Source organism: Podarcis tiliguerta, assembly GCF_965153285.1.
Source record: "Podarcis tiliguerta genome assembly, chromosome: 5".
Classification (NCBI taxonomy): Eukaryota; Metazoa; Chordata; class Lepidosauria; order Squamata; family Lacertidae; genus Podarcis; species Podarcis tiliguerta.
The window spans coordinates 33,537,004-33,658,899 of record NC_139538.1 but is presented as its reverse complement, the minus strand read 5'-3'; the positions used below and the strand labels follow the sequence as shown (position 1 = coordinate 33,658,899).

General features: G+C 42.9%; 2 protein-coding genes across 3 annotated transcripts; one reads left to right on the top strand and one right to left on the bottom strand.

Moving 5' to 3' along the window:
- The first annotated feature begins 2,133 nt into the window (after positions 1-2,133).
- LOC310678680 (G-protein coupled receptor 35-like) lies at positions 2,134-23,964 on the top strand. 2 transcript variants are annotated; one of them, XM_083442994.1, is made up of 3 exons: positions 2,134-3,062; positions 21,535-21,691; positions 22,625-23,964. In XM_083442994.1, the coding sequence occupies exon 3, from the start codon at positions 22,637-22,639 to the stop codon at positions 23,588-23,590; it is 954 nt and encodes a 317-aa protein (XP_083299120.1). In that variant the 5' UTR covers positions 2,134-3,062; positions 21,535-21,691; positions 22,625-22,636; the 3' UTR covers positions 23,591-23,964. The 2 variants fall into 2 exon arrangements, with proteins under 2 accessions (XP_083299120.1, XP_083299121.1); XM_083442995.1 differs by lacking the exon at positions 2,134-3,062 and adding an exon at positions 19,538-19,616 and having other exon boundaries at positions 21,535-21,687.
- Positions 3,338-98,529, bottom strand: LOC310678650 (vertebrate ancient opsin-like). Its single transcript, XM_083442908.1, has 4 exons — positions 97,767-98,529; positions 85,313-85,641; positions 36,368-36,601; positions 3,338-5,181 (listed from the first exon to the last, which is right to left on the bottom strand). The coding sequence occupies exons 1-4, from the start codon at positions 98,143-98,145 to the stop codon at positions 4,921-4,923; spliced, it is 1,203 nt and encodes a 400-aa protein (XP_083299034.1). The 5' UTR covers positions 98,146-98,529; the 3' UTR covers positions 3,338-4,920.
- Between the last annotated feature and the right edge of the window lie 23,367 nt (positions 98,530-121,896).

Below are 121,896 nucleotides of genomic sequence, written 5' to 3'. Positions count from 1 at the left end.
GAAAATTCACCAGCATCTTAGTTTGCATTTCTCCTGACATACACAGTTTCGTGTATGATTTTTCTCTGATAGAATGCATTTTGCCATGTTATTTTTATTAATACATACATTTAAACACAAACTCTTTCCCCCTCATGTACATATTTTGTACACATTTTTAGGTTGGAAAACAGCATCAGAAACTTTGAAGAAGTATGATTTTCAAAGGAACACTGTGTTTCGGTTTATGTATTGTTTCAGGAAGTGTGAATTAGGTAGAATGAGATTCTCTTCCATCTAAGTTTTAGTTCTGTGCTTGCTCTTAGATGGTTTATTTCCCCAATTCCAGTATTAAAAATGATAAAAAGGTAATAAACAGTTTTTAAAGTTGATGGAACTAGCACACTACCTAAAGTATTTAAGGTAGCAAATGGCTATCCATGGCAGTAACCTGTGTCTTTCGCATTGATTTTAGTGTGGAAATCAACAAAACACTTGTAATATTGTTGGGGTTCTTTTTGTAAGAATTGAATGAAATTTGCCGGCACATTAACCCCTTCTTTGGCAATGAAACCTGTGAAATTTCAGACAAATTGGTGTAGGGACTTTCATGTTAGGCACCTTCAAAATATGAGGTGTTTTAGTTGTGTGTGAGGATTTTTTATCTCCTGAAAGGAATATCAACAAACACAACCCATTTTTTTGGGAGGGGGGCAATTGTTTTTTAAGGGGAACTTTCAAAACCATGTGATAATAGACCAAGGGGTTTTTTTTGTTCTGTTTTTAAAGAAAAACAAAATCCCACTCAGCACGTGCGAACCACCATGGATGCCTAAGTCTGGACTCATGTAATGTGTGCTAAATGTCAGTGGTGGTTGATGCGGTGTGGCAAATTGGCTCCATTGGGGCATCTGTGCAGCCCTGGTTTCCTGCCACTCTGCCTCAGCTCATCCAGGTAGGTTGTATCAATGCTGATAGGAGGGTGACTCCATGGCTCTGCCACGGTTCCTGCTGTTGCTGCTGAGGGTATATTTTGTTCAAGGCTCCTAAATCGCTTCAAGGCTTACACACTTATTTTCAAAAACTAGATTTCCCCCCACTCACTGGATGCATTTGAAAATGCATCCAATGCCTGGGTGAGTGGCCAATTTCTGAATTTTATACATGTTAACTCCAAAATAAATCCTGCCAAGTTCAGTGGAACTTACTCCCTAGTAAGTGTGTTTAGAACAGCAACCTCATTTCTGAAGGCAATTCTGCAGGTCTGATATGCCGTCATCCTCTGTGAAGTAAAAAAAAAATCTCAGCTGACAGGTTTTTTTAAAAAAAAACTTGAGGCTGTGAATATAATTTGAAACAATAGCTTCTTATCAAAAACAAGAAATACAATACCATTCTGTAACATCTTAAGCAGCCTAGAGAAATACACTTGAAGCTGAAATATATTCACATATGGGGTGGGGGGAATCACAGGAAATACAGAAATGTAAAATCATGAATGTTATCTTCAATGGTTATTTAGAAATCGATTTCCAACACTGATGAATCTAATTATTTAAAAAGTTCAGTCAAAAGAACACAAAGAGGAAAGGGAGAGGGAGTCCTTAAAAGGACAAAATAGCCTTTTGAAACACAAGCAGGACCAACCATATGATATCAGTAAGCGCAACGATGCATGGCTACCTCAAATAGCTCAGTCGGTAGAGCATGAGATGTTTTATTCCAGGGATATGAGCCCCACATTGGACAAAAGATTCCTGCACTGGAGGTGGTTGGACTGTTTTTCCGACTACAGTTCCCATCATCCCTGACCACTGGTCTTGCTAGCTAGGGATGATGGGAGTTGTAGTCCAAAAACAGCTGGAGACCCAAGGCTGGGAAACACTGGACTAGATGACCCTCGTTGTGTCTTCCATATGACATCTATATGACATTCCATGTGAGATTTTTAAACAGTGCCTTGGAAATTTGCAATCCTGATTTTCCAGAGTTCTATACCCGGGGAGGGGGGGGGACCAGAGCAGCACATGGAAACGCTGTTTACCTTCCTGATGGAGCAGTACCTATTTATCTACTTGCACTTTGACGTGCTTTTGAACTGCTAGGTTGGCAGGAGCAGGGACCAAGCAACGGGAGCTCACCCCATCGCAGGGATTCGAACCGCCAACCTTCTGATCGGCAAGTCCTAGACCCTGTGGTTTAACCCACAGCGCCACCCACGTCCCGAATAGGGCCATACAAGACCCATTATTAGTTTCAGACTACGGGAGGGATCCAAGGAACTTGTTCCCCTTAGTACAGAGATTTACGCTCGTGCAATGGAACCTTTCCCACTCTCCTTTCCCTACCCTCCCCAAATCTGTTTGGGGGGTTTGGGGAACCCAACACATATTTATGTGGCACATGGGGGCAGGAGGGGCAATTTGGTTGCACAAGAGTAAATATTTGCGCTAAGGGAACAAGAGACTCAGTGCTATTTTGGATACAAGCCTGTCCCATCATCCTTTGACAACGGACTCCACAGATTGTGAGCAACTGCATCTTTGTTCTCTGATAGCCTTTCTGTTTGGCTTTTATTATACCTAGACTCAATGTTATAAAGTTATGCTCCTCATAATCTAGTGCTTATGGGACTGAGGTTTGTCCCTTTCAACTCTAAAATTATTCATTCTGGGGGAGAAAGAATTGATGGACCTGAAACCCACAAGGCAGGTTTCATCCAGATGCATTCTATTGTTAAATAGACTAGGGCTTCTCCCACAGACTGTCATTGTTAGACTATTTTCCTTTAAATGAGGAGAAAATGTAAAGAGACTTCTGGAAGGGAACATCTTCCTTTCCCCTCATGGCTGAAAAGATGATGTCATCAAACTGTTGGTGAAGAAACAGCTGGTGTAGCAGGGGCAGATGAAGAAGCACTCTGCCTTAATCTCAGTGTTTTTGCTCTTGCCCTAGACTATCTAATGGGAGAATACTGGATCATGGACTAAGTGCTGGAATGGTTTAATCCTGTACCTTCACCTATAAGGTATAAAATCCCTATAAGACTCCAGTGACTTCCTTCAAAAGAAAACCAAACCTGAGTAAGCGCTGTATCCCAAAACCTTGAACCCTTGGATTTTTCAAGTACACATAACAATATAGTTATCGTATATACGAATCCATTGTGAGGAATAGGATGGTGACGTTGCCAATTCAATGCATGATTGTTTTCATGCGGGATTTTGAATTTTTTACAACAAATAAAATGTCTGCTATAAATAAATAAATGATAGCTTCTATGATTATTTAATTTCTTTAGCCTAAAGAGTGTTCGGGATACACTATCAATAAATAACTGATTCAGAGAACCAAATTATTCTTTCATTGTAAAGAACATTCTTCTTTTATTCTAATGTAACCATTAATTTGCCATTACCTTAAGAAACCAATTACAACCCTTACGTACATTACCTCACGATGGATCTTGAAAGAGATAGTGAAATCTATTTGTGTCTAATTCCACTTTCTGTCTTCTGGAGATATCCAATATTCCCCAGTCAAGCGATAGCCATGTGTTCTGCTTTTATTTCAGTTGAATTACAACCAATTATCCATTGCTGATTGAAGTCATTTGACATTCATAAACCCGAGAATGTAAATTGTTAGGAAAGTTTCTGTTGTTTGTAAGGACACATCAGTTTTGACCATTGCTGGTTATGCTTTCAAATGTGCAAACTGAACCATTTTAGTATAATTTTTAGTGTAAGGATTTTCATTTGGTACACATGAAGAATTTGATAGTTGTATCTACATATATACACTGAGGTCTGGGGAAATGTAAAAAATGAAAATGAAATGAAATGTACTGTCCTTTCCTAGGGAAAATAAACGTTTTTATGAAACCATTCTTGTTTAATGTTTCTTTAAGCTGACTCTGTAATTTTCCTTTCTTAATTGGAGTTGTTCAAATTTCCTAACCTACTTTCTTATCAGAATTATAGGGTTTCAGTTATTTTGCATTAGCCAGCTGAGAGAGAAAAAAGAAACTTTTAACCCAAACACTGTATGTTGAGCTTAGATATGAATTGGTCACAAAATATCCAGCACTGTGTGCAACACTTTCAAAATTCTATTGTAGTTTTGAGGTGAAATATAATTAAAAACTGTCTGGGGGAAAATGGGAAATTATTGCGTGCTCTGGCCAATGCTGATAGTTCATGCTAGGAGGGATGATTAGTAGTTGCAATATAGTAAGTAACAAAAAGAGAAATTAACTTCTCCCCATATCCAATATGAACCTTGATTGCACAATGTGAAATTGAAACTTCCACTTATGTGGTCACAGATGACACAAGACCGTCAGTCCCTCTGCTTTAACAGTGGCCAACCATTTTGGCAAGGCCGGCAGTGCCAAAAGTCCAGTTCAGAGTAAGACATAATGGCTCTCCATGCACAATGCCTATAGGTATCTCCATATGACTTAAGTTGGTTTTCCCTGTAACCTGCTTAGCTAGAAAGTGGGCAGCATTCTTGAGCAGAAAGTGGGACTGAACGATGCCAGAGGCCAGAAGGTCTCCTGTGCTGTGCGTACGTGCACATTATTATTATTTTTTATTAGATTTATATACCACCCTTCAACATAAGACCTTGGGGCAGTTCACATGCTTATGTTGTAGATTGGCCACCAATGCTGTGTTTTGAGCATGGTTAAAATCTAGAGCATTTTCTCCTCTAGAAGAAAGAGTTTGCCATACTATTTTCTGCATTCGGACTCTCCAAACACAGAATTAATACTTCAGTACCTCGAAGATCGAGAATTACCTTTCTGAGGGACACATAACATGCTGTCTGTGCCCCGGAGACAGACACCAATTTATGTTCATTAGGCACTCCCCAAGTCCTGCTCCTCTTCAGTTCTACCTGCTTCTCAGTCTGAAAGGGCAAAGAGTTTGATTCCTCTCAAGCACTGTAATGAGCTACAAGCAACACTGTTTGTTTTGCCTTGGGGCCATTGAGGGCTGTGGGTTCCGGATTCTGGAGGTTGACAGTTGCTTCTGGGTGTTCTGAGGACGGCTGTCCGGCTGAAGCAGCGACAAACGTGAAGTTATTGTCCTGTCTCGGGACAGTGCAGCACATTCGAGTAGACCTCAAGGAGCCTTTGTTGCTGGAAAGGCCTGATTTCCTGTCACATTTCAGGAGAGAGCAAAAGCACCTGTAAAACTGAAACACAAAGACAGGCGTTAAATAGAAATCTGCTGTGTGGTTGATTTGTTCTGCCATTGCACCGAGAGCGATGTGGTCCTCCTCTTCGATGTTCAATAGAGAAATGATATTCCGAGCTACTGTAATGGGCAGGAATTATAAAATGAAATAAATTAGCAGATGCATTTAGAGTTCAATTTAGCAGCCAAATATTATTTCAGTGAAATTTGACTGAATTTGTAGTAATGCAGAGTTACCGAGTTAAATATTGTCTCTAGTTATTAGGGGTTGGAGCTAAGACTCCATGCTTTAGCTTGTCCTTAATTGTAGTTACTTTCTTTTTCCTATGCAGTTGCGGGTTAGCCTGTTATTTAATAAACAGCCTCTTGTTATGAGCCCACAGAGTCCCTCCCCCCCCCCAAAAAAAATCTCTTCAAATTTCCATAAATAAAAAAATAAACAGGCAGCTTTCTTGATGTAAGCCTTTGAAGGTGGGCATTTCAAAACTGAACTTACAGTCAATACTGTGCATTCTTCCTTGGAATTAAGTCCCATGGAATTCAGTGGGATTTGCTCCCTAGTAAGTGTGTTTGGGATTATTGCTTTAGATTATGTGCTAACAAAAACCTATTGGCTGGGATCCAAAGAACTGCTCAGAGCAGGAGCAAAGCGTGAAGTGTTTGTTCGTTTTCTCTTTGTACAGTTCACCACAGCTCCGTATTTATTCAAATTTTGAATTTTACCCCACTTTTCTGTTTAAAATGTTCGAGGCATTTTAAAACAATTAAACTTGACAGCAAATAAAAGGGATAAAACAGCAAATAAACCTGCTCAGACTGAAAAGCCAGGGAAATGAACATTTTAACAGAGCAACAGGCACGTGCTGAAAAGGAGAAAGTGTGCTCACACAGTGATGGAAAGCCGAGAGAGAGAGAGAGAGAGAGAGAGAGAGAGAGAGAGAGAGACCTATGCTTTATAATGTGAATAGGGACCTCCAGGTGTTGCTTGATTACATTTTCCATCATGCTTGTCCTTTGCCTTATGCTGGCTGGGGCTAATGAGAGCTAGAGTCCCACAACCTCTGGAGGGTCCTAAAATTCCCAATCCCTACTTCATTTTCTTACATCTCTTTATTCCAGTTCGGCTTCTGAAAAATATTTCCATCTTATCGAACAACAGTCCTGCTTTGACTCCCTTCGCTGAGCCCTTAACATTAGTTACAATCATATGCTCTGTCTTATTTCCTAATTAGTATAAATGCATGTACTGCAAGGAGATGTAATCTCACGGGGCACATTGATGCATCTGAATTATTTGAAGGCATTAAAGAAGCCACTGGGTGACTTCCACATGGAGCTACTTCAAGGTCACCACCATATTTTAAAAGAAGTCCTACTGCTCATTTTACAAATTTGGGCTAAAAGAGGTCATGGCTCAATTTTTAGTCTTCAGGAAAGTGCGTTAAACTTGGAATTAGAGGACAAAACCAAGTGCACACTAATGATTTTAAGCTACATTGTCATCAGTTACATCTGGTCCTCCTAAATTACCACTACCAATGATTACAAGGTCAGGTAGAAGTCAGAGACTGTAGCAACAAACCAGAAAACCGATTGAGCAACTCAAAAAATAGAATACAGGAAAGTAAGTGCATACTTCTGTATGTATGATCAAACTCAGTCTTCAACACTGAAGGCTATGTTAGAGGAACCAGTTTCATTTTTCAACTGCATAATGGCATGTAGGAATGTTGAATTTGCCACTAAGTGCTACTATCTACATCGCTTGGAAGTAAGTGGCAAAGCTCTCATTGTTTGCAATGGTCTCTCATGTTATTTATCTGAAGCAGTTTTACCCTGCTGTTCAGTTGACAAGGTTCCCAGAGTGGCTTACATAAGATCAATAACAAAGAAGACAGTCCCTGCCCTCGAGTTGGCAATCTAAAAGGCATGACATAAAAGGAAAAAGGGAGGATGTGGGAAGATAACAACAAGCAAACTCTTATTCTTAAAGTTACAGAGTTCTTATAATGAGCCACTTCAATGGAAACAGTTGAGGGAGGGTGAGGAGGAGCCCATGAGAGTGGGCCCTGCTTTCAATCTTTCCTTCTGCTGTGGTCTGATGGAATGGTTGCACTTAGAAAACTTATTCTGTCTGTTTTTAAGTACATGCGGTTCAATAATCAAAGACCTTGAGATAGTGAAATTCAAAGATGGGACTGATGGGGACAGGAGGACTATTCCATCAAAAGCCTTAAAATCATTGGTATTTTGTAGATCTTAGGGAAAGCTACAACAACAACAACAACAACAATTTATTTGTACCCTGTCCATCTGGCTGGGTTTCCCCAGCCACTCTGGGCAGCTTCCACAAAGACCAAAAGTACACTAAGATGTCACACATTAAAAACTTCCCTGAATAGGGCTGCCTTAAAATGTCTTCTGAATGTCAGGTAGTTGTTTATCTCTTTGACATCTGATGGGAGGGCATTCCACAGGGCGGGCGCCACTACCGAGAAGGCCCTCTGCCTGGTTCCCTATAGCTTTGCTTCTCACAATGAGGGAACCGCCAGAAGGCCCTCGGCACTGGACCTCAGAGTCTGGGCAGAACGATGGGGTTGGAGATGCTCCTTCAGGTATACAACAAACTATGGCAAGGTGACAATGTGAAGGGTGGCATATACCAGGGGTGGCCAACTCCCAAGAAACTGCGATCTACTCAAAGAGTTAAAGCCCTGTTTTGGGGGGTTCAGGGCAAAAATATTGAGCTTTTCTAGGAGAGCCAAAGTTGTTGAACTTCTTTAGAGGGAGCCGGTGATCTACCGGTGATCTATCACAGACATCCAGTGATCTACCGGTAGATCACGATCTATGTGTTGGACGTGCCTAGCATATACTAACTGTGAGGGCCTTGGGTTGAGCCAGGATGCAGGTATCTGTAGGTTTAAGAAAGTGTGTGAATGGATATTTGTGAGTCTGTAAGGAAAGGGTAGCAACCCATTGGCTTCCTGTCACATATCATCTGTTTGCACAAGAAATACAATGCTGTATCTAATAGCAGTAAGCTTTCATAAACATCTAGGGTTGTGAATACCTAAGGCTGTGTGAACTTGTGATGTTACACTTGTATCACCAGAATATTCTTGCAAGAAATGAAACAAAAAACCCTCTGGCATTTCAGTCATGCTAAACTAATTTCTAGTCCTCTTAATTAGATACAAAAGATGAATCCAGACATCAGAAAACTAGTCCTACAGCCTTCTATTGACAGCAATCACAAGGTGCTGATACTGTATGGCCAAAACAATACATAATTTTAAATGCACCCTTCTTCCCCTTCTGCAATGAAAGTAGGAATTCCGAAACTTGTCATGGTCCTCCCTACTCAGCCAGTCACAGATTTGGAGTAAGGGAAGACACTATAGTAGTTGTTGATACAATTCTCCCAAAACAATCTGGATAAGCAGCCTTGGAAGACTTACAAAGTCTTGATAAACCAAAAGCCACAGAGGAGTGGAGAGAAATGACACTGCTAGATATCTGAGGCTATTCAAAGCTCTTTGAGCTGCTAGGAGGTTCACCTAAGGTGGCCACTTATGCACTGCCAAAAAGGAGAGAATGCACCCAAAAAGAGTACATAAGAGGCTACAGATTTGCAGAAAATATGCACTTGTTGATTTAGATGCACAGATGCAAATTTTAAAATAATTGCTAAAATTATTTAGAAATAAAATACATCATCTTACCACAGTGGGGGACTTTAGGATCAGGAGACCTGTGTGTGCCTGCTGTCCAGGTGACAGCTTCTAAGCCCCTGCTCTGTATTCTTAAGGTTCCTTACCTTTAAACTGACTTGAACTGGACTAGAACATATGAACTTCCTAGGTTCACTAAGAAAAATGTTGAGCACTGAATGAGATGGAGGCTCCAAGTAAGAGCACAGTTTAAGAGGCACTCCTCAACTAGGAAAAATAGAGCTGAGACTTAAGATTCAGAACCTCCACCAGAACATAATGCCTGAATTTAGGTTTAGCAACTGTTGGAGCAAGATGTAGTGCTGAGAGGATCGCAGACTGTGTCCAAACTGCTTCTCTGTATTGCTACCTACTTGGTTCTTCAATACGCCTCACCTACCCAGTACATCATCTGATTTGTTGCTTGCACTGACCTAATTCCTCAGTGATCAAGGTGGAGTACAAAGGACTCTAGTTCTGTCTGCCAAGCTTTTGGGTTTTGGCATACAGTGGGACCTCGGTTTTAGAACAGCCCTGTTTACGAATGATTCGGTATACAAACTCCGCAAAACCGGAAGTAGTGTTCCGGTTAGCGAATTTCACCTTAGTTTACGAACGGAAGCCAAACGCTGGAAGGGCACCGGCGGCGGGAGGCCTCAAAGTGTGCCTCAGTTTAAGAAAGGCTTTGGTTTAAGAACGCACTTCTGGAATGGATTAAGTTTGTAAACTGAGGTATCACTGTATATGTTCAACATAGCGTAGATGTTCAACATCTCACAGGCCCTCTGTGGCTGGGCAGGATAAACATCTGGCCATTGGATCAAATTGTTCTTAGTTTGCTATTTTCATTTGTTCACTGCAGAGCAGGCAGAGGAGCTAAGAAATTTAGATACAATGAAAAGTTGAATTGGATGTTACAGGATGACCACATCCCCCCAAATGTAAGCTGTATATCAAGTTTCAGTGCTCCAGACATAAAGCATATGACTTTGCCTGTGGTCTGTTTTTATTTTTTGCACAGTTAAGACATCCAGTGTTAGTATTTTTTTTAAAAAACTTACACAGACAGCTACATGCCTGCAGGATATTCCTTAGCTGCCCTGAAGCCTTTTGCTTCTTTCTCCATAGATGAATGAATGTTTACATCACATTTCCGGGAAATATGTCATACTAGAAGCTTTTCCACCCGGCAAGTAATTACTATAGAACAGAGCATTACCTGTAAGAGGAATGTAGGCTCCCTGGGAAACCATTGCAACATAATTTGGGTTTTCTTGCCAAATGAGCTTTTGCTCCACGGCTCAAGCAGAGGATTATGGATCCTTTATACTGCTGACTAGTGCCATGCTTGGCTAAATACGAGTATTGATTTTGGGTGCTTCAGTGAACTCCAAGCTGGAGAATGGGTGATTTATAGGAATTAGATCCTATAAGAAAGTGATGTCCACTCTGGATGTTTTGGAACATTGTTACTGTTATATATATATATATATATATATATATATATATATATATGCAGGTTTTGGTGTCCTCGGGTGTCTTCCCGTGTAAAAGTTGGGGTGTCTAGGCACTTTTACACGGGAAGACACCCGAGGACACCAAAACCTGCATTCCTGTACCCGTGAAAATCTACGAAAGCAAATATATATATATATATATATATTGTAGAATTTACGTTGCAACATGATGAAACTGTAAACTGTTTTTCCATGACTGCTTTTCACAGAGCAAAAGAGTGTGAAGAAAACAGGCAAGGTTGCCTGCACAGAGTTCCCTTTAGAAGGAAAAAGGAAACAGATATAAAATACTCCAGTTCATCTGTTTGGTGGAAAGGTAGCAATAGGGACGGGCTGAATCTGGTCCCTACTCTCCCATCTGAACAGTCTGAAATTCCCGAGATTGTTAGCTGCTGTATAAGAGAAAGGAACCTCTGTGCACACAGCTTCTAGCATAATAAAGACTAGAAAGCCAAGTGGAATTGTGCCTGCAGAAGTCTGCAACATACCAAAAGCAGTCAAAGCGCACTGGGAAAACTTTTTTCTTCTAATCAGATTTCACCATGACATAGGATATACCATAACAGTCCACTCAGAAGTAAATCCTATTGACTTCAAAGATATGTTCTCCAGTGTACGTGCATATAAGATGATTGCAGCCTAATAGGTATGTCTTGTTAAAAGGTGGTCCTATTTAGTTCAAAGACAGTATCCCCACAGGCTTATCTGCTCAGAAGTAAATCACATTTCGTTCAAAGACACTTCCTCCCAGGTAAGGTGTAGAACTGTAGACTGAATATAAATCTACTGTATATTTTGGAAAGTGGTCCACCTGTTTGTTCTCTATGCATTCAAATGTCTCTTGAGATAGTGGCTGGGGAAACCCAGCCGAATGGGTGGGGTATAAATAAAATATTACTCTTATTCTTCTTATTATTATTATTACTTGGCACAAGGGTTTCAGGGGCAGAGAAGCCAGTTTTTGTCTACATTTGGATACCGGATGCCATTTTGAATCAAGATAGTGGACCAACATTTTCCAAATTGCCTCTATTTGGATGCCTTTGAAGATCTTGTTGCCCAAGCTGGCATGATGGTACCTGAGATTTAGGAGCAGGGTTTGGTCTGTATTTGGATACTGATGGATGCCATTTTGAAGCAAAATGGTGTGGTGAAACATTCCAAACTGTGCCAATTTGGACACCTCTGGAAACACTACCATTCCAGTTTGGCGTGACAGTGCTTGGGCTCAAGGAGTGTTTTTTTTATCTATGTTTTGACACCATTGGACACCATTTTGAAGCAAGATGGTGGATGCAACCATTCCAAGCTGCTGATTTGGACACCTTTGAAGATAACAGTGCCCAATTCCCCACAATGGTTCCTGAGATGAGCTTTGGTCTATGTTTGGATTTCTTTACTACAAGTATGCAAGCTTTCACAATTTCCCATTTGAAATTAAGTGAAGCCCATAAAAAATAAAATTCAGCACCAAATTTCCCAACACCATTTTTGGTTTGGGTGCTGTAGTTTCATGACCTAGATAGCATTTTTTTGGAGGGTGGCAGAACTTATTCCATCACGCCTTTCAAAAGTGGAAATGACATTTTGCAACCTTCGCGGGTACTTTGGCAGTATCAAAAAATCATAAGCAGTTCTGATATAGAAAAGCAATTTTCTGCTTCCTCTCTATATAATAGGATGAACTGTAATAGTGAGGTTTTGTGAAACAATGACAGGGAACGTCAGTTCAGAAGTAGAAAATCAGGTATCTGGGGGAGATTTTACAACCCGTTTTTAGCTCGAAAAACCAGGCCCAACTCCTCCATTATTCGTGATTAGGTCAAACCTTGGTTTACACAAATAAACGTGCCCCTTCACATGTAGCTCAAGTATTGGAATTCAAACCCTGGGAATCATTGACGTAGATCAGCATAAAGATCCTGTTGGCTATGAGCCAATAGATATCTGGATAACCAAGGGGCACTTTCCCTTGTCACATGCTTTTTTATTTATTTCACTTCACACGAAACATCCCAAGGTTTTTTAACAATAAAACATCAGTGAGAAAATGTGTATAGATACAAGATAAAAAGCGGGATTTAAAAGAATTTCCCCTTTAAAGGCCTTTTGGAGGGGGAAGGCCTTCAATCAGTGCTCATCCTTGTCTGATAGATGAGAATACCAAATAGTAGATGTCACCACACTCTGGATTTTTATGTAAGGATGACTGGGCTAGTTAAGGTGGTGGGTCACTGGAGTCTTATACCCCCATCTGCCCACACAAATAAAATAAAAATAGAAATAAAGGTATGATATATGGGGGAAGTGCTCAAGTCAACCATCCCCCAGACCTTAAAATACCCCTTAAAATACCCCTTGCTCAAATCACTTGGACTAACATTCATTGAAAAATCCCCCTATTTCTCACCCACTTCCTTCAAGTAGATTCTGTGTTCTAGGTGTTGCTCTTAACTTGGGCGACTTGCTCATTGTTTGAAAGCTAAGCAGTACCACGAGGATAAAACAGTCAGATCCGCCCTGTGGATGTACTCCATTGTCTATAGACAATAGATCCCACAAGGCAATGCACAAAAATGAACAGCTTCTGCATTCTCTTTCAGAAGGCAATTGTTGGCTTTTGTAGCTACTCATTAATTCTCGCCTGTGCTGTCCTTTGGCAGCGTTCCTTACCGCTCTCATGAATGCACTCTGACATGCAAATCACGTATTCATTGTTGCTAATTGTGCCACTGATGTGACTCTAGCTTTTATTTCTTGGCTCTGGTGTGAAAGGGTTGTTTTAGATCATATCCTATCTGACGAGTCATCATAATGGGAGACCAGCTCTTCTGAAATGGTCTACATTTCAGTAGCAACCTGCCCTCACATGAAGAGTCAAAACTCTAATATGATTTGGTGTTGATCTCCAAACCCCCTTATTTCAAGAAATCCCCAACAGCTGTTTACAATGATATAGTCATTCCAGTGAAGCAAAATAAGAGATAGCATCACATGCAAAACCAAGCAATTGAAAACAGTTTAGAAATCAGAACTTTACAGAACTGGGAGAGCGGAAAACAGTTATTAATGCCTAGACAATTACAAAGTAGGTTCCAACTGAACCTCCCAAGATAGGAAGCTGCCTAACACCAAGTTGGACCATTGCTTCACCTATCTTAGTATTGTTTGCATAAACTGCCAGTAGGGCTACAGCAGGGATCAGCAACCTTTTTCAGCAGGGGGCCGGTCCACTGTCCCTCAGGCCTTGTGGGGAGCAGGACTATATTTTGGAGAGAGAAAAATGAATGAATTCCTATGCCCCACAAATAACCCAGAGATGCATTTTAAATAAAAGGACATATTCTACTCATGTAAAAACACACAGATTCCCGGACCATTCGCAGGCCAGATTTAGAAGGCGATTGGGCCGGATCCAGCCCCTGGGCCTTAGTTTGCATACCCATGGTCTACAGGATGTGGAGCTGTTAGGGTTAAACCTGGATCCTTCTATATTCAAAGATGTTCTCCCTTTGAACTATGGTTCTTCCCCACCCCTGGGAAGATGGTAGCTTTATAATTATATGGCTTAGGGGTCAATTTTGGTGACTGCTTACCTTCATGCCAGCCTTGATTCAGAACCACCAGCTATGTCTGTGCAGCCATAAAAAGGTAAGGTAAAGGGACCCTTGACCATTAGGTCCAGTCATGGCCGACTCTGGGGTTGCGGCACTTATCTTACTTTACTGGCTGAGGGAGCCAGCGTACAGCTTCCAGGTCATGTGGCACTTCTGGCGAACCAGAGCAGTGCACAGAAACACTGTTTACCTTCCCACCGGAGCAGTACCTATTTATCTACTTGCACTTTGAGGTGCTTTCGAACTGCTAGGTTAGCAAGAGCAGGGACCGAACAACGGGAGCTCACCCTGTTGTGGGGATTCGAACCGCCGACCTTCTGATCGGCAAGTCCTAGGCTCTGTGGTTTAACCCACAGCACCACCCGCGTCCCATATGACTACTAATAGCAGCCTTTCAGAATGGGGTTGCAACTCAGATTGCTAGCTACAGTTGCCACACAAGCTGTGGTAGAATCAGCAGGTAGAACTCTCTTCATTTAAGAGCAGAATATGTGGAAATAAAGCACACTTACAGTGTCCTTAGCTAAAGTAAGTTTATGGAAATGGCCAGTTCTTATGTGCGGATGTTTGTGAATTTAAGATTTTCAATTTTTTAAAAGGTGAGTTATCACTGTAAATCCTTTGAATTATGCATTGTATTGGGGATTTGCATGTTCAGTGAAGCATCTTCTCTGTGTGTCATGTACTTCATGCCTAAAGCATTCGCCCACCTTAATTTAAATATTGCCTCTAAAGACATCAACAAGCATTCCCCCCACCCCCACAAACCCTCAAAGCTAAATCATGCCCTCGATTCTTCATCAAGGACATCTTCAGAACAAAGGGCACTTGGTACCTTCCTTGTTCTCTAAATTTCTTTAGCAGAATTCCATGTCAAGGACACTAGTGGGCAGTATAAACTTTTGAAATAAAATAAAGATATTAAGTCTTTTTTTTATCCCGCCTTTCAGCAGAAAACTTCCAAGACAGCAAAAAACTGAAATTGAAATATAGTAAAACAATAAGGGATACCAATACAATAAGTACAGTGGTGCCCCGCAAGACGAATGCCTCGCAAGACGGAAAACCCGCTAGACGAAAGGGTTTTCCGTTTTGGAGGTGCTTCACAGGACGAATTTGCTATGGGCTTGCTTCGCAAGATGAAAATGTCTTGCGATTCCTGGGGGGTTTTTTTCGCTCCCCACCCTCTTTTTCTAAGGCACTAAGCTGCTAATAGCCTTTTAGCAGCTAATCCGCTAATCCCTTAAGCCTTTAATAGCCGCTAATAGCCGCAAAACCGCTAATGGCCTTGCTTCGCAAGACGAAAAAACCGCTAGAGACTCACGGAACAGATTCTTTTCATCTTGCGAGGCACCACTGTAAATAGTAATGGCAGAATTTTGAACTCCCCAGAAGCACCACACATAGAATTGTAATGTTTGAGGGCAACCTCCTGTAGTCCATCTCCCTGCAAAGCAGGAATCTCAGCTAGATCATACATGACAGATGGCCATCCAATCCCAGCTTAAAAACCTCCAAGGAAGGAGAGTCCACCACCTCTCATAGGAGTCTGTTACAAAAATTGAACCATGGACAGCACCTGCCTTTATGACAGGAATCGAGGAGCTTTTACAGCCCATTGATTACATTCCCTTCTGAGGAAGCTTTCGAGGGCCACATGCCAGAGGCAAAAGTGGGTGAAACAAACCATGTAAAATTTATCTTTGCGCACTAGGCTGGTTTCTACTCTCTGTCTCTCTCTCTTTCTCCTCTCCGTCCTCCTCCATCCAGAGAAGCAGGAGGCATTATCAGAGTTTGGGGACTCATCCTCACACTCAGGGTATGACCAGTGAATAGCAGCTGCCTGGAAACAGTGGGGTGAATGTGTGATCTCTCTCTCTCTCTTCCCATGTCTCCCTGCCACAGTCTGTTACACACACACATACAGAGAAAGAGGGAGAAGAGAGAGAGATTTTTTTTTTTTTTTGAGGAACAAGATCATGCAGATACTCCCAAACACCCTATAATTACAATGACATTCCCCCCCAAAAAATAAATAAATGAAGCTTTGTCTCATTTGAAATTTAAGCTTCCATCTCAAGACTCAAGCCAAAAACTACATCTTTTGCTGTGTTACCAAATAACATGTCTATTTGTTTTAATTCACCTCCCTCCCCAAGAATAACCTGTAGCTCAAAAGATATTTTCTAAAGGAAACTTGTCAAGTGAAACTTGTGAGACGTAACTTTAAAAAAAAAAAATTGAAAATGCCTTTGTGCAAAAGGAAGTTTATTTGGGGGGTTGGGGAGGGTGACTAAGCTGTCTTAGCAGGTATCAGCAAGATATTTCACAAGCAATTATCTGATTCATAGGCCTCTTATTCCAAGCTGTAAAATGAAAAGCACAGGCCTTTGAAGATAAAAGGCCTAAGAACTGGAGTGCCCACTCTCGCCTTGTTGCTTTGGCAGGCAAAGCTTACTGTTGTGGCATGTTGTCTTTCAATTACACTGAAAGTATTTCTGCTCCAAACAAATCAGTTGCTGAAATTGAAGCACATCTGTGCTCTGTTGGGAGACAATAGAGGAAAAATGTTGGTCGGTGGAGAAAACAACAACATTTGGGGTCTGATTTTATGTACTTGAAGATTGCCTCTGCCAGTTGCAGATGGTGCTCAAGCAGACTAGTGGCAAAGCTTTATGAGGATGCAGCAAGTCAGACAGCGGTTGCTTAGATGAATATGGTATTAACCAATCTGATACAGTTTGGTGATATAGCACTATATAATTTTTTTAATAAATAAATGAAAAGCCTAAAAATAAACTGGAGGAAGGAAGCTGAGTCATTTATTTCCTGTGAAGAAAACAACGCACCCAACTATTAAGAAAAACAGAACTTAATGAGAGAAAACTCAATGGAACTGGACAAAAGGTGTGTGGTTAGTTCACAGTGGCGACAAATATCCAAATACTTTGTAGCCAGTTAGCATTATTTTCAGTGCTCAGGCAAAGTTAGCTCAACACAACTACTGATGGCAAGCAGTAACTCTTTTGGGCTGTGTCTGACCCAAGTGGTTGAAAAAAAAATGAAGTAAACTGCATTGGACTTGTTTGAAAGCCTACAGCAGGCAGAGACCCAGGGGTAATCTGTTTTTGTTTGAGTCTTTGCATGTTTATATGGATGCTAAGTCCAGTGGCGTAGCGTGGGTTGTCAGCACCCGGGGCAAGGCAAGTAATTTGCGCCCCCCCCCGCTGCACTGTCCCTCCCCCAGATAGTCCCTCGCTCTCTCTCCGCACCGCACCGCACGCCTGGCACCCTCCCCTCCACAGTGGGCGGAGACCCGGCGGCTCGGATCGGATTCGCACAGCCAGCACTGCAGTGAGAGAGAGTGAGTGAGCCAGGTAGGGGCAGAGAGCTGCGAGTGCGAGCGCCCCCCCCCAGATGTTGCGCCCGGTGCGGCCGCCCCCCCCTGCACCCCCCACGCTACGCCACTGGCTAAGTCCCACTTATTTAACTGCTAGTGGGGCATCTGTGTTACTCTCCTGCCCTAAATACTGTAAATCAGTGGTTCCTAATTTGCTTATTACTGCAGACCCCACGTTTTTCAAAAGCCAAGCTATGGACTCCCTACTTTGGAAAATTTTGATGTTGGTAGTTTTTGTTACGTGAATGCTGCCACGGACCCCCTGGGTGGGTTATGTGGATCTGGGGCCCTCAAACCACTAATTGGGAACCACGGTTGTAAACAAACAAACAAGTCTATGTTTATCTTGGTGGGGGGACCCTGTAGGCACCAGAGAAGGCCTCTTCAGGCACATGTGCCCCCACAGCCATCATATTGGTGACTCCCTGTTTATACAATGAGAAATTTGTCATTTCAACAACACTCCCTGTGATTTTTCTAACAGTGCAACATTATCCATCTCACACATGATATAAAACAAAGCAAACGCTGAATTTCAGAAAATATTGGTGAAACCGGGATATTTTAAACACATTTTATTACTGAGGAGGCAGCTCAACATGTACATGTTTTCTGTATATGTTTGCAAATAGTTACAAATCACTTCTGAAGAAATTAATTGTTGTAACAGTCTCTTGCTTACCTTAGACCTCCCTCCTGGAGTTCTCTGTGGTGACGCTGGCTTCGTCTTTCAAGGCAGTCAGTCTTCTGTAGTGGGAATGTTACCTTGAATCTGCACAGCATTTTTAGTCTTCAACTCGCCTCAACTCACAATTTCCATATAACGGGCTGGGAGGAATTGAAGACTGAAAATGACATACAGGGCAATCAAACGCCACTTTTTCTGAGAGGCAAGAGTCCTGAGATTGATGTCTGCTGTGTATGATTACCTGAAATTTTCATGGGAAGAAACCATGATAAAGACCATAGGGGAGAGATTTGTTTGTGCAGAGAAAATATTTTAGAAAGCTCCTTCCGGGTTCTGTTGGAATTTGCAGTTTATTTTGATGGCTTTTACATATCCTTTCTTTTTGGTTAAGAAAGTAAATGCTTTCACACAGTGGCAAACCATCAACATTTCACCTAAAGAGAAACAGGAATTAATTATCATTCCCAAACATGCACATGGTGTCCACCACATGGTGCGTGGATTTGATTTGCATTGCACAAGGCAACCGTGTTGCTTGACTGTCCTGCTTGAAGATAATATATATATATATATTGCTTCTGATTTAATGGAGCAATACAGGTAACAAAGCTTAAACAACAAAAGTAAAAACTTTGACAGAAAAGAATGTCATGAGAGGGTCAAATAGAGGGTCAAATACACTACTAATTGACATAACTTTCCACCCTGAGTTCTGATTCATACTTTCAACCATTTAAATCCATAATGCCAATCCTTTGGATCCAGAAGGTTAATGAGTAGTTTGGTGATGTTGGTCCATTTCCGTCTGTTGCACCAAACATAAACCAAACTAACAGTTGTAAAGATGCAACTCAATGGCTTGAAATGAGAAACCTGGTTTTCTGCTACAAGAGCAAGACACAGACGTAATCCCCTTTCTGTTGCACTCAGAAGGAGCAGAAGTTTTCGGCTTTAAACAAATGATAGTTCTGCATGATGCCCAAACTCAGGGAGTGTGGTTTCTTTAAACCTATGGTTAGTGAAAACAAGCAAAGATCTGAAACCATGGTTTGAGCTTAACTTGCTCTCACCAATCATACAGCGGCATATCAAGACATTTTCCTGTTTGGGGCAGAGCAGCAAATAGTGCCCAGTTCCCACTGTTGAGGTCTATAGAACCTAAGGCTGGTCAAGTTATTTTGCCACTTGAGGCAGAAAATATGTATGCCTATTCCCCTCTCTGGTAGGAAGTAAATAAATAATAAATATTTGTTGCCTTTAATGATATGCAGAGTTAGCTGCATGACCAATGGTACAGCCAACAGAGAATTCTGACACATGCATAACAAAATATTAACTTGTATCACTTTTTATTCTGATTTAGTTTTCTTGTGTGTAGCTTCCTCACTAGGTGTATTTTAGAAAATTTTAAACGAGAAGTGAACATCTAATTGTGCAATCCTGCACATATCTACTACTCAGTATAAATCCCATCAATTTCAACAAGGCTTACTCTCAGGTAACAGGCAATAGGATTGCAGTGGAAAGCAAATGACTTGCAATACTAGGAATGAGAAATGTTTCCTCAGTGACACAAGAGTGAAATGAAACAGCAGTCTAGCATTTCCAACATCTCTTAGAGAAGAGAAACTCTGCATGTGTCTTCCTTTTGGTTTTTAAGAAAGCCACAGTACAGCCCTTTAGCATGCAAGTGTCTGAACTGTTTAATACCACACATCCCACAGATCAGGATGCAACAGTTCTACATCACAGAGATAAAGAGACAGTACAAATAAGGCAGATTTTTCTGGCTTATTTTTAGAAAGGCACTGGTGTTGGTATTTGCCCTTTCCTGAAATAAGCACCGCATACAACCTTCAAATGAGTTATATTCATACCTGTACACAAGGTTAGTAAATACAATAATTACCTGCATTCTATAAGACTATTCAAATGAGTAGAAGCAGAAGTAATTCAATTAGTCTGATCTTTCCATATTTCTGTAGAAATCATTCCTAGGTGGTAGCTTTCCAGTGTGGTAACCTACTTAATTCCATGTGTTTCATTATTGCGTTTCAAGTGTTTACAAAGGGCAAGGATATAACTCAGTAGACGAGCACAGGCTTTGAATGTAAATAGTTCTAGGGTCAATTAAAGCAGGAGATGATGAGGAAGACCTCTCGGTCTGACATGCTGAAGAGCTGCTGATGGTCAGAGTAGGTTTAAGGCTGTTTCCATTTGTAACTACATCTTGTCATTTACACACTAAAATTAAAACAAGGAGCCCTGGGGCACCTGAAGGACCAACACATTTATTATGGCACAAATTTTCATGGACTACAGACCACTTCATCAGAAACATTTAGTGCTATCCTGATATATAACTATCCCATCGGCTACATTCATTATTATTACAGGCTGGGGGCGCTCTATCCCAGAGATAGCTAATGTAACAATGGAATCCAGTGACCATCAGCATCAGCCAGCACGGCCAATGCTCAAGGATGATAGGATTTGTAGTCAAACAGCACCAAGAGAGCACCATGTTGGCTACCCCTGCCCTAACCCTTGACATTTCTATGTTGAAAAGCCTACAAACCTTCTGTTGAAAATGAAAGCAGGAAACCAGTTTAATTTTATACTAGACGTACCAATAAGGGCTGTGGTAGTTTGTGACCCTAATCTTTTTCTATGAAGTTATTGGAAGCTGCCTATATGAGATCAGGCTTTTCCCACCATACAGCCTAGACTGTGGTGCTCTAGAGTCTCAGACATTGGCCTTCTCCATTGCCTACTGCCAGATCAGAGACCCTGGTCTTTTGTATTTACTTGGTACTGAACATAAACCCCAAGGCTGATCCCTGACACAAATTAGGTCCTGGTCATCACAGCACTCATTATTCAAAATGGGGCACTAGTTGTAGTTCAGCAGTCAATTCAGCAACTTGGATGAAGAACATGGCTTTGAGACTTCCTCTTGTTGCTTATATGGCATGTCTGATTGCTGTAAGTGAGGGCAAGAAGGTAGAAGAGAGTGACAAAAGTCAGCATTTTGACCAACGTTGGGCTGTATTCACATCACAGTCTGGTTGAACTGATCCATTTTAACCTCCATGTGGGACAGTGGCTTTAGGCCAGAATGTTAGCACCCACAGAAACTGTTTGGATTCTTCTTTCTTTGGAAAAATACGACTTACGTTGATCAATGTGCTGATTAAATATAGATTAATTGCTGAGGGAGGGAAATGGGGGTAGATACAACAACAAAACTATCACAAGGGAATGAGAAGGGCACGAGGAACCAGAAGAGAATCTGGCAAGATATGTTCGAGTTTCTGAAGCTTATCACTTTGTGAGGAAGGGGTGAGTTTCCTCTTCCCACGGATGCTGCACAGTTATGCTTCAGATAGTACTAATGCTATAGCACTTGTTTGCAGAGCTCCTGTTGAACTAGCCTCCTGAAAAGGAGGCTGCATCCAATGGAACAAGTGCTACTCTCAGCTCTCAGATGAAAGGCTTCTTATGGCCTTCAGATGATCAAGGTGATGTTACACTGAACACTTCCTTGTGTGCACCTGGAGTCAGATAAGGCAGGTAATCATTTCTTTGTTTACATTTTGCATTATGCTGCTAGATTAAGATATTGGTACTATAGATATATAATACGACAGAGAAGTCAGTCATGATATATAGATCTGAAAATAGGCTCTAAAGAAGCACATTAGGAAACTAGACAGAATTGGCAAATCTGAAAGTTTCAAACCAATATGTACCCATGTTTTGAAAGATGGAACAGATACATTGGTTTGAAACTGATATATACACTTGCAACAGGAATGATTGTGCCCATGGACAAAGCCAGGATTTATTTTTTTTAGGGGGGCAGAACCTTAGCTTGCTATGTATTTTTATTGAATTTTATTGATTGGGGGCAGCTGCCCCTCCCTGCCCGCTCCCAGCTACACCCATGATTGTGCCCCATATGCTTTTCCGGGAAACAATAATTTTTTGGCATCTAGTATTGTCCTACTCTGAATCAGGGAGGTTAGGAAACAGTGAAGTTGAACCAGGTGCTCCTGTTAAAACAATCAATCAAGCTTTAATGATCTCTGTGTTCCATTTTTGCTACTTGTTATTTGAAATATACTCAGAGTCGAGAGTGGATTTCATGCTCTTTATTCAGCTCATAGTGGTGAGGAGGGAATGGAAGTCCCCTCAAAGTATCTGCTTTATATACATTATTTACACAATGGGCTGCATGTGATTGGCTAATTCCGGAATTCTCCTGTCGGCCAATCAGGTTGTGGATTCACTTCTGTCTGGATTGGGTGGCTCCTGCCGACCAATCATACTGCTGCATTGTTCTAGGACCAATCAGACTGCTGCATTCTGAATCCTGTTGTTCTAGGACCAATCAGACTGCTGCATTTTGGATCCTATTGTTCTAGGACCAATCAGACTGCTGCAGTTTGGATCCTATTCAACTCAGTACATAACATTATTTTATTTTTTAAAATCTCTTTACAGAAACTTGTCATAATGGCAAACTGCAGTGAAATCAAGATGGATAAGAACGTAGTCACTTTTGAATATGTTCTCTACAGCCCAGTCACTCTCTTCGGAGTCATATTTAATACAGTTGCCTTGTGGGTGTTCTGCTTGAAACTGGGCAAATGGACAGAGACCAGAGTTTACATGATCAGCTTAGTCCTGGCAGACTACACACTGCTCCTTACCTTACCATTCATAATGTACTTTCACTACCATGAATGGCCCATTGATACTTTTTGCTTTGTCGTATTCGGAATCAATTGCATGAACATGCCAATGAGCATGGGCGTCATCATGCTAATAGCGATAGACCGGTACATTGCAATCAAACATCCTCTGAAAGCCAAAGTAATCAGGTCTCCACGGAAGGCAGCTCTTTTCTGCTTATTTGTCGGGCTCTGCTGTTTAGTTTATACAATCACACGCATTCGGTCATTCAAAATTAAAGAAGGATATGTTTGTTTTTATTCACACTTTGGTGAAAATGTGCCTCATGCCCTGATCAAACCTATTGTTTTCTTTTTCATACCACTGGTTATATTGTTGTTTTGTTCCATACAAGTCATCCGATGCCTCAGGAAGAAACATAGTGCTGGTCCTCATGAAGAAAAGTTAACCCAGAAAGCCATCTGGGTGGTCTCAGTGAACTTGGCCACCTTCATTATATGCTTCCTGCCTTTCCACTTAAGCTTTCTGCTTAGTTATGTCCTGAAGGAGATCAGAGGATCGGACTGCGAGTTGCAGAATGTCATGCATATAACTTCATGCATAGCCAATCTGAATTGCTGCTTAGATGCCGTGTGCTATTATATGGTTACAAAGGAATTCCAGGAAGCTGCAGCTCTCTTGCCTCCCTTCAACGCAATGCAATCCAGGTCCAACTTAACTCAAGATTTACAGCTGCAAAGTAAAGCACCTGAAATGGCACCATTACAAAGTTAAACACCTGAAATTACAATGCCATTTTAAGAGGCATGTAGTTTCACATTTGGAGTACTATGTCCAGCCAATCAAAACCTCATATTTAGGACATTATGTCAAATAAAGCTCAGCAGACAATACAGAAACCCAGTATTGTGTTTATTTTAATTTATTTTTTCTGAACTTGGTGCCCTGAATTGTCACTGATCAGTGTCTTGGTTTAAGGTCTCCTGTTGAAACATCAGATTCTGCTCTTATTTACTGGTAATGCCTTTCATTCAAATATGTCCCTATATTCAAGATGGTACTTTGTGTATTGAAAACCTGCCTTTGTACTTTCCCAGTGATTTTAGTTTGCAGCTGACACAAGCTACAATGCTTTGTAAATTTGTTTTAATACAGAGGAGAGAGAGAGAGAAAGAGAGAGAGAGAGAGAGAGAGAGAGAGAGAGCGCACCACTGGAAACCCTGTGCGAGAGTGCTAGATATAATAAATAAGTATGATTTTTTAAAACACTGGCTTTCTTTCCAAACGCTTTTGACAAAACATGTTCTTAAGGTGATGGTATTTACTGCACTGTTTCATCCCTAATATAAATTAATTATGTCCTTAGTCTCTTACTTAAATGGTGGTGGTGTTAATTAGGATTTTTCCACTGTTTTGAGTTTTGTTTATGTGCTCGTCAGCAGATAATAGCATCAACTGCCGAGGAGATCTCCTGACAGCTTTGCTGATTGTGTCAGAATTTTGGCAGAGAGGTTGCCCAGAGCTACAGGGAGAACCTGCAAGCACCGAATATAGATACAGAATTTGATTCTAGTAAATTCGTAGCACATATATATGCTACTTATTTGCTAGAATCATTGTTAATATGAGTCACTCATATTTCTATGAGGCCTGTAACATTTTAATACACTAGACTTCACAGTTCTCCTTAGTGTGAAATGAAGGCACACAAGAGTCCACGGGGTGCACAGATGGAGCATGCCTCAGGTCTAGCTGCTATTGTGTTGCTATCCTTCTGGATCATGCTCCAGGTGGGCTATAAAATTCAAATTCCATAAGGAGATGTAGAGGACATCACACCATGGTATATATACAGCATGAGAAAGGAAGTTCATTCATACAAACAAACAAACAAACAAACAAACAAACAGGAAACCATAAGGGCTTCTATCATAGTTCCCAAACATTTCCCCAACGCATCTGCCTTAATTATTTATCTAATGATACTAACATCATCATTAAACCTGCTGATAAAGTAGGGGGAATTGCCATCATGAATAGAGAGGATTATGTGGATTAGGCTACTTGCTAACTTTCTGATTCTCAATTTTATATTAAAATTACTAAAGATCCTACCGACTCTACAACCACCCTTTTAAAATCTGTGTTGCAACATGCATACACCATGGGTTTCATTGATAAACACACATTTGAATTTCTTCTGCCACCTTATCCCCGCATACCTATTTTCTACTGTTTACCTAAGATTCATAAGAATTTAAGGTCTCCCCCAGGTAGACCGATAGTTTCGGGTTCTGGTTCCGTCCTGGAATCCATGGCCAAATTTCTAGATTCTTTCTTACAACCCTTCTTTGTTTCCAAACATTTTCCTTAAGTGATGTTGACTTCAAACAGGTCCCTCCACTCCTGCACTGGCACAACACAGATTTACAAAAAAAAAGAAGAAGCCGTTGTAATTGTGGCTCATGTAACCTTCTAGTGACATGAGAAGACCTTGGAAGTAGGCACCAGGGAGAAGCCATGGGCATTGGAGTACGTAAGGGCTGAATCCAGGACTAAGAGTAGGTGGCAAGGAATCATGCATTTTCTCTACTCCAATGATGGCTGAGATGTGGTCCTCAAAGTGTTGCTAAACTATCTTCCATCGTCCACGTACATTGCTGGCTCAAGTTAATGGGAGTTGTTGAACAGCAACATCTGGATGGCCAGAAATTTGCCACCCCAATCTATTCAAATTGCAACGATCCCAATTATCCTGTGCTTCATGCATGGCCATTTCTGCAGGTTGAATTGATAAGCCAGAGATGCATCTTTAAAACTGCACTGAAATGATTTTTAAAGGACATTGGTCCAACCACGATGCTGTCAGTGATGTGATGCTAAGGGGACTTTTTATCACTTACGGTGGGCATGCTCAGTAATGCAGGCATTTTGGGGACTGACATATTCAGAATGGTTTGTGAGCCCATGGATTTCTCATCCCAGTTGTTTTTCCTGCCCCCTTTTTGAAGGCTTGAATGCTGGTATAAAGAATAAGGATTTACTGGCAATTTTTTTTAGTGGCTGCTCAACGATCTGTAGCTTAAACCTCACAAGGATTATCCCTGGATTTATCGTATAAAAATGTCTGGCGATTGGCTGTCACTGAGAATATAACACATAATGTAGAAGTGATAAAAGGAAAGGAGAAAGAGGACATTTTTTCCTGCAATATGGTGGCCATTTATTCAATATACAAATGAAACTGGTCTTAAAGATATACTCTCTATAGCATCTTTGCATATAAAGCTATATTTGGCTTGAACTATAGTCTTTCCTGGGAATAATTTTTGGCGATTGAGATGGTGGAGCTTTTATGCTGCCCCCAGGACATTATATGCTGGACATTTGGAAGGATAATTTGGAATAATTAATGTTAATGTACAACATGATACCCATTATAGGGGTGAGAGTTGTTCTATTTATTATTATGTGTGTATATATTTGATAGAGATAGATGATAGATAGACAGATGATAGATCTTGCCCACAAAAGCTAGGAAAGTATCTAAAGCAATCTAAAAAGTGTTGATAAACTATCTGATGTGTATGCTTCCATGGCATCTGTCTAAATGTAAAGGGTTCACAATTAAATTGTACTTGTCAGTCACAAAATTCTTCTCTGTGACTTGGCGTCAGATAAAATGGAGGATGGAGTTCGCAACAGATGCCAGAGCAGATGCCTGTATTATAACAGTATATTTTAATCAGCTGGAAGTATGCATATTTTTCTACTTTGGAGGAGGATGGGGAGGTGAGGTAAGCCTACTGTTGCATACAGCAGACGTTTTTAAAACTGTTACAGTGAAATTCTTCTGTCAAGAGAAAGACACCTGTATATGCTTCTCTAGGGGACACTGAGCTAATACAAGGACAGAAAAGTCCTGCTGCTTGTAGGACAATGAAAACTAAAAAGTTATTTCCAACTAAACAATTGGCCTCTATCCAGAGATTGTGCTTAAATCCCATTTTAACCCCCCCCCCCCACACACAGATAATCCCTACATGAATAAAAAGTGAAACTATTATAAAACAGTGGTACCTCGGGTTACGAACTTAATTCGTTCCGGAAGTCGATTCTTAACCCAAAACCGTTCTTAACCTGAGGTGCGCTTTCACTAATGGGGACTCCTGCTGCCACTGTGCCACCTGTGTGCGATTTCTGTTCTCAACCTGAGGTACTACTTCCGGGTTAGCGGAGTTTGTAACCCGAGGGGTTTGTAACCCGAAGCGTTTGTAACCCGAGGTACCACTGTAAAGCAAAGGGATTACATGGCTATTGACTGGAATTTATGGGTGCTATTCATCTAAGTTTTATTCAGATAAGGTTCATTCAACTTAATGAACATGCCTGTTAGTCTAAGGTACTCGGGTGGTGCTGTGGGTTAAACCACAGAGCCTAGGACTTGCCGATCATAGGGTCAGCAGTTTGAATCCCCACGACAGGGTGAGCTCCCGTTGCTCGGTCCCTGCTCCTGCCAACTTAGCAGTTCGAAAGCACGTCAAAGTGCAAGTAGATAAATAGGTACCGCTCTGGCGGGAAGGTAAGCGGCGTTTCCATGCACTGCTCTGGTTCGCCAGAAGCGGCTTAGTCATGCTGGCCACATGAACACTATACGCCGGCTCCCTCGGCCAGTAAAGCGAGATGAGCGCCGCAACCCCAGAGTTGTCCACAACTGGACCTAATGGTCGGGGTCCCTTTACCTTTAAGTTAGACTACTACAGTGGTACCTCATGTTAAGAACTTAATTCGTTCTGGAGGTCTGTTCTTAACCTGAAATTGTTCTTAACCTGAAGCACCACTTTAGCTAATGGGGCCTCCTGCTGCTGCCAAGCTGCAATTAACCCGAGGTACTATTTCTGGGTTAGTGGAGTCTGTAACCTGAAGCATATGTAACCTGAAGCGTAGGTAACCCAAGGTACCACTGTATATATTTTGGGAAGTCTGCTATGCATTTGGATACATCTCAAGATTATCATAACCAAATTTTGCTCTTCTGTTGTATGATAGTTTAGTATGGTATCCCAGATTAAGTCCTGTTGAAATCAGCAGGACAAGTTCCTCACAACAAATAACTCCCATTGCATTTTAATGGTGCTTTCTCGAGATATAACGGGACTTTTCTCCAGAAGTGGTAATGGAGCTTTAGCAAGATGAGTTCCAGGGTTGTGATACAGCCATTGGGAACACCTTCCTCTGTGCTGTCATTGTGTTTAATTTGGTAGGCTATTGCTGTAGGCAAGCATCCCTGTTTGGTTGATCTGAAGAATGAACATGAAATGTAAGTGTGGATGAAGTCCCTAAAGTATATAGTCTCTAAATGGATATTTGGAATGTTATAGCTTGGGGCCATTTTTTTTGGAATTGCAGCTAAGACAAGAGAGAGCCAGTGCAAACATTTAATGAAGATGCAACAACAGGAACAGACTGTCACATTCTGCAAAAGCTGACCATAAGACACACCTAGGTTTTAGGGAGGAAAACAAGAAAGCAACGCAAAGCCTCTTGAGTGCAGCGGGAGCGCTCCTCCCGCTGCGCTCAGGAGGCTTTGTGTTGCTTTCGCTGAAGCCAGGAGAGCAAGAGGGATTGGTGCGCACTGATCCCTCTTGCTCTCCTGGCTTGAGCAATAGCTGCGCAGCCTGCATTCGCTCCATAAGACGCGCACACATTTCCCCTTACTTTTTAGGAGGGGGAAAGTGCGTCTTATAGAGCGAAAAAATATGGTACCTGCCGTTCATCCTCGGATCTTAAAAAAAGAGAAATGTTTCTTTTAAAAAGCCTTTGTATTGGCCTTCCACCTGAAGAGAAAATGGGGAGAGTGCTTCATGACAAAGCCTTCTCTTGTTGCCACCCCACTGATGGACCTCTTGCTAACAGCAGTAGTTAATGTGGTTCACCCCAGATGTTATTGGACTCCAACTCCCCTCAGCCCCAGCCAGCATGGCCCATAATCAGAAGTGCCCCGTGTTAACCGCCATATATATATATATATATATATATATATATATATATCGCACAAATGAGTCACTCTGTGCTTAAAAAAAACAAATTGCATGGCTTGGGACTAGTGGGAGTCTTTCTAGATTTTAAAGAAAAGGGCATGAAAGAATTTGACTGGCTTGCAGCCAGAGAGAGCAGCACATCAAAGGACTAAGTCTCCCTGTCCTTTATTCTATCAGCGGCCTTGATGCTTCTTCTCATATTTGATGAGTCAGGTCTTACGAACTGACCTCTTCCCAGGATGGGGGAGGAAAAGGCAAGGAACCATATGCGCAGGCAAAAGGAGCGAAAAATATAACTTGCGGTGTTGCTTTAATATGTTTGATGATTAAAAAATAGCGATCTTCAAGAGCTTTTGTATTCTTCCAGAAGAAAGCTCAAAATTTTCCATATGCAGTTGTACCTTGGTTTTCAAACAGCTTAGCTCTCGAACGTTTTGGCTCCCGAACGCCACAAGCCCGGAAGTGAGTGTTCCGGTTTGCAAACTATTTTTGGAAGCCGAACGTCCGACGGGGCTTCCATGGCTTCCAATTGGCTGCAGGAGCTTCCTGCAGCCAATCAGAAGCCACACTTTGGTTTCCAAACGTTTTGGAAGTCAAACGGACTTCCGGAAGGGAATCTGTTTGACTTCCATGGTACGACTGCACAGTTGTTAATGAATTTGCACAAATGAGTCCCCCTACTGCTTAGAAAGAAAAGCCAAAGAGACCCAGCTAGCCTGTTTCTTATAATATGCAGAGGGTGTCGTGTTTAAAAATACAATGCAATTAGCAGCACATCACAACGCATCCCGCATAGGTGAAACTGCCAGGCCTTGACTATGTAGAACCTTACAATGTATGGCTCCAACTACACAATTACCCTAGAGAGAAATCTAGCTCTAGGCATCCAGTGACACTTCACTATAGATTTTTAGAACAGAATCATAGGATTTTAGAGATGCAAGGTACTTTGGAGGTCATTGAGTTCAACCTCCTGCTCAGGCAGGAATTTTTAACTATAGCCAGTATGGGGAACCTTTAGCCCTCTAGATTCTGCTGAACTGCATTGGCTACACTTGCTGAGGCTGATGGGAGTTGTAGTCCAGCAACATCTGGAGGGCCAAAGCTCTCCCAGACCTGAACTACAGCATCACTAACAGATGCTGTCTATCTTCTGCTTAAAGGTAATGTAGTCAAGCATAAAGTGATGCATGGTTGGGGCAAAAAATAGATATATCTTTATTTCACATATATGCTCATGGAGCCTGAGCAGGCAGTGACTGAGACCTTCAGATTGTAGTAGATGGCTTGATGAAGACGCTGTCCCAGTGGGTGACAGCTGTGGAAAAGGCAAATCCCATGCCAGGGATCAGTAGGAAATGAACTGAAAACAAACCTGCCAACATGATCATGCAGTTATACAAATCTATTGTTCTTGGGACCTGCCTGTCTCGGAAGACAATCATGTGACTTCCAAGCCAAGGAGGTAAGTTACTATGCAGCCCTTAGAAGACATCTGAAAGGCATCCCATTAAAGTCTTTTAATGTTTAATATTTTTCTATGTTTTTATATATGTTGGAAGCCACCCAGAGTGGCTGGAGCAACTCCGTCAGATGGGTGGGGTATAACGAATTATTATTATTATTATTATTATTATTATTATTATTTCCCTGTTTTCATCAGAGAAATATTAGAGGGTGTGCAATTGCAACTTTATGCAGTTGGGGAATGAATAAATAAATAAATGGAAAGCGGAGGGAGTCTATCATTCCTCACTCTCAATTCATTTATTTATTTTCCCCACCTACTCACGCAGTAGGTTTTCCTTCCTTACTGGGCTGTGGGAAAGTCATGGGCCATCCCACAACCTTCCCAGAGCCCAGTAAGCAGCCCTCTGCCTTGCAGCCCTCTGTGGTTCTGGGGGTTCCCAGTGGCGTAGCATGGATTGTCAGCACCCGGGGCAAGGCAAGTAATTTGCGCCCCCTAACCCGTGGATTTTAGCACTCGGGCAGAGAGCTGCGAGTGTGAGCGCGCCCCCCCCCCAGATGTTGCGCCCGGTGCGGCCGGTCCCCCCTGCACCCCCCACGCTACGCCACTGGGGGTTCCTGACTTGGTGTGATTTTGCCTTTGTATGCAGACCCCAGAAACCAAACTCTATGTAGGTAGCATTTCAAGTGCTAAGCCTGCTTTAGGCTTGCACAAGGGCTTACACACATCCAGAGGAACAGGTCCAGATCAATCCCTGCTATTAAAATTTGGGAGTAAGATAAAATAAACAAGTCCCACTGGAATTAATTATTTTACATGCAGCTGAAGCAATATATATGTACGCACTGGCAAAAGGCAAAAAAAATTATGTATGTGTCCTAAGCATCTGATAGCAACATTTTGGTTTCAACAAATTATAATTCTGTTTCACAAAGTGATGTGGTTAGCTGAAATGGGCATTGTTCATAAGAGGCCCCTGGGCTTATCAATGAATTATATTGTTTAATTTATGTATTCACTGGATTGAATTGCCAGTTGCATAGAATATGGGGTGTTTGGAGTTTAATTGGATTATCTCCTAATATAATTACATTTGCTGATTATAAATGATGATTAAAAACACTCTTAGGAATACTATAAATACCATATTCAGGAAGAATTTAATGATCACAGGTAGCCCTTGTATATTTACAGTGTGTTGTTCGTGTAATGACTTTAGTTGTTGTTCATTTTCTTCTTTAACTGTGTTCTATTACTCTTTTTCATTTTTTTATTGTTTATCCTTATTTTAATAATAATAAAAGTTGCAAATGAAAGAACTGTTATGCGGAACTGTGGAACAGTGTATCAGAGTACATTTCGATTGCTTCTGAAATAAATTCCTGAATTCCCGAGTAAGAAATATAAAACAGTGACATTTCTTTCCTTTCTTTGGAAATAGTCTTGCCAGCCTGGGCTGCTGTATCTTTTTCCAAATGGGTATATGCATCTCTCAAGGTAACTTTGAAATAAGATTGAAGTAGTGCTAACCTTGAACAAAAACATTCCTTACTCTGTATGGCTCAGAGTTTTCACTTGGGGAGATAAATGGATATGGGTGATAATGGAAAGGCACCCACTGTTGAATATTATTGTTATTATTTTAAGAGCCCTCAGAGTGGATAAATGACACAATAAGCACTGACCAGTTACTTGTGTCACAGATAAATGGATTGAGAGTAACTATTTTCCTGCAAAATACCATTGATACTTCCCTTTTAAAAAAAGCTTCCTCATGAAGCGATCGGAACATCTATCTTCAATGACATTGCTCTGCCTTGTGGAATCCAAAAAAGGAGAGTCCACTTGCCTCCATTTTCTGTGACCCCTTCTCACCAAAAAGCTACATTTCTGACAGGTAATCTATTTCCCTGTTTTCCCTGTTCTGTCAATGGCTGTCATTCGTCGGAATTGCTATGAATCAAAATGTTTCTGTTTTCATAAGACCAATTCACACTGAATATTCATATGTTGATCAGATGTAAAGACCATGCAGCTGGAATTAAGTGACTTAAATTAAAGAACAAAAAAGAACCCTGCTGGACCAGACCAAAGGCCCATGTAGTCTATTAATTTGTTCCCACTGTGGTCACAATAAGCAGAACACGAACACAATAACACTCTCTCCATTTGTGATTCCCAACATCCAATATTCATCACTGCCCTAGAATATGCTGCACCCAAGTTGTTCAGGGTTTGTATATTAATGCAATACCCTTGACCAGGCTTCCTCAACCTTGGCCCTCCAGATGTTTTGAGACTACAATTCCCATCATCCCTGACCACTGGTCCTGCTAGCTAGGGATCATGGGAGTTGTAGGCCAAAAACATCTGGAGGGCTGAGGTTGAGGAAGCATGCCCTTGACCCTGGCTGGGCATCACATTGGCACCCAGTGCAGATCTTTCAGCAGAGGTGTCTCATGCTATCAGCCATCTCTACCCATCATCAGTCCAGATACTGCATTCTCCATTAACTGGAGCTTCTGGTCCAAGGGCAGCTCCAGTTCAATGTCACTAATGCATGGGCTACACTGACTATCATGATCCAAAGATGGCCTTAGCTGGCATACAAGACAAAGGTGATAAAAGACCTGGGTCTCTAATAACAAAGATGGATCACATGGATTTTCTTTGAAATTGAGGGACACAAGAGAGGGGAACAGTTGATGTTCCGTCTTTTATTGAGTTGTACAGCTTGTGGCATTATCCTGTAATAATATGATCCATCATCCTCATGCCTAGAAACTCTGTGGAAACAACCCTTCGCTTTCAATAGCTTTCTATTTCCTCACAATAATGTATGGCAAATATCAGATGTGGTGTTTACTTTGTATCTGCACTGTATTATTTGGACAGCGTCTTCTAAAACACAGAGAGGTTCAGGAATGCTGAAGACTAAACAGTATCTTTATCTCCAGTGTGCTTTAAGAAGAAGGCCACCTGTAGTCATTGTTCCAAGTTGCACGAGAAACAATAAAATAAAATAAAATAGCCACTGCAAGAAAGCAGTGTATACATGCACGTATTTGTACATGTTTAATGACCTCAGTGGATCAAGAATGTAATCATTAAATCTCTGCTATGTAAACCTCCTGAGTAACCAAGATTAGCCTGTACCCATAGCTCTCTGCCATTAACCCTTGCAACACCAGCAAATATTAGCAAATCAGCACCATTACTAGATATTAAAATATTCAGTGCCAACATAGATGTGGTGCATATTATGCATTTGTGGAGGAAGTGTTATACTGGAATATATTTGGAATACGTGTTTATTAAACAAAAAGTTCAGCAAAAAGCAACTCAGAATATTTCCATGTTCATGGATTAATTTGAAACTCTGGGAGGAAACAAACACAGTTTTACAACATTACCTGCAAGCATTGTTGTTAGACTGAAGAGCCTGCAATTGCTACAAAAGTATAACTGCTTCAACACTAGCTGTTGTTAATGCAACTGACAACCTAACCTGCTCATTATGTCTTTATGGAAGTTGGTATGATCAAAAGCACAACTTGCATATACAGAGGGTTTGTGCTTTATAGATCTTGACAGGAAGGCAAAAAGTCAGGGGACGTTTTCATATAACCCCCCCCCCCCCCCAATTATGTTATGTTCCTCAACAGGACATTTTGTGGAGATATGACAGCTGAGAAGCGATAATAGTGTTAATCCAAATAAACCAGTTCACAACTGAGTAATAAAAATGATAGTGAATATATATATTTTCTTCTATCTTTTGCTGTCAAAAATACTGTAAACAGCAAAATCTGTGAAGTATTTCAACCATGATTCTTTATCTGCTCCTGGTTCAACATGGAAATGCACCAACTGTGAGTGAACAAGGCTATGTTGTGTCCTTAGGCTTATACTATAGATCAGTTTGCACAGAACTGGTGCAGAATCTGGATGTTGAGTCAGATATATTTCACTCCAGAAGTCCACATTCTATTTATCAGCTAGAATTCAGGAGGCTGGATAAGAATGGAAAACAGAAAAAGTGCTCGTTGTTTTTATAAAAAAGAGGCTGAGGAGAATCTATAAACATACAAATTCTAGATGAATCTTGCAGATAAGTTGCTGAAAATTCATCTTTGTGTTTTGTGAGTAGAAGGCGAAGGTGAATACATCATATTAAACATAGATGTTCAGACTGGACATTGTTTCTAATATTCAAAGCAGTAACATTTATTTGCTTATTAAATGTATATCCTGTTCCTTCCTCCCAAAGGAGCCCAGAGTGGCAAAGAACATGAGATGAAAAATAAACACACATTTGAATCAACTTTAAAACATCTCAAAAGGAATTCCAACACAGATGCAGAATGGGAAAGTTCTCAGCCTAAAAGAGGAAGGTTTGCAGGGGCTACACTGTCCTGTTTTAATATATGCCACTTTGAGGTCCTTGGAGACAAAGAGGGCTATAAATTAATTAAATAAAGAAATGTTCATTTAGGGCCAATTCATACTGCTTTGGAGGCTGATTTTGCCTCCTTTCATCTGAAGTGATGAACTATTGATGTTGTGAAGTAGTTGTCATCAGAATAATCTGAATGCTCTGTAACATGAGCTCCTTTTGACAGTTTCATTGTTGGAATGGCTTCCTGCAAATTTACAGAAAGGTAAAGGACCCCTGGACTGTTAAGTCCAGTCGAATTTGACTGTGGGTTGCGGCTTTCATCTCTGCTTTCAGGCTGAGGGAGCCAGCATTTGTCTGCAGACAGCATTCCAGGTCATGTTGTCAGCATGACTAAACTGCTTCTGGCACAACGGGAAACTGTGATGGAAACCAGAGCGCATGGAAACACCGTTTACCTTCCTGCCACAGCAGTACCTATTTATCTACTTGCACTGTATGCTTTCAAACTTTTAGATTGGCAGGACCTGGGAGCTCACACCGTTGCCCGGAATCTTACAATCGGCAAGCCCAAGAGGCTCAGTGGTTTAGACCACAGTGCCACCCACGTCCCATGCAAATTTACAGAGTAACTTGTTGATCAACCAAACTATTCAGCCACTAGAGTGGCATGTGATGAAGCACGCCGTGTTCAAAACACCCAAATATCCACGTGGCATGAAAGCTGATGTTGCACTCATCGTGCTGCTTCTCATGAGATCAACTTACAAAAACACTGGATGCTCCGAGAGTGTCAGTGCCAAATATTATCTTCTTTTTTTATTAAATAATTTCTATTCATTTTCCAATAAAAATCTTCCAATTATTAACAAACCCAACCAAATTGTATCAAATCACATACAATATTACCAATTATATATTCCAAATTCAAATAATTTCAAAAGGGGGACTTGGACTCCTGGGTTTCGGAGATAATGTCTTTTATTTATTTTCTGCTTTCTTTAGTGCCAAATATTATCTTGACCAAATAAAATCATGGCAACTAGCAGACCAGGTGGTGGTTTTTGCTGTATGCAATCCAAGGAAAGTATACACTCAAGAAAGATGGAAGATTCCCAGAAACATCCCTCTCGCCATTTTACTTCAGTGCTGCATGAAAGTGTCTGAACTGTAACTCCCATGTTGTTGTTTTTTGCCCATTAAAACTTACTGGAAGGAAAAGAAGGTCTAACCAGCCAACTGAGTTGCTTTCTTTTTAGTACTCCAGAAGTGTCTGCTTCTTTAGTTAGAAAGTTACTGCTCATGTTTGTACAAAGCCTGTCATACATTTTAAAGCCAAATCCGTGGCATTTCCCTGGGGAGCTCCTTTACCTCCTTGACTACTCACTGTTCCATTTCCTTGTCATGGAGCCACAATATTCTCAGCCGACAAGATAAGTGGGTTGTCAAAGGAGCAGGACTTCATTATGTAATGTTGGATTTTCATAGTTTGAAATACAGGACTAAATTGTCAGACTGTGTCAGTGAGTGCTTCTCCTTCACAGCCACCATTTGTTATTTGGGAGCGGTTATTTAGAAAACAGTTCCCATTTTTGCCATCTATTGCTATCAACCCTTTCCCTATACCACAGCGAGTTTTTCTTTACCTGTTTGTTCAAAAATATGTAGATGACCGGATTGTAGACTGTGCTACTCTTTGCAAGGATGGAAGGAATGATGCTGGCAGAGGCGGTAACTAGGCCGGGCTTCCCAAATGTCGCTATCAGGGCCACAATGCCATAAGGTAGCCAGCAGAGAAGAAAGCAGATGACCATCACAACCACCATGATCAGCACCCGTTGCTCTCTGGTTTGTGCCATCCCTTTGGTGACTCCGCTCACCTGAAATAGAAGAAGCACATTGGATGATGTCCTGCTAGAGCAGAAAGAAAACAGTCATAGACTCATAGAACTGTAGAGTGGGAAGGGACTTCAGGGCTCAGTGGAAGTCCAAGTGAGCCACCTTCGCAAAGCCTTGTTGACACTCCTTCGGGTTGATGGGCACAGGTACAAACTGTCCTTACACATGTACAACTATTTGTTTGGAAGAATGTACCCTGTGCAGCTCAAGTACAGTGGTATCTTGGTTCTCAAACTCCTTGGTACTCAAACGCCTCAGTTCCCAAACGCCGAAAACCTGGAAGTGTTCCTGTTTTCAAACGTTTTTTGGAAGCAGAATGTCCAATGCAGCTGTCAGCTATTGTTTCCAGGGCACCTGCACCAATCAGAAGCTGTGCCTTGGTTTTCGAACATTTTGGAAGTCAAACGGACTTCTGAAATGGATAAAGTTTGGCGCTTTTGTTTTTGCTATATATTTTACATTTTTGTTTTTGAGGCATTTTTGGTTAATTTGTTTTTTTGGTTGTGTGGAACCCAGTTCAGCTGTTGATTGATTGATTGATCGTGTGACTGCGGAAATGGATAAAAAACCCCAACAATCCAAACAATAACTATCATCAGTGCAGGTAAGGGTTTGTTGTCTTTTTTATCATCTACAATACAGTGGTATCTCAGGTTACAGACGTCTCAGGTTACAGATTCCGCTAACCCAGAAATAGTACCTCGGGTTAAGAACTTTGCTTCAGGATGAGAACAGAAATTGTGTGGCGGTGGCACGGCGGCAGTGGGAGGCCCCATTAGCTAAAGTGGTACCTCTGGTTAAGAACAGTTTCAGGTTAAGAACGGACCTCCGGAACGAATTAAGTTCTTAACCCAAGGTACCACTGTACTGTCTTATTTATTTATTTATATTGCATTACATTTATTTATTTTATATTGCATTACATTGATTATTGCTTTCATTTTATGGATCAATGGTCTCGATAGATAGTAAAAATCATGTTAAATTGCTGTTTTAGAGGTTGTTTTTTAAAGTCTGGAACGAATTAAACCATTTTGCATTACTTCTATGGGAAAGTGTGCCTTGGTTTTGAACGCTTTGGTTTTGGAATGGACTTCCAGAACGGATTAAGTTTGAGAACCAAGGTGCCACTGTACTGCAGTGTACATGTGTGTTGTATATGAGATGGAGTGGGTGGGCTGACCTCACTAGCACTAGTCTGCAGCCCTCAGTAGGTTGGCCAAGAGTGAATGATGCCCTTGGTAGTGGATGCTGGTTTTTTTAGGGCAAATGGGGCACTGCCCCGCCAACCTCAGCCTGCCCTCAGCCTGCTCCACCTACCTGCCCACCTTGTTGCTTACAATCAGTCATTTGGGGGGGGGGTTATGGGCTCTGGCTCCACCTACTGTTGGTCTTCCTGCCTTCTGCCCTACCATTCTCAATCATCAGCAGCCACCACTGGCCTTTGGGCCAAAAGCAAGATTAGCCACCCCTGACGTGGAGGCAAATCTTGTATACCAAGATATAATAGTGAGACATAACAGTGAACAAAAGACTGTGATCTTGTACTATCTGCTATTCCCTGTCATGTCAATTTCCTGCCAACGGGGGGCGGGGACCAGACTTTGAGGAGCAAAGACCTTGCAAATACATTACAATTCATTATCACAGCTAAACAGCCCCTAGTAAATATTGGCCTGGATGTTTGAACTCCAGCTGCTCTAAAATGGTGTTTGTTATCTGATCATTAAAAAAAAAAAAATTCGACATGATCCCAGCATACTCTTTCCATCACAATTGGCCCAACAGTGCAAGAGACATTTGAACCGCAGATTAATTTAATAACTCTCATAACTTAAATAAAAGCTTCATTTTCGGTTTTTTTGTTTTTGGTTATAGAGCACAGAGGCCTTGCTGCAACAGTTTTAAAGCTGTGAGCAATTATTAACTCAATTAGGCTGGCTTTCTCTGTCTGGCAGGCCAGAGTATAGTTTGCAGCTGCCATTATTTGGAAGTGAGAGTAATTGGTGCCAAATTTTGTCTGAATGTATTTTTCAGCGCTTAGTCAAAGAGTCACAGAGAGCAATTATTGACTCTGCAGGACCAGAAGCACACTGGAGACTCCCCCACCCCACCCCCACCTAAATACTTTTTCTTAAAAATGCACCTCTGTTACAACACATAAATGCATACATCAGCATATATACTAATAGCAAACTCAGTCTCCAAAGGCATTTCCTCACATAGCCAAAGCAACACGATTCACAAACAAGTATTGGCATGCTTCAGGTTTGCTGAAGGACAACAAAATATTATGGGGGAAAAGATTTTAATGGATGGGGATGCCCCCCCCCCCCAAGCCCAACAAAGACAATGTGTTGTCAGTGGAGAAAAGCAGAAAACCACGGATTGGGGTGTTTGGGGAATGCTGGATGGCTGGATGGCTGGCTAGAACCCTGAACAGGAACACTTTGCACTGCAGCATTTCACACACAAAGTATACATATGATTGTTAGAATTCCTGCTCCGTGATTGCAGTCATGGGATTTTTGTTTTTCACATGATGGTATATGTTTTGACTCCAGAAAGTGGGAAGTGACGGAGACAGGATGTTTGTGTTACTGTGTTCCATGGAGTGGGACTATTGTCCTTTGTTTTTTCTCTTTGCTGTCTGATGCTAGAGAAAGAGGGAGCCATGTTGCAGTGCTCCGTGTGTGTTTATATGTAAATAAAGTAGATTAGCCAAAATGCTGAGTTGATGGGGTTATGTTACACAAACTGTGAACACTCTGCGGATCCACAAGTGTGCCGATGTCTGTTGGCATCGGTCACTGTGATGTTCGGGCAGAAGAAAGCTTTTGAAGCTCCCGAACAATCGACCAGGAGGGAGGGAACATGCCAGTCAGGCATGTATCTCTGCCAGGGTCCTACTCGAGTGTAGGACGAGCTCCTGACAATGTTACTGTACATCAGAGAAAACCAGAAGGAAGGAGAGGAAACTGGAGGCCATGAGAGAGAAGACAGCACGTGACTCTTTCATCTCATGCCATCTTATCTGGCCCTGAAGAGAAGGGGAAACCAAAACAGTTCCACAAATACCATACAAAACGTGTCAGTAATGCCTGAGTCAGTGTGGTGCAATGGGTTAGAGTGCTGGATTATGCCTTGGAAGACCAGAGTTCAAGTTCCCACTCAGCTAGGATGCTCACTGAGTAACCTTGGGCTCATCACTGTCTCTCAGCCTACCCCAACTCGCAGGGTTATTGTGAGGATAAAATGGGGAGGGGAGAACCATACCCGCCACCTTGAACTCCTTGGAGGAAAAGGTGGCATATACAGTGGTACCTCAGGTTACATATGCTTCAGGTTACATACACTTCAGGTTACAGACTCTGCTAACCCAGAAATAGTGCTTCAGGTTAAGAACTTTGCTTCAGGATGAGAACAGAAATCAGGCTCCAGCGGCGCGGCAGCAGCAGGAGGCCCCATTAGCTAAAGTGGTGCTTCAGGTTAAGAACAGTTTCAGATTAAGTACAGACCTCCGGAACGAATTAAGTACTTAACCTGAGGTACCATGTAAATGTAATAAATAAATATATGGACATGAACACAACTTTTTAATCTCACCCCGACCAAGTACATTTTTAAACAGCTGAAGGCAAGTGCTTTCAAAAATATTGTTGTGGTTTTGTTTTGTTGCTGAGTTCCCATGGAACAGCTTTGCCATCCACATTCCAGTCTAGTCTGACATGCCTACAAACCCCACAGGTGAAAAACAAGCCCCGCAGAATGTTCATATGACTCAGCCTTTACTCACGGTTACAATTTATTTATTTTTATTACATTCATATCCCACTTTTCTTCCAAAAGAACTGCAGTTGGCACACATGGTTCTTTCCGCACTTCTTCCCTATATCTTACCCTCACAACAATCCTGTGAGGCAGGCCCAAAGTCAACTAGTGACTGTGTGGGGACCTGAACCCGAGTCTATCAGGTCCTAATCTGACTCTCTTAACCACTACAACATATTGAAGCTAGTGGGGCAGCTGTCTTAATCTCATTTTTAACAGAGGTGTATGAAGTGGACGTTATACTGTCTACGTTGGAGACAGTAGAAAAACACTGTAGACCCACAGTCCTGCTTTTAATCTAAAGGTTGTTGCTAATCTGAAGGAGCAAATTCACTACTGAAACAAAAAAGCATTTTTACTTCACTTTTACCATTTTCGGAACCAAAATTAAGGGAACAGTAAAATGTGAAAATCACTTTCTTCCTGAAGAATCAGTTAAAACGTTGTTGCCTTCAGGAAGGAAGTTATGGGAACATTCAAGCAAGTTTATAGGGTTTATTTTATCTCACCCATGTTCCTTGCAGAAGATCACCTCAGAGCCCACTGCTGCTGAAATTCCCTGCTCCTCCCTCCTTCACGGGGCCATTTTGTGACCAGCTGCCATGTGGGAAGGATCCTGATGACATTTTAAATGTTGATATTGATATTGTTTGCTATGATGCTTTTCTTTAATGTAATTCTTTTTTACTTGTAAACAGCCTTGGAAGGATTTATATCTGGCTATAAATAATTGTAATGAATAATTACTCCAACTATGCTTCCAAAGTAGTAAAAAAGAACTGCTGTTTCCAGCTTTTTGAATAATTGAAGACTGCTAACGAATTCATTACATTTTCTAATGAAGCCATTACTTTCTAATGAAACTGGTTTGCTGCTGCAATGTCCCAAATGATTAGAGAAGTTTCTTGAAAAATTTGGCCCATTGGCCACAAATTTAGGCAATATAATCAGTTTTAACAATACTAAGAAGGTAGTGATTGTACTGCTTTCACATTACTGCCAGGCAAACCAAATTTTTCCTTGCTTTTCAGCAAAGGGTAATTTGCAACTTCTTGTCCACAAAAGTCAGAGCCCTTAATTTCCTCCATTAGGGTTGCTGTCCATATACTGCTTCTTTCAAGGTGGTAACATATGCAATGGGAAGATACTGGTCGTCATACTCAAAGCCCAAACACAGTTGTGTATGACATTTAGATGGGAGAAAGCCACTGCAAAGTGGTTGGAGGGAGAAAAGAAGGGAATGATCACGTAATACAACTGAAAGGAAATAAGGAATAAAAATAATATGGTGTTAATTATGTGATTCCTTCTGCTGAGGGGTGGAGTGGAGAATCTGTTTCATCACTTAAATATTGCAGATAGAGCCCAGAGGGAAGAGAAACCTGATAATATTTTACTAAATAAAATAAAATAAAATAAAATAAGCAGTGTGTAATTTGAGGAGAAAGGAATGAGAGACTTTGTCTTTCCTAATTCAGGACTTGTACATAGCATGGAGACATCCAGCCAACCATACAAAGGAAAATTTCCTCATAACTACACAACCAATCAGCGCAGGTGCTACCTCAGTAAAGATCATACCACTTTGCCTGGTTACTAAGCAACACCACCACCAAACACCCCTCCCCTTTGCTAGTTGACTTTAGCTGTAACAGAATGAACGCCTAAGGCTAAGTAAATAATCTCTGCTGTTGCACTTCCGACAACAGCTTAGTACCACAAGGAGGCAAACCACAGTTTATCAGAAGTAATGTAGAAACAGGGATCCCTCTCCACTTTCCTTCCTAAGCTGCTCACTGCTTTGTTTAATTTAAGTCAAGGTTATATATAAACTATAGTGCAGTACAGGTGATGATCAGTTTATAGCCTGCAGGTGGTACACTGCACACCTGAAGAATCCACACACTGGATGCTTGAACTGTTAAATGTGCTTCAAAGAAGGAATGCCTAAACCACACTAATAAGTATTAACTTGCCAGTGCACAAGACAGAGTATGTTATTTATTCTTCAGTTCAGTGCTATGTTCAGTACTGGGTGATAGTAAGCCACACAAACACTTCGGCCTTGATGACACATTAGTCAGATCTAATACAGCAAGCGGTCTTACTGCAGTAATAGCAGAGTAAATTACTATTGCCCATTGGGTCAGCTGTCTTGTTCTGGAGTTTTATCTGCTGTATGGTTAAAGGTCAGCCATACGCCCCAGGCAGCTTGACATTTAGGCAGACTTTATGTAGCTTTCCGATATGGGCTTCGGTAAAGCTTGTTTGTGACACGGAACTCTCAGTCACAACAGATTTCAAACCACTACCAACATGGTTAAAGGCAAAACCATTAATCCATAGCAGGTCCGCTGAGTGCATTTCTCCCTCCCTGCTGCTCAGGTCTTACGTAAGGTGCAACTTGTGAGAGAGGCAAAGAGAAAGAGATGATTCAGCCTTAGCATTTCGATGGTGCAGGTGTCAGTCAAAACCCCATATCCCTGCCTGCAGAAGGCAATTGGCATCAGTGGGAACAAGGACCAGAAATTGTATGAGGAATCAGCATTCCATGAAATTGCCATTTGCAAAGCATCACCAGTTTGATAGACCCCAACGTGCAATTCTTAAGTACAGCTGCTATGCCCACCTTTACCACTAGAGAGACGGCACCACAAAGTAGGTAGGAAAAACGATTCATGATGTGAAGTTCCTTCAAGCAGTGTTGGATCTTTTAGGGTTGCCATATGTCTTCTTTTTCCCGGACACGTCCTCTTTTTCATGGGTATGTAAAATGAGAGTCATCATAGTGATCCATAGTTAAAAGTAGAAGTTGGAAAATGTGTCCTCCTTTTTGCGCTTCAAAATATTGCAACCCTAGATATTTTTCTGAGTATTCCACCCCTACAAATTAGATTAGCTCCAAAGCTTTTACCTTTTTTACTTAATTTAGCCTGATTATTGTATGTTTTACTGATGCATACATCCAATTTGTGTCGAGTTGCACACAGAACTGGTTTCTAATAGGAGTTGCCTAAGACCTGCCTCTTCTTCAAAGTATACTTATCTAGCCTTCATTCTTTCTTCATATAATGTGACTGACTTTTGCTGCCAATGGGCAGAACTATGCTACATGCCTATCAACTAAAAATGCTAACATATTTCTAAAGGACAGTGCTATATAACATGTTCTGCCTCATTTGATTAATCTGTTAAACCAAACCCCTATGACATTCATATCATACAACGGAAGTTCACATATAAAATAGGCCCTACTGTCTAGATGAACCGTAAGCTGCTGCCTACTTGCTTTCAAGTAGGTTTGTTCTTGTCCTCCACTCCTCAGACACAGAACCGATGTCCCTTCTTACTTAATGCTGCTGTTGTACGCACTATAGGATTTTTCTCACATTACCTGGTGTTTGGTGCATTGAGCACAAGTTCAGTTTATCCATAGGTAGCTTTGCAGAACTGAAGTCACAAATTACTTTCCAAATTAAGTTCCCAAGTGGTCTTATCCAACACCTTGCTGTAATTTCCAGTGGAAACGTTTGTGCACTCCAGTGTGCTTCAATTTATTTTTTGATATACTCAGCAAACACTTAACAGCACTATTAACCATGTTTTGAGAACAAAGAAACTAGACAACAGGGAACAAAAATTTAAGGTTGTGCGTAATTGTTTCTAATCCAGGGAGAGCCTAGATTCATTTGAAATGTTCTTTGTTGCCAGTCTATTCTTCTCTCTTCCCTGTTCATGTTAAAGAACCCACACACATAATGCCTATTCCTGTTTTGTACTCAGCACAGTGTTTGCATTTGTTAAAATAACCTCCCCACAAAATTCTTAAAGCAAGTTTGCCGAAACCTTCTGGAACCCTCCTGTGTCACACTAGGCACAGAAAGTTGAATGCAGGACCTTTTTCAACTTGCGGCTCACAAGAAAATCCTATTGAGTAAACTACATAAAACTTTCAAGAGACTTGGAGTGGTTTCTTTGAGCTCTTCTTCAAGTATCTTCGAAAGCCACAAAAAGTGGGAAACACATTGCAGAAACAGAAAGTTCTGTATAAGGAAGCTGCCTTTCAGAAAGACAGAACATTGGTCCAGCTTGCTCAGTATTGTCTACACTGACTGGTAGCAGCAGCAATCCAGCATTTCAGACGGGGAAATCCCATGCCTACCAGGAAGGATGCAGGGTTTTCTGTTTGCAAGACAGATGCTCTGTCCCCCGTTTACTCTACCAGTCGCACTAATTGCTGGAAACCTTGCTAGATGGGCAGGTTATAAATAACTGGTGATGATGATGATGAAGAAGAAGAAGAAGAGGAAGAGGAAGAAGAAGAAGAAGAAGAAGAAGAAGAAGAAGAAGAAGAAGAAGAAGAAGAAGAAGAAGAAACAAAGGCCCACCCTGTGGAACAGCCTCCCCTCAGGTGTCAAAGACAGAACCAATTATACAACCTTCCATTGGCATCTGAAGGCACCCCTATATTGAGAAGCTGATCTATTGTGTGTCTTTTTATATTCTGTTGGAAGCAGCCTAGAGTGGCTGGGGCAACCAAGTCAGATGGGTGGAGTAGGTAATAAATTATTTATTTATTTATTTATTTATTTATTTATTTATTTATTTCACTCTGACACTTAACTGCTCAGCACACACTCACCCAATACATGAGTGACTGTACAACAGAAATGAAAATGCTCGTTCCAAAGAGGTTAAGGGATCCACAGTGAAGAAGGGATCAAGGGAGAGGGGAGATCGAATTATGTTATTGTAGAAATGTGGTAACTTTAATGAAATAACAATATCAAATAAAATGTTCAGCATCTTGCAAAGGTATCCAGGAGCAATCTTTCCCGAAGCAAATGAGATGGGGTCAAGGAATTATGATGAAGAACAGAGTAGATTGTCTGTTTCTGTTCCCTTTCTCAGCAGCATTTAGAACTGGCAGGCTGTCATTACTTTGTCGATGATTTGACAGGTGTCCAAAACTGGGGCCACCAATCCTCACCAATATTGTAGACTCTAGGCAAAACCCAAGGAAGACGCAGATGTTTCACAATGGAACCAAAGAGCAATGGCTATTACTATGAGAAGGAAGTTGTGATCAGTACATTGAACTTGGAAAGTAAGGAAAGATAAAGGAGTGAATAGAACTTTTTGAACTGGTGGTTGTGTTCACCATCAGGTTAACAAAATAAAGGAGGGGATTTGGAAAGAAATATGTAGTGGGGGGAATACCTGTTCAAGCTGTTATTCCTTCTGGTAAACTTAGTGGCCATCTGGATTAGAAAATGCAGACCATACAGCACTGTGTGAACATTTTACCATACTGTGAGCTACACACGTTTTAAGGAGACTTGCAGCTAGGTAAGGTAAATCAGGGGTGGGGAACCTCTTATCCATTGGCTGAATGTGGACCTCTAGGCCTTTCTGCCTTGCCTTCAAGACTCTTTTCAATTCAACCCCCTCAATACTCAGTACAGAGGTACCTCGGGTTAAGTACTTAATTCATTCCGGAGATCCGTTCTTAACCTTAAACTGTTCTTAACCTGAAGCACCACTTTAGCTAATGGGGCCTCCTGCTGCCGCCGCACCGCCAGAACACAATTTCTGTTCTCAACCTGAAGCAAAGTTCTTAACCTGAAGCACTATTTCTGGGTTAGTGGAGTCAGTAACCTGAAGCGTATGTAACCTGAGGTACCACTGTATACCTGAAGGAGCATCTCCACCCCCATCGTTCTGCCCAGACACTGAGGTCCAGCTCTGAGGGCCTTCTGGCGGTTCCCTCCCTGCAAGAAGTGAGGTTACAGGAAACCAGGCAGAGGGCCTTCTTGATAGTGGCGCCCACCCTGTGGAATGCCCTTAACCATCCAGGGGTCTATCAGAGCAAGGTTTTGAAATGTGCCCAAATGATTTGAAGTTACAGTTGCATCTTGTAATGATGATTGGGGTGGGTTCACAGTTGCATCTAGTTTGGAGAAAGCAACTCGAGTCACAGCCACTCTTTCGCTTGACCCATATATTGATCATATTATGTACCGTTCAATTCCCCTGGGTCTGAGGGCTTGTCTCCTTGTCCCATCTTACCTGCTGTATCCAAACTTATCAGATGCATGAAAAATTTGAAGAGAGATTTTGCTTAACCGAGCTTCAGTTGAGCAGCTAAGATTGGATTTTTGCAAGCCACAGCCATGGAACAACGAAGAAAGCTCTCAGTCTTGGGGGAATTAATTGGTACACAATACAATCAAAATGCAGGTCAAGTAAATGTGTGGATGAACCCCCTGTGATTCAGACTCTGGCCATCAAATTCCTCATTATTTATAAGCAAGGTAGGCTAGGGAAATATCACTTCCCGCACTTTCAGCATAGTAAATTACAGTTTCTGATACTTTTCTCTGTTCCATTGGACAAATCAACAAAAATAATCATTCTGCTTCTTTTCAGCTTTAGCTTTAGAAATACCTTTCAGCTTCCCCCCACTCACCCAAGAAGGTGCTGAAGGTATAATATCCATTCTGTGCTCTGTCAAAGTTAGAGTGTTTAGTCAGTTCTTTTGTTTTTTTCTCCTGAATCTGTTGTGGCTCAGGTTTTATTTTTCTGTTTGTTAAGTTTCTGTCCTACCCTTCCTCCCAAAGGAGTCAAGAAGGGCAGTAGTAAAACAATACAATTAAAATAAAATAAAAAGATATTTAAAACACTGATAACATATAAAAACTAATCACATTTAAAAGTCACATATGTGCACAGCTGAAGGTTGGTGCAAGAAGTATCTTGCATCCATCAAATGACTGGATGAAAAAGTATGTTTTTAAGTCCCAAAGCATCACCTGACTGGCAAGAAAGGGAGTGTTAAGAAATGCCAGGAGGTAGCTTGTAAAGATTGCCTTTGTGAGATAGACAAAAACACTGGCACCAACTCCAGGGGTCCCTGGCTGACTGGGCACCCACAAGAGTTTTGCTGTGGGTGTCCGGCCTCCACTCCCTGCCGCCTGCAACTGCCTTACCACTGGACAGTCATCACCACTGGACAGAAAAATGGTGGCTGTGTTCGAGCTGAGAGCACTGTCATTGTAAACATGTTGCTGAACTGCTGGCCTGGATTCATAATGTAATTTCAATTCTGAACATTTACTGTGAACAGATTAGGATTTGGTTTGGTTAATGGTGCTCATTAGAAAAGTTCCTAATTTTGGTGTTATCATCATCATATGTGTTTTCTTCTTCCAGCGAGCTGGATGCTTTTCAACCTCTCTGCTAACACTCGATTCACACTCATTTTTAACCTGCTTTAAGGTAATGCAACCAAAGCCAGCAATTGTCAAATTTCTTCTCACTGTGCATCCTCATAATTGCACAATGTGAGCATAATTTAACTGGATGTCTGGCTGTGCAGCTCGGCTGGAAAACAAAATGAGTCCTCAAACTCAAGGTAATGTTCTCCAGAAGGGCTTTAATATACCTTTATTGGCTTAATTGCATTGACAGCATTCTTCAAGCTGTGATTACTATGGGTAAATTCAAAGTGAAGACTATTTTCTGATTGCTGCAAGATACCGTTGAGTGAGGGGGCAACATGTAGCATGCAGTGGGCAGTCAGGGGGGAACATGTTAGTAAGTGAGGCTAGAACTGGAAGTGTGTGGGGCCTGGGATAGTGGTGGATGGGGCTATTCACACATACATTCACTCATTTACGCACCCACATGTACACACTCATGGGGAGGTTAACCTACCAGTACAATACAAATTTTGTATTGTATGGAGAAATTGGATAGAGAGATGTTCTACTTGCAATACTAAAACATGGGATCATCCAATAAAGCTGAATGTTGGGAGATTCAGGACAGAGAAAAGGAAGTGCTCCTTCACAAAGCCCATATTTAAACTATAGATTTCACTACCACATGGCTTTAAGACAGCATCTTAAAAAGTAGAGACATCACCTTGCCAGCAATGGTCTGTATAGTAAAAGCTATGGTTTTCCCAGTAGTGATGTATGGAAGTGAGAGCTGGACCATCAAGAAGGCTGATTGCCGAAGAATTGATGCTTTTGAATTATGGTGCTGGAGGAGACTCTTGAGAGTCCCATGGACTGCAAGAAGATCAAACCTATCCATTCTTAAGGAAATCAGCCCCGAGAGCTCACTGGAAGGACAGATCGTGAAGCTGAGGCTCCAATACTTTGGCCACCTCATGAGAAGAGAAGACTCCCTGGAAAAGACCCTGATGTTGGGAAAGATGGAGGGCACAAGGAGAAGGGGATGGCAGAGGACGAGATGGTTGGACAGTGTTCTCGAAGCTACCAGCATGAGTCTGACCAAACTGTGGGAGGAAGTGGAAGACAGGGGTGCCTGGTGTGCTCTGGTCCATGGGGTCACGAAGAGTAGGACACGACTAAACTACTAAACAACAACAACACACGGTTTTAAAAGCTACTTAGGCAGATTCATGGAGGATAAGGCTATCAATGATAGCAAGCCATGATTGTCTGTTTACTACCTCCACTGTTGGAGGTGGGATGCTTCTGAATACCACAAGTGGGGAGGGTGCTGCAGTGCTCAGGTGCTGCTGAAGGACTTCCCATAGCTATCTGAATTAGCAGAATGCTGAACTAGACAAGCCTTTGTTCTGATTCAGCAGGTTTCTTCTTATGTCCTCATATTGCCTAATTTGCTAAACTGTTCTAAAAGGGAAAAACAGCTGAGCTACTTCCTAATAAGTGCCTCCAACATTTTATGATACTGAAACATAAATGATGAATGTAAATTAATTCCAATGGGGTTTTTAAGCACTTGATTATTTTATTGCTTCATTATGACTGACCTTATTTACCTTAAAATCTACAGACCCTGGGAAGAAAACAGAAGAAAGAGAATTCTAGCAACTCAGACTAACACAAAGTTTGACAAAGCATCCGCACAAAGGGGAAAGTCCACAGTCTGGAAAGTAAGATTCACCCCTGGTAAATTGAGATAGCTGAATTATAAAAAGTAAAGGACCCCTGACAATTAAGTCCAGTTGCAGACGACTCTGGGGTTGCGGCATTCATCTCACTTTACAGGCCAAGGGAGCCGGTGTTTGTCCACAGACAGTTTTTCTGGGTCATGTGGCTAGCATGACTAAGCAGCTTCTGGCATAACGGAACACTGAAACCAGAGCAGCGCACGGAAACACCATTTACCTTCCCACCAAAGCGGTACCTATTCATCTACTTGCACTTTTTGGCGTGCTTTCGAACTGCTAGGTTGGAAAGAGCTGGGACCGAGCAATGGGAGCTCACCCCATTGCAGGGATTCGAACCGCCAACCTTCTGATCGGCAAGCCCAAGAGGCTCAGTGGTTTAGACCACAGCGCCACCCATGTCCTCCAGCTGAATTATAGGCAACCTGAAAAGAAAGAAAGAAACCTCCGGAAGAAATGCCAACAAGCCTGCCATGTTTTGCAGGCTGTGCTACCAGGCTGGCTCTGGGCTGCTGAGGCTGCCGCTGCCACATTTCCCGGGGATTTGCAAATCTGGGGACATTCCGGGGGTGGGGACAGATTTGCAAATCCAGGGACTGTCCCTAGGAACCGGGGACCTCTGGTAACCCTAAGCTATCAGCCAGTAAAGGTAAAGGTAAAGGTACCCCTGCCCGTACGGGCCAGTCTTGACAGACTCTAGGGTTGTGCGCCCATCTCACTCAAAGAGGCCAGGGGCCAGCGCTGTCCGGAGACACTTCCGGGTCACGTGGCCAGCGTGACATCGCTGCTCTGGCGAGCCAGAGCTGCACACGGAAACACCGTTTACCTTCCCGCTGGTAAGCGGTCCCTATTTATCTACTTGCACCCAGGGGTGCTTTCGAACTGCTAGGTTGGCAGGCGCTGGGACCGAACAACAGGAGCGCACCCCGCCGCGGGGATTCGAACCGCCGACCTTTCGATCAGCAAGCCCTAGGCACTGAGGCTTTTACCCACAGCGCCACCCGCGTCCCATATCAGCCAGTAGGACTACTTAAAGTTGGTCAACACTGCAGGCCAGGAGGGGGGCTCTGATAGTGATCCATAGCATGGCAACTGCAGGTTGCCACAAGCAGGCCCCTTTTGCTATCTGTGAACACTGGAGGATATGGGATTGTGTTTCCCATTTTCTCATAAAGCAGCAGAACAATTTCGATTCTAACTAGTGCATGCAAGCTTAATGTAGATTTTCTCCTGGAGACCTGGCATGTGCTACAGATTTATTGGCCAGCGTTCCAAAGAATCAATCTACTGAGCATTCCTGTGGTTATGCGCCTGCTGTTTGAAAGGCATTCTGGGCCAACATCAAGCAGTGCAGATGTTGGGGGTCTTCTCTAAAGCTCTTCTGAAACTGACTCTCTGCACCACAAACCTTCACATTGGCTACAAACAGTACCAAGAAACCTAGGGATTTTAAAAATGTGTTTCATGCAAACCTAAGCATAGGAAAACTGTGTAAATTAGTTTGTTTCGGTTTAAGAAAGATTGGGGGGATGAATTGGGGGAGTGTATGCAATGAGTTGCTTGGTATTAGTTAACTTTATGCTTTTATTGCATGAATTTATTGTAGGGTTTACTTAACACATGAAGATACTGTAGTTTTAAACTTTTTTTTTTTACTGGTTTCGAGCTGCTTTGAGCTTTCAAAATGATCAGCAATAAAGATAAAGAGGGGAGGGAGGTGAAAGGGAACTGAAATTGTTAAAGATTGGTATAGGATTTAAGAGATTAACGTTTTTATAAAGATTCTATAAGAAAAGCAGAAAGCAGCAAGAAATATCAAGTAAAAGTATTGGAGAGGAGATCAGTGTAAATAAAAACATGAGACATGGTTTTGTTACATATAATTTTATTTTGGAGTTGTCTGCTTATTTTGGAGTTGTTTTCTGTAAAGCATGTATATTATGTGAATAAAATAATAAAGGATTTGAGAGACAATAAAAAATAAAAAATAAAAGATCAGCAATATAATGTGATAAGACTTGTTGAGTGCCGAGGAAATAACAGCACATAGGTTGCTGTTAATGGAGCATTAATCTTGATTTGGTTGGAGTGAGATTAGATGACACTGGCTATTTAATTCTGATGGTGTTGCATCAAAGCAAGTGTTATCCTACTCTTTCCACTGCATTTTCGCATCACTTTCCTTACCACAAAAACTCAGATCTCTAGAGGAAGTGGCTTTGCTTTGCAAGAGCTGTGAATCATATTTCATAGCGCAACCTGAAATTGCCAGTACAATGGTACCTCGGGTTAAGTACTTAAGTCATTCCGGAGGTCCGTTCTTAACCTGAAACTGTTCTTAACCTGAAGCACCACTTTAGCTAATGGAGCCTCCTGCTGCCGCCGTGCCGCCAGAGCATGTTATCATCCTGAAGCAAAATTCTTAACCTGAAGCACTATTTCTGGGTTAGCAGAGTCTGTAACCTGAAGCGTATGTAACCTGAAGTGTATGTAACCCGAGGTACCACTGTACATGACTGACTTCTATCTGAAAACAGTGACAGTTTAGAAGCACCTATTAGATGGGTTTTATAAATGTAGAAGCTGTTGAAATGGACAGTATTTTCAGTTACAGATAAAAGAGTGTCCATTATTGATTGGTATAAGATAATTACAAATGCTCCTTCTGGGTCTTTTCACTCTAAATTGTGGTGGGTTGTTTTTTTCTTCTTCATCATTTTCTTCAATTTAAAATTGCCCAGTAGCCAATCCAGAACTTGTGGCAAAGAATGCAGCCAGTTTCCCCACACACAATACAGAAGATGCACTTAATGCTCACTGTGGGAGCAAGAGAAGTATGATGAAAATAATCCTCTGTCCTAAAACATGCATTACATTTCAGGCTTCCATAGATTCTGCCTGGCTATGCTGGTACAGTCCCTGAGCAGTCCAGGCAACGTCTTAGATCGACTGGAGATTTGGCAGCTTATTTGCGTGAAGCCCCAGATCCACAATGTCACATCTGTCCTCACAATGCACCAGCATCAGCGATTTTCAGCAAGATCCATGGAGTCGCTGACTTGGGGACTTCCACCACCCAAGGTGGCTGCTTCACTCTGCCTCTTGAGTGGGCCGGGCCTGTGTGTGTGTGTGTGTGTACATAGAGGTAAAGGGACCCCTGACCATTAGGTCCAGTCATGGCTGACTCTGGAGTTGCGGCGCTCATCTCACTTCATTGGCCGAGGGAGCGGGCATACAGCTTCTGGGTCATGTGGCCAGCATGACTAAGTTGCTTCTGGCGAACCAGAGCAGCACATGGAAATGCCATTTACCTTCCCACTGGAAAATACCACACTTTTAATTCAAGAAGGCAGCTTCAAAATGAAGCAGCAGAAGAAAACATTTAAGGTACTGTAAAATTGCTAAAATATACACTCAGTGGCCACATTTACACATGCTGAACCATTATTTAGCATGATGCATATGAGCAGAAATGCACTTTAGCGAGCCTCAGGATCACCTGTTCCCCTCTCTCCTTTCACTGTCCCACAAGGCTGAGAGGAGTTCAAAAGTTCCTGCTTCCACTCTTAGTCAACCCCAGCTCCCCTTGTTATTTAAACAGGGAACTGTTTCAAACTTGCTGCACTTAATGGTTCCATTTGCACTACACGTTTAAGCCAGTATCATTCTATTTTAAACACCTTTGTTTCCCCCCAAAGAATCAAGTGAAATGTAGTTTGTTAAAGGTGTTGAGAGTTGTTAGGAGGCTCCTATTCCCGCCCCCCCCCCCCATGGAGTTACATTTCCCAGAGAACAGTAGTCTCTGTGAGGGGAACAGGGGTCTCCTAGCAACTCTTAGCATCCTTAACAGACTACCATACCAGGATTCCTTGAGGGAAGCTATGATGGTTTGAAGTGGCATGATGCCTCTTTAAAATAATAGTGCAGATGGGACCAATGATAACTACAGTTTGTTGCTCTTGGCAACATGGAGGGAAATGTTGGGTTGAGGGAGCAAAAAAGCTTTCAAATCCTTCTCAGCCACACAGGAGCATGTGACTCTAAGACTTGCTGTGGATGTTCCATCATATGTCCATTGTGCAGACACAGACAAAATGGCGTAGAATGCATTAAAAAAAAAACACACTCCGAAACAGCATGTCTATCAACAAAAAGCAGCAGTAAAATCAACCTTGCTGTTCTCTGAAAGCCTGGAATAAAATGGTTTTAGCTCAGTGTCCTTACAGAGCAAATGCCCACTGGGAGCATCTCTAGCAGGAATGTCCCAAATCAGGCCTCTGACACAGAGAAAGCTCATCCTCTAGCTGACACCTGCCTAGGGGAATAGCTAGAAAATGGCCCTTAAGGATATTAAGGACTGACCAAGCACTTTCATACAGGAGTAAGTGCTCTTTTAGATACTTGGTTCCCAAGCTGTAATCTTCCAAGTAAATTTTTCCATTACGATGATGGTGAATACTCGAGAGAGAGAGAAAAAACCCACTGCCATGCTGTTGCAGTTCAATCACTTTTCCTCCCATTAGTAATCTCCAGCCACAAGAGCCTTTATAATGTAACATCAGTACAATTCCTCTTCTTCATCCATATAATTAAGCAGCAGTAGCTTTGAATATGTAGGAGACAATACAGCCTATTATCTCTTCAGGGTTTCCATGCTAAAATCATCTTCCAATAATCCCAAACCTTTAGATGTTCTCATCTATTATTTTAATAGATACCTTTCATTCTCCAACCTTTCCAACCCACTCTCCTTTGCTTATTTTGAGGCTTATTACTGTGGGTTTTGTCAATATCTGTAAAATCAGAGGGATAATGTGTACATTTGTCGGGTTGCAAAATGCAACATGAGTGAGGTATTGTGATGGATGTTTTGAAACGGAAAAACGGAAAACTTAAATAGTATCATGTTTCAGGATCCTAGAACAGCAAACAGTCACACCAGCCTGCAGTAACCATGGGCCATTGCGTCTCTGGTGAGGGCTTGGCAACAGAGAATGTACTGATGATTAGTGAAAAAGCTAAAGTGCTACTGTCACACTTCTGAAGGGTTGTCTAGGTCCTGGAATGCCCTTGTTAGAGGTTGGTGAATGATTGCTTAGTACATTGCGACTACAGTGGACGCTCGGGTTGCGAACACGATCCATGCAAGAGGCACGTTCGCAACCCACAGCGTCCGCAACCCACAGCGGTATGTCTGCACACACGTGAGTTGCGATTCGGTGCATCTGCATATGCACAAACTGCGATTTAGCGCTCCAGCGCATGTGCGACCGCTGAAACCCAGAACTAACCTGTTCCAGTACTTCTGGGTTTCGGCGGTCCGCAACCCAAAAAAACACAACCTGAAGCATATGTAATCTGAGGTATGACTGTATTTTGTAAAGATTAACCAATGGTAATAATGCTACTGAAGAACTGCCAGCCAATCTGCCTTTTAAAAGGCAGAAAAAATAGTAATACATGGAGTTTTTATTGGCTGAATTCATTTATTAAGGCCATCCTTAATACAGACATACTGTGGACCAAAAATTAAGAAAGATAAAACAATGCTTGCTGTTAGATCATCTACTACCAATTTCTGAAGTGCTTTATTTTTGGATATCTGTTCATTCCTCCAAGGAGCTCAGGGCAACATGGAAGTCCCTCTCTGCCCCTCCCACCCTTAATCTGTTTAGTCCTATTGGTAGCTAACATTGTTACTCATTGAAGAACTTAACCAAAATACATGTGTGTAATTTTGCCCATCTTCCTCAGCCTGATTTTAGAACTCTTGAGGCATTACATAGAATGCTACTGCCCACCTCCTGTTGGATGTGAGAGGTGGGAACATATTCAGCCTGTTCAGTGTCAATGGAACCTCTTCTTCAAATAGGAAGGATGGCTCAAGGAAGGAGCTCCTCTGGTTTTTCCTCACTGTAGTCTTTATCTCAAGTAGAAACCAGACTGGCAGCCAATATGAATTAATTCCTATCATTCTGTGGTTGTCCTGATGCTCCAAACTGAAATCTAATCTTAGCTATGTGCAAACTGGAAGCTATTAATGGAGCATTTCCACAGACCCTCCAAGTGTCCCTGTTTACCAGGGGTGTGCCTGATTTAGAGAAGCCATCCTGGTTTCTGATTTGATCCTAGAATGTCCCGCTTTTCCTTAGGTCGTGCCTATTTTCATTGGAGAAATGTTGGAGGGTATGGAGTTATTCGACTCCTGAGCCGTCTGAAGGGAATCCTGTACAGTGGTACCTTGGTTTACAAACATAATCTTTTCCGGAAGTCGGTTCTTAAACCAAAGAATTCTTAAACCAAGGCGCGCTTTCCCACAGCAGTGAGGGACTCAGTTTACAAATGGAACACACTCAACAGGAAGTGGAACATGTTCTGCTTCCAAGGCAAAATTCACAAACCAAAACACCTACTTCTGGGTTTGAGGCATTCTTAATCCAAGTTGTTCATAAACTAATTGTTCTTAAACCAAGGTACCACTCTATAGGGAAGGTTTTTTTTAAAAAAAAGTTTAATGTTTTATTGTGTTTTTATAGATGTTGGAAGCTTCCCAGAGTGGCTGGGGGAACCCAGTAAGATGTGTGGGGTATAAATAGTAAAATTATCATGATGGAATGGGACGTCCCTATTTTCATTGGAGAAATGTTGGAGGGTATGCTTCCATTTATTGGTGATAGGAATCAAGTCGGTAATCTGTAGCCAGAGGTAGCCATGTCTCTTCTGCATTTTCCTCAGTCAATTGATTCCAGGGACAAAGCAACAAACTCTACCAGAATTGATCTGTAGAAAGTTGGTTCGTGCGGTTTTCGTTTTTAATGACAAAACAACTGGAAGGGTCAAGGAATATTTTGGCAGCATAATGCAGCACTCTGGACCGCACTGCAAGGCACACTAGCACACCTAGAAATGGGAAGGCCTGAGGGGGGCGGAAAAATTGGGGGGGGCAGGGTTTTTTCCAGGTTTTTCCAAAGCCAGGTGGGTTTTTTTAATGAAAAAAAAGGTGTGTGGAATATTCAAACTATATCAAACTGGTTTTTTTCCATATTTTTTTTTAAACCCAAAAAAATGGTTTTGGCGGAAAATGGAAAAAAAACCTGGGTTTTCCCCAAAATTTCCTGGTTTTTTCTAGGCCTTCCCATCTCTATGTCTTCCTCTTTCTTTTTCTTTCTTGACACTAAAGTTTCTGCATCTTGTTCAAGCCAAGGTATTTGTAACCACCATTAAAGCTTATTATACTGCAAGGAAGCAGCACAAAAGTGCCAGGTAACAGTAAAGAATGATAAGCATGATTATAGGTCTTCATCTGTCTCACCTTCAGTCTGTTGTCAGAAAAAGATAAGCTTTCACCAGAAATTTCAGTTGCCTCTAACCTGTTTAATGGGGAATCAGGAAATGGGACCCACAATCCCAAAAGCATTCATTTGGGAAAGCGTGTTCTCCTTCAGGGAGAGCACGTGTTGCGGTGGGGTCTACTGAGCCACCCCTCTGTTACCAGGCAAGGTCTCTAAAGATGGCCTGGGGCAGTGATTGGTTCACTGGGTTGCTGGGGTAAAAGTTACGTTGCAATTTTGGTGGGAGGGGTAAAAAGGTTTAAATACTCTGCACGCAGCCTTGTACTTTCTCTTTTGCTGCGTGCAACGGATCACCTGGAGCACTTGGACCGTCTGGAGGACAGTGGAGCGATCTTCTCATTGTCTGGTTACATTTCTTTATTTTCCCCTTCTTTTTAATGTTCTCTAGTCCCTTAATTAATTTAATTCCCCCCCCCTTTTTTTCCCCCTGTTTGATTTCCCACCCCACCCCTTATCCTGCCCTTTGGGAAGATTCTCCCTGTACCTGTGAGCACTGCCTGTGCTTAATCCTCCTTGGCTTGCCTTTCCCAATAGGGAGAGAGCCCCCATTAGGGGTTTTCTTTTGCAAAAAGGTTTTCCCCATTTTTGCCTGTTTAATTGTGGGGCTAGCCAGGGCGGTTCCCAGCTTACCTGGAATCACTTTCATTTATACCATCCCCATAGGTTGGCTTTATTTTGGGTGCGTGCAGTGCTGTTGGCCAAAATTTTAATCTAGCCTTGGGCGGGAGCACTATATTAAGTTCCTTTAATATTGCAATGAGACAAAAAGGCAGAGAGTAGAAGCATGGAGGCCTGCACGGCCTGCACATATTATTCAAGCCTAAGCCTGCTACAGTTAGCAGTACAGTAAATTTCCAGGTTACCTGGAATCACTTTCGTTTATAGTATCCTCATAGATTGGCTTTATTTTGGGTGATTGCAGTGCTGTTGGCTGAGTTTTAATTTAGCCTTGGGCGGGAGCACTATTTTGAGTTCCTTTAATATTGCAATGAGACAAAAAAGGCAGAGAGCAGAAGCTGGGAGGCCTGCACGGCCTGCACATATCATTCAGGCCTAAGCCTGCTACAGTTAGCAGTACAGTAAATTGTTAAGTTCCTGTGACATGTGACTCATTCTCTCTATAAGAATGTATCTGTTTGTTTGCAGGCTCACTTGTTGCTAATGTATATCTTATTCAGACAGAGTGGAGCCGGAGGCTCTCTGTGCCTCCAATGAGCACTCTTTGTATGCTCTTTAACTATGCTGTTTCTGAACAAGTTTATTTTCTGCAAGTTTGTTTTTCCCTTATAGTGGCAACTGCCATTTTAGAGACGAGCCATTGTGGCTTAGCGGCTAGAGCGCAGGACTAGGACCTGGGAGACAGGGTTCATATCCCCCACTTAGCCATTGTTATCACATAACAAAACAAGCTGCTCCTTTTGGACTATTTTGTTGCTGGGTAGTGTGGCGCATTTGTGATATTGCTCCCAAAAAGAACTTGGGGTTTCTTGAGGAGGTGCTTCCCTCTAAAGGGCAAGCAGGGGTACCTGGACAGGCGGTGGGCTGCCTCGAGTTTGTTATCTCATTGGAAACATTTATGTCTGGCCTAGCAGGTGATCCTAGGGCTTGGTCCGCTTGGCCCTAGAATTTGATGGCCTCTGGCAGCATTTCTGGCCTGAATAGCGTCCCCATGTGGTGCACAAAGCATTGGTTTCACCTGTTCCTCACATTGTTTAGGTTTTTTGCGGACTATGACAGGGCCTTTGCAGATGCCTCCAGAGCTTGCCTCTCCTGCAGAGGATGACATGTTGATGCCCCAGGTGCCTTCTTCCGGAAGGAAGCGTCTTCAGAGGCAGGAAAAAGCGGAGCAGGGATGAGGCTTACACCTCCTTGCAGGTAAATCATCACTGGGCTGATGATGATTCAGACATCACCTTGGACCTCTCCAGGGGTCAGGGTGAGGCTGTTCCAAGTCTTTAGGGATCATCATGGATAGCTCAGCCGGTCAGCCTATGGTGCCGGTAATGCCTAGGTTGCAGGATTGGTCCCTGTATGGGACAGCTGCATGCTCCCTCATCACTTTACCTGGACACTGAGGTCCAGCGCCGAGGGCCTTTCTGGTGGTTCCCTTACTGTGAGAAGCCAAGTTACAGGGTACCAGGTGGAGGGCCTTCTCGGCAGTGGCACCTGCCCTGTGGTACACCCTCCCACCAGATGTCTACTACCAGACTTTTAGAAGACATCTATGGCGGCCCTGTTCAGGGAAGCTTTTAATGTTTGATGCATTACTGTATTTTAATATTTTGTTGTAAGCTGCCCTGAGTGGCTGGGGAAGCCCTGCCAGATGGGCGGGGTACAAATAGATTATGATGATGATGATGATGATGATATTGTGGGAGAGTGGACTAGATGATCCTCGGAGTCCCTTCCAACCCCACTATTCTATAAGTGGTAATTCACTATGATGGGAATGTTAGACGCAGGGCTGCCATCATCCCCTTAGCTCGCTAGGATCACAGGGACGGGGACATGTGGACAGCTCCATATTTCAAATGTAATTCCCTGAGCAATAGAACCTGAAGCTGGTATGCAGGAAGCTGGCCCGGTGGCAGCTTTGTTGGGACTTCTTAGGGATTGTCCCTAAGAGAGCCCCATACGATTCCATCTGATCCATATTTATCACATCCCAAAGGCACCTCAGTGAATGATGCTATCCCTCCGGAATTGTTCCGTGAAATATGCATCTTTGGATCAGGCAGTTGAGCTTACCAACAAATTGGAGGAGGTGCCTTGTTGGCATTATGCAATATTGAATTGGCTGTTAGGCTGCTGCCGGTTCACCCTCAAGATTTTAAGTAGTTAGGCTTTAATTGGATGGTCCTTATATTCATAAGGCGATGCCAGTGGGTTGCTCAATAGGCTGTGCAGCACTGGAGTCCTTTAGCGCCTTTCTGGATTGAACATTGCGAGTCAAGACTCGTTTAACTGGGGGTATCGTTATGTGGATTATTTTACTGGCTGATTCTTGTGACACCAGCCTCTGCTTAGCTTACTGGATGCCCCTTTATTCCCTGAGGAGCTGGGTGTTCTGTTGGCAGTGGAGGATAGTGGGTCCTACTGCCCCTTTTAACGTATTTGGGGCTAGCTGGATACCGTTGCTCAAACATCTGCTTGCCTGTGGAAAATCTGTTTGCCTTGAAGGATGTTATTCTTGTAATACTTCCTCTGAAGCAAGTGTTGCTTTGTCAGATCCTATCATTCCTAGGTCAGATAAATTTTGCATGCAGGGTGGTTGCTCCAGGCTGCTCCTTCCATTCCTGCTTGGCCAGGTGGTCTCATGGCCCGGGGTCCCTTCATCATCATGTACAGTGGCCTTGAGCCTGGCAGGGCAAGGCAATCACATGTAACCTAACTTTTCTTGAGTTTTCCCCATTGTAGTGTCAGTGCACATCTGGACTGAGGAATTTAGGGACCGTCGGATCTGTCTTGGTCTGATAACCAGGCAGTGTGAGAGTCCTGGCAAAACGGTCTTCATGCTCTGCCAGAGTCTTCGCAATGCTTAAGGTTTAATATTGCATTTCTGCTCGCTTTATTTCAGGATCATCTAATGTTTTTGCTGTCGCTCTATCCCGTTTTTTCAGTTGGAGAGCTTCAGATCTTGGGCTCTGGACGCCCAGCTAGACCGGATTTTTCTGGAGCTCCTTTGGCACTTGGCAACAATTATTAATTATGAGGAGTAGTAGCTTACGTTTCCCCATCTGCTTTCAGGTCTTATGAGAAGGCCGGGATTGATTTCTTAAAATTTAGCTGGCAGTCCTCGGCCATTCAGAGGAACCTGCCCCCATCCTCTGAGCAGGACCTGCAGTAATTCACCCATCTGCTGCAGATCGGATGCAGTGTTAAAACTATCAGAATTCAGTCCGCTGCAATGTCTGCTAGAGTAAAGCTTTAATTTTTCAGAGACCCTTCTAAAAGTGTGTCGTGCGCAGGGTCTCGGAAGGTTGGAATAGGCTCCGACCTTCACAGGCCAGCAGGCAGGAAGCCGGTCAATGTTTGACCTATGCAGTATCCGCAGCAAGTTAAGACTTGTCGGCTGGTTCAAGATCAAGACAAGACTTATTTCAGTATTCCATTGTAATTTTGGTGTACTGAGGGTTGGGGAAATTGTGTTGGAGCCAGCACGGGGCTGAGAGTTCGGAGGCTTATTGCCTCAGGACTTTTCCTTATCTGCTTTGGAGCTTGTCATAAGTGTCTGGAGCTCTAAGTCAGACCTAGTGAGCAGGGTTGCCACCATCAGGCTTCCAGTCACAGGTGAGGTGGGCCCTTGCCCTGTTATTGGATACCGGAAATATTTGGCTTTTCGTTCCCCTGGGGGCTGGCTCGATCCTAGTGCACAGAAATGGGTTCTGGTTCGACAGGCATCTAATTGCTCACATTGTGCGCCTGTTATTGCAGCCTGCGGCTTGCCTACCGCTGAACACACCTCATTCCTCCCAAATAGGTGCTGCTGCAAAGGCTGCGCACTGGGGCCTGTTAGTAGGCAGGATGGTGAATACGGGTCATTGGAAGTCTGACGCTGACAAAGGTTATGTCAGGAAGCATCGCCAATGATGCCTGTGCTGATGCCTGTCTGTTATTCCTTTTGTCATAGGAGCAGCTGTTCGCATTTGGATTGTCGGCCACAGCATCATGCACTGAGCTGGCAAGCACCCTGACGAGTCTGGACTGGGGGCGCCATCTCAGCCTTCCTGCCCATGTTTCTAGCTCCAGTCCGCATCTGGATTGTGGGGCACAGCATCGTTTACTGGGCTGGCATCAGAGCTAGGCAGGCTGGAAGGGGACTGGGTCTTGGCCTCCCGCAGCATATGCAGGTCTCGCTCCAGTCCGTATCTGGATTGTGGGGCACAGCATCGTGTACTGGGCTGGCATCAGAGTGAGGCAGTCTGGAAGGGGATCTCGGCTTCCCACAGCACGTACAGGTGCCGTGGATATCCAGACGGGGAATGCGGTGGAGTGAATTCATCCCACTAATTAAGCAGAGGGTGCTTTCACATGGCCCCCCTTTGGCAATTTTGGTGCAGTTGGGGGAGAATGATATGGCAAAGGTTGATTGCTTTACTTTGCAATCCGTGATTCTAAGAGACTTGGGGGAATTGGTGACCTTAATACCTACCGTTAAAATATTTTGGTCACAATTACTGCAAAGGAGCAATTGGCAGGGCATTTCTCAACCCAAGGCTGCCGAAAGGGCCAGGAAGCGCATTAATTCCGCAGTGAGCAAGAGGGTAGCGGAATTGGGTGGATTGGTGATTTACCACCCGGATATTACCTTCAAGGCTCTGGCCCTTTACCGCAATGATGGGGTACATCTTTCCGAGCTGGGGAATGATGTCTGGTTGGATGCGGTAATTGGAGGATTGAAGGTTGGGTTGGGGATTGTGAGTGGTTGGCGGCGAGCATAAGAGCTCGATTGGCGGTTAGGCATTGGTTATAAATCTGGTGGAGGAGGGGTCAGGATAGGCTGTGCCTGCCCCTCCATGGTTGCTGCGGAAAGGGAATTCCGTTGGAGGAGGGGTCAGGATAGGCTGTGCCTGCCCCTCCATGGTTGCTGCGGAAAGGGAATTCCGTTAAAGGAATCCTGGGGCTTGCCATCTTTTCGTCCAATCCCTGGAATGGGACTAGGGCCGGCAAGCCTTCGGGGAGCAGGCGGGTGAGAGTTGAGGGCTGTGTCTCAGCTCCAATTCCTCCCCGACTTGCTTTCCCCCGCACTGTCTTTCGGTGGTGCCCGGAAGTCAGTTCTGTCCCCAGGCGGGGGGACAGATAGTCTTAACCAATGCCTAAACAACCACTCACGGTTTGTATTTGAATAAAGTTGTGGCCAAAATCATGCCAAAAATCTTAAACAAAAATTACGTGTCTGTTGTGAGTTATTTGGGGGGTGGATTGGGGACCTCGACACGCAAAGCGTGTTCTCCTTCAGGGAGAGCACGTGTTGCGGTGGGGTCTACTGAGCCACCCCTCTGTTACCAGGCAAGGTCTCTAAAGATGGCCTGGGGCAGTGATTGGTTCACTGGGTTGCTGGGGTAAAAGTTACGTTGCAATTTTGGTGGGAGGGGTAAAAAGGTTTAAATACTCTGCACGCAGCCTTGTACTTTCTCTTTTGCTGCGTGCAACGGATCACCCGCCCACCCGCCCTATAGTAAGGGGTTGTTGCGTTGACCTTGCTATTGCCTGTCATGGGGTCGTCTGCCTTTGAGCAGGGGCCTGGTAGGAATTTTTCCACCTGGCAAATTGGCTGGCTGGGTGGTTTTTGCCTACTACGTAGCAAATCGTCACAACTTGTAAGGTTGTGGTTAGGCATTGGTTATAAATCTGGTGGAGGAGGGGTCAGGATAGGCTGTGCCTGCCCCTCCATGGTTGCTGCGGAAAGGGAATTCCGTTGGAGGAGGGGTCAGGATAGGCTGTGCCTGCCCCTCCATGGTTGCTGCGGAAAGGGAATTCCGTTAAAGGAATCCTGGGGCTTGCCATCTTTTCGTCCAATCCCTGGAATGGGACTAGGGCCGGCAAGCCTTCGGGGAGCAGGCGGGTGAGAGTTGAGGGCTGTGTCTCAGCTCCAATTCCTCCCCGACTTGCTTTCCCCCGCACTGTCTTTCGGTGGTGCCCGGAAGTCAGTTCTGTCCCCAGGCGGGGGGACAGATAGTCTTAACCAATGCCTAAACAACCACTCACGGTTTGTATTTGAATAAAGTTGTGGCCAAAATCATGCCAAAAATCTTAAACAAAAATTACGTGTCTGTTGTGAGTTATTTGGGGGGTGGATTGGGGACCTCGACACGCAAATCAATCCACGTCACTCTCACTCTTGCTTCTTGAAAGCATAGTGTTATATGAAAACATTCTCACAGCTTCTACTGAATCCCATCTACAGGTTCTGATGCTATCATTCCTCAGACTGGGATGGGTCATACAAGTGTTTAAGGGGCACCAAGCTGCAGCTGCAGCTACCATATTGGCCCGGATATAAGCCACAGTTTCCCCCCCAAATTCTGACTGTGAAAAGTTAAAGTGTGGCTTAAATTTACAACCTTACAAAAACTGGCTTTTACGATATTGCTGCTGAAACAGCTATATGGTAAAACGGAACGAGTGTGAGTGCCTGTGGAATTTTAAGGGAACAGCTTATATTCGGGTATTGTCTTTTTTTCTTTTTCTCCCTTGAATTTTAAAGGTGCAGCTTATATTTGGATGTGGCTTATATTCGGGCCAATACAGTAATAACCCACTAACTAATTAGCTGTTCCTTAATTTTTATAAATTATTATTGGAAATTTTATTTACAACATAACATAACCCCCCCCCATACAGAAATCCACCCTAATTAAACATGAACATAATATACAATGAGCATAACATACAACAATACAAACAACCAAATAAAAGACCAAGGAAGTCTTTATTTGGTCTAATTAGCTGTTCCTATCAAGTATCTTAATTTTGCATCGCGTTGCCGCTATGATATTTTTCAAGAGGGGTGAAAAAACAAAACCCTACATGTTGAATACAAGTCTGCCATAAACATAATTAGCTGTAACTCTTGCCCCCATTTCAAAATATTATGAGAAGTTTATAATATGGGGTGAATAGTTCTGATTTGACAAGGGCACAAGGTCCCCTGTCCCAGTAGAAAGGCAGCAGTTCTAATTAGTCTAATGTACATTTGACTTTTTCAACTTTCAGTAAGTATAAGTTTGACGAAGCCTAAAAAGGTTCGTTAGCCTGTAATTTAGGGCGTACTTCCCCTTCCAATTACTAACTTTGAATAACAAAACATTTCAAAGCGGCTGAGGAACAAACTAAACATGACAATGGCAATTCTGTTTTTTAAAAAAATAAAGCAAAACCGGGCCAGCTACAATCACTTCTAAAGCAGGAGGGTGAAAGCAGTCTGTTTTTTAAAAACCAAAAGTAGCACACAGGTAAAGTAAACTAAACTTTGGCTTTGCCCAGCACTACCATTTGGTAGCGTGAGATGCCTGCCACAGGCAGTGAATTATGAGCATTTGCATTAGCAATTTGCTGCCCTTTTTGTTGTTTATTTATTATTGCGATATGTTACTGTCAGAGAGGAGCATGTCTGCAATTTTCTGCCTCTAGTGCTATAATTATTTGGCTAGCTTTGAATACTAGCCAGGGAAACCCAGCCAGATGGATGGGGCATAAACAATAAAATTATGATTATTGCTGCTGCTGCTATCAGTGGTGGCTGGTGCCCACTGTGTGGAAGGTTCAGCTACAGCCATTGATAGGTGGAGCCAGGGCTAATAGGATTAGCATGGGTGATATAATAAAATAAGAACTTTTGGTCTGTGTATAAATATTGTGCCCCAGCTAACATATATAGGATAGGAATGGGAGAATGTGTTTTTGCTTCAGTGCTCAGCCTCTGATTAAGAATGTCTTGGTTAGGAGAACAGATCGAGAATTTCCCTGAGGGCTCCGAAGCATATGAAAGAAGCAATTTCATAACATATGCAAAGAGTAAACAAATTCTGGTTCTGTTTTTTATTGCCTGAGTCGTATCATTTTTTTTAAATTTTTTTTAGTCCTTTAGCACGACAGATGTTAAAATTTGGGACTTGTTTCCAAATGATTAATTGTGGTAAATGTGTGTTTAATTGTGAACCCACATGCCAGATTGGGTATCTGAATTGGCCTCATGCCAGCTGGGTAGCTGTCACGAAATGACCATTGGGAGGAGTACAGAGAGAAGAAATGGCATGGTGCATATGCACCTTCGAAACCAGATGCCTTCATTTGCCCCAGCTGCAATAAAACATGTCTCTCCCATATTGGTCTATACAGCCACAGGAGGCGCTGTAACTCAGCTGTAGTTTGACTTTACCCCTGATAGCACACTCTTCCATCATCTCTCAAGACAGACAAATGCCAACAGCTGGGTGGACTTCAAGATGTCTTCCAAAGATTTACTTAATGCAAAACCTTGTTTTATTAATAAAACACATAAACACACTATCAACTATCTTTGATCAAAAACTCATATTGAGCATCTAACTACTCTCCAAAGCCAAAAAGAAAAAGCAGTCAATGTTTTCTAGCAAGTTGGATTTTGAAGTATGAAGATATTCTCCCAAGGCAACCATATTAAGAAAAGTAGACAATATTTTCAGAGAAACTCTGGGACCTTCAATGGGTTCATTTCTGCTCAAATATTCATTAGCTATCAAAGAGGCATTTCCAGTTACTGAACGTTTTAACACCCTGGTAGAATGTTTTCCTTATAAACTCCAGAATGTCAGGTCACATTTATCACTGTTATTAAATCTCAATCCTATTAGGTTCCTGACAAAGGGAGGTGTTATTAATGTCATAAAATAAAGCATATACCTCTTAGCTCTTTGTTGTTAGTACAAATGGTGGTTTAAATGGTTTAAAATAATAGGTATTGGCTATAGAAGGCAATAAAAACTTAGCTCTTTTTTTTTAATAAAAAAAAAACCTTCGCCACAAAGATGCTAAAGAGAATAAAGACTGGATCATACAGCAAGAAATTATTATGCATTTATTATACCATTCAAAACCACTAAAAAGCTGTTTGCAAGGAAAATCCATTAAAACTGCCAATATAAGTGTGTTTGCATAGATATGCACTTCTGTCCAGATAGGTTCCTATATTAGATATCCCTTCTCTTCGGTGTCTTAACAAATAAAGCCATATGAATTCAAACATTTATCCTCCCACGATGGTTGAAATGAGCTTCCATTAAAATGGGCAGTTTAGGTGATATGTGCTTTGTTGGTCAATTATTTTTAGTGTCTGGTATGCTGGCATCTGGTAGTGACAGAGTGTCAAAATAATCTTGCCAATTTCAACATATTGGCTTCTCACCAAGTGGAGCCATGAAGATTTTCCAGGGGCCACCATGTACTATATGTTTGCATGAATCTGGGTCTTTGTTTAAACAGGGAGCCTCCTGCTTGAACAAGGATATAGAACAAGGATGAGGAAGCTGTGACCCTCTAGAGGTTGTTAGACTCCAACAACCATCAGCCGCCGTCAGCATACCTAGTGGTCAGTTTTAGTTCAACAATATCGGGCTGTAAGACATCAGTGAACTTAACATCCCTCTGCTGCTATGTGTTATGGGACGGTGCTTGGTTCTCAGTTGAGAAGCCAATGTCATTACAAGCATACAATGCAGAATTTCACTCATTCTGAACCATCCATCCAAAACCCCCATCTTAATGACCACCTTGGCTCTGAATCCTGCAAGACCTGCTCCTTGCCTTACAGGCCTTTTTCCACCTGGTCTGGCAGGGTGCGGCGCTGACTGACTGACACCAGCTACAAAAGCTGAGGCTGCTGAATAGACTCTTGGCCTGGGGTATATTTTTATAGAAGTTTGGGGGAGGGTGCTGCTGTTCATGATATTATTATTTTTGTATCTTTATTTTATAAATTACTATGATTTATGTGGAAATGGTTGAATTACATTGTTTAAACCACTGCGCCACTTGGACTTGCCGATCGGAAAGTCGGTGGTTCGAGGCCCCGCAACTGGGTGAGCTCCCGTTGCTCAGTCCCTGCTCCTGCCAACCTAGCAGTTTGAAAGCACACAGTGCAAGTAGATAAACAGGTACCGCTCCGGCGGGAAGGTAAACAGCGTTTCCGTGCACTGCTCTGGCTTAGTCATGCTGGCCACATGACCCGGAAAAACTGTCTGCGGAAGCGGACAAACGCCGGCTCCCTCGGCCTGTAAAGCAAGATGAGCGTCACAACCCCAGAGTCATTCGCAACTGGACTTAACTGTCAGGGGTACCTTTACCTTTTTATGTATGTATGTATGTATGTATGCATGCATGTAATGTGTAGATTGTAAACCAACCAGCCTTGTCATATGAAGCTATTGCTCCTAATTGAAAATACAACTAGATTCACATGGGGTGATATCGTGTGAGCAGATTCACCTTTCCTCTCTTCCCCCTTCTCAGCTCTAGAGGATCCCACAAGCATCTGAAGCAAATTTGATGGGTGGGTGGCAGGCTGCAGGGAGGAATAGAGAAGGCAGAAGTATGGGCCATGATCCCTGAGACTGATGGGAGTCTCAGAGCCACAGATTCCCCATATCTGACTGAATTTAGCCATATGCATCTATTTCTGAAAAAACAATACCCCCTGTAGATTTTGAGGACAATGAGACTTGTTGAAAGTGTTTTCTTTCCAAGGATCTCATTTAGCCATATTGACTTTCCATCAGGGGGAAATGGCAATGCTAATGATTCAGCACTTCCCCTTCTTAACAAATCACCTTTTCTGTGTTTGTACTTATGCCCTACTTAACTCAAACATCAGATAGATGAGAGTTTCCCAAAATTGCCCCTGCCCTCAGAGCTGCTGTAAAAGCAGCACGAGGGCAAATAGTCATGCTTCAGAACTCTGAAACACAGAGCAGTAAAGGGACAATTTCACCACCAGGCGAACAGATGACAGTAAAATGATGAACTATTTTAATTACATTAATTGGGGGGAAAGATGCAATTTACTTTCAGGTGAAGAAATTTCACCTGTGGTGGTGGGAAACTCTATGACACCATGATCATGTTAACTAGTAGTGACATCTGGGAGGAATCGAGAAGTTCATGTTGTTCTGCAGCAATTTAATCAATCCCAAATCCACATTATTTCTCCCAGGCAGCCAACAGATGCACTAAGTAGCAACATGGAAAAAAGAAGCAGATGGTAATTAATCCAGAGCCCACCTGCTTGTGCGTGGAATTTCCATTTGCAGAGAGCTTGAGATACACAAAACAGATCCCCTGTAAGAGCATGTGTGCATGAAAGAGAAAGGGGGGGGAGACTCTGCAGTACTTTTCTCTAGTAAACTGTAATAAAGTGCATTTGGAAGGAGATGGTCCCATGGAGCATCTATCAAAGAATTATAGTTGGAAGCAGGGGTGTGTTGTCCTTTCCACCCCATATTCCATTCTGTTGCTGTATGTCATGGCCTGGTTGGATGCAGAGGAACCCCCAAGGGAACCCCCAGGGGAAGAAGGCTTAGAGCCAGGGGACTGGTGGTGGAACGATGGTGAGTGGTCAGAGGGAGAAGAAGGAGCAGACTAGGGGGGTGAGGTGTCAGAAGAGGAAGAGGCAACAGGGTTTAGTGAGCAGGAAGAGGCTGGGGCAGAGAGCAGTCCAGACTCAGAGACAGAAGAGGACAAGGCCAGGAGACAGAGATGAGGCAGGCTGCTGAAGAATCCAGGGAGTCTCCCCCTCCTGCTGCAATCATCTTCCCTCCCTGCTGGTCTCCCAGAATACACAGAGAAATGAAAAAGGCAGAGCAAAGAGAGACACGGCAAAGGAGTCTCTGGTTGCTGGGGAAGGAACTAGGGGAAGAGCCTTAGAGAGTGGTGGGAAGGCAGGGACCTTCAGTCCTCACAACTGCTTCACTGGGGCAAGACCTACTGAGAAGGGTTGTTGTGATCACTAGGCCTGCACAAAAGAGTTAACTTCACTGACCATTGCTGTCAACTTACAGATTTGAAAATAAGGGACCAGCAGCCTTGGAAATAAGGGACCAGCAGCCAAAATAAGGAACCTGCAGCCTCACCTGTTCCAGGCACTCCAGTCTTCCTGTCCTCCTGCAGTCTGGTCAAACTCATGCTGGGTAGCTTCAAGAACACTGTCCAACCAACTTTGTAACCAGAGGTTCAACTGAATAGAATCTAAATCACATGCACCACAAGGCCTATGCAGCCTCAACTTAAGATGGCTCCCTGGCCTGGCTTTGCACTGCAAAGTTTGCAGCAGCACGTGCAACAAAATGGCGTCCAGCATCCAAAACCCCCGTCAGCTTGCATTAACTAGCCACAACACAAGGCATGCAAGCTCCACCCCCCGGTCATTCTTAGACTTCTTATTGGGTGAGCAACACAGCCAAGCAACACAGTTGGAGCTTCCCTCCTCCCTGGCCAGCAGGGAGGGAGGGAGAGGAGCTGCTTCCTTTGAAATTTAAGGGACATAATTTAAGGGACATCCATCAATAAGGGACAGCAGCGGGGCATGGTGCTGGAATAAGGGACTGTCCCTTCAAATAAGGGACACTTGACAGCTATGTCACTGACCTATCTCTGACTCAGTTCCTAAAAAGTACATCTTCCACCAAAATCTATATTATTCACCTTGCTGTCTTCAGCAGCAAAATTACATAACTTACATAAATGATTTCATAAGTTACATTGCCACCATGTTATTTTGCTCCTGGTGCAGTGAATATTTTTTATTTATTTTATTGCATTAATATGCTACCATTCATCTAAGGAGCTCATGGTGGCAAATGTGGTTTTCCCATTCCTCTTGTTATCCCCACAACTAGTCTGTGAGGTAGATGAGGCCCAAGGTTGCTCAGTGGGCTTTGAACCCTGGTCTCCCAGGTCCTAGTCCAACACTCTAACCACTACACTACACCATACTGACTCCTTAAATGTCAATTGTTAATTGTTCCCACACCTCTTTCTGCTGCCCCCAACACACACTCACTTGCTAAAGCAAAATGTTTTGTCAGAACACAATAAAAAATAATCTCCCCAAAGAAGAAAATAATGTTTTCATTTAGAAATGACTGAATAAATGGGGGAGGGGAATAGGCTACTGATTTTTCTTCCAGGTATTATGTGTTGCAGCCATTTGCTTATTGAGACCTCGCTTATTGTGGTGCTGTTTGTAAAAGTTAACGCAGAAGAATCCCGCCATTCTCAAATCATTAGGTATCTTAGACTGCCTTAAATTGCTTTTGTGTTGCACAATGCCATCTCAAAATGTCAATAAATATCAGATTTGAAGAGCAGCAAAATGTTCTCAAGCACATCTCTTTAAAGAAAGATTTTCATGTTGGATTTTAGATTTGAAGTGAATCTATTATTAACCTGTGGTTTGAGACATCGCTGGCTCATTCACACAGTGTGACAGTGCACCTTTTATAGCATTAGTTAATAAGTTTAGACAACACTGATAACAGCAGCATTCCTCAGAGTGCTATGTGAATAAGATCAAGGCTACAAAGCACAGCTCTTTGTGTATGCAACCAATTATTATTAATAGCCATGTACTGAATGTGTTTACAAAAATGATCGGCTAGAAAAGCTAAAGCATCAAGTTACAAATGCAGTCTTGAATCATCTGTGCTGTCCTGTTCTGCCTAAATGATTGTCCAGTTATACCTTTTTGGAAATATGAATTTACATGATGAATAGTCTTTGGCTTGTCATGGAATATTTGACCTTCAACAAGTGGGAACTGCAACAAAATGTGTTCCTGGTCAGGATGCCAACCAGTCAGCCATACCTTTTACCAGGATATTCCATTCCATCTCTACCCATCCCTCCGTATTCTGTCCCCCACCCCAACAATTTGTCCACATCCTTATCCACTGAGGGTGTGAGGTCCTTGTTGGTTTGTTTGGAGGTGACATTTCAAAAATAAAAATGCTATTTCTTCAAACGTGGTTTCCCCAAGCCTGCTGCTAAATCTCACGCAGCATGCAAAAACCCTAGCCTATGTCTCAGGATATCCAAATTCCAACATGGTACAGGGGTTAGTAGGCTACTGCCACTATCTCAGGTCCACTCTGGCAGTTAAGACGTTGAAAAGACAAGGCCGTTCGTTGAAAAGACCACTTGAAATTCCTTCCTGTACAGAATGCCTCTGTCAAATTGCTGCTGACAGCCTTTATCACCCACACAGCGCCACATTTGATCCAGAAACTTTTATTCTCTTACACCTTCTCTTTCCCTCCTCTGATCTGCGAAAGCAGGAAGACAATTCCATTATCTCCAAAAGGCCACATATGAAACCTTTCCCCCACCCTAAAACAGTGTAGCTGTACAGTGTGGCAACACTGCAGTTTTGCGAGTGGAAATGGTGCTCCAGTAGTATCTTCATTCTTTAACTTAATTCATTCCAGGAGTCCGTTCGACTCCCGAAACCACTTGAAAACCAAGGCACAACTTCCGATTGGCTGCAAGAGCTTCCTGCACTCAAGCGGAAGCTGTGTCAGACGTTCGGCTTCCAAAAAACATTTGAAAACTGGAACACTTACTTCCAGGTTTTCAGCGTTCGGGAGTCGATTTGTTCGGCAACTAAGCTGTTCGCAAACCATGGTATGACTGTATTCATTTTCAAAGATGGGGAGTGGGGAGAAGCTTTGAGAGCTTTCGAGCCTGTATACCTTGATTACCTGAAGAATGGGTTCAACCAGGCCTAGCCCTACCATTAGACAGAATGTCACAACAGCCTCAGATGGCAAATGCTGGAGATGGTGCTACAGTGGCTTCCCCACCCCAGGGCAGTTATTCCTCAGCCCCTGGACCATTCCCTCCCCCCTCTGTTGGAGGATAGAGCTGTCTGTGCCACATGGTTTGAGGCCTCTAAACTAGCCTGATGCCTCAGGTGGAGAAGAAGATACTCCTTTCACCAGTGTTGAAATCAGATTCAGCTGCTGGTCCTATTGGCTTCTGTCTGTGAAATGGGGAAGAGATGTCACCTGGTGCTTTGCCTTAGGCATCAAGATGTCTTGGGATCAACTTTTAAATGAGTTGATTGGTTTCATGAAACAGGAGGCTTTCAATGGAAAGGGCACCTAAACACATCATCCTGGAAGATGACACCACAATCCTAAAATCATTTCCTCCTTACTACTTTCTGCAACAATATTGTATTTTTTTGTGAGTGCTTAATAAGCAGCATCCCAGGAGCCATTTCCGTGTCAAAGGTTTATTAGCAATCAAGTTCCTAGGAGAAAGAGTGGCAATATTACGAGAATTCCCCTGGATAAATCTTTAGCAAGTATGCACTGACTATTTAAAAATGGCAATAAAATTAGATGAGCTAGAATGGTCTAAAATTGGGTGATTAATCTAGCTATTTCTGCTTGTTGGATTGAATTTATTCTATTCAGAGTATCAGAGAACAAATAGGCTTAATTTGTCATTTCATAAGCATTATGCTAGAAAAAGATTCCCATTAAGTATAATTTCCATTTATCTGCACATAGCATTCCTATTTACTTTTGAAATAATTCTCTAGATAGTCTATCACACCAGACAAAGGCTAAATTGCTTAGTTAAGAAAAATAGCACCTTGAAAAGAACATTAATAAATGTTGGTATTTACAATGCAGCAGAGGAACATGCTGAAATTGGTCTTGTCAAAATATCACCCAACAAATTAAATCAAAAGGGGGAGGGCACCTTCTCAAGAAGATCTTCTTGGAAGAGCACATTCTATTTTCTCAGACCTTGCCAGTCAGAAGCAACTTCTTCTTGAAGCATTTTTAGGGCCAAGCAATCAGCAATCCCACATAATATATCCCCCCCACCCGAGGCAATTCATACCTATAAAAACAGATTTTTTTAATGACCCCAATACCCTCTTCATACATGAGCCACATTCCCACCATACATTTAAAGTGCTATGATACATTTTAAACAGTAGTGGCTTCTACCAAAGAATTCTAGGAGCTGCAGTTAAAGGCATTGAGAGTTGTTAGGAGGTCCACTGCTCCCCCCCCCCCCGCAAGCTATAATTCTTAGAGTTCTGAACAGATGACAGCTCCCAGAATTATCTGGGGAAAGCCATGACTGTTCAAAGGCGTATCCTAGCGCTTTAAATGTATGGTGGGAATGTGACCATTACTTTCACAAAATATGTGAGGGGCCAGTGTGGGGAAGTGTGCTAGATTTGTGTGGAGTGCACCCCCCTCCCAGTTGTCATTTCCATCACTCACAGTTTAGAGGATGACTGTGGAAAGGGCCGTCTTATCATATGCACCGCCGGGGTGCAAATATCAGCCCAGCAACCCCAAATTTAGTTGATTTCGCGTGCATGGCACCGTTGAAAATGACAAGTGCCGTCGTTGAGTCTGACAAGCACCGCCATTGTGAATGACAAGCGCCGTCGCTGGCATGGCGCGTCTTTGGTAAATGAGCGCACAAAGTCAAAAGTCCTTTAGTGAAACAGTAGGCATACATTTTGGTAATACCTAGGTATATATGTATTTTGTTTTTCTAGCTTGATCAAAATTATTTATTATTTCATAACAGGTAGATAGTTGAGAGCTTAGGTGGCTTCAGTGGCGGGTGCCTGGCACCCCCCAGAATTTGATGCCCGGGTGCCCCGCACCCCTTGCACCCCCGGGGAAAGACTGTGGAGCAGATTCCAAAATGTGTAGGAAACCTCTGCAGATACAGGAAGATCTGCACTTCGCACATCATTTTCCATAAGCTGAGGGTGACAGAAACAATAACAGTAGAGGGCAGAGCTGGGGCACTGATCGCACACCACTTTCCCCCAAAAAATCCACATATTCTGTGAACAGTGTATTGTAATGCTTGAAGAGGAGTAAGGTTGCATAGACACATCCTCAAATTATTCCTGGGTCTGGTGTCCTGGATAAATGGTGAATTGTTCCCATCACCAACTGCCAGGTGCAGACGTGCCCAGGATGTGTGAATATTTGTGTGCAAACATTATATATGTTGAACGGTTTGCTTTTTCTTTGTATCCATTAGGCTACAATTTAGTAAGGCTCTGTTCTTGTAGCTGTAATTTGAGGGCTCCTGTTTCCTGACAGCTGCATCATAGTGCTATAAATTGCCAGGTAGAAGTCATGTTGCTGCCTGTTGTTTGAGCTTCTAGGAATGATGCCACCAGATTAATGCTGATCATCCTCTCATCCCACCTGGGCCCATCCAGGTTGACCCAGGGTCCCTTCATCACTGAATACATTGTGGGTGTCTGTCACTTCCCATCTATTAGCTGTAGTTTCATCCTTCCCTAGGCAGCAGATTAGTGAAATATTATAAGGTAAAAATAGAAAGGGATTTGAAGGCGTCGGAAACAGTATGCAGAAAGCAAAGAATGCAGGCACTGGGTGCACCCTGCCAGTTTCACCTTTTCTTTCGCCACATCGGACACAGTATACCAAGTCCTGCCTCCGTTGACATAATGTGCTCCCTGCAGTGTAATTAAAGCTGGATGTCGTCTGCAATGGGGATTAAGGGGAACCAATTTTGTGGCTTTTTATAGAATGTGAGGTTATTCAACTTTAAAAGAATTTGAATTAATATGATTGTTGAAAGGCAAAAAAAAAAATTCTGCCTTGTTTTAAAGTATGCATTTAAAGTCTACCAGCTCTGTCTGGTACATCGGCTGAGACCCTACCAGCCCGCACACTGTGGACTCAGCTACATTGGCAAAGAAAAGGTGCATTTGGTGTTGTTTACGCATTCTAACACTGTGACACCAGATGGAGCTGTGGAGTTCCATTTTTGCTAACCCGATTTCTCATACAAAGTCTGCAACGCATTTAACTGAAACGTTTCTTTGATGTATCTAGATCCAGCCTGTCTCACCAGAGTGGTTCATGCTCTAGTTATCTCCCGCTTGGATTACTGCAATGCGCCCTACATAGGGCTACCTTTGAAGGTGACTCAGAAACTACAACTAATCCAGAATGCAGCAGCTAGACTGGTGACTGGGAGTGGCCACCAGAACCATATAAGACTGGTCCTGAAAGACCTACATTGGCTCCCAGTACATTTCCAAACACAGTTCAAAGTTTGGTTCGGACCTTTAAAGCCCTATATGGCCTCGGCTCAGTATACCTCAAAGATTGTCTCCTCTCCACCCACCCCCATTGTTCAGCCTGAATACTGAGTTCCTCCTCTGAGGGCCTTCTCAGAGTGGCACCCTCCCTGTGGAACGCCCTCCCAGAAGATGTCAAGGAGATGAGTAATTACATAACCTTTAAAAGACATCTGAAGGCAGCCCTGTATAGGGAAGCTTTAATGTTTAATGTTTTATTATGCTTGGAAGCTGCCCAAAGTGGATGGGGCAAGCCAGTCAGATGGGGGGGGGGTACGAACAATAGTATTTATTTATTTATTTATTTATTTATTTATTTGGATTCCAGCCTTTTCCTCAAAGCAAAGCAATAACCCAATGGGCAGTTTAAAATATGAGCTTTCTATCTGAAAGTATATGAAACCAGTTTACTTCTCTCTGAACATTTTAGAGAGTATATATTATAGCATGAATGTAATCTAGTCTGATCTAGTATTCCCAGGGAGTCGCTTGCAGGAAATTATTCTGCATCAGACCACTGGATGACAGAGTCCTAAAGTTTGCAACTAAAGTGAAATAAAGATAAAATGAGCTGTTCGCGTCTGAAAAAATTGACACAATCTCTGTATTTATAAGCAGCCAACAATCTTGTCAAGCAAGACAAATTGCTGCTTATAGATAAATTGTTCCAGTCTAGGATTATGTCGTTTAAATCAGTCAATTAATGTTTCAGATGAGATTGGATGCAGAAAAGATGTTGGAGTTTCAGATGGAGAGGAAGATTTGTTTCCTCCAAGTTTATGCTTTGAAAAGCGTGCAGCATAGTAGAGTCCTTGGTTTGGATCCCAGCTTCCCATCAGTGGCAGAACAAAGTTCCATCCATGGAAAAGGCATTTCCTGCTCCCCTTTTCCCCTGAGGGATTTGGGACAGGCGACAGGAAGCAATGTTAATGGAGGGGACAGTTAGCAAAAATTGACCAACTTAAAATTCAAGCCTCTGTGTCCAAACCTTTGACAATGCAGAAGTTAAATTCAGCTGAGGCAAAGCAAGACAATTATGACCAAAACTCTGTGTCTTCATTAGCAAACAAACTGAAAGTATATAAGGCAGAGAAGGAACTTAAAAATATTAATGAAATTAAGAATAGCATGTTGCAGCTATTTACATTTAAAATTTTGAAAATGAACCTTAAGCTGAGTTCTATTTGGCTTTTGTGGGTGGGTGGGTGTTTCAGTGCACACACCCAAAATTGTTTGTTTGTTTGTTTGTTTGTTTGTTTTAAAAAGCAATGCTGAGTGCAGGGTCAGCCCAAGTCATTTCGGCACCTGAGACGAACCACAAAATGGCAGCCCTCTCCCCACCAGGGAAGAAGAAGGGAGTGAAGATTGAAACCAGGAACAATGCAAGAATAAAGATCTACATTGGGATCTGCTGCCCTTATGGATCTTGCTACCTGAGGTGGTCACCTCATCTCGCCTCATGAGTTGGCCGGCCCCGGCTGAATGTACATGCCATTGCAACTGTCACTATAGAGGCCATGCCCATTGCTGCTTAGGTGCAGAGGTGTGAAAGCAGTCCCACTTTTTATGCCAAACCATATTGTGGTTACCACATGACTCCATTCCTGTCAGCCATGTCACTTCAAGCTGCAAAAAGGCATTGCTGTTTGGGTGTAGTTCCTCCAACTGCACAGAGGGCCATTTCTTGCCATTAGAGTACCAGGAAAAGCTGCCTCTCCCATATTGCTGGGAGCAATAACCCCTTTAAATATTCCAGAAGTATCTGAAGTGTCCAGTTTAAGAATGAAATTTAAATTCAATTCAAACTGGATGCTTGACAATACTTCTGGATTCAAGGGGCAAATCTCTGATAGTAAGAAAAACTCCACAGTTCCACAGGAGAGTATATGCCTGTGTGTTTATGCACAACATTCACCACATGCTATGCACATGCTCAATATAAGCACCATAATACACTTCAGATACATCTCTAAAGATTTCTATGGCAACAATGGTCACTTCCAGACTGTCATTGTTTTGGAGGAAGAGGAATTCCACTGCACACTGGAAGATCGTCTCTTCCCTGCCTCTCCCTCAGGGTACTTCCACCACCTGTCTGCCACTATCTGGGTGCATGCCTTGGCCCCAATGGCATCCCAAAAGGGAAGACACCAAAGGGATAATTCTACCCCTCAAGGTGCCGTCCACTGGCATTTGCCTGTCACTGAGCAGCCCACTGCCTGCAGAACAGCCAGGAGAATGAGGATGGGGTGTAGAACGGATTGTTCAAATCAAAGCTGCAACCATTGCTAATGAAAACATGCGTGTGAATCCAATCCCTGTAAAGCAAACACTCATGAAATGTAATTGTTAATTGGTTTAAAACAACTACCCTGATATCTGTTGCTGAAGCATTCTAAGTAATTTCTCATGTTCATGCAAATGCCAGATTTAGAGAATAAATTGAGATGCAAAGTTCAGGAAGGCTACTTTACCTACTACAAAGGAATCCATGAGCACCAAAATATTCACAGGACATCAACTGTGTGTTAATCTCTTGAAATTTTCTAGGACTACACTACTGTGTGTGTAATTCAGCTCCGAAACTAAACCATGAATGCTCTCAATGGAGTGCCTTGCAATAAACAAAGGATACTGTTAATTGAGGCAGTTTAGGCTTCTTTCGTAAAGCATTTTATGAATGCAAGATTAAATGTATGGAAGAAGATAGTGTTGGTTTAACTTGTGCTGCACTCCCCCTTTCTTCCCACCCAGGACGGCCTTGCCTTCAGAGCTGGGCCTCAGTGGCAGCAGCCTCTCTTCCTCCTTGCCCACGATCCAGCAGCCGCTATGAACTGCCCAAGAGAGGAGGCTGACAGTGGTTGCCATGGAGAGGCAATGGCAACAGGATGCTCCCTCGCAACTGCCGCCACCGCTCTCGCTTGGGACAAACACCAGCTCATCATCGTTCTGGTATCAAATCAGAAGCCAGGATGGTTTTCATAATTCCAGGACTGTCTCTGGAAAATCAGGACACTTGGAGGGTATACTACCATAAGGGAACCATGTGTTGTGTGAATAAGTACAGTCGTACCTTGAATCCCAAACGCCTTGGCTCCCGAACAAATTCGCTCCTGAACGATTGAAACCTGAAAGTGAGTGTTCCGGTGTTCGAACGATTTTCGGAAGCCGAACGCCTGGCGTGGCTTCCGCGGCTTCCGATTGGCTGCAGGACGCTCCTGCAGCCAATCGGAAGCTGCTCTTTGGTTTCTGAACGTTTTGGAAGTCAAACAGACTTCCGGAATGGATTCCGTTCGACTTCCAAGGTACGACAGTACTTCTATTTTTGGGGGGATGACAGCAGGCCCCACTGTTATGAGAGAGGAGAGAAAATGTATCCTTACCTGCTTTCTTCACACCACGTGCGTCTCCATCTGCTCACCTTTCTGCTGAACTAAAAAGCATCAAACTTTCCCCAAAGGGAGGGTGTTTCAGTCTCCTGACCATTTTGGTTGTCTTTTTCTGCACCCTTTCCAGTAACTATCTCTTTCTATCTATCTCTCTATTCCTCCTACTCCATTATTATTATTATTATTATTATTATTATTATTATTATTATTAAAAATGGTTTGTTTGTTTTTTGGTACTCATGAACCAGGAAAGAAGAGGATAAGGCAGCTCTGTGCACAGATGTCAGCACCTGATCCTGGGCAGCAAATGAGAGGTAAGTAGCTGGAGCACAATAGCTGCTGGCATAGGAAATTGCCAGTGTAGCTCTTTCCTCTGTTCTCTGTTCCCTTAATAGTAACTAGACTCTAATAATCCTTCCCACACATTTGGCGAGAGAAAAGCACTCTGACTCCAGGTTACAGGTGACTAATGTGTGATTCCCATAGGACTGTGGCCTTTGCCTCTAAGTAATAGGTCTTGCTCAGTGTAGCGGCACATGCAGAGGGAGAATGGCACTCAGAAATCCATAATTTCACAAACCAATGCTGTTAGTTGTCAGTAAAGTAAATCTTTGAGTGCATCCTTAAGAAACTAGAAGCAGCCCTTAAAAAACAAAAAAGGCTCTTCAGTCGCAGGGTATAAAGTTGGTGGGGCATTCTGGAGATTTGCGGCGTGGGTGTTGGAGGTGCAACAGCAGAGATCATTCAGTGTGTAACTTAAGGGATAATTCTGTTGTCATTAAGTCAATGAGCCAAGAAGGTGGCAGTGTTGCATAGCAAGCAGGGACGGAAGATGGCATGATCTTTAGTGAGGTAGCACATGCTCTGATAGGCTGTGTAGCTGTGTGGGAGTTTTCTTGCAGATGTTTAGTTGAATGCCTTCCTGCTCTGAGCAATGCCTGTCAAAAAAGCTAAAAAAAAAACCCTCTATTTCTTTCTGCTTAAGTTACATACAGTTTTGTTCAGTTTGTCTAGTAAACGTCTACCAAGATTTTCTCTCTGCGTTACTCAAGTAACTCTGCTAACAATGGAGACATGGAAACAGAGGTGAAGTATTCATCCCCTTTACTGTTAGTGCTGCTCACGCTCCCAACTGCTATTTGGTCATGTTACTGCAATCATCATCTTATACACAAATAGCAAACTCAGTTCTTTGAGTATGGCACCATACACTCAAGAGAGAAGTACTGGCAAAATGGAATGAACCCTAAAGCTTGCAGAAGCTAAAACAACAACAACCTCAAACCCCTGGGCCTTGCAGAGATAATGTTGCCCTGCTGAAGGGAATAGAAAAAACATGAATCTAGGCCTACCTGATGTATCATACCTTGTAGGTCTGTATTGTGCATAGCAGCATCAGGAAGCCTCCATCCTCCGCCTGTATCCCTCCTTTTCTTTTCTTCACCTCAGAAAAGCAGCTGTGTCTTTTCAGGGCCTGGGGGATGGGCCCTGGCCCATTTAGGGCACAGCTCCCATCTACCATTTCTCATATGTCACCATGTGAAATGAGCCACATAGCGACTTTTCAGCTTCATTTACCAAGGACAATCCCCTGAGCAGCTGAACCACTAAAACTCTCCATGAGGCAAAAATGTGTTTATTTTTAGGGCCTCAATTATAAAAAGAAAACTAGAGCAAGAGCTTGTCAGCATGCTGATCACTTAACAAACAATTGATCTATATATATTTTTTTTTCATTTTAAAAACCGTGGTTCCCAAAGAGGGATTTTGTTAATTTGGAAGGCAATCAGGTAAACCTCTCTGCAATTTATGCATGAGAGGTTAATTGATTGATACAAGTATTTTCATTCCTGTAATTGCACAACTGTGTGAACAGGATTAACAATTAAGCAGCTTCTTTATTCTATCTGTTTTAATATTTTGTTAGCATTTATCTTTTCCTTTGTTTTGTTTTTTGCTTCTTGCTAACAATCTGCAGAAACTCCTTTGGCCTACAGCCCTACTTTCCTGGTATGTTTCATAACTGGACAGACTTTTCCAGAGCATGATGCTTGGGGGGGGGGGGTTCGGCCCCCTAGAACCTTCAATGGTATGAACTCTACAATTCTATTTAGTTGCTAGTCTTTGGGTTCTCCCTCCCCCCATAGTAAGCCATTGGGTGTTCCTTTAAAATGAAAGTAACTTAAAAAATCTATAGCTGATGCACTTTAGTACAGTCTCTCTCTCTCTCACACACACACATACCATGAATCTTCTGCTTTCCATTATGTGTCTTGCAGCCTGCCTCCTCCACACTGCAAACACCTATTTTTCATTCTGCAAATATGCAGAAAATTGTTCTGCCTTGCATTTGACTTTGCTCATGTGCCATTGCCAGAGAGTCCCTGGGAGCACAGCATGCTTGCAGCTGCTTTTGTTGTAGTGTGGGTGGAGAGTAAAAGATGGTGTGTTTGTACATGTGTTCCTCTTCGGCTCACATGCATACACTGATGTTTTTATACAAAATTAATAAACATAACCCACCCACCCCACCTGTGGCTGATATGAGACAATCTAGCATCACCAAACCAATAATCAGACAAATGGATCACTGCTTTTCAGCTGCTTCCCCTGACAGAATGCTTGTGGGCTTCCTTTGACTGGAACCTCAAATATACCAGCTAGGGCAATCCTAAATATAAGAAGCTGTTGGAATGTCAGCTCGTTGACATAAAAGTGGTGTAAGTTATCCCTGTTCCAAGCTCTGTTCAACAGCGGAGCTACTGTTGTCTGAGCAGGTCCCAGCTGTTGAGATGCGACCTGGGAATGGGGGGCAATTGGCAGCCGGGCAAACTCCAGTCTCCCTTGGAACAGCATCAAACAGTGGCACACAGCTTCAGAAGCCTTCAGAAACTCGAGCACGCTCTAATCAGCAGTGTGAATAACTTAACAACGGAAGTGGCGGACAGAGGCATATGTAAGCATATTTACAAACATTTATTCAGCAGCAGGACAAAGGAAAAACATGTCTGCTTCCCTTCGTGTCCAAGCAAAAAGCATAGGCAAAAGCTATATACAACGAAAGTTCCCAGCAGACTGTGCTGGAAGTAAACAGACATGCGACATACAACAACTCCACATGCCTGTTCTAAAGGTGGAATGGAACTATATTCTAACATCCTCCCCCTTTCCGTGTAACCTGTAGTACCTGTGGTTCAACCCAATTGCAAACGCTGTACATAAACCTTAAGTTGTTCTCTGTTAACAGCCTTAGACAACAGATCTGCAGGGATTTCATTTCCTGGCATGTAGGACACTTGAATGAGCCCTTTCTGAATAAACTCTCTTGCACGATGTAACTTAATCTGCAAGTATTTGGTTCTTTGCTTGCAGTTCTCTGAGTTCAACAAAGCCAAACAGGATCTATTGTCTTGATACACCTGTATAGGACATATCACAGAAACCTTGATGTCCTGAAACAGTTGCATCAACCATTCACAATCCATGAGTGAAAATGACAGGGAGCCAGTCTTTAAAATAGAGTTAGACTACCCTTTTTTCGAGCATAAATTCCACCATGTTCCTAAGTCTCTCCTTGCCCTGTCCCATGCCTGATGGTGTAAATTCCACGGGCTTCAGTTCCACAGGCTAAGCCATCACAGCTCCAGCTCAGCCACCTTGAGAGACTTATGCTAGTGTATCTCTGGCTGAGCTGGGATGAGGAAGTTACAGCCTCTTGTAAATTTGCTCAACCTGTAGGCTCTTGGGTTTGGATTGTGCTGTCAAAGCTTATATTCTCCTGTACCCTTTCTCCAGTCTTGAACCAAATCAAGCCAAATGGCCTTGTTATTGCGATTCTGCAGTACTACCAGCTCTTTTTGTTAAAAAGTATATGGACCACACACCACATAATTATTAAGAGCACCTCCATTTCTGTTGCCTTTTTCTGTGCGCAGAGCATTTTACCATTCTCTCTTTGATATTATAAAGTGGTTGTCATGAACAAATGCTGGATCCAGGCTACGAAAGAAGCTAAGTTCAGCACATAGAGGAATGGAGAATGCTAGTAGGCCAGAGCAGGCAGGATGAAATCAGGAGGTGATTTCGCCTGGCCCTCCCACCCCACTCCACGAGAATGTGGGAAAGGAAATTGGAATGGGAGGCCAGTATCCAATTAACGTGTCCCTTCAGTGCAAGTATTTCTGCTTGTGCAACATAACTTTCCCTCTGCTACTCCCCCTGCCCTCCCCCAATCTGCTCTGGTGCTTTGCGGAACCCCTAGAACTTTTTTAGGGGGTGTATGGCAGAGCAAAGGTGGGGGAGCTCCACTGTGCAAACAGGATCCATTACTTGAAGAGTGCCCAGAATCTCTTCTGCAAAGTAGGATTTACACATGGATCTCAAAACAAATGAAGATGTGCTGTTGTTCATCTTTCCATGATGAGATTCCCCCACCTTCCACTTCTGAGTTTATAACATGCAATAATAATCTTGAATTCATTTCCACCACTTTCATAAGTAGCATCAAGAGCCATTGTAAGGGGTTATGTTTTGTCAAACCACTCGTAACAGCAGCAGCCGTTGCAAAGGATTCAATAGCTATGTGAGTGGGTGGCAACCTTGTGTAAACAATCCAGATACATTGCATTTATGTTTTATGGGGGAAATTACTCAGATATGAAATGGTAAAGTTAGAAGGAAGCAAAGATGCACATATACAAGCGGCAAATCACGTCAGGAGATAGGAAGGCTATTTATAAACTCATGTTGAAGGCGTGTCATTTCACCAATTGAAAATAAACAAAAAAACAAACTGGATCAAGTCAATTTCACTATGGTTACAACAGCAAAGTTAAGGTGGCTTGCTATGAAATAAGAGAAGGCATTTGCAAAAAGAACTTATAAATGAAGGTAATTGAAAAGGCCATGAATTCTGATGAATTCAATGTCAATTTGCAACAAAATGGGGGTGAGGAGTCAAAGTGGAAGTTGATCAAACAGTTGAGGGATGTTTAATGTAGAAAAAAAAAATGACTAGGGGTGAGGGAAGATTGTGGCTTCATGAGGACAGCTCTTTAGTCCATCTTCCCAATGTTTCCTTTCCGGCTGATTTTCACATTTTATGTGATCTTCCACACAATTTAAATGTTTCCACAGCATTATACCTATTCTTCTTGATGTTGCTCTATCCTTTATTCTAAATCATGACTTTTCCATGAAATTGGCAATAGATTGCCTTTAAAGTTTACTGACCTGTCCACAGTGGTTATTGTTTGTGGAATTATTGTTCGGGGGGGCGGGTTGGGGAGAGAATTGCTTTTTAATCAAGTTTACTTTATAGACTCTTAGTCTCAATACTTGTAAATGGACTAATAATGATAATGATAATGATAATTTATTTATACCCCGCCCATCTGGCTGGGTTTCCCCAGCCACTCTGGGAGGCTTCCAACAGAATATTAAAATACAATAACCTATTAAGCATTAAAAGCTTCCCTAAACAAGGCTGCCTTCAGATGTCTTCTAAAGGTCTGGTAGTTGTTTTTCTCTTTGACATCTGGTGGGAGGGCATTCCACAGGTCGGGTGCCACCACTAAGAAAGCCCTCTGCCTGGTTCCCTGTAACTTCGCTTCTCACAGCGAGGGAACCGCCAGAAGGCCCTCGGCACTGGACCTCAGTGTCTGGGCATAAAGATGGGGGTGGAGACGCTCCTTCAGCTATTATTATTATTATGTTAACATATTTACTTGCTTCAACACTGACTCAATCTTATCTTTACATTTGCCCTTTTAGTGTTTAATTTTAGTTTGCTCACCATATAAAGACTCTTATTTCAAATAAATCATTTGTTTTCGTGGTGCATCTTCAGCAAAAGGAAAATGTTCATATGACTTGGACTACTGGAAATGCTATTTCCTTTAAAGGGCACAGAACTGGCACCACCTTTGACTCAGAGGATGAGTCCCCCACAGTACCTCTTTCTCCCTAGCTTTACAGAAGTCAAATACTGTACTGTAAAATAAGATTACGGCCCTTTAACCACCCAGCCATTACCTCCAGGGTGGTAGTCTACTGCACTCCAGCCTATTTTGATCTGACTTTGACTTGCATTTGCCAAACTTCACTAGGATCTAGTTCTCCACTTAGATAAGCATCTTTGGAGGAAAATGTTTCAGCCAGAGGAGCCCCTTTGGAGCTGTCCAAGGTCCTGGTTGTTTCTGCCATGTACACGCAGGTCCGGCTAATTGCCTGCTTGTTTACAAAAATCCACAAATCAGTTTTTCCTTTGTCTCTGTTTTGCTGGTTGGCTGCAGTCATTTCAGGAAGAAACCATGGAGAGAGGGGGTAGGGAGATCAGACAAATCCTATATGAGAAATGACCCTATAGAAATCAATGGAAACTGTGGACTAATACAAATGCTCATCTAATGAATGAATTCCAGGGAAAGCATTATGTTCAGTAAGTGGGACCTGCATGTACCTTGATCTGACTTTGACTTGCCATTGGATGCAACACAACACACTGACACTCTGTCGAAAAGATTGAAAAATCCACTCACCTGCTTTATGGCACACAGCAGCTTCCCATAGCAGTAAACAATAATGATAAAAGGAAGGACAAGGCAAAAGACGAAGAGGCAAATTATGTAAGATACATTGTTAGCATCCCGTGAATGCCAGTTAACTGAACATGTCGTGCCTGGTCCTTCTGGTCCATAGCTACTCCATCCAAAAAGTGGTGGCAAGGTCCAGAATAAAGAATACATCCAGGACACGAAGATTCCCAGCCATACTTTCTTGTAGTTTGTGGCATCAGCTTCAGTTGTACCCATCATGGTGCAATAGCGTTCATATGAAAGCACAGCCAGGGATATAAGTGACACCGTACCTGTAAGGTAACAGCAGATTACTTTGTTTTATTTTGGACAATTGTTTTCTAAGCGAACAAGTGCATCTTATAAACAAGGCTTTGAGGGCTTTGAAGAAACACTTTGAGCCATGAGACCCATCTATTAGCAAATTCTTTCCTGAATGACCTTGGCCTCCTATCTACTGTTTCCTCTCTACTTGTGTGATCATGTTATTGTGAGCAGGGAGTTGAACTAGGTGACCTCCAAAGTTCTTTCCAAGTATGGTTTTATGTTTGAGATCTAGAGAAGAATAGGACTGCTGAAGTGGTCAAGCCAGTTGTCCAGGTCGAGCCTGGCATAATCTATTGCTAGACAAATTGCAGGTAATATGTTGTCATGGGAACTAAATAGCTGGCTGTGAATCTCAATATCTGGCCTTCTGAAGGGCTAGCAAATATCCCCTTCCCAACCAAATGTAATCAAGGTGTCTGTGTGTGACATGAGGAATAGCCTTGCAATGTGAGGCAGACTGGAAACAGCCTGTTTAAGTTGAGTGTTTCCATCTGTGTTCATCCTGCATGTGTGTAAATAAATGCAGATAGTGGCAAAGCAATTGTTCAGAGAGCATTTGCATTCAGAATTGGCCTTGTAGCTAGCTTGACCTTTTAGAAACTACGTAGTAAATTCTTGTAAATTATTATTCATCTGTTGCATTAATATCTTGACTTTCTTCCATGATGAAACTGAAGGTGCTATATATTACAATAGCATTTTTTGTCCAGGCACTTACCAGACCCAGGGCTGCAAGTTCCTGTATTACAGGGGTAAAGAGTCTATGTTGCTATTGGACTCCAACTCTCACAATCCCTGACCACTGGACATGCCAGCTGGGGCTGATGGAAGTTGTAGTCCATCACACTGTGGCCACCAGGTTCCCCATCTGCTTTAGATTATACATAAAATGGAGGCAAGAGAGTCTCTTTCTATCTCCTTATTCTTCCAAATAGTCTGCAGAAGAACAACTCTTCTCACACACCAGCAGAGGTGTGCTTCCACATTTTCATGTCTAAAGATTACAGTGTAGTACAGTGGTACCTCTGGTTACGTACTTAATTCATTCTGGAGGTCCGTTCTTAACCTGAAACTGTTCTTAACCTGAAGCACCACCAATGGGGCCTCCTGCTGCCACTGCACCACCGGAGCCCGATTTCTGTTCTCATCCTGAAGCAAAGTTCTTAACCCGAGGTACTATTTCTGGGTTAGCGGAGTCTGTAACCTGAAGCGTATGTCACCCGAGGTACCACTGTATCTATGTCCACTCAATATGCAAAACTATGCATTGAGGATCCTAGCATATTGGAAGTTTTATGTATTTGAAAGTCTGCAGATCACCCAGGAGGCATTTTCTCACACCATTGAGACAGCAGGAAAGATTTGCTGAAGTCAGTGCACAATTACATATTTATGTTTCTCAAAAACTAAAAAATCAGACTCGAGAGGGTCATTATTTAACACCACATCATTCCTGCACATGCTAAATGGATGCCATACCTACTGCAATTATCACAGGCATCGTACATGGTATCATGGGCATCCCCTTCAAATGTGTATGTAAGCTGGCCAGCTTTATTCATAGGAAGTATCAGGATAAAGCTAGGAAGTTGTTTCCACAATGCTGGTAAAATAGATGTGGATGTTTCCAAATCCTACTGAGGTAGGAGATGCAAAGAAACATGAGTGTGCATGCCAATAACTTACATTCAAATACAGATGCAAAACCATTCTTGCACTCACACCATCTATCAGTCTATGGTTGCAAACAGTGATTGGTTCATCCATATTTTTCCTAGAAAATTTCCCTTCTCGGTAGTGGCGCCCACCCTGTGGAAAGCCCTCCCATCAGATGTCAAGGAAATAAACCACTATCCGACTTTTGGAAGACATCTGAAGGCAGCCCTGTTTAGGGAAGTTTTTAATGTTTGATGTTTTATTGAATTTTTAATATTTTGTTGAAAACGACCCAGAGTGGCTGGGGAAACCCAGCCAGATGGGCAGGTAGAAATTATTATTATTATTATTATTACCCAGAATAATGAGATTAAAACTGAGCCAGACTGGGTCTGAGACAGATTTGGCCCTGTTAGCCAGTGAAGACATTCTATTCCTGGGACTAGCAGCCTCAATCCCTGTTTCAGCTTTCCTAGAAACCCTTCTCACCTTCATGTTGCAGGAACTGAGGTGCTGCTTGGAGCAAAATTTAACTGTGTTGGGAACAAGGCTATTGATTAAATTTCCCATGGTTCTTAGCAATATATTCCTCTTATCCAAGACCACAGCTGTAGCCATGGCATTTGTCTGAGTCATCCACACTGCTTCCCATGTACTAGTAAGCTGCAAAAAGAAAGGCATGAGGCCAATGGCTCCAGGAAACATTGGGGCAATTTCAAAACTGGCCAGACTCCAGAGTATGTAGTTCAATCCAAAATGGATCTGAGGAGGACTGGATACCTGAAATCTACTGACTAACCCCTTCCCCTTCCCCTAGATTTATTGGAGATTTACAATCAATATTTTTTTAAATAGCCAGTTTGTAAAAAAAACAGCCAATTCAATATCAATTAAGTAAGTTGGAGGCAGAGACTGTTTACTAACTTTATTGAATTTTGTAGAAAGCCTTTGGCAAACAAAGCAAGCTTATCACGGGAACTTCTTTGTCTTTTGTTTTTCAGGATGCCAGGAAGAAAGGCAGAAAAAGAGAAAGAAGGTTGTATATAGATAATATCTCTAGATAAGAAATCTATGGATTTTTTTTACAGGCTTTCACAACACCACTTTATCAGCTAGGGTGTTCTGTGTCAACCAAAAAGGAAACATCAAATGTCCCAGGGTGTAGGGAATGTCTCTTGACTGCACTTGCAGGCACAATAGCTCAAGGGCCCCCTCTCCGCCGGATGAACCGACCCAGATCCTGCAATCATCAGCTGAGGCCCTTCTTCATGAACCTCCTCCATGAGAGGTCCGGGGGGGGGCAATATTTGTACCTCAGGTATTTTTGCCTAGCTGGAATGTGTCCCTTGGACTTTGATAATGCATCTTGCTTATCTGCATGGACAGAGGTGCCAATTTGAATAAAATGTGGGGGGCAGAAAAGCCCTGCTTAAGCGATCACATGACAAGGTGCGCACACAACATTTGAATTGCAATGCATATCATTTTGGGGGGAGCGTAAATATTTGGGGGGGCAAGACCCCTCAGCCCTGAGGAGTTGGCTCATATGTGCATGGAAAAGGGAGTCTGGAAATATGTATAGAAGCCAGGCTACTATGGAAAGGTAAAATTTAACAGCAGTTGCTCCACTTACTTTTGTCTCTGGCCCCACCCAGCCCTTGGCTCTTGTAACATTTCCCATAAAGGAAAGTGCCGCTCATGCTGAAAAAGATTCTCCACTCCTTGATTACAGGGAACTTTGGAGTACTAGGTAAAGGTAAAGGGACCCCTGACTGTTAGGTCCAGTCACGGACGACTCTGGGGTTGCGTGCTCATCTCACTCTATAGGCCGAGGGAGCCGGCATACAGCTTCCGGGTCATGTGGCCAGCATATCTAAGCTGCTTCTGGCGAAACCAGAGCAGTGCATGGAAATGCTGTTTACCTTCCCGCCAGAGCGGTACCTATTTATCTACTTGCACTTTGATGTGCTTTCGAACTGCTAGGTGGGCAGGAGCAGGGACCAAGCAATGGGAGCTCACCCCGTCATGGGGATTCGAACCACCGACCTTCTGATCAGCAAGCCCTAGGCTCAGTGGTTTAACCCACATAAATATGTATAACTATATATATCACTTTTGGAAAGGGTCATTTTGCTTTCACATATGAAAAAGTGCAACATGCATGAAAACATGCACGGCTGCTACAACAGAAAACTCACTCTAAAGACATTATTCTGCTAAATATGTTGCTAAATCTAACTAAGCAAGCTGTCAATCTCTAAGAGTACACCATGCAACTAGGCTGTCAATAATAATGGCTTATTTGATCGTCTGATTCAAATGCCACTTTTTTGAAGGGGGAGAAATAACTGTTTCACCTCCATACTGAAATTCTGTGAGAGCTGCTGGCATTCACTAAACAAATTTGCTTTGTCTATATACTGTTTAGGCTTTAAAAAGAAATGATTTTTTTTCTTTAAAAAAAGGTTCTGTCAGTAAAATGAAAGGTCATATGTTTCAAAGTGTGTAGATAAAAAGGTAATAATTATTAATTTTTAGAAATGGCAAACATCATTGTTAATTTATTGTGGTCAACAGACCCAAAATAAAAAGAGGAAACAAATTTTCATAAACACTGGCCTATGCTGGCCTTGTCATCTATAACATGTCCATCTTGATTCTGAGAGGTTGTCTGGTATGACGCAGACATTACTGACAGGTCAAGATTCAAAAGCTTTGCTCTTTCAAGTTGCAGTTTTGATAATGCAGTTCATTTAGGAGTATGTGTGCAAGAGACAGCTGCGATTCAAGGTTAAGGTGCAATGACTAACACTCTTGTTCACTGGTGCAAAATAAGCCACAAAATATATAACAAAAGCTGCAATCCTTGCACTTTCTTGGGAGCAAGTCCCACTGAAATAAGATCAACAAAGTCCCATTTCTTCTTTGAAGGACTCCAAGAGGAGCAAAAGGTTAGGGGGGGATGGATGCTAGAGCATTGTTCCACAGCTCCTAAGCATCATTATGCACCCAACAAATGGAGAAGGAAAAGTTTTGGCACACTGGGAGGACCAAGAGGACCAAGGGTATGTGATGATCACTGGATTTGTTGGATCATGGGAAGAGCTTGTCTCTAGCTGTCATGGCAATTACCCTCAGGTCCTCACAGTGACTGGTCATAAGATCTAAGAACATGCCTCCTAGTTGCTTCTCATCAGTGTCTCTGTCAGGTGCAGAGGTTAACTTTCAGAACAGAAATGTTTCTGAGCAGCTTTGAAAAAATTGTTGTCTGCCAGGAGCTCAGGTATGATGGTGAACATTCAGCTGCATCTGTATGCAAATGAAGCCGTACAGTGAGAGCCTATTCATGGCTGCTTAGAAGTAAGTCCCATTGAATTCAAAAGTTGTTTCATAGGGCAGGGGTTCCCAAACTGTGCTCTGTGGACCATGAGCTTTATTCAGGTGGTCTGCAGCATGTCTGCATTGAATATTCATACTGATTTTTAATTGTATTTGTATTGCTTATTTCACCCCTTGTATTTTATTGTATTACAATTTGAATTCTGTGGGATGCAAATTGTAATAATATAATATAAAATTATAATTACACACACACACAAACACTGCCCATCTGGCTGGGTTTCACCAGCCACTCTGGGTGGCTTTCAACAAAATATTAAAAATTCAATAAAACATCAAACGGTTAAAACTTCCCTAAACAGGGCTGCCTTCAGATGTCTTCTAAAAGTCAAGTAGTTATTTATTCCCTTGACATCTGATGGGAGGGCGTTCCACAGGGTGGGAGCCACTACTGAGAAGGCCCTCTGTCTGGTTCCCTGTAACCTCACTTCTCACAGTAAGAGAACCACCAGAAGGCTCTCAGAGCTAGACTTCAGTATCCGGGCAGAACGATGGGGGTTCAGCTTGACGGGTTCCAAGTCACACACAGGCATTCAAAATGGAGGGGATGATCCCTCAAACACTTCCTCAGAGTCACTGCAGTCAATGGAGCTTTGATTAGGTCATCCTTCCGTAGCCTGATGCCCTCAAGATGTTTTGGCCATTGGCTGTGCCAGCTGGGACTGATGAGAATTGTAATTAAAAATATCTGAAGGAGACCGAGCTGGAGAAAGCAGCCATATTTTGTCTCAGCTGCTGTTTCTGAGGCTGTGATCCCAAAAACACCCCTACAAGACAGCAGCAAGTCCTACTGAATTTAGTGGGACTTATTTAGTAGGTTTGCCACTTGGAAGCTCGGCGGTTCAAATCCCCGTGATGGGGTGAGCTCCCATTGCTTGGTCCCTGCTCCTGCCAACCTAGCAGTTCGAAAGCACACCCAAAAGTGCAAGTAGATAAATAGGTACTGCTCTGGCGGGGAGGTAAACGGCGTTTCCGTGCACTGCTCTGGTTTCGGTGTTCCGTTGCGCCAGAAGCGGCTTAGTCTTGCTGGCCACATGGCCCAGAAAAACTGTCTGCAGACAAACGCCAGCTCCCTCGGTCAGTAAAGCAAGATGAGTGCCGCAACCCTAGAGTCGTCCGTGACTGGACTTAACTGGCAAGGTCCTTTACCTTTACCTTTTTACTCCTCCTGAGTCAACATGCTTTGGATTGAACTATGAGCCACCATGATGGGCAGCCTAAATTTCTTCCATTCAACAAATTTTAATTATTTGGTCATTTCATTTATATACCATCTTTTCATCTGAGGATTGTATTTGGTTCTCCCTCTCTTCATTTTCTCTTCACAGCAACCCTGTGAGGTAGGTTAGACTGAGAGGCAGTAACTGGCCCTAGGCCACCCAGTGAGTTTCATGGTCGAGTGAGGATTTGAACCATGTTCTATCAGGTCCTAGTCTAACACACTAACCACTACACCATGCTGGTGTATGCCAAGTGTTTTGCAGCTTTCCCTTACATTGAAAGTTATTTAATATGGATGGAGCATGAAAAGTTTGAGCAAGTCCACTCCAGCCACTGAAATGTACTAGTATGAAAAACCTACACACACTAACCATGGATAGCAGCATTTTCTAAATTGCCTGGAAATATTCCAGCAGCAGTCAGGGACCTGCCTCTCACTTGCCTCTCATTAGCTCCTTTCTAAGGTATCAAGGTTAAATGTCAAATACTAAAATACAACCTGGATTCCTAACAAAGAAGCTAATGAGAGGCAAGCGGGAAGCAGATCCTTGCCTGGTGCAGAAACTGTGCATAAAGGCCTTTTTGAAGGAGATTGGTTTTGAAGTGTATTTTGAAAACAGAAACCAAATAAGAATGTGTACCTACTGAAAACATTTGATTAGGTCAGAAATCAGAGCACCCGGGAGGATAGGAGCATGCTCTGGTGAAGCCAGTCTGGATAGCATCAGAAGCGTGGAAAGGGGTTAGAAAGGGAACAGCAGTCTCTCTCCACTGTGCTCTGCTGCGGATTTGATAAAAGGAAATATATTGTCATATCCTAAGGATGAGCTCCCAGAAACAGAGGGAATATTAATAAAATATATTGGTGAAGAGGAAATGATGCCTATTTTTAACATCTGGAAACAAGGTGGGTGGAAATCATGATTCACAGAAAGATCCCAGTAAATAAAAGTCTGTCTGCACAGACAAGAAGAAGAAAAAACACCATCCTGGTTGTAATTTACTTCCAAATGCTTGGAGAGTTGGGATTGCAATGGCCAGCTCTACTTGTTCTCTGCTTCAAAAGAAGAAAATGGGGAAATCATCCTTGTTCATCTAGATCAGTGCTAAACTTTGACCTTATAGATGTGCAAAGATATTCCTTTTTCTGAATTAAACTTGGAGGCACACCTCACTCTTCTTCTCAAAAGATGCTTATGCATTTTCTTAATCTATTCCCAGGACTGCAGACAGACAACTGCCAGATAGCCAGGGTGGGACCAGTGGGTGTTTAAGTTAGTACTGTGGGTGTGCTATCATCTGCCTGATCAAAATGCCTAGGGAAATATTGAGATGAAGGATGAAATGAAGGAAGCATTCAAAAGAGGGAATGCTGCAGTTACGAGTGACTTCAGCTATCCTCACAAAGATTGGCTCCTTAAGTGCTCCGGTAACAACAAAGAGATAAAATCTCTAGCTACCCAAATGACTGTGCCTTAGAAGTTTCCTGATTAAGCTTAGCAGTCATGGAATAAGAGGAGAGGTACTCTCCTGGATCAGGCATTGGTTAAACAGCAAGAAGCAGAAATTAGGAATAAACAGCAAATGCAATTCAATGTGAGAAAGAGGAAAGTGATGCCTGCCTGACCAAAAAAGTATTAATTCCACATATACACTCATTGGGACTGAACTGGTAGCGACAGACCTTGGGGTCATAGTGGATAGCTCGATAAAGACATCAACCCAATTTGCAGCAGCTGCAAAAAAGGCAAAGGACATGCTAGGGATCATTAGGTAAGGCAGTGAAAATAAAACTGCTAATATCATAATACTGTTATATGAATCTATGATGTGGCTGTATTTGGAATACTGTGCACACTTTTGGTCACCGCACCTGAAAAAGGATATTGTAGAGTAGGAAAAAGTTCAGAAAACAGCAACGCAAATGGTTAAGGGGATGTATGAATGGATTTCCTCTATGGAGAAAGGTTGCAACGTCTGGGACTTTTAGTTTACAGGAAAAGTGAATAAGAGGCAGAATTACAAAAGTTTATAAAAACTATGTATGGCATGGAGAAAGTGGGTTTAGTAAAAGCTTTCTCCTCTCATAAGACTAGAGCTCAGGGGCTTCCTGGGAAGCTGAATGTTGGAAGATTTCAGCACAGACAAAAGAAAGCGCTTCTTCATGCAGAACATAATGAAACTATGAAACTCCCACAGGAAGCAGTTATGCCCACCAACTTGGAAAAGAGGCATCATGGTTAGAGCGTTTGATTCAAATCCCCACACAGCCATGAAACTTATGGGATGATCTTGGGAGCAGACTCTCTCTCTCTCTTGCCTAACCTACCTCAGAGGCTTGTTATGAGGACAAAGTATGTGTGAGATGGAGGCGCCATCTTGGCCATCTTGAGCTCCTTGAAGGAGGAGTGGACTATAGACACCATAATGATAGAGATATTTATTGCCTCACTTGGAATAATGTTTACATTTTGGGTTGCCACATCTCAGAAACGATATTGCAGAGTTGGAGAAAGTGGGGAAAATGACAATAACAGGGATCAAAGGATCTGAAGCAGTGCTATTTTTCTAGAAAAAGAGGTGCCAGAGCTCACCACGAACTTCTCCCTTGTTTTCTTGAAATGGCAATGGCACCCACCTGAGAGGTGCCAGAGCTGAGCTCTGGTGAGCTCCAGCTGGGGAGGGGGGGCCCTGATCTGAAATAACACTTAGGGTGGCCACATACAAAAGAGGCAGAGATCCTGTGCTTTTAATACTTGAGCAAAACAGAGAATTTTGATAGATGCTGCTTGAATAATGAGCAATGGGAGGACATTATAGAGGTGTCCGGGACCTATGGTCAACCAATGAAGCTGAATGAAAGACAAGCCAGAGGAGATATTTCTTCACACAGTGTGTAGTTAAATTATGGAATTTGCTCCACCAGCTAAAATGGCTTTGAAGGATGTTTCAACAAATGCATGGAGAATAACGCCACCAGTGTCTGCTATGCTGTTACATACAGGATCAGAAATGAGGCAGCATATCTCTAAACTCCAGTTGCTGGGAACAATAGCAGGACAAGCTGTTGCCCTCATCTCCTGCTTGCTTGCAAGTTTCTGGCTGGTTACTATGGGAAACAAGATGCTGGACTAGATAGAAGTTGGGGTCTGATCCATCGGGGCTCTTAGACTTTTAGCTGAAATCCAGCCAGAATGCATTGTTGATAGGGACAACTGAGACATAGCGCACAAAGCCACACTTAAAGGAGAACAGCAGCAAAACCTTCAGGGCCACCAACTGAGCACCAGACTCTTTACAAAGTAACTTGCAAAAGAAGCATAAGACCACATCTGAAATACAGGCAAGAAGGAGAGGTCGTCAAAAGCTTTCTCAACGATACCTGGGGAAAGTTTGAAATTTCTAGGCCAAGCAGTTTCTCCATGAAAACATGACATATGCAAAGGAGAAGAAGCCTCAGATGTCTTTTCAAAGTGTACATTTAGTGTTGTTGTTTCATAACCACCCTCACTCAGCAGCAGTGATATCCTGTCTCTGACACTGGCTTTGCTCTTGATTCTGAAGCACAAACTGTATGTGTGAGAGAAAGAGTGCAACGTGGTTTTTAAGAGAGAGCAATAAGCTAAAGAACACCAGTTCAAAACCTATCTCTGTCCTGAACATACTGGCTAGTTTCATGAAAGCCATTTTCATGAAAGCCACCACACCACTATCCATTATAGGGATAATAATACTGAACTGGGTGATAAGCTTTGTACACTGTACAGACCAATATAAATGTGACTATTAGCAGGTTTTTAATTTTTGTATTGGAGCTGGTCAGAAGCATCAAGTGATTCCATGTTGGAAGTTGTGGGTATTAATTATGATGTGGAACCATGATCACTCCCTTGAGTAGAACCAATCGAGCTGAATTTTTGCATTGAGTTTTAGACATAAAATGAAGACAAGGAGATCAGTAGCATGACAAAATAGCAAACCACTGAAGGGCAGGTAAAATGAACAAATATGGCAAAAGCGCAAACCAAAACACTACATTGCTCTTAAACACTTAACAGGGGACCCAAGCTGAAGTTATTAAGACTGCAATCCTACACCAAAATACATAACCATACAGTGGTACCTTGTGTTACGTACTTAATCTGTTCCAGAGGTCCGTTCATAACCGGAAACTGCTCATAACATGAGGCGTGCTTTCACTAATGGTGCCTTCCGCTGCTGCCATGCCACCAGGGCGCGACTTCCACTCGCATCCCGGGGCAAAGTTCACAACAAGGGGCATCTACTTCTGGGTTAGTGGAGCACGTAACCCGAAGCATTTATAAGGGGGACGGTACGTAACACGAGGTACCACTGTATTTGAATCCTTCAGCTCTTTAGACATATACTCGAGCCCCCAAATGCTAAACTTTGCTACAATATAACTGAGATTCTATGCAATTCTATGCATGCCTACCCCAGAAGCAAGTTAATAGGGGAAGACCATCAGAGAGCAATGCTGTCATTCCCCACCTACCATAATAGTCTAAAGCCCCCTTCATCCTATACTCGTAATACTATAGGTAATCACAAATCCCAGGACTCCCTTAATGAAACAGAAGCACAGCTGCAGACTTGTCAATGCAGGAATACAGCTCCATTACCTTTTTACTGTTCCCTTTGTAGTCCCAGCTATTCAACCTAGTCCTGTTTTCACCTAGTTCCAAACCTAGTTCCAAAAACTTTCATTGCTTTATAGGTAGATAAATAATAGCTAGATAGCTAGATAGCTAGATGATAGATAGATAGATGATGGTTGATAGATAGATATAGATAGATAGATATAGATGATAGATGATAGATAGATTGATAGATCGATAGATCGATAGATAGATAGATCAATCAATCAATCAATCGATCGATAGATGATAGATAGATAGATGATAGATAGAGGATGATGATAGATAGATGATAGATAGATAGAGATGATAGATAGATAGATAGATAGATAGATAGATGATAGATAGATAGATAGATAGATAGATAGATGATAGATAGATAGATAGATAGATAGATAGATAGATAGAGATAGATGATAGATGATAGATAGATAGATAGATAGATAGATAGATAGGTGATCCTTGTTTTTGCTCTCAGCATATAATACTTTTGACTATGTTATTTACACTCCATAATCACCAGAGTCCTTTGCATGTTTAATCTAAAGCACTCTTCCCCCTCCTAGTGCCTTCCTGAAGTTTTGGACTGCAACTCCCATCATTCCAGGCTATTGACTATGCTGGCTGGGACTGGTGGAAGTTGTAGTCCAAAACATCTGAAGGGTATCAGGTTGGGATCTATAGGACTTCTGGTACTTCTATGCACCTGTGTGTGCACTCTCTCTCACTCACTCACTCACACGTGAGCACGCACACACAGATCACCTCTCATCCAAATAATGCACTTAACTTGTAAATAAAGGGAATAAGGTGTCCCTCAACTGTGTTCCTTCAAACTCAGAGTCCTCCACACTTATAGAACTTCATCTCCTCCAACCAGCACCAGCACCATCACAAGCCCTTTACCAACTCTGGTCTTTATGATCTAGTCTGCTGTTAGTACCTCAAAGAGGCTGTAAGGCAGCATCCAGAGACCTAAGCTGCACTGAACCTCCTTCTGAGACGATGCAAAGCTTTCTAGAGAAAATGCACACTGAGTTAGCAGGCAATAGATGGGATCTGCTCAGTAGGCAAGCCCCTGACTGGGTCCAAGCCACAGAGAAGAAGTGAAGGAAGCATGCTCCTAGACAGGTGCAGGACAACAAAGTGGTACTTACCAAACAAGGTGTTGGCGAAGCCATACCACACGCAGCCGGCTGGCCCTATGAGCCATCTTCCCTGAGTGCTGGCCGCAAAGCTGAAAGGGGTACCAACAATGCACACCATCAGGTCACTCACTGAAATGTTCATCAGCAGCAAGTTAATCGGAGACCGCAGCACTTTGTTTCGGCAGAAAAGTACCAGGACCAGGAGATTATTTAGGAAACCCAGAATCCCAATGATGCCAAGGCAGATGGCTGTGACTAGGTGGCCAGTGGGACTCAGATGATGCTCTTGGCCATATCTGTGGTTGTTGCTGCTGCCGCCGCCGCCGTTACTGCTGCACCAGACACTGTTAACACCACTGCAACTGGAGCTGATGCTCGGCACAGTCATCTCAGTAAGGCTCCTTCCAGATCTCCTTCAGCTGCCTGACTAAGCATTGCAGGATCAGCAGAGGAAAATTCTCTTAAGCAGACACAGATATATATACACACACAAGACCCTTAAAAGAAGATAGAGAAGTCTTCACTGTGTTACATCTTTTTTTCTTTCTTTTCTTTCTTTCTCGTAATGTTTTCAAATTCGGTGAACGGTAACATCAATGAGTTAAAATGTACCGGGATTTCTTTCAGCGTTGCTCCACCATGTGGCCAAGCGAAGACCGCTGTTTCTGTTTGCTTCACTCATTGTCTGAGGCACCGTACCGAATCCCCAACGTTAACCGTTGCAACCTGAAAAATAAAATGTAGGTCAGGGAAACATACATACAAGGGACTGGTTCTAATATCGGGGGAAGAGCGATATATAATGACAAGGTGAAAGAACGAAGGAGGGGTCTATTTTAACCCCCCAGTGATCAGTGACATGTGTCTGAGAGGCTGCCTTCTTTTCCCTTTCAGCACTTCTCAGGTTGTGACAGCTCCTCAGATCACTGAAGTTTCAAGCAAGGCTACAGAATTCTGTAAATGGTTCCATCTGGGGATGAGAAAAGTCTGGGGGTTTAGGATTTATGTGTTAAATGATATCTATAGGTCTCCCCACCCCCTCATAATTCTATAATGACACACACACAAAAGACAGGGAACTTGTGTTCTTACACTTTTGTTTTTAACTTTAGGAAATAGTTTACAATCCTATACTCCAGGACACTTGATGCATTTCTAAATCAAATTATGCTCCCTGGTAGAAGCAGATAAATACAATGTCTCCAAACACACACACACACACACACACACACACACAAACACACACACACACGAGCTTTTAGTTCTTGTTGGTACACTTTTAAATGAACCTCGGACACAATTCTGCTAGAATTAAACATTTCTATTACGTATACCTTGATTTTATTTGGGACTTAGCAGTGCTTTCTATGCCAGAACTGCACAACTTGCAGCTGCAAGAGTTGGCATTTTGTGGGGTTGCAAAAATAAGAAAAGATCATCCCTTCTCTTCTGAATACTTGTTGTTCCTTTTATCCCTCATTCTTCCACTCTGTTGGTGCTGTATTCTGCTTGTAAACACAACCGGGATGGTTCTGGGATGCACATCCAAACATGTGCTCCATCGATATTAATGCAGTTCAGAGGACGGACATCCACATTCACCCGTGTACCCAAATGCAGGTGTTGCTCCCCTAAGCAGGATTACTTTCCGTGGGATGCACAGTCTTTGCTACAAGGATGGATTCCCACCCTGCAAAATAATTGAAATACCTGTCCCTTTGCAAATTGCTCTGTACCTAAGTTTTAAAATTAGTGAAATTTATTTTGTAATGAAATATATAATGATGGAATCAGTTAACTGTTATGGACAGCTTTTGAGTATGTTCCCAGAACTTTCTCTGTATTTTCTTGAAGTTAATAACAGATCTATGAGGTGGACTGGCGTTTTTTAACCCACCATATTCTAGATGGGAATGGAGCATTTGACACCCAAATCCATCCAGTGAATTTACAGAGGCAAGATTTAAACTGGAGGCTTCCTAATCCTGACAAAGAAGGTATAATGGTTAACATGTTTGGAATTGGGTTGAGGAGACCTCGGTTCACATCCCCGGTCAGCAGTGACTGCAATCCAGTGCATAATTTCTGAGGAGTAAACTCCACTTAGTTCAGTGGTGCAATTCCACCATCTGCACAGCTTTTAAGAGGTGAAGGAGCCCTGTCCTCTTTTTCACCTACCCACTCTCACACTTTTGCCATTCCATTCCCACTCCTATGAGAGGCAGAAGGGAGCAGCCTCCACTTACTCACCCAGCTATTTTAGCTGATGGGAACATGCAGAACTGTGTGTTTCCAGTTACATAAGTTGATGGTCACTTGTCAATTCTGTGCACTAGCACAAGCCTGGGGTCTTGATCAACCGAGCAATAAATCCCCATAGTTTGCCAAGACCAGGTCTGAATAAAATGAACATAAATCCCACCTTTTGCCTCTCTGGGGCCAAGCATCTTACACCACATAAATAAATCTGCAACAGCCAACGCAGCAACCAATAAACCAGAGCAAGAATCCCATGAAAGCCAGAAGACAACAGACGGTTAATCAGCAGAATAGTCTCAGCTTTTATGTAGCGAGTCAGCAAGAGCAGAGCAAGACAAGCTGTGGATCAGCATTTCCAGTTAAAGAGAGGTTGCTAAGCACTCTTCTGTCTCCCAAAGAGTCCCCTTGCAGCCAGCTATCCCTTTCCCCTTCTCAAGGAAAAGGGTTGAGGGGGGCAGATCGGGAAAGGGGTGGTGAAATCTGCAGCGAAGTAAGGAAACTCTGTTTGATATCCTCCACCATCAAGTTTTCCAAGAAAATTGTGAAAGTACCCAAAGGTGTTTCCCACACACACACAGCATTTCCCTGAAAGCTTAGTGGGTGGTGAGGGGAATGAATGAATTTCAAGTCAAGATTCAGCCCACATGACTAGAGAAGGCAGATCAGACAGAAAGCAGCTTAGGGAATTTAGTTACCCCAAAACCTGATTTTTCAGTGTTTTCGGGTGTCACCAAAAGCTATTCTGAAAAATAAACGTGCTGGATTACTCAGTGGGGTCCCTCTGCATTCTAGATTTAATAACATTCAGTGTTGTTCCTTATCTCCTTTAGATAACACATCATAGGGTAGACTTTTGAAAAGCAACACTATAAAAACAAGCCATGGGGTGCTCATTTCTATCTTGCTCATTTCCATATAGTTTGGTCACTGTTATTTAAAAAAAGATTAATCCAGACTGCCAGCCCTGGAAAACTCAGCCAATATGGGAGCAGTCTAAATAAATGCATGCATTTCTTAGTGTAACACTTTTCCCTGTGCAAAGAATACATGTGATAGCAGAGAAACAAAAAGGCAAGGGAGCTGTAAAAGGAAATGAACTATGAAGGCTACTAGCCATGATGGCTGTGCTCTGCACTCATGGTGCACAGAGTTTTTTTAAAGCCACAAAGGCCATCTATGGCCAATAAATCATACCATATGCCCCCTACGCTCAGCAGATGGTATCACACTTCTAAAAGATAAGCTATTACACTGTGCTGGAAAGAACATCTCCTTAACCGCAACTCCCCCATAGCTGCTGAGGTCCTCTCACAATTCTGCAAAAACAAGTTAGAGATAAGCTTTCAGTATCGATTGAAGTGCAGAGTGTTTGAGGACCGAGACATTTGCAAGGAAACCAAAATGCTTGTTTACAAAGCTATTGTACTACCAACCTTATGATATGCTTGTGCAACATGGACCACTTATAAACGCCATCTCCAACAGCTTGAAAGATTCCATCAACGGTGTCTCCGAAAAATTTTACACATCACTTGGGAAGACAGGCGAACTAATATCAGTGTACTGGAAGAAGCAAAGATCACCAGTGTTGAAGCAATGATTCTTCAACATCAACTTCGTTGGACCGGTCATGTTGTGTGGATGCCTGATGATTGTCTTCCAAAGCAACTACTCTATTCCAAACTTAAAAATGGAAAGCATAATGCTGGTGGTCAACAAAAGAGGTTTAAAGACTGTCTCAAGGCAAATCTTTAAAAAATGTAGTATAAACACTGACAACTGGGAAACACTGGCCTGCGAGTGCTCCAGCCTTTACCAAAGGTCTCATGGGCTTTGAAGACACTCAAACTCAGGACGCAAGGGAGAAACATGCTAAGAGGAAGGCACACTTGGCAAATCCACAGCGTGATCAACTCCCTTCCAGAAACCAATGTCCCCACTGTGGAAGGATGTGTGGATCCAGAATTGGCCACTACAGTCACTTTTGGACTCATTGTTAAAACCATGTTTATGAAAGACAATCTTACTCTGCTACGAGTGATTGTCAAAGAGAAAGAGAGCTTTGCAATGCTTGTGGATACAAGTTCCAGAAAACCACAAGGGGGGGTGCTGTTGTGCTCAAGTCCTTCTTATGGGTTTCCTACAGGCATCTGGCTGGTCACAGTAAGAAAAGGATGCTGGACTAGATGGGCCATTGGTTTGATCCAGCAGGCTCTTCTGCTGTTCTTAAAACAGAAGGGGAGTCAGTATGGATTTGGCCGCATGGGTGGAGTCAAGACCATATACTAGACCTGATAAAAAATATTAGACTTTGTTTACTATAACCTTTTCTTTCATTCATCAAAAAGCAATTTGCATAAGCCTACCAAATGGAATTTCTTGGAATGGTTAGCGTAGATTTATTATCTGTGTGATTATGGCAATTATTACATGATAGCCTCGTTTCATGAAGTGCTCATCATAATTTGGTTCCTTTCATTTCATTGTATACTAGCAGCAAGGTGAACATCGTATAAAACATGGGGTTGCTTAATTCAGGCTAAAGTGATCCTAGCTACATACCAGCCATCCAATAATGTTTTTGTCCCATGATTAGCAATTTTCCGTGCCGTGAAAATAGCTTCGGAATTTGCTGTCACATGCCAATTAAATAATACTTAAGTGGTGCATGGACTTCCTTACGTTTCTGGAAAAACAAAGTTAGACCATATCAAAATGGCAGGAATGTATAGCTGACAAACAAGGTCAAGGAGGTCCTGATAGTATGGTGTGGAACTTCAATAGCTCCCAGAGTAGATTTGGAAATAACAGCAGTGTCAAAATTGCTCTGTACCTCCACTTGAGCCATACTAGAGTTTGATTATATGCTGCCTTCACTTGCAGTTTCCACCAAACACATACAGAAGGCCAATAAGATATCTGATGAGCCTTTGGGGTCTTTCAATGAGTTCCTTGCCACACCTAGCAGAGATGCATTGTTTCGCTCTGTCTTTAGGAGGGATGGGGAAACCTCAAGTATGAAAGTCAAATGCAGCCGTCCAGACATCTGGCCCTTGGGATTCTCTCACCATATCCATCACTGGCCCTGCTCCAGCCCCTCCTTTCTGGCCACACACACCACTGATAGGTGGCCCTTAGACTGCAACCCTCACGCTGCAGAAAAGTTCACCTCTGACCTATATCTTTACACTAATCCCACAAATATATGTTAATGCTGTACCTAAGCGCCAGAAGCGGCTTAGTCATGTTGGCCACATGACCCAGAAAAACCGTCTGCGGAGCGGACAAACACCGGCTCCCTCGGCCTGTAAAGCAAGGTGAGTGCTGCAACCCCAGAGTTGTTCACGACTGGACTTAACAGCCAGGGGTCCCTTTACTTTTAAAGGAAGAGAAGCAATCTTTTTCAACCAGTGCAAGAAGTTCATATATAGAAAAATCCATGTGGAATAAGGAAATGAAGTGTGCTGGAATCAATAGTGTAGTCCCCAACCATTGCAAAAGAAAAGCCTGTAGGCCAGGTTTTCTTTAAAAAAAATCAGGACTAGGTTTAGAGTCATTGATTTGATAGCATCTCTGGGGAAAAGCCACCTCTCTTTCTTTTGGTTTATGGCGTGAGAGGGAAAGATGGGGGGGTAGACATCTATGAAAAGAGAAAGAGAGAGCATTCTTCAATGCATTCCACATATCCTGTGCATGTGTCATCAACAAATCAATAATAGAAGCAGGAAACATTTCCCACCGCTAGTAAATTTTTCACCAGTGTGAGAAGCTTCAGATCATAAACATTGTTCACAGATTTGGAAGGCTTCAAGAGTTTCCGCAGCGTACCTGAGTTTAGGTCAGCCTTTCCCAACCTGATGCCCTGCAGAGGTTGGTACTGATGAAAGCTGTAGTCCAAAAGCCTATGGAGAGTACCTGCTTAGGGAAGGTTGTCATAGGGCAAACCAGGTGGCTAAATAATACTGTCTTAGTAGAGGAGGGAGGAAAGGCCAGGTGAATTTGCTGCTTGTTTCTATCTTCTAATGTATCCTGCTCCCACACACACTCACCAGCTCCTTCTCTGCTACTCATACAACGGGTTCTCAGTATACATATTCACATGGGCCACTGTGACTCTTGCCAAAGCTTGTGGCCATTAGTCTTCACTAAGCATGAGCGAATGATCAAAAAGTTGGTGTTGGATGGAAACTGAGAGGCCCAGATGTGCAATGCTGTTCAAATGCTTAAGGCAACATATTCATTCCACATCAACCTGTAGGTCCTTGTCAGTAGGTGAGGACAATTTTAGCCTCATTCCTATGCTGCCCACCTACCTGTGTCGCACATAGATGTAGTGCATCTCCTATTTGCTCAGCAGACTAGTAAATAAGTCTGACCCTGGAAGCTTTTATGAGCATCAGGGAGAATAATGATGATGATGTTCCTCACAAATGCGACCCTTAAGAGTCTTTTAAAAAATAATAGTACAAACATTAAAGCCTATTACAGCAAACTCAACAAATAAAAGCCAGGTCGTATAGATCTAGCCAGTGCAGTAGTGCCAGAATTGGTTTTCTACAGTATATTTGGTCAACAATTGGATTGCTAAATTGCTGCCATTTTATAACTCTTTTCAAAGGTTGCCCAGTGTATAATGCATTGGCCCTTTGGCCTATTAGCATTAGGAGCCTTCCCTGACTGGTATGGTTGCTTTTGCACATGTTCTCTCCTTTGTCCAATGTCAAGAAGGGCAAGAGGCCATAGGATGCATCGCTGCCTGACATCCCTCAGGACACCAGGTTCAGAATCCCTGTAAACTCAAGCCTTATTAGGCTGTGAATATTGAGCCTTACTCTTTCGGAAGGAAATGAACAGCAAAGATTAATCCCAACAAGAAAACTAAGCAATAGTAGGTATAGAGCTTATTCACATAGAAAGACGCATAATGCTGGTCCTTCAGCATGATAGAACAGAGAAGCTGGGGAAGAAATATTTTACAAATCTAAATTTTGATGGCTAATAGTGTAAGACTTGTTAATCCCAGCATTCTGATTTGTGATCAGCTGTGAGGTTTCAACACACAATGCAAGGCAAGAGTTTAATGCCTGTTTATATTTGCAAAAGCAGCATGTTATTCTCTAATGCTTTGCCACAAAGCAAGTGATAATATTTTAAATCTAGTTAGCAAGCTGCTGAGAACAGGTTTTGCACGGCTGGTTTCAAGTCAATGTATGAACTGTTTTGCTTTTAATGCTGCAAAAGCAATAAAACAGAGGGACAGGGCATTAGTTATTTGGATGCAATTTTTATTCTGCTGCTAATTAGGTTTATTGGAGCTAGTGTTAATAATCACATCTGAGCCAAGATGGGATCTCTGGAGTGCTTAGTTTTGAGAAAAGCACAGATATTGTGAGCATAACAGAAACCTGGTGGAATAGAGTGAACCAGGGGGTTACAGTTATCTCTATAAGAAGGACAGGAAAGGATATACTGGAGATAGTGTTGATCTGAACATCAAAGAGGACACAGAGTCCATCAAGCTAGAAATCACCAAAGGGACAGTCTCTTCCACAAAATTGTTGTGGGTGGTGATACCTGGCCCCAAAAGCAATCTAGCATTGCAGACATAATCTCATCTCCCTCACCAAAATGGCCAGGGTGATCTTGTGATAGAGAATGAAATCATGGAAACATCCAAAGGAAGAAGTGCTATATAGTATTTCATTTACCCTTATATATAATGGGTACTTATGTTGTTCAGTCACAAAAAAGAGGTACAATTTCCAGATCCCATAAATAATTGAGTTCTAGCAGAGCTGGTCATGGAACTGAACAGAGGGGTGGACATCTTGGACTTAATCTTAAATGACACCCAGGATTTTGTGTGAGGTTAAAGTGCTGTTGAGCCCAGTGGCGTAGCGTGGGTTGTCAGCACCCGGGGCAAGGCAAGTAATTTGTGGGGGGCCCCCCTGCACTGTCCCTCCCCCAGATAGTCCCTCGCTCTCTCTCTGCACCGCACCGCACGCCTGGCACCCTCCCCTCCACAGTGGGCGGCGACCCGGCAGCTCGGATCTGATTTGCACAGCCAGCACTGCAGTGAGAGAGAGTGAGTGAGCCAGGTAGAGGCAGAGAGCTGCGAGTGCGAGCGCCCCCCCCCCGATGTTGCGGCCGGTGCGGCCGGCCCCCCCTGCACCCCCCACACTACGCCACTGGTTGAGCCAGTTGGGAACAGAGACCACAGTGCTATGAAATGCAGCATATATGCAAGTTGACAGAGGCCACGAAATTGCAACATGGCTTCATTCGACTTTGGAAAAGGAAACTTCTCAAAAGTCCCCAAGTCTCAGTTCACTTGAAGTAATATAATACAATTTGTCCTGGAAGAATCTGTGACCTTAGCAGTCCCAATACAGTAATGAATGCAATTAGTGCCAGTCCTGAGCCACCTTTCAGATTTAATAATAGCCATAACCATTTTGTTTTGCTTTTTGAAACATTGGCCGCTTCAGATGCAAGGCTTTTATCACATTTATCAGGAATCACCAATGTACACTCTGAACTGTCTCACTCTCAGATAAAAGTCTTGAATATTATGCAGATTACAAAGGAGCTGTTTGCGGTGCTGGAACAAGAATAAGAGCCTCAGAATTTTAGTTTTTCACCTCCTGCCCCACAATTAGTTGATAAACTTCTGTTTCTCCACCCTGGGCAAAATTCATCTTATTAGCACTGTTTATGATATATTAATTTAATAGCATTAGACTCCTGCTAGATGAGGGGACACGGGTGGCGCTGAGGTCTAAACCACAGAGCCTAGGACTTGCCGATCAGAAGGTCGGCGGTTCGAATCCCCGCGATGGGGTGAGCTCCCGTTTCTTGGTCCCTGCTCCTGCCAACCTAGCAGTTCAAAAGCATGTCAAAGTGCAAGTAGATAAATAGGTACTGCTCCAGCAGAAAGGTAAATGGTGTTTCCGTGTGCTGCTCTGGTTCGCCAGAAGCGGCTTAGTCATGCTGGCCACATGACCTGGAAGCTGCACGCTGGCTCCCTCTGCCACTAAAGCGAGATGAGCGCCACACCCCAGAGTCAGTCACGACTGGACCTAATGGTCAGGGGTCCCTTTATCTTCTAGATGAGGCCAGAGGCCCATCCAGTCCAACATTTTATTCTTATAGGGGCCAGCCGAACGCCTGTCGGAAGCCCACAAGCAAGTCCTGGGTACAACTGCACTCTCCCCATTTGCCATTTCCAGCAAATACCATTCAGAGACATATTGCCTCTGACTGTACTGTATAGCCTGGAACAAATTCCTGCATATAAAATATAACATCAGTTATGAAGTGCAACCTTGAGTAATTTTTACCTGGGCCAGTTCTTTGCCATGCAGCTGTGCATACCTATTTCAAGGGAAATCCAATGATTTCAGGCATATGAGTGCTCTTCATGCACACATATTTTGTGTACCCTGGAGTACATTCTCAAATGCAAAATGTATCATGCAAAACAGTTCTCAGTTATTCCAAACTACTAAATATCACTAAGTAACAGGGACCAGGAAGCAGGATTACCGTATATTCCAAGCTGTTTTAAACTAACTTCACTGACCTGGTATTGAGTTCTCGGCTCAGTTCAAAGTGCTGGGATTGACCTTCAAAACTTTGCATGATTTAGGACCCAGGAAGACCCTTGTCACCCACCATGGACAAGGGTGGCTTTTTTGAGCTGCTACTATCAGACATTACATGGATGACAATCAAAGATAAAGAGCCTTTATGATTATGATGCCTTACCTATGGAATGCCCACCTCAAGAGGGTTTGCCTGAGGCCCACCTTACTATCATTTCAGCACAAAGTGAATGTCTATTTGCTAACCTATACAGTTTATAATTCTTTTAAGCTGCTGTGGGGTTTTTGGGGTTTTTTTACACTTTTATATTACACTGTGCTTTTGATTGACTTAGATTTCTGCACTATCCATATCTATTTATTTTGCATTTTTGTAAGCTCACCTGGATGTGCCATTTGACCTTTGAAGGTCTGGGTGAAAACTTCAGCACTAAATGAATAAAGATATAGGCAAAAATTCTTGATTAATTGTTTCAAGCTTTGAGCATGAACGTATGGTTTTAGATATTTGAACTATTCTTCTAAATACTCCTTTTATTTGTTTTAGCACTGGACAGATAAGCAATACAGAAACTGATTTCGTCGTGTTTGATGCAACCCTGTTTTGAGCAATCTGGAAAGAGAATCATACGTTGTTCTGATAAATATAAGAGTACTGGCAAAATTAGCTGGTTTTTCCAGTGCTAACTTTTCAGCATGAGGCCGCCATGTCCCCAAGGTGCTCACTTTCATTTTGGCATTAAACACCCTGATGGTTCAAATTCCATGCTTCACAAATTTGGAGAAGGTTCACAAAACTGCACAAATCCTTTTAGTGGCAAAGAACATTCTTTGCTTGTACATAGTCACAGCTTCACTCTCCTGCATCCCCCCTGAAATAATATCAAATAGCGATCTCCTTCCTACAACCTTGGGGAGCCGTGATTAGTCAGAGTATACAGTATTGGACTAGATTAACCAGTGGCCTGACTCTGTTATATTAGGCTATTAGGTTATGCCTGCTGAATCAAGGAGCTACTATCTGAAGAAAATGTAGTTTTTCATTCTTGCTTTCAAACACCAAAATCCAAAAGAAATGAAACTTCTTGTGTATGTTCTTTGTACATAAATAAGAAAAGACTACCCACCCCAAAGTAGCAAATAGTACTTCAGTAGCTCCAATATTCATAGCAATAATTTTGGCAGGTTCTTAACAATAAGGAAAGAGGATTGTATGGATGTATTTATCAATACGAACATGAAGTATTTGAGAAGGAAAGTCTTCTATTCAGCAGGATAAGGGAAGCAATTTAAAACACACATATTGCACTTTTAATTAATGTTCAAGTACTCTTGAAAGCAAACACACACAGAGAGATTTACTTTCTCACACAATTATCAAAATATGCTGAAATGCAAACACCAATGAGGAAACAAAAGAAGCCTGTGCAGATTTACCACCCAGTGGAGCAAAACAATCTTTTCATCTTGATAGTAGTTCATTAAGCATCCCCGTTCCTTTCCTCTTGATACTGAATTGATGTTATCAAGGAGTTAACAAATGCACCAGATTTTGTTTGTGGCTTCCTCACAGTGGGAATATGCATGCTTTCTCACTTCAGCCTTCAGCTCTGGAGTTGATGGTCGAATGAGGGGATAGTTGGTAATAAGGGTTTCTTGGTGACATCAGCCCTTTCCGTGCATTAATACTCCCAATGTTACTCAACATGGGGGCAGAGACCAGAAGTGTGTTGAGGTGCTCCACTCCCCAGCCTTCATGGAACAGCATGGCAGTCTTGATGGGGAAATCCTTCAGATGCATTCATTTGGTATAAGAATATATGGAACCTCGCAATTTCTGGGGGGAAATAACACATAATTTAAGAGCTATACAAGGCAAAGAACAGCCACAGGCTATTTATACAACTTGATAGCACTCTACTTATATTAACAGTGCACCTTGGCAACACCAGTTTTCAGCAGTATCTACAGAAAACTGGAACTTTGATTGGGATTTGATTTCAAATGCTAATTAGCATTTACAGATATCTTTGCTTTATTTCCTCCACCTCACATACCGTATTTTTCGCTCTATAGGACGCACTTTTTCCCCTTCAAAAATGAAGGGGAAATGTGTGTGCATCCTATGGAGCGAAGATGCTATAGTCCCGCGACCCTCTCCCGGCTGGAGAGGTGACGCACGGCTATGGCAGGAGCCTCTATAGCCGCGCGTCACCTCTCCAGCAGGGAGAGCGCCCGCGGGGCTAAAGCAGCCCCCCGCGACCCTCTCCCGGCTGGAGAGGTGACGCGCGCCTATAGCAGGAGTCTCTATAGGCGCGCGTCACCTCTCCAGCAGGGAGAGCGCGCGCGGGGCTAAAGCAGCCCCCCGCGACCCTCTCCCGGCTGGAGAGGTGACGCGCGCCTATAGCAGAAGTCTCTATAGCCGCGCGTCACCTCTCCAGCAGGGAGAGCACGCGGGGGGCTAAAGCAGCCTCCCGCGACCCTCTCCCGGCTGGAGAGGTGACGCGCGCCTATAGCATTAGGCTCTATAGGCGTGCGTCACCTCTCCAGCCGGGAGAGCACGCGCGTGGCTAAAGCGGGCTTTTGCGAGAGGTGAGGGAATTCCCCCACCTCCCACCTCCCAGGAAAGCCAAGAGAAGCCGTGCAGCCCTTTTAAAGTGCTCACGGCTTCTGCTGGTCTTGCGGGAGGTGGGGGAATTCCCCCACTTCCCAGGAAAGCCAGGAGAAGCCACGATCTCTTTAAAGGGGTTGCGTGGCTTCTGCGGGCTTTTGGGAGAGGTGAGGGAATCCCCCCACCTCCCAGTAAAGCCAAGAAAGCCCTGCGCAGCGTCTCCCGGCAAGGAGAGGCTGCACAGGGCTAAAGGGGAAGCCAATCCGCTCTCTGCCTTGGCTTCCTCCATAGCTGCGCGCAACCCCTCCGGCAAGGAGAGGCTGCACGGGGCTATGGATTCTTTAGCCCCACGCAGCCTCTCCCAGGAGGGAGAAGCTGCATGGGGCTAAATGGGAAGCCAAAACAGCCTTGGCTTCCTCCATAGCTGCGCGCAACCCCTCCGGCAAGGAGAGGCTGCACGGGGCTATGGATTCTTTAGCCCTGTGCAGCGTCTCCTGGCAAGGAGAGGTTGCGCTGGGCTAAAGAGGAAGCCAAAACACCGAGCGGGATCCATCCTGCTCTCTGCCTTGGCTTCCTCCATAGCCGCGCGCAACCCCTCCGGCAGGGAGAGGTTGTGCGCAGCCTGTACGCTGCTCTTTGGTGCTGGGGGGGGGGAATATTTTTTTTCTTGATTTCCCCCCCTAAAAACTGGGTGCGCCCTATGGTCCGGTGCGCCCTATGGTGTGAAAAATACGGTATATCGCTTATTTTATTTTTGTATTCTTATTAATATGGAATATGTCATATGAGATATAATATGATCTCCCCAGGAATGCTGTTGCCATGGCAATCCCATAATGAGGAGTTAAACCTTGGGTTCCTTCCAGATTTGTGGCGCTGTAATGGACTGTAATCATCTCACTGGATGGCTTCAGGTCTCCCGGCTTCAGGTCTCCAGCAATGAAATAGGAATGATAGTGGTTTGCCTTATGGGTAATTGTTTGGGGCAGTGAAAACAACTGCAGTGCACCTTACAGGGCATTAATTTAGCAATTTACTTATCTTGGGTGGTCCATATGGTGATTTTATGTCCTTTAAAATGTAATGAAGTCTATGGCGCAAGACTTTTGGTCAAATTGCACCTCCTAACAAGAAGCTGGGGCCAAAGAATTTTTTAATTTTATTTTACCAAAAGCAGGCTCAAGAGCCTTCCCAGATGTTTCCAGTTCAACCCCCCCCCCCCACTAGGGGATTTTTGAGCATCATTTTTGGAAGGTACCTCTGGTGTGGCCATTGTATCATGTTGCCTCAAGTTGATCAGTCGCTTTTTTAAAAAGTCTATCCTGATTCCTCAAACTCCTATTTTTTTTCAATGGCTCTGGTCCCTTATAAGGTATCTTAGATTTATAGGTCTCTCAATGAAACTACTTATCATTAGAATGAGCAAATAAATAAATGAGAGTACAGAGAATGATGAGGAAAGGGGGGGAAGGTGTTCAAGTAGACTGATCTTAATGATTCATAAATTTAATTGTCCAAATCTTCTTATTAAGGTTTCATAACCATCTTATGAGGATGACACAGTCATAAACTAAGCACAGCGCCAAATGGAGTTTTCTCTGTGACTATCATCACTTTTCAGTGCTAGCATCACTTGCAATGGGTGTCAGAGTGGAGCTTGAGTTTGAAAAGGACAGTTGTGTCCAGTGCTTTCCCCCCCCCCAAAAAAATGTTTAGGGGTACACTCATTTTCCTACTCATATTGAAATACTGCCCCTCAATGAGGCCAAACTTAGATTCACAAAATGTTTAGGGGTATGCGTACCCCTGTGTACCCCCGGGGGGAAAAGCTCTGGTTGTGTCCTTAATCTGCACGCCCAATTTTATCCTGATTTTTCAGTTTTCAAGGCAGCTCTCATACTGCGTAGCCAGTGTGGTGTAGTGGTTAAGAGTGATAGATTTGTAATCTGGTGAACTGGGTTCGTGTCTCTGCTCCTCCACATGCAACTGCTGGGTGACCTTGGGCCAGTCACACTTCTCTGAAGTCTCTCAGCATCACTCACCTCACAGAGTGTTTGTTGTGGGGGAGGAAGGGAAAGGAGAATGTTAGCTGCTTTGAGACTCCTTAGGGTAGTGATAAAGCGGGATATCAAATCCAAACTCTTCTTCTTCTGTGGGGGCATCATTTGTGACCCCTTTGAAAACGGGTGTGAGATTGAGCTGACAGTTGTCTTTGAAACATAGACGGTTACCCCTAAACACCTCCCATCAACTTTCTTTCCCTTCTTTGTCACCAATGGAAAGAACATGATGGACTGTATTTTGCACTGCCTCCTCATTTCTGAAGATAGGTATGGTATCGAGCTGGTATTAAAATACAAAGCGTAGCATGTTATCCTACACATGCTTACTGAATTGAATTGTGACATTGCTGTGTTCAGCTGAGCCATGTGCATGCTTTTAGGGCTACTTTACCCACTGGTGAGATACATGGCAGACTGAAGGCATGGGGAGCAGAGACTTAGCTACCAAACTTGCTGATAACACAGGGCATTGCCACCAGGTACAGCTCAGTTGCAGACAGAATGTTAAGTCAAACTAAAGACCCCAGCTCACTTTAAGGAAGATGGTTTTGATCTGGCACATGCTCCCACCTGGCACAATGAGATGCCATTCACAACCCCCATGCCACTATTTTTAAAAGAAAGCAAACTATTCTAAAGGGAAAGAAAGTGTAGCTCCATAAGAGTTGTGAGTTTCAGCCTATTCTTCCTTCTAAAATCTGCATTGGAAATGCCATTAATGCTATAAAGTCCTATGCACACCCTTCTTTGCATTTGGCTCAGTAAATCCAAATGGACCTATGATTGTGCCATTTGAGCCTGGAGAGGTGAGAGGCTAGTATATTAACCTTTCTACTGGTGTGAATAAAAACCAATATGGCTCCAAGCCAAATCCATTTAGTTTAACAGCTGGAGCCAAATTATCTCATCTCTCCCAGAGTACTTAACACCAGCAGGTCTATATGGGGGTGGTGGGGAGCCAAATTCTTCTGCCGGCTTTCCAAAGAAACAAGATGTGAATGTGATTGAAACTGCTAATTGTTTAAACAGCTCTTTTTTAAAAAAGAAAAGAAAAAGAAAAAGCCTTGCTTTCAACTATTTCACATCATGGCCTGGTGCCTATTTTTATTGGAGAGCCACAAAATTAAAGTACATGGAGCATTTCCCTTAATGTAATACAGTGGACGTCAAGTTGACTAGAGAGACCTTTCCTCCATAAATGACAAATAAGAAGAGCCAACTCGCTCTACGTGGGGCTGCCCTTGAGACTGACCCAGAAACTCCAACGGGTGCAGAATGCCGCAGCGAGACTCCTTATGGGGTCGTCACTGCGAGATCACATTCATCCAGTACTATATCAGCTGCACTGGCTCCCGGTGGAGTACAGGATCAGGTTTAAGGTGCTGGTTTTAACCTTTAAAGCCCTATACGGCCTAGGACCCTCGTACCTGCGGGACCGCCTCTCCTGGTATGCCCCACAGAGAAACCTACGGTCTGCAAATAAAAACACCCTGAAGGTCCCAGGCCTCAGAGAGGTTAGGCTGGCCTCAACTAGAGCCAGAGCTTTCTCGGCTGTGGCACCAATCTGGTGGAACGCTCTGTCACAAGAGACTAGGGCCCTGCGGGACTTGACATCTTTCCGCAGGGCCTGTAAGACAGAGCTGTTCCACCAGGCCTTTGGTCAGGGCGCAGCCTGACCCCCTCCTCTGGCAATCTGCACAGGGTCCTGCTTGCTGGTTGCCATCAATTTGTTTCTGATTGATTTTATGGTGAAAAGTTTTTAGAATGTCGGATTGTTTTTATTGTTGTTAGCCGCCCTGAGCCCGGCTTTGGCTGGGGAGGGCGGGGTATAAATAAAATTTATTATTATTATTATTATTATTATTTACACCTTACAGCTGAACTCATAGCATGGCATTACTGCGACAGTCAAGAGGGGGCAGGGCCATCACAACAGTCATTTCCATGGTCTGACACACTCCCAACTACATTTTTGTGGGCATTTCAATGTTACACCATTGAAGGTTGTAACCATTTCAATGTTACAACCAAGAGAAGGTAGCCCCTAAAGTGCTACTAAGAGGGACAGAGTGGTGTAAAGTGTTAGAATTGAGCAAGAGAACTTCATTTCCGATGCACACCTGCAAAGTTACTCTCTTCCTCAAAATCACTAGAATTAGTGGATGCTGCCCCCACATTGTCCTTAAGCTAGAGGCAGCAAAAGTTTCAATTTGGCGAAGTTGCTCCCTCTCACAGCTAAAAAGAAAAATATCTGTCAGTTCATGGATTCATTAGCTGGGTAGTCACTTAGCCACAATCCAGATCAGAAGATTTACTCATTCCTAATAAATCTCTTCATTCAGTTGGTTACATGGCCCCTTAATCACAGCTAGAATCCAATGAAAAATGTAGTTGTATTAATTCATTAGATCTTTAGGACCATAATTCATAACTTGAAATTCTATTTTTCATCTGTACAACCTACCCTTGAAATAATTATTAGAAAGGAAAGACGTGCCTCACCAAATAGGAATGCCACCCAAATCAACTATCTGAAATAACCTGCCATTTCCTCTTGCTGGGGAGCGGGGTGGGGGACCCCCCCATTTTCCTCCTGCTCTACCAAGTGTGATGCTGAGTGCATACTTTTCACTGGTAATAGTAGCAGCTTGCTTTTATAGGGAGGCAACCTAGCCGGCATCCTCCCAGGTCTAGGGAATGATGGTTGTGATCCTGCAGGTGATCCTGTAGGCATGTCGCTGACTGAAAATGACCTCTGACCACAATGTTTCCCCAGCCGCTTGGTTTATATATTGTTAAGGTTGGTCACATGTTCCCTTTTCTGCTTCAGAAAATGGGCAGATTCTAGACTGCAAAACTGCGAAGTTTTGATTGAGTGGTCACAGCTGTGCGTCACAGAGATTTTTGTGGGCGAGTCCACTCTCCAGCTATGACAAAAAAGAGCTGCAAAGCGGGAACCAGGAAAAATGTTGGGTTCTTGATTCTTTCTTAATGTCTAAGGTGCATTCTGCTTTGAAGGAAAAACAAAGGGTGGAATGGACTGGTGTGATCTTTTATTTCTGCTTTATCTGGCTCCTGGTGTAAAAAAAAAAATTGTTGCTAGCTCTTCTTCACCTTCTGTTCTCGCCGAGGGTAGAATATAGTGAACTGATGTTTTGCTTGGAATGGTATCAAATCTCTGCATAGCACTTTCTTGCGATTTTTGGCTCAGATGGATTTTATTGATCTTACTTATTTTATGGCTGCTACTTTTATGGTGTTTCCATTGTCTTTATTCTGAGGTTTACTGTATATGCTTTATTGATTCTGAATTGTGCCCTGCTCTAGGAGTTTTATACAGAAGGTACACCTGTACATTTACAAAAGGAATAACTGAGCTAGATGTTGCTCACAGGTGACTAATGAATTGACAAATTCATTCATTAACTTTCCCTCAGTGCGTACAGTGGTGGTTGAAAGCATGTTTTTGATAGATTTAGCAAATTAACAGCATTCACCGCTTGATTTGTTAGTGAATGCAGTTAATCCACGCTAACCATGAAAATCAGGGGGAACTCTCTTTTACAATCTAAAATTGCATTCATGTTAATGGCAACTGTGATTTGAGTAGGGTTAAGCATTTTATGTTCATCCCACTAAAGTTATGCAAAATTGATATAGTGGAAGGTTGAATATTGGAATCCCAGCAAAGTTTTCAACTCAAGGTTGAAAAGAAATTGTAGCTTTCAGACATCCCTCAGGTAAGTGATAGGAAAGGTTGGAACAAGTTCTAGTTGGCCATGGGACCATGAGGTGAGACAAAGGGCAAACTCAAAACAGATTTATGTGACTGGACTACAGTGGTACCTCGGGTTACATACACTTCAGGTTACATACGCTTCAGGTTACAGACTCCGCTAAACCAGAAATAGTACCCCAGGTTAAGAAGTTTGCTTCAGGATGAGAACAGAAATCGTGCGGCAGCAGCGGGAGGCCCCATTAGCTAAAGTGGTGCTTCAGGGTAAGAACAGTTTCAGGTTAAGAACGGACCTCTGGAATGAATTAAGTACATAACCAGAGCTATCACTGTACTTTTATAAGGGAGAAGGCTCCCAGTATGCTTTCAGTCTGGAAGCCCTTTTAGAGATGACAAAAAATAGTTGCAAAAGTAGGTTTAACTGCTAAAGACTTTTTTGGCTCACTGACTTCTATCTCCAGGGCTAAAGTGTACAGATTGTATAACAGCTGAATGACTGGGATGTACCAGGGTGAAAGTGAAGAAAAGGTCATTGAATTTTGCTTTATGATGTTGCCCACCATAATTAAATAGCTTACTTTATCAACATTCAAACAGGGCAGCAAAAAAGCTGAAATGCATATCACTTTCTAAAACCTCACAAAGGGGCAGCTTCTAATAATTATTTGCTTTCATGATGTTTATCAGTGACTAAATTCATGCAGCGAGAGAGAAGAATCTTACAGCTGGACCACTGTAAAATTGGTAGAGCAAAAATGTGCAATGTTCCAGTACACATTTTAATGCATGCCTCCTGATCTATATCAGGAAGGAAAAGGAAAAGAAGATAACCATTCTGAGCTGATTGGTTTAACCCAATGCAAAGTAGTGGGGGGGGGTGGCAATCTTCATGCAGGCACACCATCGGGGCACAAAATTATCAAGGAAGGGGCTGTTCCCCCTCAAAATTCCCCGGCATACTTCTTCGTGCAGCTTACAGTTGAGCTATGGAACTTATTCCCAAAGGAAGCAGTGATGGCCACTAAGCTGGATGGCTTTAAAAGAGGATTAGACAAATTCATGGAGGCTACTGGTCACAATGGATATGCTCTGTCTCTACAGTCAGATTCAGTAATACTTCTGAATACCGCAGGAAGTGAGAGTGCTCTTATGCTTGGGTCCTGCATGTGGCTTGTCAAAAAGCACCTATTTGGCCACTATGAAAAGAGGAGGCTGGACTAGAATGGGCTATTGGCCTGATCCCACAGCTTCTCCTTGTCTTCATATGTTTGTACCTTGGCGAACAAAAATCTCTGTCCTAATTTTGTTGTTGTGGCAGTTGGTTTTGCCCATAGCTTCTTCTGACCAAAGGAGGACTCTGCTATTTAAGTCTCGTGGTCTTTGTTACCAAGTTTTGCTTACTATTGGAATTGCCATGCTACTGAATGCTTTAACCACAAAATATTCCAGTAGAACAGAAGTAGCCAATACGGTGCCAATATTGGACTACAACTCCCATCATCCCTGACCACTGACCATGCTGGATGGGGCTGATAAGAGCTGTATGTAGTCCAACAACAGCCCAATGATTCTCCATCCCTGAAGCACTTTGAGGTTAGAAATCTCCCTCTCCCCTGCATTTTGTCTCAGCATTCGTTTTGGGGGTCATCTGAAAGTGTACCCTTACGTCACAGGTAACAAGTTACATAGCACAGTGCTATGTAAGATGAAACCTTTTTTCTTGGCACTCAGCAACAAAGGCATCTTTAGATGCCATAGTCATGGCTGAATTTTCATAAATGCATTCTCCGTGTAACTACCTCAGACTTCTGCTCAGTCAAATTAATCCAGAAACTTATGCTGTTTCTAAAATAAATAAAACATTTCCAGGAATTTAATTAGTGAATATAAACTTTTTTAAAGAGATAAAAAAGAGGTTTGCCTTTGTGCAACAGATGACGCCTCTATTGACATTCCACTTACATTGTTCATTGACATAATTGAGAAAATCATTAACAATTCCCACCTAGAGCCCACAGAGAAATAATTGAGTGAATATGAAGCTGCTAAATTGCAGTTCTAGTCAATGGCACAAGAGCAAACAACTGTATGCAAAATTCAGAAGATTGATCCTTCCCAACCAAGTTCACCTTCCAGAAGACAATGTTCATAATGCAGCTAGATGGGAGAAATAAAGACTTGGTGAATTTGATTTCCGATAAATGCTTAACAAGAAAAGGTTTAATTTGGATTTAATGGCTCAGTATTTCCCCTCATTCTTTATATCGGCAGCATGGATTTCTCGAGAAGAGTGTACAGTAAGGAGGAGGGCCTTTTGAGTCTCCAAGTGCTGTTGGACACCAACTCCCATCAATCCCAGCCAACATGACCAATTAATAGGGATGGTGGGAGTTGTAGTCCACAACATCTGGAGGGCCACAGGTTCCCCATTGCTGCTCTGCAAGCCTCCCCCTTCCTACCACAATGGGCAGGCTTGTCAGATGCTTCCCACTCCATACGGTATGTCATGTCATTTGCAGAGGCAAGGAGGAGAGCTTTGTCTGGATTTTAGGGAAATCCCTCCCCATGGAAGACCATGAATGTTCAGTACTGTTAAGTCTCTGAAAGAGTTCCCAGGGGAAAGGGGTTGATGGTTAAACCACTCTGAGAACGGTAGCTCTGTGGGGGAAACAGGGGTCTCCTAACAACTCTCAACACCTTTAACAAGCTACAGTTTCCAAGATGCTTTGGAAGAAGCCCTTACTGTGTAAAGTGCTATGATACTGCTTCAGATGTATACTGTAGGGGCCTATTCTTAAACACTACTCTGGATAGCTCACAACAGCGACCAGCCACCATTAATGTACAGTCTCAAAGTGAAAAGTTGGGAGACCTTAAACACAAGCATTCCATGCCCCAAATGGGAGACTGGCTCCATCTGTCTTTGGGGGAAATGCAGTGCATTGCTTGGGTCTGCTTGTTTAGACACTGGAACCACACACCCCTTCTCACAACTCATATTACTAGCATTGATGTTGCCTCTTCCACATTTCGGCAGCAAATATTCTTCTTAATCTTCGTGCCACTGCCATCTCTTGCATGACAAGTCCTGTATTCCCGATGCTTTTAAAAAAGGCAATTTGTGCTTACTTTGCAGAAGACAGTACTCACGAGTCACAAACAGATCACCCATGTGAAAATATTATCCCTGCAGTTCTGCCAAGGTCATTTAAGACCTATGGTAAAATGCTGAGTAAGTGAAGACTGCAGGAATAGGTTGAGGCCACTGTCACCCTGAAGTCTTTCTTGAGTCTCTCTGTTACTTGTCTTCTCCACCTGTTCTGACTTTGAGCATTTCTAGACAAGCAACCAAGTTATAAAATATGTATTTTATCAAGGCTAACTTGAGAAATCTGTATCACAGGACTTCAATGACTTTACCTTGAGTATTTCCCAATGTTCCCAATAACCTATTTACAGTATTAAGTCCCCATCTGGAACCGCCCTTAGGATGAATGCATTTCTAACATGAGGTGCCTTTATTTTCATAGAAGTAATGTTGTATGTATATATTATGCAAACTATTCAGGCTGACCTTGCACGTTTTCCAGAGGCAGACAAGATTACAAGGGTTGGCTTTTTAGTAAAGGCCATGCAACCTCTCCTATATTGCCTAATGATCAAAGTCCATCAAGACTCTTATAGACATTCTTTGGATTTTCTTTGTTGGACTCCTATGGACCTTGTTTGACCTACTGTCTTTACCAGCCAGCTCTTACCCAAAGTATAGGTAATTAGATACAGCACACAGAGTCTCTCTGCATATGGAAAAGGTTACAGGTCAGCTCCTTGGCTAGTGCTGCAAATCCTTTTATTTCAATAGAGCTATGCCAATTACACCAACTGCCAGTTCATCCCAGTGGTAATTTGAAGCCAATGCGACTGACAGTGATATTAGGCAGAGCCTGATGAACAAGAGGAACAACGTTCAGCAGTGGAGCACTGACTTGCTGATCAGTAGAAATATTTTCCTAGCTGAACATGCTCATTTTCTCACAGAACCGAGGACTTAAGTGGCTTGAATTACAACTGGGATAGAGTGACAGCTGGCAGAATTGGCAGGTCCCCATTGAAATGAAGGGATTTGTCGTAGCCAAGTTCCTGATCCCTCACCTTCCAACTGAAACGACTCTGTCTCATGCCAGGAATTGTTCTCCTGCTCTGAAAGGCCATTACTCCAGTCACGTTGCTGTCGTTCAGCTGCTGCACTTATTAAATAATGAAGTAACAAGAAACCTATTACATCTTTCTATTGTGGGCTTTGTGTCCTAGTTTAAGCAGGTCTGTGCTTTTCTGACCAGCCCCTTCAAACCTCCTAGTCACTTTGCCTTTTGCTCTGAAAGTGTCTTTCTTTGCTGTTCTGTAGGCTCCCGTCTCAATAACCATTAGTTAAGATGGCAAGTGCTCACCCTCTTCACCCTCAGAGGTGACTCCTAAAAAAACTAGCAAGGGACACGACCAAGACCAACATTGGGGGAGCAAGAATTTATCATACTGCTATACAGTGGTACCTTGGGTTACAGGCACTTCGGGTTACAGACTCCGCTAACCCAGAAATAGTACCTTGGGTTAAGAACTTTACCTCAGGATGAGAACAGAAATCGAGCGGTGGCAGCAGGAGGCCCCATTAGCTAAAGTGGTGCTTCAGGTTAAGAACAGTTTCAGTTTCAAGAACGGACCTCCAGAACAAATTAAGTTCTTAACCCGAGGTACCACTGTATAGGGCTTTAATGTCCTGTTAGTGAAAGTTAGAACAGTGAATGGAATGGTGAAAAATATCTGAAGCAAGCAGCCGCTATCCCTTGAACAGAGGTCGCTGCTGTGGTGCCCATCGGTACTAATGTGCCCACCAGTACATCCTATGATTCCTGTGAAATTTGTCAGTAAGTATCCCACCCCACCTCACCCCCCCAAAAAAAAAATCACAGTGCATGAAAGACTCTTTGCACTTCCTGCTCAGTTAACCCTTGCATTGGCTCACCCCCATCTACACTGAGAGCATCTCCTTAAACATGACCACATTTCATTGGATGCCAGGATTGGACAGCTATTCTCCCATCTGTTCTGAACAGAAGTCAAAACACTTCTGTCTGTGAGTACTTGTTCCCTGACTGGGGGGTGGGGAGAGAAAGAGAGAGGGAGGGAGAGAGAGAGAGAGAGAGAGAGAGAGAGCATGCTTGCACCATTTTGTGCCCCTGCCTCTCTCTGTGTGTGGTTTTTTTGTTTTTGTTTTTGATGTAAAGGTAAAGGTAAAGGTACCCCTGCCCGTACGGGCCAGTCTTGACAGACTCTAGGGTTGTGTGCCCATCTCACTCAAGAGGCTGGGGGCCAGCGCTGTCCGGAGACACTTCCGGGTCACGTGGCCAGCGTGACATCACTGCTCTGGCAAGCCAGCGCAGCACACGGAAACGCCGTTTACCTTCCCGTTAGTAAGCGGTCCCTATTTATCTACTTGCACCCGGAGGTGCTTTCGAACTGCTAGGTTGGCAGGCGCTGGGACCGAACAATGGGAGCGCACCCCGCCACGGGGATTCGAACCGCCGACCTTTCAATCAGCAAGCCCTAGGCGCTGAGGCTTTTACCCACAGCGCCACCCGCGTCCCTCGTTTTTGATGTAGCAGCCATTATATTATGGCATGCCCCACTGCAACCATTTTGTGTTGTAACACTCCTCCACAGCAGCCATTCTGAGACTGATACCCCATGATGCTTGCTCGAGAAATGTTCCCTAATTGCAAGTAACAATACCTGATTCTTGTACATAGACACATTCTTATAAAAATTTCATATGTAAAAGCACTTCTAAGAGCTTTGCAGTAAACCTCTT

Coding starts and splice junctions, on each gene's coding strand:
- LOC310678680 (XM_083442994.1), top strand. CDS start 22,637: ATGGCAAACTGCAGTGAAATCAAGATGGATAAGAACGTAGTCACTTTT.
- LOC310678650 (XM_083442908.1), bottom strand. CDS start 98,145: ATGACTGTGCCGAGCATCAGCTCCAGTTGCAGTGGTGTTAACAGTGTC. Junction 36,602..85,312: donor TGCTGTGTGCCATAAAGCAG/GTGAGTGGATTT, acceptor CTTCTATTTCAG/GTGAGCGGAGTCACCAAAGG. Junction 5,182..36,367: donor ACATATTTTTGAACAAACAG/GTAAAGAAAAAC, acceptor TTTGTGTTTCAG/TTTTACAGGTGCTTTTGCTC.